Genomic DNA, 144,179 nt, shown 5'->3' with positions numbered 1-144,179 from the left:
AAAAATTAAAAGGTTATGATGAACACCTCCATACAAATGAATAAATTTGTATTATTATTCAAAAGAATGAAGGGCACTAGAAAGTCTTGATATTCCTAAAAATAACACTGCATGTGGTTTAATGTGGTTTCCCCTGTCTGTGATTGTGACAAAGACAGCATTAAACTCATTATGTTTGAGACAGATTCCAGTTCAAGTTATGTAGAAGAACTGTCAATCCATTCAGTGGCATAATGGTAACATGCAATTAAGAGGGCTTCCTTAGCTGGTGACCTCTGCCTGATGTCCTTCTGCCCTTACAGAGAGCCATCTTTCATACAATCTTTTCCCTGGAATCTGACTTACTGGGGCACTCCAAACAAGTGCTAGGAGTAATAGTTTACAGTTTTCATTTCTTGACTCTAGACTCAGTAGTCTTCCAGTGCTTTCCAACCTTTGTTTCACCCCACTTGCAGTCCTCAACAACCTGGATCCAGCATCTGTCATCTCAATTTATTCTTTCATTTTCAGTTCTACTTTGGAGGCTTTAGTTTCACAGCTGAGAACATTTTTATACATTCCTCATCTCTTTGGTCTGCTGCACAAATGCTCTAAATTTCCTGGAGTCTTTTCAGGCTTGTTCACTAGTTCTGGGCTGTCTATTTCAAGGACTTTCTACATTAGTTTTAAACTTGCTATCCTCCTAGTTAAAACTTTCAGAAGATCAAATACTTGTTTGATTAGAGACCTTGCTAGGACCACCAAGTATTCAGACAAAGGTGGAGAATCCAGACAAGATGTTGCAAGAAATATTTACTCTTTCCATATCTTGTGCTAAATTTTGTGTTAGTATATTATTGTGAAAATAAACAATTTGTACTGATTTTGCAGAACTCTTGAAAGAGGTATGTGGTCTCCATTTTAGGTCTTGTTTAATATATTCTTTAGCCATAATTTTCAGAGCTGTTAGTGCTGTGATCAAGAAATAAGCGTGGTTTAGAAGTTGAAAAATGGCTAATAATAAGGAGGAAAAAAAACCCTCTGTTCTTCTGTTGGAAAAATCTGTAATAAGAGAAAACAATTGACATTGGGGTGTTTTTGTTTTGGTTTTTTTTTTGTTTTGTTTTGTTTTTCTGGGTGCAGACTAAAATGTCATCACCTTATAAAGTACACATTTATACAAGCTTTCAGAATTAAAGCAAAGGCGTGCTCATCCTCTGTGAAGCAAACTTTGAAGGAAAGTGGATGACCACTCTGTTTACTATATGCTCTGCCAACTGTGCTGCAAATTAATGTACTGAAGAATGCTGGGCAAAATGATTTGCAGGTTTTCAGTATGAGCATGAACTGTTGCCATAAATATGGGTTTATAGATCTAACACTTGGCAGTGCTGAGAACATTGAGAATGATGGCTGCTCTTGACAGAAGGAAATGGTGTTTTGTGTGACCTTCCAGGCATCTTCTATGTGGATTAGCACAGACAGTCTCTGGATCGATGATGCTAGGCACCAGCTCAGTAAGAAAAGTATGTGTGTTTATTACTGGAGGGTAAAGGGCATCTTTGTATTTTCACATCATCTTGTTCCCTCTTTCTAAAACACTGTTGTTTCCTGTCTTCCAGCTCCAATTCTCAAAATTGCTCTGTGAAAGCCAGACTTGACTAGCACAGTAGCCATTATAGCCTATGTAAACAGGCTCAGAAGCTGTGATGCCGATAATGAAATGAGGTTTGAATTTGGGCCTAAGTTCTTCAGTGCATGAGAAGAATGGAGGCATGCATGAGGAAATACGGAGCAGAGATTTTTGCTAAGGAAGAGGTTTTGACTGAAAGTATATCTGAAATTGCAGTCTATTACTAGCATTGGTGTAACAGTGCTTATGGAGCATTGTATTAATCTAATAGTAAGCGCTGATGTGTGGTAATTCTTTCAACATCGCTTCTTGCAATTGGTCACCTCAGAGTAGTCTACATTTTTCTCAGGCTCTCAGGGTGTGTTTTTGTAGCAATTTAAGCTCTAATCAGAACCTGAAGTTTAAACCTTTATCTGCTTTTTCACCATGTGCTGGGGCAGGAACTGTGCCAGTGCCACTGCACGAAGTGAGGCCTAGTCCAGTAGACCTCTATGCAATGTTATAGAATCATAGAATAGTTAGGGTTGGAAAGGACCTTAAGATCATCTAGTTCCAACCCCCCTGCCATTGGCAGGGACACCTCTCACTAGACCATGTCACCCAAGGCTCTGTCCAACCTGGCCTTGAACACTGCCAGAGATGTTGAACTGGGACAGCTCTAGCTTGTCTTATTTAAATATTCTCACCTCCCAGGCGTTTTCAGGCTGCTTTTACTGTTGAATTTCTCACTTTCCTCACAGAAGAACATGTTTACAAGTTCTTAGCTTCACTAGTAGCAGCCTGCCGCTTAAAAAAGTTGTAAGGTGCATACGTGAGAACTAATAACATGGAGAGTAATGGAGTTGAATTCAGAACAAGCAGACATATTCAGTGACAGGATAACTGTTCACAGGGTTATAGTAAGTGGAGGAAGTTCCTAAGACTTGATTCCTAATTCCCAAGATGTAAGTGATATTTATACAGGAAAGCTTCCAGAATCAGTGGTTTACTTATAGTTTTGTACTGAACTTTTCATGGATGAGAGTCATGAAATATTACAGGAAGTTTGAGAGAAAGACATTTTTGTGTTTTGGACGGGATATTCTGCATTTGTACTTGCATGTGCACGGGTAGCAGAAAGGAGAAAACAACACAGTAACTCGATATTTTTAATTTTGAGCAGTGGAATACTTTTTGCAATTTCTTTATAAATATTGATCCTTGAAATATGGTATTGCCTTTGTGAACAACATTTTAAGACACAATCTTGTTCACCCAGTAATGGCAAAATATTTAAACTAGGATTAAAAAGAGATTGCAAATATTCATAGGTTATGCATAAATAATAATGACTAGGAAAAGAACCTAAAATGTTCAGGGATGATTTTAAGAAGATCATAAGAAGGACAAGTAGAATAGTAGTATGTCAATCCACCAAATATTTTAATTGTTTCTGCACGAATTCAAGAAGTAAGGGAAATAAACAGGAAGAGCTGAAATCTTAATTAATGATCACAACAGTGTCTCAACTAGCATATGAGACACTCAGTGGGATAATTCACATGATTAGAATATTAGTGGGTATAATTTTCTCGAGAAACATCTGCAGGGGGGGAAAATGAGAGAATGTATTGCTTTCCATGGTGAGTAGATCCATAAAGAGATGACACACATTTTCTGGATAAAGATAAAATGGTCAAATCAGTGATTCGATTTTCGGATGGGGGAGATCCTTTTTCTGGAAAGAAAAGAAAAAAAGACAACAAAATTTTCAGCTGTACAGGCAATGGTAGTGATTTTCTTTGTTGGTTTTCTTAACTTTTTTTTTTTTTTTTTTTTTTTTTTAGCAAAAAGATACAAGGCACAGAATTTCCAGACTATATTTATACAAAAAAAAGGGAGTGGGTGGGCACATGACTAATAAGAATATTAGATATGTAATTCTAAACATTGTGAAGGAATGGCAGAAAATCTGAAAGTAGCAAAAAGCCTGAGTGAGAATGACTGTAAAAGAGAAACACAGTCCAAAAAAAAAAAAAAAAACCAACCTTCGTCACGTCCCAGTGGACAGTGCAAACAGGATTCAGATCTCACGGGGTGAAATTAAGACATAAACTGGGTCAAATGTCCAAATAATGCAATTTGTTACCTAAAACTATTGCAAAAAATAAAATAAAAAAATAGAAGGAAAAGAAGAGTGGGGGAAAAAAAGGGTAGAAGCAGATTTGCAGAGAGAGAGAGTGTCAAATAGTTAAGTTACCACCATGGAGTCGTTGGGCACCCCGTCATCCAGGTCTATGGGAGAAGTCTTCCAACTAGCCGGTGATTGCGTGGTCCTTTATACCATATTGTGTCCGGATGCTGATCAGATAGTCGTTGCCCCACCATTGTGCAACAACTATGACCAGCCACGGACTGCATCCGTGAATCACGTGTTCCAGCAGGTTTTTATCTGCTGACCATGCAGTTTGTTCCTGCAAGGATGTTCCCGCCCGCTTTTTATTTCTTGCAAGGACGTTCCCATCAGCTTTTTATTTCTTGCCAGGATGTTGCTGTCCACTTGTCAGAACTGAAACATCCCAGCCTCCTCCCTGTGCAAGGGAATCAACTGAATCAGCTGAATCAACAGAGCCGAATCCACAAGTTGTTTCAGAGAGCAATAAAGTCTCTTTCTGAGGGGTAAATGGTCTCACCACACTCACTACAGTTCATAGCTCAAGGAGAGCAATGGTTGAGACAAATACCTGTTTTATGTATCAGTCCTACAACCTTAAAAACCCTAAAGAAATCTTAAGGAGGTAAGCTTACACAGAGCCTACTTCTGTTCCTACCTCTCTTACTCAGAGAAATGATAGAAAAATGTGATAGGAAACAAATCTAAATAGAAAGGGAGTTCAGAGCAGTTCTATTTTCTTAAACAAATTTAGTTAAAGATATACATGTATTTATCCTGAGATAAAGACTAGAAAATATACTCATAGAATGGTTATATAAGCCTTGGTTGGTCGCTGTCTTCCATTATATTAAACTTACCAGAACTTCTATATAGTTTTAACATTTCATTCCTCAGACAGAGCGATTCCAAAAGCCTTATATAAGTTGCACTGAAGAATACAACAGTTTCAGATAGTGACTTACATTATTTTCTTTGCTGCTGCAGTGATAAATCAGAAACATTTATCTTTAAATTTTTTGCAGCATTAGGCACAATGCACATCTGTGACTAAGGAGTTAAAAGTTGTTAAGCAATACCAAAAATAATAAAACAGTATCAGCACTTTTTTTGTTGTGATTAGTTGCTGAGATAATTGTGAAGACTGTCTCTCTGTCGCTTGCTCAATCTCATGGTCTCTGTATCTCTGTCTCTCCTCATGTCGTGGTTTAAGCTGAACCCAGGACACCTCACCAGCATGTACTCCCTCCAATGGCCTAGAAGACCAGCCTGGACATGAGGCACTGTTGTGGAAAGCCATCACTGCCTGTTTGTCAGGAAAACAAGAGGGAATTGCCCATTGGTAATTCCTTGTAGCAGCTTCTGTTTGAAGGAAGCAGGTAGGCAAAGATGATGCAAGGAACAGGGCATCAGATAAAAAAGGATGCAGGGAAATTTACATTTAATTTATGGATAAGGTGCTAGAGATTACACTCAGAAATGTGCAATAACTGTTTATTTTAATTGTATGGAGTTTATGCATATTGGCAGTTTCTTGGGTGCATCTGCATTTCAGGTCCTGTGATGGTCACCAGGGTTAGACACGGCCCTATGATCACTCACCACTCCAGTGCCAAGGCAGAGTCAGGATCAAGCTCTAGATCAGAAAGGTATGTGGCCAGGCACAGGCAAGGCACAGAAGCAAGGACCAAGGGGGTGGCCTGAAGCAGCTCCCAGATGAAGCAGGGGCAGGTCTCACCTCCAAGTCTTTTAAGTATTTTTCTTGAACAGCTCTTCCTTCAGAGTAGTGTGAATTAAGATGGGTGGTCACATCAGAGAGCTATCTGAGCACAGGTAACTGAACTCCTGGAAGGCAGGGAGTGTAAGTTACAGGCTCTGACAAAGTAGTGTTGGTATGCCAGACATTACAGAAAAGAATATATGTAAATATTAACAGGCAAAATCAATTAGAAAATCTGTAATTGCAGGAAACAAATAATTGCCTTGTGAAGCTTTATAATTCAAAATAACCCAAGTTCTTTGAAGTAGTGTTAATCCATGCAAGTCAACATATTGTAATCTATTCATGTAATTCTTCTATGTGGAATTAACTAATTGAAAAAAAAAAAAAGATCTAGGTTTCAACTGTCCTTTTAAAAGTGGTTAAACAATAAGCTATTTTTTGATGAGAAACAAGTATATTCCACAAGGTGGAAGTCTAAATTACATCCTTTGGTGTATCACTATACTACTTTGCTTAAAGCAGTCATTATTATATTACAAAGTTAATAGTTCTCACCAAAGCTGGTTTGGTTTGGTTTTCTGGGCCATGTGCCACCACAGCCCTTGTTTTGCATGGATTCTTTTACAAAGTGTGCAGTGACATACAACAGTTTTCAATTTGAAATATTTGTCAAAAAAGGAGACTGAATAGATGAATGACCCTTTTTTAATTTTTAGAACCTTTGTGTTTCTTCTGCTCCTTGGTTATTCTAGGTATTTCCCCTATAATTGGTGTTGAAGGAAAATTCCCCTCTATTTAGCCTTCATAAGGCTAATTCTCTAACTCCTCAAAATTCAGGCCACTAGTTTTATATACAGTATAAAGCACAGCATGGGCAAGTAATTTCTGGGAACTGCCCTCACCTCTTACTGGCTATTTTTAGGTTCAGTTAATGAGAATGCTAAGAATAAGTGTAGTTTGAGATTTCAGGTATGTGCAGGCAGGGTGCATAACTTAATTATCTATACAGAGAATTTATAACCTTGTATTTACAGTACAAGTATTAATTCAGTATATTCGTAGGCATATACAAAGATGTTCTGAGGATATGATGCATATATTTTCAAGGCAATTGCCAGCATGTTTTTTAAATACAATTTCCTTTTAGTCTGAACATACAGTGTGAGGGGAATTATGTGTTTCCCTTCTGATATCTGTTTTAGACCTCTGTGCCTCCCCATCACTCAGCAGTTCTTCAGAGTACCTACTGCTTATGAGAATTTTTTATCACCCCTTCAGTCCCTGTGCCAGTTCACTTTCTGTATCATACCAGCTTTGTAACACTAATTCCTAACTTCAAAATAATTAATTTTTTCTACTGATATATAATTTATTTGATTTATCTTCTGCTTCTTACTGTGTTCCTGTATACGTCTAATCTGTCTGGTTTACAACTGTTTTCTTGCTTTTCCTTCATCGTCTGTTCACCTGTCTCCATGTCCACAGGGATATGGCAGAATGTAAGCAATGGGTAGGGATAGGAGTCTTGAAATTATCTCTTCCCTTTGTTAAATCACATCTTAAACATCATACACATTCCCGTACAATCGTTACAAATAATTAGTGACATAGTTACATAATTGTCTGACCTAGCAGATGTTACTTATAGAAAAAAGCTAACACTTTTAAAATGTTATTGCTCAAGTCATGTATGAAATCATTCTACAGACAAGTAGTGATGACACATTGTGGGTGGGCTGTATTTTTATTTCCTCCAATTCCTCATTATTCAGTACACTGCTTCCCATATTATACTTCAAATATTATGTGTCAGCTAATATAATTTAATAAAACTATAAAATAATAGTTTCAGAAAAATTAGTTATTATAATCGCTTTAAAGATAGTTTTATATATGCAACTCCTGATAAGGAGGGCCCTCATATGGCTAGTGACTTCATATTATGACAGGTAAAATCATAGTTACAAATATAACCTCTGTGTGATCTTTTGACACTTACTGATGAGCAGCAGCCAACATGACAGAAAGTCACACATAAGCATTTCCCAAATCTTTAAAGTAAAATAGGAATGATTACAAGGAATAAAAGCCACCTCAGTGTTACTGGAAGGGTGGGCTCCGTAATTCACAATTAGCATTAATTTCCTGTAATAAGACTGTGAGGATTTTGTCGCTTGTAACTTTGCCAAATATTAAACATTGGGGTTGATGTCTTCCATGTCATGCACCTACCCTAAAGATTAACTATTTTATAATCATTTAACCCCACATGGCTCATCTAGGTATGAAAGCAAGGCCGGGTTGGAAATACCTTGTGTTGCAATACTCAGAAGCAAAATTTTGAAGTTTGTTTAAAATTTCATATTTTATATGCATTATGCATTTTATTTTTACTACATTATTTCCTATTGTTATATGCAGTATAATTCTAACATCTGTGTTTTTGCAGTGAGAATTTCATACCTGACAAGGAAACGGTTTCTGTGAGGAAATGCCTTTTGACTTGTGTGGAATCTACTCAAATGTGTCTAAGCCAAAAACTTTTGAAAAATCCTATGTGCTTTTCCTAGAAGCTAAAAGCTTTGAGGTACTCTATTATTGGCAGGGAGTGACTGCTTTTAGTTCTCTTGCAGCTCCCACTGCAGACAAGAGAATGCTCTGTTACCACAGAGGAGCCAGACAGGAGTGCAGCTGGAAGGAGGACAGAAGTCTGTTTCTCCTCTGCTAATAACTGAGGCAGCAGAAAATCATACGCCTCAAATGACTTTCAGTTAGAGAGAAAGGAGTAGGTTGTGGCTTTGGGAGCCTGGGGAGAAAAAAGCTGGGTCAGAAGGGAATAAAAATTGGAGGAGGAAAAGTAGAATGGAGAATGGGAAAATGGAGAAAAAGCAGAGCTAGCTGGACAGAGGAGTGGAAACCAGTGTTTGATGGAGGGAAGAGGAAATCTCCATCTGTGATTTGGATGCTTTGTTTAGCATCTTTAGTGTAAGTTTTATACATAAGGGTGTCATTTTCAGTGCTTTGGTCTCCCCCAAACAGCCAGGCAGATGTATAGGTGGATCTGAGATTGGTTTGTTTGCAAAAATTAGATTAAAATAATAAAACTTACTTAAGATCTCATGACACTGTAATCCATTTCAGGAGCTCAGGAAGAAATTACTCCAGAGATATGCTCCCACAACATCAACTTTTAAATCTAGAAAACATAATCAATACTTTGAGAATGTGAGAATTTAAACTTTTACACTGAGGTGACTGCTTTTAAAGTGTTTAAATAATAATGTAGTACTCTAAGTTAGAGTCTTGTTTTGCTATATGATTTAAAGGTTTATTGAACATTTACAGCTTTATTATTCTCTCCCTATACATTCATTTTCTGCTAGCACATGTTTAGAATTAGGCCCATGTAGAACAACAACACTGGGAAATGTCCTGTGCTGGAAGTGAAACTGACGGAATCAGTTCTGCTTGTGAAGCACAATGTTACATTTAGTTCACGTGCATCTTGCATGTAAACCTGCAGGTGATGGTGAGTGGGTGGGTTGTTAACGGTGAGATTACGGTTGAAATATCCTTAATAGTCCAGCAGAGACAGGCACTTTGGGAAGGAAGTGAAAATTCATGAGTCCCCTGCTGCTTGGCTGAGTGACTTAGGGTGCATCATGCTGACCAAACTGGCATGTCTGAGCTGTCTGCACAGTAGTCAGTCTATTTTTATTCTGCAGGTACAAGTCCATTTTGTCACGCAGCAAAATCTCTTATTGCGTTGTTTTCTTCTCCCTCTAGTCTGACCTGAGTAAAAATTAAGCCTTTATATGTTTTGTTTGAGGGATCTTTTCTTAGAGAAGGTTGCCTACTAAAAAGTTCAGATGAACGCAAGGAGCTTAACCTTTTGCTTTTACTGTGTTTATGCCTGAGTATAATTAGACTGGAGTTTGTGAGGAAGAAGAAAAATAAATACATGTTCTTACTTGAAACAGAATGTTCTACCTTCCATCCAGCCTCCAGTGCAACTCTCAGGGGATCCTAATGTCTGTACCAAATGTTCAATTTGAACATCTATTTCCTTAATCAGCCAGAGGTGTTGCCAGTGTTAAGCCAGGAAAGCAAGTAGCTGGAACCTGGGAACTATCAGAGCAGAACACTGTGTGTGTTTTTAATTGAAAGGGAGCTGAACAGAATCTTTCACTTGGATGAATGATGCTCAACAACATCTGAAATCATTTCAAGGCAGTCTTGATATTCACTACCTTGCATTCTTGGCTGCATCTTTAGTGTGTGTGAGGGAATCTTAAAAGCATTACAAAATCTCTGCTGTTGAAACCTCAGTCATCATTTTAAAAATTATTTGATATGGTAGTTTCACCTACAAAATGATTTTCACTATTCTTTATTATGAAAGCACATAGAATTGCACATGGAAATTATCCCTTTCTTTGCAGAAAGCTTTTGACAGTTGGTTCCCTTCAGAGCCCAAGGCAAGATAATCAGTTGAGAAAATACCTTATTTTGATGTCAGCTGCCACTCGAACAGCAACTTCAGTCAAGTTGAAACCTCCTGAAAACTGTCTTACTGGATCCTATAATTGGTTAACCTTGAGTTTTTCCAGAGCTCCCATTTCCAAATCTTCTATTGTTTTACTCCACAACAAATAGTTATTAGACAAAGGTGGGGGGAGGGGGAAAAAACCACAAACACAGAGAGGATAAAAAACAACCAAAAATACCCAAACCAAATAAACAAACAAACAAAAAGTAACTTTTTTTTTTTTTTTTAAATCTGAAAATGAATCATTAATGAATATGATTGACTAGATGGCAAAACATAGCTACTGATCAGGTTCAGAAAAGGAAAGTAACCACTTGTAATAGACATCTAAAATTGTGTTCATCTCATCAGTTCCTTAGGCTTCAAATAAGAAGTCCTGGTTCTGATGGGTGCCTAAGTTTGTCTAAGCACACAGTAAAAAATAAAAATGTGTACATAAAATGACAAGATGCAAGAAACATTACTCCGGTCACCTAAGCACCATGTGTGCAGCTGTATATATATCTTTTCATATGTACTGTGTTCATATACTGTTCAAGTTCTCAGGCTGACATGGAAGATAGACTCCTATACTAGACTAGCTTAAATCTCACAAACATTTGATGTAACAGGCTTTAGTCTAGTGAGATGCTACACAGTCTATATTGCTGAGTTAACCACTTCACTGGACAAACTAGTCCACTGGAGCTGGAAAAAAATCCTAAGACTCTCTTTAAAGACACAATTTTTGAGATCTGCTTCCATAAAAATAAAACACCAATGAAAGGCTCTTCGCCAGGGTTTCTTTTTTTTTCATATTACTGCCATCCACATAACCTTGAAATAAAGACACTTTTTCTCAACTTAAAATCCATATTAAAGTTACTGCTATCATACAAATTAATATATGCAAACACAAGCATCTTGGTACACTGGGCAATGGTATTGCCACAACTGAGTGTGGCACTGCCGTGTGGCACTGCCATAGTGTCACTATGAGTATGCTACTAGATAGTAACCATCTTGACCAGCTTCACCTGGGGCATCCACCTACACATCCTCTAGGAGCCCATTTATCTCCTGAGCACCTAGAGGTTTTTTGAACTGTGTTAGAATTGACCCAGCTTGCTGACTGATTTTCCTGAATGATCCACAGACTTTTATTGTAGGTAGCTTTGTCTTCAGTCCGTTTTTCACCACCTCCTGTCATTTGTGACTGAACTCCCTGAATAACACTGGACCTTACCTTGCCTGAGCCTGTTTGTGGGACCTTGTTGATGAGGGAACTACCTGTGCTGTAGTGGTCTTTGGCTCCTGGCCTGTCCTCCATGTTGGAGCAGCCACATTCTTGCTGCTCTTTGACACACAGCTCAAAATTACAATAGTTCAGGTGTTACTGCATATTGAGGCACAGGTGGGTATTCAGAAGTTGGGATATGATGAGGTCATGAAGGGCACTAGACTATCTCTGTAACTACCGAGACAGGCCAGGTATCTTCTGCTAGTGAGCGTATCAGGACTCTGTCTCCTTTCCAGGTTTACGGATGTTTTTGTTTAAAAAACATATGTGAAACAATATACTATTTATATACCAATATTTAAATACCAATAATATTTTATTGGTTCTTGCAGCACACATATAGTTATCTTATAAATAGTAAGCATTTCTTTAAAGAAAGAGATGGAGAATGTCAGCACCCTTGAAAAGTTGCTGGGAAGCTGAGCGTCTTTGTTCAGTCTTTACAATTGTTCCAGGTCATCCTCACCAAAACAAAATTACACTGATATAAAGGGCTGCTATAAGCTATTACTGCTATAGATAGGTAGAGTAGATTGTGGTACTACAGCCACTATATATGTTGTAGCAAAATTCACTGGCTTCTTTATGTTGTATTCCAAAACATCTCTGAATCAAACTCTCATGTCTTCTCTGTATTCAAAATAAATCATAAGAAAGTATCCACAAAATAAGCTGATGCCGTATAGAAAAGAAATCTATATATATGTTCTAGTCCTTCTTTTTCCGCTATAGAAAACATTTGTCAAGTGAAGGAGGCTGGTGTTGCAGTTTGACAGAAAGAAAGAGGATTGTGCTGTATATAGTGAAAGGAACGCATTTCCTGCTGCTTAAAGGCCTGATATTTCCTGTTCATAGGAAGGGAGGAACATGGAGTTAAAACTGAAGGACCTCAAGCCAAACCATAATCTGGCAAAAATGACCATGATAATCTTTCATTCCTATTTCTAATTCATTCAATATTGTTGGTTTGTGTAAATATTCATTTTATAAAAATTTTCTTAAAGAAACAGAAGTCACGTGTTCAGCAAAAAGCCTAAAGGAGATATCCACCTGCACACTTAACATTGGTTGTATTTTGCATTAGATTTTGTTCTTAGTTCAATAATCACTGTTATAATTACTGACATAAATGACTACTATTATCATATTAATTATTGCTTTATTATTTATAATAACCATACATAAAAATCATTAGGCAAAATGTTGTTACCTAACTCAAATTGGAATTTATTAAAATAAATGTTCATCTAAACCAAAGACGCATTAAAGAAAACACAATAAAACTTGTCAGAGAACTCTTTTTATCCAAAACAAAGGAAGCCAGTTAACTAATACCATGATAAAGCCACAGGAATGAATGAATATCTGATAGAATACCTGATAGAAATGAATGATTATTGCTACATATGAGAGAAGATACCCTACTCTTGGGAAAACAAGAAATGAAAGTGTGATAAAGCAAGTAAGGTATTTCATATCACATCAATGAAACTCATTTAATGTAACTTCAAAATTTAAAAACAAATTTTATAAAAGGAAAAAGATACCACAACTTATTTTTGAGTTAAATGTATCAGATAGGCTTTTTATATTTTCAAAGTGCGAAACTTTTTCAGGTTCTTCATCTATCTTGCTTCTTTGTGTTTGTAATGTATTTGTATAATTTCTTTAACCTCTAGCACAGTTAGACACCAGAGGGCACAGGGAAAAGCTTTTGTTTTGTAAGGCATTTTGGATTTTCCTTACTCCCTTCTTTTGTCCGTAATAGAGGAGGAAACTTCAAATACAATGGCAATCTCTCTTTTTTTCCTTCTTCATATCAATTTTTGCCTCTGCAATTCTACCAGGTTTTTCAGTTACCATGTGAAGGGTAGTGCCTTTGTGCGAAGATCTCCATCGTTAGATGGGAAATCAAAGTACTGTTTCTTTTCAGAGGGAGATAACTGTATTTCAGATTAAAATTCAGAGGAAACGGATCTGCAAAGAAAAACATAGGAGCAAGTTTGAAGCTTCCTTGGGGAGTCTTACAAAGTGCGAAATTAGTCTTCAAGGTTCTATGAATCTTTCAGATATTTTCAGGTTTCCAAATGTCTTGCTGGACCGGTTTGAGACTCAGAGATGAATTCTGAGATGTGGTAGATGTAGTTTTCATACTCCTTAACATTTATTTCTCCTGTCAAATGCTTCAAAAGTTTATAAAGCTTTAGCGCTACCAAGTTGACTATGCAACAGCAGTAATTTCAGGGTTAAGGGGAGAAGAGAGAGCAGTTACTACTTCAGGGAAACACCATTTAATTGCTATATCGGAAATTCATCTTACTCTCTCTGCTTACTGAAAATCAGCTGCAGTGTTTTCTCCCAAAGAGGCCTTTTGCAGTTCAAACGACATCATTAGGTATTTCCAGGTATTGTTAGCAAATATTTTAAATCTTACTTAAGTATTCCTGATTTCATATTAGTAAGAATGAAAGTGCTTTTACATGTTTTATTTCATCTCTCTTTATTCAATAAAGTTGTACTGGGATTTCCTTATGTAGAATGAAACAAGTAAATATCATGTTTCTACCAAGGACATACATATAATTGGAGACTTCTTGTAATGGAGTATTGGTTACTGATAAGGTTTTTAGAGTTTCTAGGCAAAACAAACCAAGTTATCCCAAGAGTACTGACTCTTGGAAACTGGGAAATCAAAATTAATAACTAATAAAAGTTAGTCCCTTGTCTACTACTGCTAGACTCAGCTATTTATCTATAACTCGAATTAATGTAGCTCAGTTCTACTACTTTTACTTGTGCTTAAATCAGTAAAGCTTTTTGTGTCTGGAGGAGTACATTTACACCGCTAACTATGCCAAAGTCTTTTTTTATAGGAACAATCAGCCTGGGAAAAAAAAAAAAAGGCAGAGTGCGGAATTTTGTATGAAAACTCAGGGTAAAATAATGATCTTCTGGTATTCAGAACACTTTATAAATTAGTCAGTATGCCATATCACTTCAAAAACTGAATCCAGACAGGAATTCAGTTAGGAATGATCCTAAACTATTGAGGAATGATAACATTGCATGTAAATATGTGGCACGGCCGACCTTAGCTTCAGAATATTTTGGCTTACATACAGTTTATGTGCATAAGGCTTCCTGTGGCTGCAAAGCTGTATCAGGGCATTGACAATAAATACTGAGTTCTAGGCTGCTATGGCAACAATGGTAGGACTACAGGAGCCAGCTAATTTTAGACCAGCTTGGTTATGTCTACAAGGATTGTAGTTACACTATTGCCTATAGTAAAAACATAATCTTATATCACTTCAGTGTCTTAAGATAGGAAGTAAATCCTGAATACCCAAAACTGACGTTTAGATGTATGTGTTGTGTTATTGGATGTTTGAGCAACTTCAGATTTTACTTTTTTTTCCTTTTTGCTGTATGTTCTAAGATTCATTGCAGTAATCAAACGGGAGGCATAAAAAAATATTCACTTCCATGACCAGAATACACACCTGAGGCAAACCCAATCTGCTTGAAATTTCTTTCAGTATTTAGTACATTGAAAATCAAATAATCTTGACAAAAGTGTTAATGTCCATACGTTTCCCCTGGGAATCAATGAATTTTTTTTCAAATAGGTATAATATTCACAGGCAATAGTTATAACATGAAGGCTGGAACAGAGCATCTAATTTTTACACCAGTGGGGAATAACATAACGCAGTGGTGGAGGTGGCCTTGAATTACATCAGATACATGTTGCGAACTTCTCTGGTCTGGGCAAAATACCTTGTGCAGGCAGGCCCAGAGATAACCTAAGGCCTTCAGCAGTCTGCTTTCACTTTCCCTGTATTGCTGATGGCATGTTGAAATTAGAATTTGGATATAGACTAATATTAGTAAACTGTCATACTGAGAATGAATTTTATCAGCATGATTGAGGAAATGAAATAGAGAATTGAACTGAACGCTATTAGCTGCTGTAGGTTTTAAAATATACTTGCTGAAGGCAGATACTCTGACAGAGGCAAGAAAAATATTTTATTAATTATTTTTTTTTTCTTTTTAAATTATGGACTGATTTAACAAAATATGCTTGAAAATCTGACTCATCTTGAAGGTTTTGATGAGATTATGCTTTCCATTTTGGAAGGTGCTAGAGAAACTGCTAGACTAGGGCCTAAAACAAGCATGTTTAGTTTATTTGCCTGCCACTGCTTCCATTATCAAAGCACGGCTTATTTTAATTTAAACAGAAGTTTTCCTTGATCTCACAACTGAGAATAGGAGTCATTCCCTTGCCAACAAATTAGCTAAATATTCTCACTTTACACACCTTATTACCATTTCATCCTAGGTTAGCTAAGTAATGTTGTTGTTGCATAATCTACCTTGATCATAAAGAGTTGCCTTTTAAAGAGGACATATTTTAATGTGTTTTAACTGAAATCAGCATTACTTGAATTTTACACAGAAGTGTCTTTTTCGCAAAGGCAAGAAAAAAAAGGCTTGATTTACAAAAGGCTTAAATTAATGCATTGCCTATGTACATGCATGAATGCATTTTTGCTCAGAACCTGGAGAAGACAGTCCGGTATGATGCATCCTAAATGGCTCAAGTGACAATTGTTGGTGAACTGCACATTGTTAGAGCAGGGAATGCAATAACACCACACTCTACAGCACAAATACACGAATATTTTGCTGAATATTGGAAATGTGAGTTACTTTTCCTTATAGTGACAGTAGTAGGATTGCGTCATTATCATTTAGGGGATTTTATTTTTTCCCTTTTTCTTGTCCTTTGTTTAAGAGGGATGTCTCAGTGTGTTCAAATGTATTTTATAGCCTTTGAGGCAGAACGTAACTAAACAGTTTTAGAACTATAACATTAGTTCAGATCTGGAGTGTGGGATCTGGTAACACAGGTGCTCTCTTTCAGGATCGTTACTTGTTCCTGGTTTACCTGCAGTGAGAAGGTGGTAGTAGAAATGAAGAAGTGATTCTGTATGCAAGAAAGGGGGAGAGGAAAGTCTTGTTGCTCAGAAAGAGCAAAAAGTACTTTTTTTTTTTTTTTTTTAACAGTGTGTTTCTTCTCTTCACCAAGTAGTCTTTTTGATGGTCCTGATGACTTTTTGATTATTATTTTCCTGATGGTACCTGAAAAACATGGGTTAGCCATAGCTACCTAGCAGGAAAAAAAGATTTTTTTAAAAAACCATTTGGCTCGAGTGATAGAAGAAAAGAGTTCCACAAACTGGGTAACAGAATAGTCATGAATCTGACTTTAGGACTAGTGTAATCAAAAGATATATGTAAAATTTTGATGGAGCTTGTGTAGGAATAATATTTTCCCTACTTATGCTATCAGCATATTTTTTAATCTCATTTTTTTAGAAACGGATATACATGAAAACACAGAAGAGACACTAGGCCAGGTGGGTGAGTGTCACTACACAGAATGTAATTCTGAAGAGTGTACTGACTACTGAAACAGTAAGTGCCCAACAGACCATTAGATTAGAAGAGATGTATTCTTGCCTCAAAATTATCTTAAAAGCTACTGACATGTTGATGAAGCTTTCATTGCAGAATTAAAAAATCAAAACTGATCTTGTGTCAGCAAGATAACACATTAGGCATATTGGATCAATTCCTGAACTCAATTGTTCAGAAGGCAACATGCACCAACAGGTTGCATGGGCAAATCCCAGCACAGCAAAATGGCTTCAGCAGTTAGCAGAAAGTACAATCTGATCTTTTCCTTACTATGCGTGCTCAGAACATCTGTAGAAATTATCAGGAAAACAAATATTTACCTCTTCAGAGGGACTAAGTGGAAATACAGGCTGACCAATATTTACTGAGTATGGAGTAGTAAGGTCTGTGTCTGCTCACTCAGAACTTAATAGGAGTTTTGCAAATATGTTAGGAGTTCAGAAAACATAAGCAAGAAATGAAAAGTTGAAGTATGCCTGGTAGACTATGAGAGAAACCCCTGAGATGTAAACTTGGCTTCTGTACAGATTTTTTTCTGTACAAACTTGCACAAGGTCACTTCTCTGTATGCCGTCTCTCTCATTTGTAAATTAAGAATAATACCTGCCTTGGGTTATTTATGTTGAACATAAATTAAAATTCGTAAAAGCACTTTCAGAATTTAGTGTTGCAAAAATGCTAGAAGAAGGTTTGTAATTTTGATAAAGAGGAGACGTGATGAATAATATGAGGAAAAACCACATACTAGACAGCTAATATAGTTAGAAGAACTCCCAAAGTTTCGGTCAGATTGTGACAGACTGTTTTCCTGAATCTTGTACCTTTTTTTCTGAATGGGGGGAATTTTTAAGATTGTTTTTTCTTGAAACAAAGCTTTTAATTGTACAACAAAACATGCACACTATGGGGATTTTAATGAGGCTGCCTTATCTTCATACTGTAGAAATCTAATAATGGCTTTATATCATGCATTGGCTCAAAGAATTTGGGTAAATAACAATATGGGAAACTGACCATCAATTACAGTGGAAAAGGAGATCCCATTTTCCTTAAGTACTCTAACTAACTTAAAAGGATTACTTTCATAGAGGCATGTCCTTTGCAGACACTGTGACTGTTTTCTAATCAGGGAAGAGGAGACCGACTGCTTAAATGTTTTTCCATATATTATTTTCAGGCACAGGTGCCAATCACAGCCTGGGCTTAAATTTTACTCCCATGGAAATTGTATGTAGTACCTGTAATTCAAGTTGTTGCTGTTGCTTTGTGTTTATTGCAGACATTACTGTACACTCTGGATAAGAGTGTATTCACCTCTTTTGATGCCTTGTAACATGACCTTGTGGAATTATATGGGTGTTTGAAATGGGTTCTTCTAGAACAGTGTCAAGGCATTTCACTGAAAATGCAAGTGAGGTTCATTGGATATTTCTAGAAATATTCAAGCAATAGCACTGCCTGACAGATTCTTGTGGCCACCTAGATACTAAACATTGCAGACATAAAACTCAGTGAAGGAGGTAATGACACTTCATAAATGCAGTGCATTCATAAAGTCACCTGTGATGGTTCTCAATGGACATTCGTTAAATTCTAGTTTATTTTCAAGCAGAATATCTGATTAATATGTTGAAAGATTTTTTTCAGGACATAATTTAAATTTCTTGGGAACATTCATTTGATTATTTTGAGGTTATGGCATAGCATGTATACATATATAATTTCCAGATAATACTGCTTTTTTGAAAGAAAGACTGAAGAATCCATTCAACGTTTATATGTGATCTGTTCTGTAGTGGTTTTATTTGTAGTAAAACCAATAAAAAAATTGTATCAGTTCTTGGTTTTGAACAGAATCTATTCCTTATGACAGCATATCAGCTTGCTCCTTGCTACATTTTCCCTTATATTTCCATATAAATGTAGTGTAATGTATATGTAATAATATACTGAAATAAATGGAATTAGTAAAAAAGTATAATGAAAAGTCAGAAATCTTTTTCAGCAGAAAAATGTTCTCTGTTAATTCATTTAAAATACCAAGTGATAGCACTTTCCTTTGATCTGGAAGTTTAAAAAGAATATTTGAGTTTATCATATCTGAAAGTCAAAAATAGTACCCTGCTATCATTTCAATTAACTTCCCTAGCTATAGATTTTCAACTTAAATTTAATTCTAGTAATCTTTTCATTGCACTAAAGGTTTTCCTGCTTGCTCTTGTCATCTTACAGGTTTGCTATATGTTTAATAAAAACAAAACCTTCCAAACACAGGTCACTTACTTACAAACAAAAACTACCCAGATATTTTATTAAGGCTTTGAATGGTCAATAATTACTATCAGCCACACATTTAATTTTGATCTTGATCTTAACTTACATCCTATTCTTCCAGTGGAGAATATCCATACATGTGGTTTCTCCTCTTTTATCATTAATTCGGTACAAAGAAATCCCATTAATTTCCAAAGGCTTCCTTCCTCTGCCACAAATGACTTCCTTATTTCTTTGCTATAAATTCCTCTTGGCCTAAAGTTTATTGCAAAGTTTTTCTTAGTGCTTAAGAGACTTCAATATTTGTAAATAAATGACTAATGCCTTGGTAAGCTTTTAAAATAAACCAGACATGGAACTGGTAATTTTTACACTCCCTACATCTAACATATGCACCCATCAATTATTTCTAGGCATGCTACCAATACAGAAGTAGCTGAAGTGAACACTAGCAAATGGTGGTCGAGTGAGTTTTGAACAGTCCCTGCACTCTCCATAGCATTCATGGTTTGTAAAGCACTTGCACATGAGAACTGCTGATATACAGATGTTTGTGTCACAGACAGTTGAGAAAATTTGAGATTCTGTCAGATCAAAGAGGAAACAAACTACAAGAAATGTCCTACATTTCTATATATTGAGTAAAAATCTAGATATTACCATGAAAATTGTCCTTGTTGATTTCAAATAGACAAATACAAGTCATACATACATGTATATGAATTCCAAGATAGACTTCAAGTGTGACAGTTAGAATTCAAAGTTGGTGGGGTTTTTAGACTGAAGTAAGTAAGCTAAATTAACACTTGGCTTGATCCTGGAAACTAATGTCGGAAACAGAGCAGTCAGGTACATCACAGGGTTTGTGTAAGTAGAATGCCACATTTCTCTTTTTATAAATTATTTATAATTAATTAATTTCAATTATAGAATATATATTTTCCAGAATAGTTTGGCTCAATTATGTTAATTATTATTGTTGGGCAGAACTGACCTCTGTATAGATGTGGAAGTTTCCATTTTCTCTTACACTCTAAGTAGCAACTCATTTTCCTTGTTTCATGTGAAAAATGTCTTCCACTATTTTTCTGGTAAACAGTCTTTCATTAAAGCTTAATTTTTCTGTGAAGTCTCATGCAAATCTGTAATTAGTTTCTGAGTTCCAGTCAATTAAAAATACTGGCCTAAAATAGTTCCTATTTGGAGTCTCATCATATTTTGGACCTCTGCAGTATGAGGTTAGACTGTGCAGAAACTCAAAAACTGCAGAGCCAACATTAGTTGGTCTCTTTGGGTCACATAATTATTTAGTTACCTACCAAAAGGGGAAAAATGCTTGCTGAAAGAGAAAGCTTTGCAACAGCTTTGTCACACAGCATCTGTCCCACTAGTTCAAACACTGTAACAATAACAAAACTAGATATGCAAGTTTCTTGATGTTTAAATGGCTCTAGGTTTGTGTATATATATATGTAATTGTTAATACTGCATAGGTTTTATTTTTGTAAATACAGCCTAAAGTATTTTTGAAAATTATTGCATCTGCACTTTCCCTCAGTATAAGGCACAGAATTTGTTTTACTCAGTTCACGTCAGTTTAACATTGCTGTAATCAGTTGTATTGATTACAGTAGATTAACTGATGTATTTGTAGATGAAAGGAGGTATAGCTGAGATTGTCTCGGCAACAGAACCTTGTGGACCTTACTCTGTTGTAGTATATTCAAGGAAAAAGGAAAATAGACTGAAGGCAGACAAAAAGCTCTCTCTAACACTTTCTACTGGGAAACAATGATTTTATGACTTAAAATATGAAGGGAATCATTGGTAGTTCTTCCATTGCTCAAGTCTCAAATTGTAATGAAAACCCACTGATCTGACTTTTTTTGTTTGCTTGTTTTCCTTCTTCCGGTATGTCTGTGTTTGGAAGATGTTAGTATTATCATCCACTGCCATTGTGGTCTACCATAATTACTATTATTACTGTTACTAGGGGTTTTGTTGTGGGTTTTTTTTTTTAAAGGTGAGTTAGATGCACAGTACATTTTGAAAATACTGATCCCCATCTCTGTTACATCAGTAGAAACTGGGATTAGCTAAACTCAAGAGAGTGTAGCCACTTTCATAGATGCTACGGGATAGGAAATTCAGCTTGTGAAAGTTTGCCCAGTTTTCGTTGAATATCAAATTTCTGCATCCATGTTAGAAATTATTCTCTGCTCTAGAGAGAGCTAAAGGGTTTTTAATCATGACAAGGAAGATGTTTAGAATGAGTGTTTTTTGCCTTCTACCTACTTTTTTGTCAAGGCTTAGGCAAACTAAATTTATGGATCACGAATGCAGGTAACGTGAGTTGGTTTAGGATTTAACAACACTGATGAATACCTTTTAAATTAAGTGGATCCTTTACTTCTCTACACATTTGCATAGTGTCTGCCTTTATTTAGCTTTCCTTTTCTAAAAATCCTCCCCCTGCCTAGCTTATTGACAAGATCAGGATACCAGTTTGGGAACTTCAATGGCTGAAAAGAAAATTAGCACAAGAAGTAATGAGTTCTGTTTACCTACAATTCTGTGTCCTTTCTCCTTCTATCACTGCTGCAATACCTTTAGGTCCCCCTCACCCTGCATGGTATTGCTTTTTCTTCTATTTCTCCCAGATTCTGCTGGTCTACAAGCAGCATGGGCTGTAAACCATTCCAAGCCAAATGCTAAGAGCCATCTGGTAGGCTTAACAGAGCAGGTAAGTCTTGACCTGTTCAATTGAATGTGATTGGAATTTCATTCACTACCAGAAATGAACTTGCAAAACTCAAACAGTGCTTTGGGAAAAGGGAAACTGATTAAAAATTGTGAGGCTTTTTGCAAGATATAGGGGTGTCCAACTCAGAAATGGAGTTTTAGATTCAGACCCTGAAAAATAAGTTCAGGTATGTGAACAAAGTTAGGAGTCACCCAGCTTGAGGAGTTTGGTTCTACAAAGTTAACAGATTTCATGAATTCATTTGCTAGAAACTGCATATGTGTTTACTGTAGTTACTGTACTATTAAAATCTCACTAATGTTGCATGACTCTCTTTTCCTTGTCAATCAATGTATGCAAGTGATTGTTTGTCAGTTTTCATATTCTCAGCTCATGCAAGCCACATAAAGCTCTTCAGCTACCATTCTCCTTTTTTTAACCTCTTACAAAATATGAAAATCCAACCAGACTGGTTTTTAATATTCTTGTATGTATCTTTTTACTTGCAAAACCGATGCTGCTCATTTTTGACATGTCTTTTCTTGAATGAATTAGAATTTCCTGATGAAATAGCTCAATACACTGCTGTAGAGATCAAATACTATCAGTAGTTAAATTGTCTTTCACATGCTTCTTTAGTCAACATCTCCCTTCTTGTATCTTGCATTGCTTTCTTCTTGTTGTTATTATTTAAAATTGTCTTCTTTCATTTCACTTGCTGTGATACAGTGATTAAATATTCCTATTAGTGTACTAACAATTATTTAGGAAAGCATCTGGTCTAAATAAAAAATAAGTTACTCATTTTCATTCTTGATTTTATTACTGTTTGAAATTTGAATTTGAAGTTTGAAATTTCATGCACTTCTGATAATATGGCAATAAGAGTGCTGGCCATATGGGCCAAATTCTTTTAATTCTTGCATTTAAGTTTAGAGTTGGGAAATTCTACTGAAAGTACTTCCTATAGTCTTGCTTCATTATCTTTAAGTTGCCTTCTGAGAATAACTATTATACATCTTAGGAAAGCCTAAGTGGCAGGACTGCATTATTATGTTGAGCTTCACAGTCTGCAGTAGGTCAGCAGAACCAGGCTGGAATAAGTTTCTTGGGATTGAAGTAGGCTACTGTTCTCTGAAGAGCTGATAAGCACACATGCTTAATGTAAACAGGTTTACTTATCAGATGAACACTTATACCAGCATGGGTTTCCGTACACAAGCTTGACTTTGAACTTTTTATAGTATTCCTTGTGCTGCCCCTTGATGGTGTGTTGTTTAGGGAAATGAAGAAAACGTGTATGTTACAGTCCCACTAACACTTTTAATAAATAACTTGGAAGGTCCTAGAGGACAATTGAATTCCAGGGATTTGGGGTAGGAGGTGCTAACAGGAGCTGAGTGAACTTGAGTGACTAGCCCAACAGGTTTCTTACGTGATTTAAACATGAGCCATTTATTTATTTTGCCAACTTAAAGGCACAGGGTACAGTTTGGTTGAGAGGCTGATGAACCACTTGCAGAATATAGTAAACAAGAAACAAATATTAGTGGATTCCAAAAATCCTAACCACATACTTGAACATGCCAGGAAAAATGCTTCTCATCCTTTAAAATGGAATCTTGCATTTAAACCTTTTCTGGATTGTGCCCATTACCATTACAGGCGCAATTCTTGGCATTTTATTGCCGCAGCAGGGTAATGTAGCATTCAAATATTGAGTTTATACACCATCTAAAATGGTCAGTTTAAGAGATCCAAATATTCAGTTTAATGCCATGCTTCTATTTACTTGGAAACATCTCTTGAAATTGTCACTCATGTTGTAATGCCCCTACCTTTTGTTATCTCTTTAGATACTAAAACTGAAAGCGTTCTATTTGTCCAATTCTTTTAAATGTGTTGATATAATTGAAGAGGGATTGTTTATGTATTTCATAATAAAAACACACACTGGAAAGAAACTGAGAGGCTGAAGGTTTAAAAACAAGCAGGCAAATGACAAAGACTGTGAAGGAACAACATTGAAAATTGTTTGAAATGTTGCTAGAGATGAGTTTAAATTACCTGCTTTTTGGGATGGGTAGAATTCAGAATCTTATTTTTAAAATTTAAATGTTTTCTGCTGCATTTTTATTCCTACCATTTCTTTTTTTTAGATGACTATCATGAAATAATTATTTAGTATTTTGTTTAGTATAAGGCATTTTTTTTCTAATGATTTAAAAAAGATGTGTTTAATGAGTAGGTACTTGATTTAGTTCTCAATTCTTATTTAGTCTGATCTTCTGTGACAGAACCTATGTCACTACTGAGTTATGTGATGGTACTGTTCTCTGCTAAGTTTAATGTCTTTTGGAGCTAATGAGGGACCTTAATGAATTTGTTGGAGTCTAGATTAAGTTTTGCAGAGGACAAATGATGGCTTTGTGCACTTTTGTGTAATTATGAACCTTAGCAAAATATTACTATACTTAGGCTAACATAGTCCATATTTAGTTAATTTTACATGTTAATTAAAGTTAATAACTTCAGTCACTGTAGTTACTGACACTAGTTTAGATAACATACACATAATATTTTGTATATGCATGATGGTGTATTTTCAGGATTGCAAGCTGTCTGCAGACTGTTATACGTTACCTATAAAAATCTGAACAATTTACTGCCATTCAGGAGGTCTGTTAACTCTCTAAACATAACTTATTTGCAATGATAAATAAACATCGATGAGTTTCTGCAACCCATACAATAAAACCTAACTAATGAGCAGCTAACAGCTGAAGGCCTCACCTACAGTGGGAGACACTGATGTGGGAAAGACAAACAGCACTCAGAAATGAGAATGTTCCAGGAGCTAGTGTGAAACTGGCGCAGCAAAAACTTGCCTTCTACTTCTTTTAGAGTTTAGATGAATGGTATTACTTCAAAGCAATATGCTATGCTTGAATTCCTTTCCTGTTAAAGTTTTTTTTCAAGACTCAGATCATCCTCTGGGAAGTGTCCATTATTTTTCTATGAGAAAAATTGATAGTGTTCTTCCTATTGTATAAACTGAATTTTTTTCTTTTTTTTCTGGAAGCAAAAAATTGTTAATGTAACAATAGTAATATTTACCAAACTGTGTTAATATGCATATTAATAGATTTCAACAACATCTGCAATCTTAGGCAATTTTTAGAAATATAATTTCTCTTTTAAAGATTTTAGTCTGAATTAAGTATTTGCATATAGGTAACTCATGTAACAAGATTCTTCTCATTAATCCATCAAACTGACAACATTAGAGTTTCTGTGGATTGAGTCAATCCTATTGATCAGACAAGCAAAAGAAACTTAACAAGAAAAAGTTTAAATAGTAATTAAATAGCATCAAAAGAAAGATTAAAATTAAATAATATCCTAGTTCTGCTGAAATCTAAGGGAATCTACGTCCTTGATTCATGCCATCAGGGCTTCATCATGAGCATATAGTCTGTTTTCAGAAGGTCAGAAACATGATAAGAAATTTTGGATAAAAATTGCACCATTGTACAGTTATGTATTTTCAGATATGAGAAGTAGTCAGTCATCTAAGACTGATTAGTCATGAAATAATTGATATAACATCTTGTTCATCAGGCAAGAGTTTCATGAAGAACACAATTTATGCTGTGAATGATATTTGATTGTCTGGATTCTAGAAATAAAGTGCAGAGAGAACAAAATTAGTAAAATTCTTTACTGTTGTCCCAATTCTTCACACCATAGAACATAATTCAAGAAAAAGAAGAAAGATGCAGACAAAAAGTAAATGTGAGTACCTTCATCATGTTATTTATTTAATCTATGAATTGATATGGAACTGAAGAAAGTGCTATATACCATACTGTTTCTTGATTTTAATAACAATCTTCTTGGTCTGTTGTTTGGACACCTCATTTTCTATAGTGTTTTCAGGCTATCCAATTTCCCTTTTAGCAGTAACCCATAAAATTCATGACAGGAACTTCAAAAAAAAGGCAGAAAGTAACCAGCTTCATGTGTTTGGCGCTTTTGTATTTCCTGTGAACAGCAAGGTCTTAGGAATTCAATTCTTATGTTTAATTTTATGAGTGTTCATCTGTAATGCTCCTTTTATTTACTGGATTAAGTTTTTGTTGTTTGGGTTTTTTTATTTTATTTGATTTTTATTTTGGGGTAGGTTGAATAGGCAATATCTAAGCTGTGAAAGATGTAACAGGTTTATTATTTGTTTTCGATAATAATTTGTCTTAATTTTTTTATCCATATCTTGTGCAGTTTTCTGTCTCAGTTATGGAACAAAGCAAAGAAGGCTGCCAACAGCATGCTTTACAGGATATGGATATCAATTTATTTAAAATGTTTTCTAAAATAAATTGGAATGCACTATGCTATAATTTAAGTGTGCTTCTCTCTGTGCTTACTGAGGAAGGTGTTAATAAAAAAAAAAAAAAAACCAAAGTAATTTTACTGATACCTGTGGGAAAATCTAGAATAGTGGTCATTCATATTAAATTTGTATCAACTTTATAAGGTTTTTGTCATTTTGACACATTTATGGAGCTGTTAAATTTTTGCTGCCTAGGGGATATAATGTACTTGATGTGACCCCACTTATTAAATCGGGACCATACAAGTAACATTGATGACTTGTCATTCAAGAATAAAATAGAACCAAGTCTTCTCTCATTCTAGATGAAGGACGTATTTGTCAGAGAAATAGGTAGGGAAATAGGTATTATGATCTATATGAAGATAATACTTGAAAAGGGAAAGAAGGAGAAGTATACAGACATTTAATCAGGTATCTCACAAAACTTCTCCTGCAGCTGTTCATGGGTAATAAGATAGGGCATGAGTCATAGTACGGTAGCCTAAAAGACCTTCCATTGTTCTAACATTAAACCTGAGTAGACAAGCAGATATGCAGGATTAGAAATACATTTCAAATTTCTATATTAATGTACATTATAGAAGCGATATTTACTATATGGATATGCAGATAAGCATATGTTGTATTGAGGCCTTATATTAGCAATGTGTTATCATCACTGCCTCAGAATTCCCATGATCATTAAGTTAAATCAAATACAATTTAAATACAAAACCTTTTTTAAGCCTAATTTATTTTTGTTGGAATCAGATCCAATAACCAAAAAATGACAGTATCCACTCTAGTTCAGAGAGATAAAATTTACTCTTCTTCTGTCTAAAATGATTCTAAATTCGGATTCCATATCATTGATCAGGGAGATTTCAAGCTTATCAATAATCAATTCATCATGAAGAAAGTTGTTGTGTTGCTACATCTCTGAGCTTTGTACCTTATACTTCATAATCACTCACTGAAAAACTCAAAGTAATTTTCAAAAACTGAGTATGTTCATATTCATACTTTCATGTTCACTAGAACAGATGGCATTTTTGGCTAAAATTTTGGGTCAGAAGGGAGTGCTTCAACTTCTTTAAATATTTAAGAACTTTGTTGTTGGCAATATTTGTTGTTATTATACCAATCTAAACGGTTTTATATTTGAAATTTTAGGGTTTATATTTGAAATTCATGGCTTTATTTTCACCAGCTCATTTCTTTTTTCTGTGGGGGACCATTCTTCTAGTCAAAAAAAGAATACTCTGTTTCACAGCCAAAATCTATTTTTACTAGACGCTACACAGTCGTGCACATATTACTGTGTCTTTCAGCAGGAAACATTAGGTATACACATTTTGGCTTCCCTTAGGGAAATCTCATGGTAAATATTCTCATGTCCAAACAGAGTACTATATGGTATTTACTGAACTGAATGATAGCCATGCAGATTTGTAACTTGTGCTTTGCTATGCCCAAAGTCCCTCCTTTTCACATTGTTTTATGTAAAGCTACCAACACCCTAGTGGTTCTCTGATATTAACATTGTGAATATATTTACCTTGCCAAACTGGTAAAGAAGCTTTACAAGAATGTATATTCTGGTGGGCATTCATTGCAAATTTTTTCTGCCCAAATAAAAGGTACAGTGAGTATAGCCTCTTGTCTAGTATTTTATAACTTTAGTTTTCTAAGTAAGTAAATTCAATGGCACATGAAAACATACGGGAGTTAATAAAGGTTTTTGTCTGTTGGGGATAGAGAATCCACTTTTTCTTATTCTTTCCACTTTTCTCACAGTCATTACTGTTCTTCATACATAGAAGTACTCACAAGTTATGAAGCCCGAATGATGACTTGTTCCACAAATGCAGTTCTATCATGTAGGAAATAGGCAACTCTCCTTCCTATAAATTCTGGAATGTCCCTCTAGGTCATGGACTTTAAGTCTTAAAGAGGTAAGTACATTCCAGCTGTTAAAAAACAAACAAACAAACAAAATCAACCTACAAAAAAATAAAAAAAAAAAAAAAAAACCAAAAAAACCCACAACAAAAACCACCAAAACAGCCAACCTAAAATCCACAACAAAACAAAACCAATTAAAAACCTCAAACAAAACCCACTAGGAAATATTTCAGAGCTAAGTATGTCTTTGCTAGTCCCAACTAGTGACATTTAATAAAATTCTGAATGTACTACAAAGTACGTATAGTGTCTTCTGTGTAGAAGACAACCAGCTACGACTAATTGTAAAGTAGCCACAAGGTTTTTTATGAGAATAATTTTTTTATTCTAAACAGGCAAAAGACAGGCAACTTCCACAAATCTAGTTTAATCCACGAATCTTCTTGACAGATTATAAATTATAGCTTCAGAATTTTTCATTAGGGAGAGGAATGAGTGAAGTTGAAAACAAAGGCACTAATATTATCATATCAAAGATATATATCTAGTCATATGCCATATATTATATATAGCACTGACATTTAAGTTTCTTTCATTAATGTAACTATATTAAAAACTTAGAAAACTACTTAAGAAGAGCTTATTTTTTTTATTAAAGCCATTTTTACTATGTCTTCAGTGCTTATGATATTTATTAATTTAATGTCTGCAGATTAATTTACCCACTTTTATTTTCATCCTGTTAGTGGGTTTTTCTGATTGTTCTTCCGAAAGGTATATGAAGTATACAGATGTTACTATCAAATATTTTAGAAAATAAGGTAAATAATTTGAATTTTACTTGCTTAGTCATATCTGTATGGAAAATGAGCCCTCCATGTTTCCAGCTGTTGTGGAGACAGGCCAGCCAGGCTTGGAGAACAGCAGCATGAATGCAAGAATTTAATCTCCAATAATCATCCCAGTTGCTGTCCTCTGTCATCTTAGCACACTATTACTTTTCTCTGCATGCAGATCCAGTACAGAGTGGACCTCAATATTGGAAAGTGGACCTCAGTTAAAAGAAAATAAAAAAGTGAGTAGTCATGAAGTGTGCTGGCTGGTACCTTTTTTATCTTCTTCATTCCATGCTTGCTTGTATTCATCAACAGATATATTTTTTACCACCATGATGGGCTTGGTTGCAGTCTTATTGTCATAGGTTTTGTAACAGTTAATACATAAAATACGCTTAGAAGAAATAATGTATTTATTACAAAAATACAAACCACTGAAGAAAACTAAAGTGCAGGCATTTTAATGCATGTGTAGTACACACAGGAATGTGAGATATGCTTCCTTCTCTTATTAAGGAATACTATGTCAGCAATGTGCAAAAGCACTTGATTGACTGCAATAGGTGTATCTGAAAGAGTTTTATCCTACATATCAAAAGGTGCCTTTTATAGACCAGTATTAGGAAGAAAACAGTTTGGAAGTTAGATTAATCTAGAGCAGCAGGTCCTCTTCAGCTGTCAACTCTGTACCTGACTTACTTAGAAAATATCATTGGAATTTGGGCTTGGAATTTGTGTTTATGGGATGACTATGTTAACATGCCAAAAACAATCTTATGACATATTGAAAAATGACTGTTCTGAGCAAAAGAAAACTGGAAAAACTTTTTCTATGACCTGATCTTTTGACAACTAGATCAATAAGAGCTTCCAGTTTCAAGATTCGTACAAGGTTCCAGCTATAAGTAAATTTCAATTTTTAGTTATTTCAATTTTTTCCAGTCTGTGCTCCTGCTATTTATCAAAGCCAGTCAGACAAGGTGAGCCTTCTTACTAAGGTAGATAAAGTATTTCATTACAATTTCCATTATCATAGAAATAGAGAAAAATCATTCTGAACTGAAAACTATGTAAAAATATTTAAAACAAATATAAATTGCAAGAGTTAAAATATTAACTCATTCATCCTGTTTGGGTCTATTTTTAAAGCCAATGCTTTGAAATCTGCTTGTGGTTTTTAAATAAGATGTTCTGTCAGGGTATTCTTCATCTACAGGATGTTTTATTTCTGCTACTCGCCTGTCTTCTCATTCATTTCATTACTAAGGGGAAATAGGTATTGAGCTATTTGAGGGGGGAAACCGCCTCTTCAGGAAAAGAAGGAAAGATGCAACTGCATCAGCTTTTACAACACCGTCTTGATATCAGTGACAAATACTACGATAAATGAATTATTGTAGTGGACTTTCCAACTGCTAAGCAAAGGATTGGCATGACCATTTTAGGTAGAATAGTGTAAGTTAATACAGGAAACAAATTTTTGTCACCTGGATATTGCAGAATCAACAAATAACCAGTAAAGATTAATGGAAAAGAAAAAGACAGTATCATGGGTTACTGTGTAAATGTCACTGAGAATACAGATTAGTTTAAGAAAGTTCAAAAAAATGTTTCTAACCTCCTTTCTGCATCATATTAAACTATTCTTGGTGAGAAAACAATATTTTTGATGGAAGTATGAAATGGTAATTTGTGTGGCATTGAGCCTGTTACTATCCTGTAGTAACTAACTTCTGGTGGAAGACAAGAGACAACAGCTAATAGAATTGTGTGAAATTCAGGAGAGTCCTTTTTTTGTGCATTTGAAGGTACATATATGAGAGCCATGCAATATATATATTTCTATTTCAAAACTCCTTTCAAAAACATAGCAAAACCATGTCTTTGTCTGCAAAAGTAAAACACTTTCATCCACAAAACTACTAAAAATATTCTTAAGGAGTAGTGCCAAACTAGAATCAGTATTTAACACCTTAAGCGGGAAAAGAGCTCACTGAGTGTGAAATAAAAGAACTGAAGAATTACTTGTAGTGATTTTCCTCCCTTTTTGCTTGCTTTTAATTAGAAACCAGGTATTGTAGAATAGCATTGACCTCGTGGTAAATGAAGGAGATAACATAAGTATAATCACAGTATTATCTCAAAATTTGTACAGTGTATTGCAGGCCATTCATTCTGGTGAATGAACCACAAAACCAAAGTTACATAACTGTTTTTTGGGGTTTTTTTCACTTCTGCAGAATTAATACGAAGGAGTGTAATTTTACACTTTTGGAACCAGCAACTGGTGACAAGCCTTTGAGCATTCAGTGTCAGTTTTGGATGCTCAGCACCTTTTGGAGTGTCTTTGCAGATTCATTTTCTATGTTATTCTGGAATTTTGTCATGTCTAGGTACACCATCTTGTTCTTAAATTGGAGTGTGATGATTTGGAGCAGTTGGGTAAATCAATGTACTCGGTGCACATCAGGTTTAGATCTTGATCTGGTACATAACCAAGTAAAAGGAGAACTTCCTTGGAACTTCTCCACCTAAGATCAGGCACAACGTCTCAGTGGAGAATGAGGTTCAGGCCCAGAGGTGTTATTTTGTCATCTAGTCAGAATACTTTTGTACTTTTATTTGGAGAAACAAGTTAATCCATGTGTTTGTGAATGTGTAGATAGAAAAAAATATTTTAAAATTTCATTTTGAAAAAAACATTAATATGCACTTGTACTTTTCCCAAGCAACAGTACTGTTCAGCAGGAAATGATGTTTCAAACTGGTCTGTCACATTTACAATAATTATAAATGTGTAAAATATAATGAAGTGAACTATAAGGTGTTTCTCATGTAGCATTTGAAATTCAAATCGAAATTGAAATTGAAATTTTGCTACTCAAAGATTTGCATCTATCTAAAAGCATGTTTAAATTATCACATGTATGTTAAATTATAAACCCCAAAAAGCAAAAATCCAGATATCACAAGGATACAGAAATAAGGGACTGGAAAAAAGATTTTTTTTTTTTAAATCCTGCTTATTAATTCATGCTCTCACTTTGTCATGCAAAAATTATTTATCTTGAAGGAACACTGGCCAAAAAGAAACCCCCAAAACCCCCCCCTTTTTTTTTTCTCCTCACACAAAGTACTAACTTAATACCATATATAAATGGAAATTCCCTTTTCCAAGATATTTTCTAGCTTATACTTTATTTCAGTGAGTTACAAATGACAAGTTTTTCAGATAAACTTCAGACATTAAAACAAATGTGTCTTTAAAAAAATGATTTCTCATGTTTTAATTGATGGTTAACGAATATGTTGCCCCTGACTGTGAAAAATCACTGTCTCTTTTTCCTGAAGGAAGGAAGGAATTGTCTGTTCCCTTCATCCCTGATGGAATGGGAACAAATTACAGACTAGGTAATTATGGGGCTTGGTTCTGTCCTGCCTACCAAATTATTTCTCTGGTTCCAATTTATAAGACAGAACTTGAAATTTAGATCTTGCATGCAATACCCCACTCTCCAGGTAGCATGCTGCCTAGTGGTCCTTCCTCTGCCACTGCAGTACAGGAGCACAAACTGTAGCATTTCTCCAGTTTTGTATTTGCTTGGCACTATACCTTATGCAATAATGCAAGCTGTTGGCCACTGGCCTGCATACTTACTGAATACATCAGCTTGGCACGAGTAGCTGTAACACTCTAGAGGGGAAGATTTCTGTCCAAAAAAAACAGGTTCGGGAGGGATATGAAAAAAAAAAAAAATGCATTTACAAGTTTCATAGAAGCCTATAGAGACACCCAGTGACATATGGGAAAATATATTAGATCCCTTTGGAAATGCAAGCCACATTGACCACTCAGAGTAGTGTGATATAAAAGCTCATTATATGAGATTTCACCATGGGTTTGGCCATGGAGTCTTGTCATCTGTAAAACTGTACATCCAGTCTTCCCACACAGTGGTCTCTGCTCCTTTCCTCTTTCACCTGAATTGCTTGGTGTGGGTGGTTCAACAGTGGTATGATTATTTAAATCCCAGGAGCTGCAATATACAATTGGAAAGAAAACGAATAAATAAATTATGAATAACAGATGATGATCTAGTTCATGGTGTGCTGAGGCAAGAGGATGACCTACCCTGCACATAAACCTAGGTTGTATGGCTAGCTCAGGGGCTTTCTGTTCTCTCAGAGCAACACTTCCAGTCCTTCTGCTGTGGCAGGGGTAATGAATGTTGGAGAGAAAAGATAGATTGTAACAACGAAGAGTGGCTGCATGAGGTCAGCCCAGGAGAGACTCTAGCCATTCTAGCATTCCACCTCTGGCAGAGAGATAAAAGGATCCTTAGCAAATGTAGGAGGTTATCCTGAACTCCCAAGCGTACTTCTTCCAGCTCACAACAATTTATGCCTCAGGTGGTCATTAGGCCATGCTATTTTCTTAGTTTTTTGAAAGTCCTCATGTTGTTCAATTGTGGGGTTTTTAACCCATCTAAGATTTTAGTATTCACAACATCTTTGAGCAAGAAGTTCCACAGATTAATTGTGACCATGCAGTCTGAAAAAAAAAAAAACCAAAAACCAAACCCCAAACACAAAAACAAAGCAAAACAAAACAAAACAACTCCCTCTGGAAAAAAAAAAAAAAAAAAAAAAAAAAAAAAAAAACAACCCACAGAAAAAATAAACCACATTTATTTTCTCTCTGAATTCTTGCTAAATTTGATCTTCCATACTTCTTCGAAAAGACTGTTTACTATTGTTTTCCTCTTACCTCTCTTACCTTCTTTAATAGGATATAGATGTCCATCTTCTTTCCTATCAACTGTGTCTTTTCCAGACTGAAGAATCCATGTAAGTCATACCAGTTGCTATTCTCTGGACCATTTCTCCCATAAACTGACTGAGTTGTAATACAGCTGTACACAATATTCAAGACACTGGTGCATTATCCATTTCCATGACAGCATGACAGCATTTTCTATTTTGTTCTTTTCCTTATTGTTTCTTGCAGTCAATTCATTTTTTCACTGCTCCTGTGCTTTTGAACTGATGCAGTGAAAACCCCAAGACATCACTCCTGAGAAAGCATTGAGTCCATCGTTTTGTATGTGAAATTCAGAGATTTTTTTTTCCATATGTATCACTTTATCTTTCTACACCTAAATTTAACTGCCACTTTATGGTACAAATGTTGAGGTTTTGTTTGTTTTGATTTTGGGGTGGTTTTTTTCAATTTTCCTGAAATAATTCACAGTTCGCTCCTATCCTCACTATCCTCAATAACCTTATGTTGTGAAACTTCGCTCTTCACCTTCCCAGACAAGTTGTGAATGTACTGAACAAAGCAGATAGTAGTACTAGAATTCATCCTTGCAGAATCTTCCCTTTTAATCTAGAGCTGGAAGAGGAACCTTCTTTAATGCCTTAGAAATAGACAATTGGGTCTTCCTTTTCCTTACGCTGCTTCATAATTAAGAGATCTGGATGTTCTGTTTTCTTGATGAACCCCAAAATAAGACTGTGTTGAGACCAATAGAAGAGAAGTATTTTCCTCTGTGGTTGTGGCCATTGGCAATAAAGAGTGTGCAGAGTAAAACTACTCATAAAATAACATCTTTTATTTCTGAGATATTCAGCCATTTACAAAGCATGTGACAATACAACCTGCATATGGTTGCCTGCCTTATCCTCTTACAATTTTACTTAGGATTCCAACCAGGAAGTAACAAGTGGAGCTCATTTGCCCTTAGTCATTATATATCATAAGATATGCCAGAATGCTGATAAAAATCTATGTGGTCTACCTAATGTATCACACTTTGTGTGCTTAAAAGTAAAAAGATTTATCGAAAAAAAAAATTATTTTTCCAGTGGTTGAAGTTGAATTTCTTCTCATTCATTCACCCTGTTTGTATATTCTTAATATTTGCCACACAAAAGATGGACATAAAATTTGCCCTCATTTTACACTGCATTGAATCCAGCACATGAAAAACTCAAGTAATATTATCTTTCTTAGAAATTGAATAGCTGTAATTATATGCTACTCTTTTTAAGGAAGGCTGGGGAAATATATTCTAAATATCACTAACAAAACATGTTCTTTGTTCTTGGTCAGATTTGAAGAGGGACAACTTCTTTGTAAGACTGATTTACAGCACTCTGAAAGCCATCATCTGTATCCCGCTGGCAAATACTTTTGATTATTATGTATATGTGTGCTTTAATAAGAGCTGCCTTTTGAAACCAGCTCCCCCTTAGACCTAATCTAGGAATAAAGCCATAATGCCAAGTTTATGATATCTTAGTGTGTTGCTATGGAAGTGATATTAGCAATATTAGAAATCCAGCACTGTGGGCTGTGTAGCAGTAGAATGTGATAGAAGCTGAAAGCATGGATGCTGTAGAAGAAGCTTTCATTTCAACATAAATATCTTTAATTCTTTGGAAAACCTTCAGAGAAAAAGAGGACAGTATCAGAGAAAAGTAAGTATGTTTAGATATTACTATGAATATTTAGATATTATTAGTTTATCTTGATGAGCATGTCTAGAATGTAAGAGCATAGAGTTTTTAATTGTCAAAAAATATGTTTTGAGAAAAATAAATTTAAAGGTTAAAATCACTGCTCATTAATTAATATTCTTATTAAGAAAAAAGAAAGAGAGATTTTATTTTAGTTTGCTGTTGTGGTCATAGGCTTCTTTTACTTTCATGTTTTCTTAATTTTTTGCATTTCTTTCTTTTATTTTTAGTTTGATTCTGCAATGGGAAATAGACCAAGCAGATGGTAGCAACCTAGTTCTGTTCCTTTTTAGCTGTGATTATTTCCAGCGACGGTTAAGGATGCCTGGCTCTGTCCTGGGCCCTTGTATAGTAAGCCTGTTGATTTTGAGTGATTATTGAATAGCTTCATAACATATATTTGTGAGCAATTTAAGGTGCAGAATGATCAGCTGAAGTTTGTTACAATGTGCTTAGATGCATGGAAAGATGAAAGACTGAAGAGTGGATCAATAAAGTCATTACTAGATGGAAAATGCTATGAAAACATATCGGTGATGTACGATTAAACTAAAGAACAAAAATCATATACAATCACTGGTTCCAGCTTTTGACAGCAAACATGAGCCTTTAGGCATAAATGACTGTGAATGGCAAAATGCAGCTGCTGCCTTCATTTGAATAGCCTAAGGAAGACAGGAGAGCCCCAGCAATAGCAATCACTTCAGAGCTCTGGCTGACTTAAAAAGCAATAGCAAGTTAGACCCTGACGAGTACTAGATCCTGTGATGTGGTGTTGCCAACCCCTTTGGAGAAGATACAGTGAATAAAGGAATATTCATGAGAAAAGGAATGTTCCATAGGGAATTAAGCAGCTGCAGAACCCACAGTCTCTGCATGAAGCATCACATACATTCCACTTTCTGCAGCTGCCCTTCAGCCTCTCTTCAGCTGATGAAACACCATCTTCACTTGCCTCTTTTTGATCCTAATGAACGCTTCTGAGCAGCAGCTCAGGACTGTTTGCATGTTCAGCAGCAATTGGATGCAGTGCTAATAAAATCCATTCTCAAGTGCACTGTTTTACATTTACTGCTCCTATTTTATTTTATATTTTATTTATTTCTTTTTATTTATTTCTTGTTGCTAATAACTTAAAAAGCGAGAGCATAGCAGTTGCCCTAAGAATATGCTGGACCCATAGAGCTGTGCACAGTAGCTATCACAAATGAATTGCTGTTGTGAGTACAACTGAAGTACAACAGTGGTTTCAGGAGGAAAGAGATTCCAGGTGACATTCTTACAGCTCAGTGCAGTGTCATTTTTTTTAAGAGCCCTGGAAATGATAGTAGTACAAGTCTAGAAACAATAGGACCAAATCAGCAACACACTGTCCCAGCTAAAAGCCCATTCTTATTTTCCTTCTGGTTTTGAGGTGGGCTTGATCAGCAAGAGGTTGAAGGTCTGTATCGTGCTGCCTGGTGCATTTTGTAGACATGTCCACAGCTATCTTTAATCTTACTGACACCAAATAAAGTACTCTGGGAGAAGGCAAGAACAGATAAAACAATGTCAAATATAAAAATAAATTTATCTACATTCCCAGAGGAGTATATTTTGTTGACCTAGGTCCAGATTTTCCTTCTTTACATAGCTTTATCTATGTTCACCATTCTCCCTTTTAAGGCATTCCATAATTGCTACAAACAAATGAAATCCAAAGATTCTGTAGAGAAAAATAAGTTAAGCACCCCCAGCTGTTCACAGCAGCATGAGCTGCTGCTCCATTACTTCCAGTATGCATGTGCACAGGCCTCAAGCACAGCCTTGCCCCAACAACTGCTAGGAATGCAGAATTATTGCTTACAATAAATCATTGTAAGCCAATCAGAGCTTTGGATACCCTGGTGTTTTGACACATGCTGTATTTGTGAGAACAGCACTTCCAAATGTTAAAAATCTATGGGCCAACTTCATTTTGTTGTTATGTTTGTTGAACTTACTTCTGACTTCTGTTATCTTCACAAAAGAAAAAAAAAAAAAAAGAACAATTTGGTTGCTCAGGTAAAGAAAAGAATCTAAGTTGCTCATAGAAGGGCAGGCCTATTGTATAGCTTTGCTTTCATGTGGAAAAAGATTAACTCAAGAGCTGTATTAACTTGTGAAAGCTTAAACCATGCCTGTGTAACCATTCAGATGTTTGTTGCTGCCTGCAAAGGAGTTCTCTATGAAGGTGAAACAAAAAATAACACTTTGTAGCAGAAATTGCTAGACTGTCACCAAAGATATTATAAGTATTTGTGTTGCCGAACAAGAATAAAAAAATAGCTATGTCCAAGTCTTCATGAAAGGTACGATTATCAGTTATTGGTTTTTTCCTTAACAGATCATTTCATAATTTTATGCAGTGTTCTGCTTAAAATTTCTTGAAACAATATGGCCGATAGCTACATCAGTTAGTATGTCATACTGAGAGATCATAGGTAAGGAGCTTCTCAGATGTATCCAGAATCTTGTATAAATATAGAAAATACACTAATTCTAATTGGCTTGGATTCACTCAAGCTGAACTAAATTGTAGTTTATAAAACAAGCCCTCATTTAATTAAGTAAATGTCCTTGCAATCTTTTGTGCTATTTATCCATGTCAATTTAAATAACACCTTAATCAATTTTTTGACTGGAAGACGTGAAGGTATGAAAAGGTGGTTTTGTTCATTTTTGAAAGAAATCTAAAAACCTACTTCTGGTTGTTTACCTTACTCTTCTACCTGTCAGGACCTATGTTAAAACAACTCCAATTCGTATGGCTGCAGTGGGAAAAATTCAGATAGTGTTTGCAAGTGGCTTTCATACTGATACTGATATTTAGTAGCATGTTTCCACCTCAACATTAACTAGATACTTTACGGTCATAACCTACCTCAACCTCATCATCTACACAAAAGAGCTAGGTTTTAGTTTACTTGCCTGTTTAAATGGGAACACAAGCAGTGTCTAAACACTGTCTGACAGCAGAAACACACTGATGAGGACTCAGATAATACACATAAGCAGAAGATAGCCATCCAGTGTTAGGACAGGTGTCAAACTAGGCTGTCAATTACCTGTATAGATTCATACACTGTGTAGTGAGAAGCTAAAACGTATCATGCAAGTCAGCATAATGAAACATGGAAGCTTACTGGTCTGCATGGTCCAGTAATATATTGAGGTTGGGAGACAGCGAACACAGTATTGTTTTGGGACTAAATAAACCTGCCTGTGTGGGGTTATTACTAAAGAGCATTCCAAATATGCTTACAGTTTAAAACTTTACAAAACTTTCGATACATAAAATCTGAGTTTTGATCAGTATATGGACAATTTCTACACACTGAAGGATTTTATATTCTTAGCATTTACCTGAAGATAAAGCCTTAGTATATGCACCCTGCTAAATAAACAACATATGCAGTTTGGGAAGAAATATAAAATAATGCTGGACAAAGGTGATTGCTAGTATCTCTTAATAAAAACACATTTTGAGTAAAACATCAAAGCTGTTTAATGAACCGAAGTTACTGATAGAAATGCCTTTTGAATCTGAATGTATGTGAAAAAAAAATATATGTTTTCAGGGGAAGATGAAGCACACCCCTGTTTATATGACGTATTATGTTATGAATGGTGTACCTTAGACTGTAAATGTAACATGTTCAAGCAAAACTATCAAAATTGGACCTATAGAATACTAGCACTAGCATCAGCAAATTTTCACTGTATGTCTGTCTAAATGTTCATGGAGAAAAAAGCAAGTGCATTTTTACAGTGCATGTTCTAAGTACAATTACATTAAAAAAAAAAAAAAAACAAACAAACAAAACAAAAACCCAACCAACCCCTTTCTTTCCAGCACAAATTGACCTTTCTTTCTTTACTGGCTGTAGGCCAGCTAGTAAAACAGTAAAATACTTTTGCACACCCACATGATGTAATGCATGCATAATAGGAGTGTGAAAATTAGTATTTCTTCACTGGATGAAAAAGATTTAGAAAATACATAATTTATGGGCTTTGAAATATTTAAAATATTTATTTCTGTAACACTAGTCCTTTGAACCCTGGGTAGACAAAAATCATCCAAGTGACAGGTTTCTGCCTCAGTTGGTCTTAATCGAAACTAGTTTACACTGTGGAAAATCACAGAATAAGACTGGATGTGATGCAGATGAAATGTAGTGAAATAATGAAATAAATCTCTGTGCAATGGATGCAGTTGTCAGAGCAACCACACTGTGGAATTGCTCTGATGAGAACCAGAGTAGTTTATAACCCCTGTGTTAATTTTATTTTTATTTTTCTTAATTCCTTTACAGTCACTGGTTTATTTCTCAAACTAAGCAGTGTTGGCAATCAACAATTATATGAAGAAAAAAAAACAACTTACCAAGCCAGTGTTAATTCAGTTGTAGCTAAAAGTTAGTGCCCAGCACTGTCAATCTGGAAACTGAAGCAAAACTTGTCTCTTCCCAGTTTAACATGAGCTTTATTGTAGTTTGTGATTAATCTCGTTTTCAGTGGCAGTTCTACAGCTGACTCCGTATGACTTTGATTTGACTTTGGTGAACTTACGATATTCCCTATCTGTAAACTGGATGTCATTTTTCTGCTTAAAATGGATGCTGTGAGACTTAAATGGTATTTTTTGCTTATAAGGACCATGAGGTTCTTGTAACAAAGCCTATAAACAGCCAAAGCAGATAGAATTTTCATGAGTGTTGCAAGGGAGCAATCTCAGGCCAAATTGTTTAGTTAAATTTTGTATGTGCACTAAATTGCAAGTCATGCCTTGCCAGAATTATTTTGATACTCTTAAAAAAATTTCTTCTTGAAGAGTGATAGTGAAAACATAGGAAATTGTTCTCTGTGCTGGTGTTAGAAAGCTTTCTTTATCTGGATAAGTTTTTATTTGAATGTTGTAAGGAAACTGGAGAGGAGAATATATTTCTCCTCAGGACTGTTAAATGCTGATACTACCCTAGTGTCCCATAATAGGATTACTATTATTTTTATTAGTTTAGACTTAATGATTTTCATTATACTCTTTTGAGTGTACTTTAATAACTGAAATAATATTTTGTTTAAATTATTACTTATATAGTTCTGACATCAATTTTTATATATTTTTATACACATGTAATTGGTATATAAATTTGATATAAACTATCTAATAATTGTTTGTTACGTTAAATTTTTTGATTGCTTGTACCATGTTTATACCAAAATATTTTGGAGGATAAAATTGAAAAGGTCAAGTTTATTATATCATATCCAGTGTTAACAGATACTGAGTTTGTGTTGGCATATCATTACATGAAAATCTAGATGTCTATTTTGCATACCATTTTAACAGTTTAAAGAAAAGTTAATCTACTATTGAATTTTCTCATATGAATTAGATTACATGACCACAGTGCTTTGAAAATACTTCATCAATCTAAAATAAAAGTTCCACTTTAAGTTTCTTTGTGCTCTATAATACATTCAGCCAATAAACCCAAAATGTTTTATAATAGCTGTACTGAATCACAGTTGGATTTTGGTCTTAGTATTGGCAGATATGTCCTCAAGATACTGATCTACATTGACTTTTGTTCCATGACTCCAGAGCACAGCTTCCTCGTACATTTGTCTTACCCTGAAAATCCTTTACGTTACTCTCCTTTCTTCTAGCAATATTTATAAACTCAGTCACGAAAGTCTGTGCATTTCTCAGTTCCCCTGTATACCAGTATTTGAGATGTACATCAAATAGCAAGCAAGATGGTGTAGGATGTGTTGTGTCATACATCTCCTAATTGGTTGTTGTTACTGCCTGTCTATCATAAATCCTCAACTTATTACACTGTTTTGGCTCTCTGCACCCCACAGTTGACCATGTCTCCATTCCAGGTATAAACTACCTCCTTCATTCAACACTCGCTCTTTTTTGGATATGCTGCTGTATGTCAGCCTTGGCTGATGTTGCATCCTTCAGACAATGATTGCTTGCCATCATCCTACTGGGAAAGATGCTTCCTGGGCTGAAACACTGTGTGCAGGTATGTGATGTGTCTGTACAAAAAATGATAGTCTGGCATCTTCCTTCTCCATCTCTCCTTGATTCCTACACTGAAGCAGATTTTATGAACTCCCCTTTTTTGGTGGCTGTGGTCTTCAAGAATCTAAAGCCAAATATGGGAATAATTATGTATATAATTTTTTGCCTTTTTTTTTTTTTTTTCCTCCTTTTAAAGTGTTTTGTGCTTTTAGGAAATCAATTAATGCTCAGGTTTGAATACTTTTGTAACAAAGCAGCATCAAGGTCATCATTGCCATGTTAAGGGTAACATTTTTATATTAATTTAAACCACATGATACTAAATTTATACAGGAGGGTTTGTTTGGAGACGTGCTTCTCCCTTTTTTCCTCCACCAGTAGCATCTGTTAGTAGGCTTATCCTATGTGTGCCCATCAGTTCAAACTGGATTTATATTAAAGTCATCTAATTCTGAGTGGATAGAATTATTTTCATTTTTACTGAATTTTTGGTGGTTAGTTGGTGGCAGGCTTTTTCTGGTTTAGTTGTGGTTTCTTCTATGCTACCTAATGTGCTCCTCTGAAATGTCTAATTTCTGCATTAATTTAAGTGAAGTTTTAACTGAGTTTTGAAGCTGATTGATATTTTCTAGTTACAGGAATCTCTTTAGGTGAGCTGTTAAGTACTATACTGTTACCATGCGTTCAGTTAGAATGGTATAGTAATTAAATGTTGTTGAGTATGACCATTTCTACCAATATTTTCTATTCTGTCTCTATATTTTTAAAACTTGTAACTTTTTCAAATCAAGTAGAAGTTGTTTATATCATGAATCTTTTTATATCTTTTTATCAATCTAGAGGAAAATATGGTACTATTCAGGTTAATTTGTGGGGTTTGACCCTGGCTTAAGTAGGAATCTTATATGCATTTTGTTTAGGAAAGGTAATGAATTGATTGGAAGCCTTATTCTGCATCATTTATCTTACATCATGACTTTAACAGTTAGCTTATGATTGTAATAAAAAAATGTCACTTTGGATTTTAAATCTATTTTTATCACTCAGAACATCTCATCTGTCAATATTTGATTAGAAGTCCTCGCTGCTTGAGACAGCTTTTCTCTGTCTGGCAGATAATCGGAAGCTCCGAGACCATCGATTGAAGCTTCATTTCTTAGGGGGGAAGAAAAAAAAAAGAAAGAAGAGGTAGGAAGAGCTAGAATATAATTTTTGATTACGCTTCAACTTATGACTTCTGCCTTGAGCCCAATAGAAAGGCTGAATCTTCCTGTCTTGTCACTGCAAAGACAGACTACTCCTGTATTGATTTAGACAGAGTTCAACTAAGTTCCAGTTTGATTTCTTCATAACATCTCATCTCAATTTAAGGGAAACCACCTTTTTTTTTTTTTTTTTCTTTTCAGCCTCACTTTCTCTCCTTTTAATTTTCAGTGCGGTAGAATACAAGTCACTCGTCTAACACAGGTGTTTGGTATGCCTGTCCATGTGCTATACATACCATAAAAAACTTACTGTTCAAGCACTGCCTTTGAGGTGATTACTTCATTGAAGTAGAGTTAACTGTCCTGCAGATGAAAAGAGGCTAAAATTTCGATCTAAGATATATGTAAAAATAGAAACGGTTAAATTTTATTGTTGTTGGAGACCCTGAAAGATCTTTTATGTCTACCTGCTATAGTGACAAGTTCTTGTCTGATCTATTCATAAATATGTCTTTTGAGGAAAATTGAATTATATTTCTTAGTACCTGTAGGAAAAAATACTGCGTTTAATGTTTTCAAACATTCAGTTCACAAATCTGTATTTTATAGTAAGTAGCACTAGCATATTTTCCCTATAAAGCAATTTTGAGTGCTGAAAATCAGGCATTTAGTTAGACAAGTACCATAAATACAGAGGTAGATTTCTACCTCTAGTTATCCAAGTAATTTTTTAATCTAAATTCATAGTTTGCATGTATAACTTACTCTTCATAGAAGTATAACTTGTGAGTTCTGCCTTTTACTGACATACTTGGATCCTGGATAAGGTAAATTCAGAGCCTAATGAGCAAAGATGTATTAGCTGACTATACAACAGCTATTGTGCATATTTTATATCTTATATCCATATATATTGTGTTGAAATTTGTCAGTATTCTAGGTTTGAGGTTAGATTGTATGTCAGGCAGAGAAGTGCTAGTGAAAAGCTAAAAGTAAGGTGAAATTTTGCTATGCCTGGGAACATTTAGCATAGATGTAGCAAGAGTCAGGCTTTTTGTCTGGTGTCAGAATGAGAAGGTATTGATATTAGCCAAAACAATCAGGGGCAGGAGTGAGTCATCTTCTTGATGCAAGACATCTAAAGATGTAGAGTCAAACTTGTTCAAACCAAACATACTTGAAAATAAGAAATACAACCACTAAAAATTTGACAGAATTTTTTTACTAAGAACTCAGCTCTATTGAAATTCACACTAACAGCTAAGAATTTGAATACAGTATGTAGATAGCTGGAAGCCAATGTAGGGCTTGTAGGGGTTGTTCCTGAATTTAGCTGTAAGGTTAGAACAGCAATAGGGATCCTTATTAATAAGTGTCCAAACAAATGTACATCAGAGATACTCACAATTATTAGATAATTTATATCTAATTAAGCTCTCCTTTGGGTTTCTGAACTAATGACCTGATTAATTTTGACTTGCAGCTTTGTCAATTATGTATTTTCCTTTTATACGTCCATTTTTGAAGCAAATTCACTGTAGGAGCACAAAGTAGTGCTTTGAACACATCACAGGTATGCTATCATCTGTCTTGACTGGGTTGTTTCTTAATCATTCTTGTGAAATGCAGTATTGTATCCACCTCAAGTAATCTGAGATTTCCTTGCTGATCTAAATTTAGATTAATCTGTTCTGGCAAAAGCCTTGGAAAACAATTAAAAGCTTAGATTTGTTGACAAGAAGGGGCAACAATTGCTGATTTTAACCAATGAGCGAGAAGAATGATCCTCCTCAGATTCTTGCAGTTCCAAAATCTGCCAGCTGAACTGTAGCAGGTAACTTTACAGTTAACTCAGTAAATTGAGTCATGAAATAACATTTAATGGCAGTCTGTATTTCCCAGCTCCATGAAGAAAAGGATCTTGGGTATCATGGTGGCAATTATGAACAAGAGAAGATAAAAGCAACAGGATAAAGGAAATTAAGAGAACCTGTATTTATTTTGAAGAAAAGGAAAGCTGTTTATAGCGACAGGTACGCACAAAACTTTCTCTGAGCCTAGATTTAAAAGATGAGCAGAATTACTACATACTTTCATTACTGTAGGAATTAGAATTTCATTTTAAGTGACATTGAATCTGCTGCGTATTTAGTTTCTGACAGCCATAACTATAAGCAATACTAGTTAACAGAGTAACAAATTCCCATACTTACATCAGTCATTTATAGGATGTTCAAATATGGATGAATAAGCTGCAGTCAAATACAGATCAAAGATCTTCCAGCTATTATACTCTGGAGACCAGGTAGAAGAAAGAAAGTCAGTTCTCTCTATATATACTAGAAAATCCCACCCTAGTAGAGTTGAATAGGAACTTTTTTCCTGGGTTTGTTTTGGTATTTTTTTAATTTGTTCTTTGATGTGTCATCAGTTGTGAACTTCAGGAAGGAAATATCATCTAGATTGTTAATCATTCAATCTATCTTCACATTATAAAAATTCCCAGGGTATTTATTTTTTGTTTTATTTGCTTTTCCTGAAAAGATTCAAAGGCTTAAAATGGGTTTGCATTCAACAGCTGAAGTTCTGAATTTCTTTTCATTTTTCTCTACTTCCATTTGCATTGTATCGACCTATGCCAATGCCAGAATTTCCAACAATATCTTTCCTTGCTTTTCTGTGGCAAACATCCCCGCTATATTTGTTTCAAAAATATCTGTTTTCATATTTCCTTGTAAGATGAGAAGGTGACATACTGTCATACACTGTCATACATGGAGATTAAAGTCAAATTACTATTCAGTATTGCTCACAAACTAAACTACCCATGACGTGCTTTCCACACTATTCAGCATGGCAAATAGCTCAGTGGTACAGTAATTTAAAGCAAAACTCTTGTTGACTTCTGTTACAGATGTTACTATTCAGCATGTCCACATATCAGGATCATAGGTCATAAATCAGGTGATCACTAATTACCTGTCTATATTTAATGGCCACCCGTGAACAATTTATTTCAAATGGTTTGTTCATTAGCACATAGGAATTCAAGGAAAGAATACGATTTATTTTTATGGATTTTCCTTCAGCTGCTTTAATTGTGAGGTTGTTTCTCTTTAGTTGCTATAATCCCAAGTTTATTCTAAGGAAGCTGAGGTTGGGGAAGGAAGAAAGAAATAAAGAAGAACTGAGACTGAGGAGACTGGCTACTATTTTAGATGTTAATGCGCAGAATTGGGTGCTATATGGTCCTCAGATGCTTCCAGGAAAATACCTGGTTGCCTCAGTCTGAAACATTCTTATTACAAATGAAATTTGTCAGTTACAGTAAAGCTGTCTTCCTAAGCATGTGAAGATTGTGTTTTTAATAGCAGATAATTTGGGCAGACTTCCACAGGCACAGCTAGCTCATGCTTCCTATAAGAACATTCCCTGCTATCTTTTAGCTGCCTGCTTTGAAATCACGGAATTTCTATAACATTCCAGCTAATAGTTGATGAGAAACCATCATCAATGAGAATTCCTTTTAGTATCAGGGAACAACACACTTTCTATAAACTGTTTTTGCTAAAATCAAGAAAAAAGGAATTAAAGTAAGCTTGCATGGAAAATTTCATCCTTAATGATTATATTTTGTCAAAATCATAGATAATTAAAACCATTGCCTTAAAAAGCCCTCAACAAGCAAACGCCAAAGGCGATACTCACTATTCCACAGTTCTAATATTTAATGACAGAAATTAAAGGGGACTTTTTGTATCTCTCCTCTTTCAGCAAAATGCACAGTGCTCTGAAACCGCTGAAGTGAGCTGACAACCTGTTGCTGGTTGTAAATGGCCTTTAAACAAAGCCCATAATGAAGCTACAAAATAACTTTTAAAAAATTTCTCATCAGAACAGATGGGTTTCATTTTCTATGGGATACTGTTAGAAAGAGCTATCCTAAAATTTTATTTCTAATTGTTTCTTTTTATTCCAAAATGCTTTGTCCATCGGTTCAGTTCTTTGATGTAGTTTTTATAATATTGTTAAGGCAATCGGCCAATCAAGTTTCTTTTTACTTGTCTCAGCAGTGGGTTGTTGGGGGCCTCATCTCACAAAGGCTAATCTCTCTTACCTATTTAGTTGAAACTTTGATCATTCAATTAACTTCTCCACTGTGTCTTTGAGTGAAAATGTGTGTATGTGCAGATGCATGTATGCATACATCTTTTGGTGTATACACACACACCTACATATTTATAAGACACTCATACACATATATAGATATACACCAAAATGAACCAAAATATTTCTGGGTTTGATTTCTGTGTTCAAGCAAAGAGCCATCACTATGTAGTATCTGCTCAGAACTAACCAGATATGAAAATGCTTAATTTCATTATTCTGGTGCGCAAGGATATAGCGACATAAAGCTGAGAGGCTTTTACATTATCGAATAAAACTGGTTTAATTCAAAGGTAAAGAAGTATGTCAATTGTATGCCAGACAGATGTGACACAAACTGTTTAAGGAAATGTCTACCAGGTATGCTTATGTATTTAGCTTCTGAGAAGAAGGTACAGTACTTTGATAATTATATTAGTCCAGCTTTAAGAAATCATATTGTGATTCTGTTATGCTTTTGGAAGACTCTTTGCTAATCTAATGTTATTTTTTCATGTATTGATAAATAAATCCCTGAGAACTTTCCATGGAAGCACAAAGCTTCCCTATTTTTCCTTTTTAATCGTGCTTCAAAATTTAATAAGGATTTATATTAAATGGCAAAAAAATTCCAAGAAAAGCTTATTATTCATTATTAAATTCTGCCATATATTATTATCTACTTAATATTGCTTTTCTTTTGCACAGTAAATAACCATGGAGACTAGTAGGACTCCTGAAGCTTTAGGTCTCTACTTTGCTCATAAAGCTGTCTGTCTTCTTTTAATATTTATAGGAAAACGCCAAGATGTTTCCCCAAACCTGAAGGCATCCTTTCTTACTTGCCTTAAAATTAAATAATAGGAATTTACAAGATATCTCCTTTTCTGTGTATCAGATTTTTTTGAGGGAAACTCAAAAACTTGCACCTTTCTAGAAATACCTTGCTAAGCTTATTTAAAGTTATGAAATACAATTAAGGGTCCTCTGGACTTTCCGTGGACAACCAAAAACTAGAAAATATTAAATTACAATGAACATCAAGGAACTGAAAAATGAGTACAAAACCAAAATGAACATCTATAGATCTTCACTTTTGCTACTTTATGTTCATTTAAAATAAGAAAGTATTATCTCCTCATCTTTTAAAACTGATGAAACATAAATGCCTTGTATTATATTGATACACAAGAGATTCTGGGCTCTTGAGCAAGCCTACTCATTCTCTTTTTTTTTGTTGTTTTCATGTTCAGCAGCCTTCCAGTATCTGAAGGAGGCCTATAAGGATGCTGGGGAGGGACTCTTCATTAGGGACTGTAGTGGTAGGACAAGGGGTAATGGCTTCAAACTTAAGCAGAGGAAGTTTTAGATTAGATATAAGGAAGAAGTTCTTTACAGTGAGGGTGGTGAGGCACTGGAACAGGTTGCCCTAGGAAGTTGTGAATGCTCCATCCCTGGCAGTGTTCAAGGCCAGGTTGGACAGAGCCTTGGGCCACGTGGTTTAGTGTTAGGTGTCCCTGCCTATGGCAGGGGAGTTGGAACCAGATGATCTTAAGGTCCTTTCCAACCCTAACTATTCTATGATTCTACGGTTCTATGTTCGAATGTCTGACAGAATGTGAGTAAATGGTAAAGAAAGTAAATCAGGCTAGATGAGCTTTGGTTGTTCTTCATTCCTTGCTATATATAGACTGCGTTTTCTAAGGGTTCAAGCTCAGTTTCCACATCTGTGAATGAGATAATCTCATTTCAGACACCTTGTGAAGAAGTGATATCAACATATTACTTAAAAAAGGGAAAAGGGTTGAAATAGATTACTGCATAGCTTATACTCTAAGTGTATATATATCACATCAGTCTTATTTGAATGTTCAGATTCAGGAACAGCTTTTTGCTGAATCTAGTACTGAACTTAATGTCCCCATGAGTAGTAATGCATTTCATGAGAGAACTGGATGCTTCAATGAAAATATAAATGCAAACTGTATGGAAAATGCAGTGTTAATTCTTTCATTTTGTTTAAAAGAAAAACATTTTTCTGAAATACTGATCCAATTGAATGCCACTAGTTGGGTGTTAGGAGCTCTCTATGTTTTTATCTTAGTGGTTAGTAACAAAAAGGAGTACATGAATTTCATATTCAGAAAAACTTGGAAAATCATACAGTAAAAAGTATTGGGGAAAAAAATAATTTAGAATCACTCATAAACCTCCAAAATATGTTAATGGTTTTACAAGTAAATGGGTTTATAGTTTCATGTACAAAAAACAAACAAACAAAAAAGTGTTTGGGTTTTTTTTCTGGTAATTTTACTCAATTATTTTTTAATATCTGCTGAAGCTTAGTCTAAATTCGACCATGTTTTCTTTACAATATGTAGTTGTCAGCTAAAAATAAGTAATGGGGTTTCCTTAATATGTCTGGGTTTAATTCTTACCTCAAAAAATCTTCTTTTTAGTTTGGCCATTTGACCTTTAGGATGGCATTTTCCTTTCACTCTGTATCAGGTTTAAGACCAGGCAATGCGTTCCAAACAAAATCAGTGAATCACAGAAAGAGATACTTGATAAGACTGCTCAAGAAATATTTGTATTTGTTTCTGAGGTTTGTAGATAAATACCCTGTAAGTTTGGAGAAATGTATATATCTTTACTAAGTACTATTTTTGTGCCAGTGAGATGTAGATTATTCCGTAAAAACTTTATTGCAGGCATCAGTCCCTAGTTGCTATTGTAGAAAATGTTAAGTTTCTAATCTTTAAAATGCTTGAAAGACAGTCTGAGCTGCACCTTTTAATACATGCTGGGTGCAAATTCAAGAAATCAATGGTAACATTTTTGCATTTGAAAGTAACACAGCTGCAGTTCTGATGTTGTGGTTGAAAGATGACAAAAAGTGTACAGTAGCACTAGATCAATGACTAGAATTTTTTTTATTCATGAGCTTCATTGTTTTCTTCACTCTGGCTAATCCATTCAGTGTCATTCTTGACTTCTCTCTATTCTCTTTCGCAGCTCAGTAAGCCTTCTTTCCATTTTACCATCAAAATCCATCCTTTCTTCCTTTCTGTTCGTATCCTTGTGGACAATTTGTCCCTTCTTCCTTTATATCTAAAATTTGAATACTTGATATGTTGCCTTCTCCCACGCATCTCTTTCTGTTCAACTCTGGGGTTTTTGCTTTCATATCTCTTGCAGAATCAAATTCAAGCCCTTTGCCATGTTTTTTAATAAAAGGTCTCACCTCACATGTCTAAACTAATAACTGCCTCTTGTCCTCTATCTTCTCTTGCTTCACATTACTGGTTTGTTTTTTATTGCTACTCTTGCTTCTGTGACATGAATAGTCATTCTATTATACCCTCTTATTACAAATTCTTTCTAAAAATACTTGCTTTGAGAAAATGCCTCACTCCTTTGTGTTTAAAACTTTCAGTTCTTATATTTCTTCAGCAAAGGTCTGTGAAAGAGTGTAGAGGATAGTATTTCTTACTAGCAGTAATATTGATAAATTAGCATGCTGAAATGAAGAGCAAGCAATGTAACACAAGACTGACTGAACTGGTAACACGAGTTCAGATTCTCTGACCCTGTTTTGGTTGTTTTCCCTGACCTGCTACATTAGTTTTACAGCTTCAGCTGTTTTAGATACAATGATTTACAAAACATAGAACATCAACTGCCAAAGAAATGACAGAGAGAAATTACTAATATCCCTTTTCAGTAGGGAGGCTTGATTTTTCTTTTATTCCTTTTACTTTATTCTTTCAGGCATGAATTATTCTACAGTATATTAAATGAATATGCTGTTGGTCTCTAGATTTTCATCAGTGATGAAGACTAAGAGTAAAAAGCCCTATGTGAGGCAAAGTCTAAATGACTCGTTCTACCAAAAGGGATATTAAAGGACAAAGGAGAAATCTGATAAATGAAATCATTCCCATCTTCACCCTTGAAACAGCTAGTCTTAGATACGGTGTGCTCTGCAAAACATCAGTATTCATGTCAGAGAAAACTGAATTAATAATGCTGAAAAATGAATTATTTCATAGCATAGATTTTGTTTTCTTTTACTGCAGCCTTTTTAAAAGAGAAAATGAAAATTCATTAACTTTCTGCTATGAATTATTTTCTTTTTCATAGCATTTAACTTCACTAGACCATCATTGTGCATGTCATTTCTGATGGATAAAATATTCCTGCAGCAGCTGTACAACAATATAATTAAATGTTTCCTACTTTTGATGGATAAATTACTAGAAACATTTATATGGTGGAACAACTGCATTAGCCATCATTTCTTTGTCTGGTTTATTGCACTAGTGAACCTCATTGCTCCATATATGTTACAGCACAAAATTGTGGGGAGGGAAATTACAATCAGGATGAAATACTGATAGGAGTCTTTTTAGTTTTCACAGTGGAGTTTTTCTGGGGAGAGGTGGTAAACTGTTTAGGAAGTAAGAGTTACCTTTTCAGTTAGTTTGAAAGTAAGTTAATCCATTAAGCATAAGTGAGTTTAGAGTGTGTCAAAATTTGAGATTTTCCTTTCTTGGAGAATTGTTAATATTGCTGTTGGTTTTAACTTTGAAAATTTTATTGTACAAGTCTATTGTTGAACGAACACCAAAATTTCCAGCTGAAACTTGTGTGGGTTTGCTTCACATTTAACCTGCATTCTTTAAGAATTTTATTTCACCATTCTCAGTGGGATTATTCAGTCCCAGCTAATCTGTATCCTCTTTCATGCTCCATCAAAATCTGATTTCTAGGAAGCACAGCGATGGTTCAATAAATGGGGAGATTCTGTGACCGTATCAAACATCTTACCAACCTAAACATTAGAGACAAACAAGGAACATAAAACACCTCTGATGCGTTTCCTGAGAGGCACCCCACCCGCTCAAAGGAATGCATGTATTAATATCCTGTGATTGGTATATGCAGTGCAGATCCCTAGCCTATGACCTTCATGGATTTACCCTGGGGTGATTTTATACTCTTTTATTTACACCTTTTTCTCTGATTAGATATCAACCTATTCTTACGAGAGAAACCAAACAAGTACGGCTAACCTACTCCATTAGGAATACTTCTGGAACACTGGTAGGAAGAGATATCTGCGCTGTTAGTGCTGCACCATTGGAGTTATCAGGTAACACTACAAGTTGTATAGTGCACAGCTGTGGATAATTTCTACAATTCTATATTAGAGTGTATGGTTACCGGTAGTTACAACTGTGTGGTGTGCTGCAGATCAAAACTAGAGACACTGTGGCATACGCAATTAATACAGAATGCATCATTTAGGGATTTAGCATTAATTTAGGAAAGTAAACTGCAGTAACATGATCTTGGAAAGGGGTGATCTGAATTATATTTGCAATAGTTTATGGTACCCGAGTGAGGAAAGGATTTATCTTCCAGCTCAATAGATGATAAGTATTACCACTTCAGTAGTTTGACCATTTAATTTAGTAAAAAGCGTGGGTATTCTTTTTCACTGGTTTTTTGTCCTTACTTCCCTTCTCTTCTTGGATGGTCAGCCCTAAACATAGTCCTGCCTGAGTCCTGTCCTGAAATCCATAACCTACAGCTTTCCAGATACATCAGCCACAAGGACAAGTGAGTTCTATGAAGACTGGCATCAATCTGACTCTAGGTGGTAGAAAATTTGACTTCTTTTTTTGTAGAGGAGAAATTCTGTTTGCCACAGCCCTGTTAGTATTCCACAAAACAGTGAGATTTCGAACTCCATTAAAAATTTGCTTTAGCAAACATTTAGAAGGAAACTTTTTCTCTCCATTGTGACTGCATTTCTAAGCTGTGTGTCTAAAGTGCATACAGACATTCCCATAGCCTCCAAAATAATTTAAGCAGAACAAGCCATTTGAAATAACTGTAAGAATTTTATTATGATTATTTTGAGTCTTTCATGTTAATGAAAAGTCCTTCCTTTGAGATGGTTACCAGTGGAACAAATGCATCTTACTGGAGTATTGGTTTGGTATCATGCAGTTATAGGCAATACAAACAGCATGCATTCAGGAGAAGAGGAACAAAGGTGACAGATGAGAGCACAAGGGAAATGAATGGGAGGCTTTTCTGAGATCAATTCCTGCATTAATAGCTGAAACATCAGCTCCAGAACCCAAAAAAGTCCACAGGATGAATATAAGTGTTCTAAGTGGGTTTGAAATATTATTTCAATTTCTTTAGGTTTATGCAACTCTTGTCTTATTAATTCATATATATGCATTCCCAAAACTAAAATCAAATATGAAATATTTGAAACTCATCCATAATATTTATTTATTATAAATATGCCTAAGACTGTTCTACGTTAGCAGAAATATCCATGTTCTACTAGCAAAATGGTCAAGTACATGAAAAGATGCAATCTTCTCTAGGAATTTCCAGGAATAAACTGGAAACTTAAATCCTAAAGTGTTCCAGCAGGCTTTCCTCCTACAGATCAGCAAGTCTGTGCAATGGATGCACTCTGCCATTTAGATAACTTCCACTGAAATTGTGATAACCTGAAGCGCATTTCTGATGCTTCATTCAGTTTAAAATGATAGATGTGCTTTGTTGTTCCTTTTACCTCCCTTTATACTTATGTGCAATTGGATGGTAAACAAACGATTGGAAGATAACACAATTTTGAAGGCAGAGTGCACCAGACCCATTGAGATGCATGCAAGAGGGTATGTCTGTACACTCTACTACTGCCTTCCAAAGCACTGTTTTTATAAATTCCATAAATTAAGTGTCCTGGGTTCAGCTATAGCAGTCATTTTTCTCCTTCTTAGTAGGTGGTGCAGTGCTGTGGTTTTTTTTAACTTTCATCCTGGGAACAACGCTGATAACACCGATGTTTTTAGTTGTTGCTAAGTAATGTTTATTCCAACCAAGGACTTTCTCAGTCTCATGCTTTGCCAGGGAGGAGGGGAAGCCGGGAGGAAGCAGAGACAGGACACCTGACCCAAACTAGCCAAAGGGGTATTCCATACCACAGCACGTCATGCCCAGTATATAAACCAGGGGGAGTTACCCGGAAGGCCTAGATCACTGCTCAGGTTGGGCTGGGTATTGGTCAGCGGGTGGTGAGCAATTGTATCCTCTCCCCTTGTTATTTCACTAATCATTATTATCATTGGTGGTAGCAGCAGTGGTTTTGTATTATACCTTAGTTACTGGACTGTTCTTATCTCAACCCGTGGGAGTTACATTCTTTCGATTCTCCTCCCCATCCCTCCAGGAGCGGGGGGAGGAAGAAGGTGGGGAGTGAGCAAGCGGCTGTGTGGTTCTGAGTTACCAGCTGGGCTCAAACCACGACATTAAGGAATTTTAATAATTGATAACGTAACCTTGAGTCAAGTAGTTACTGTGTTTTGAAGCCAAAGTGCGACTGTAGTTAGTGTACATGCAGAATAAGACTTGAATGCAACTCTGAGCTCAGCAACTTTATTCAAGTGTCTCTTTTCTTATGTGACTGTGCTCAAAAGAGCAAAAGAGAAATACCACTTGCAGGTCCAAATAAGAAAACCAAACCCTTAAAAGCTGCTGAAGAGTTATTCCGCATACTATTTTTCATGTACAGTAGTGAAATCTAAATATTACTCAGAGAAGTAGTAATTAGGAATTTGTGCCATTAGTGAAAAACCTGGCTATATGCTATTGAAAATTACTAGTACAGATTGTTTCACTCTCCAATGTATCTTCAAGCATACATTTTTACAGCCCTTGGTGTCTGTAGATACCTTAATTCTCTCTGCCTCAAAGGGACTGACCATTCTTGTCACTCTGCCACATACCTGAATAGATAAGTGGAAAAACTTTTCCAGATCTCTGGCCTATATAAAAAGAGTTATTTCTGATGCTAAAGACAATGAATAATGGCAAAAGTGAACAAGTTGCACCTTAGCTGCCTGAATTGCCTGACTATTTCTTTGAAAGAGAAACACTGTCCAAAAATGGAAGAATTTGATTCAGTGATGAATATTCTTATTTAGATAAGAATATACTTATTTATATAGTCAAATCACTTCACTCATTGCACAATTGAAAAACATGAAGATCTTTTTTTAAAACATCATTGGTTGTTTTTCAAAAGATGATTTCTGATTTTTTTTCATATAAAACACGAAGCCATGAGAGAGAAATTTTGGAAGGTTATTCATGACGTCAACAGTTGAATGGAAGAAACTATACTGCCTCTACTCTGGTTGTCACTATTTTGTGTGATATAATCATAAAGAAAAATATATGATAGATATTTTGATCATTAGTTCCTATAAATGGAAACCTGTCTTTATGTTTCTGAGAGCTTGATTTTATAGGATTAACAGATTAAATTTATTGCTAAATCGGACTCTAAAACTCACAATCAATAAGTCAATTTACGGTTCACCTTAAATTTTAGTCTTTATTTAAATACTACCTAAATATGCTCAGTGTAGAATGACCACAGTAAAAGATTTCTTTTTCATTAAAAATGCAGCTCAGCAGCTTTGTGATAAATGGTGACATTATGTACATGCCAGTCCCTTCTGGAAAATTGGAGCAATTCTAGACTTTGCCAAGAATTTGACATGCCACCCTAAATGTTTAATCATGGATGCTGTGACATTCAATGCTGCTTGTATAAATGTGTCAGTCTAATTTTTATTAAACCTCTTCAAAAGGAAACAGAATCTGCTTCTGGGGAAAAAAAAAAAGTCATGGCTGAACCAAAGTAATGCTATTAATATATTTCTCACTGGGTAAGATATAAATAATCTAAAATTAACTATGATCCTCACTTCACTGAGCACAAACTTCCCTAGTAAAAGTTTTGAATTGGAATAGAACTCAGAGGAGTGCTGTGTCAAACTAATGATCAGGAAGCAAGGCTCGCAGAGCATTAGTAGTCAGCTTCTGCCTTGGGTGAGACTGGGGAACAGATGTCATTCAGCCATCTGAACAGAATTTCTATGATAAAATCTGTCCTTCAAAAAAAAAAAACAACCCAGAAGAACCTAATGGGACTTTCCTGTGACTTCGCCACTGGTTGATTCTATTCTGGCCATAGAAAATACATACTGGATTTCAGAGAAGGGCCACAGAAGCCAACTAAAGAAATCATTATATATCTGTTGGTGCTGCAGATTAAAAGGGCTATACAAGTTAGTAGTTTTAATTTTGAAAAGCTTTGGTTATATGTACTATCTCTTAATTTTTATAAATAGACTGAATTTGTTTTGTGAGACTAGCAGCATAATTTAGGAGAATTTAGCAGAATTTAGGTTTATGTGTATGAGTTAAACTTCACAACATGGAAAGTATTTTTATATGAATATTTCTAGTTCATAATCATGCTCTTACTGGTGTTTCTTCAGATTGTTTCTTATATACATTTTATTTGCTATTTATCCATCCTCTGGTGTTAAAATAACAAAATAATTAGTTTATATTTTGCCATCAACAATCAGAATCAAAATGGTTAGGGGTGAGGAACCTTAAAGCTCATCTAGTTCCAACCCCCCTGCCATGGGCAGGAACACCTTCTACTAGATCAGGTTGCTCAAAGCCCGATCCAACCTGGCCTTGAACACTGCCAGGGATGGGGCAGCCGCAACTTCTCTGGGCAACTTCTTCCAGTGTCTCACCACCCTCACAGCAAACAACTTCTTCCTAATGTCTAATCTAAATCTACTCTCTTTCAGTTTAAAGCCATTCCCCCTTGTCCTGTCAATACATGGCATTGTAAAAAGTCCCTCTTCATATTTCTTGTTGACTGCCTTCAAAAAACAAGTTGACAAACGTTTTACTAATGCCGACTCATCCAGGTTTTAATTCCTAGTGTTTGTAAGAAAGTAGTGGTCCCCATTGTAGTTTCCATTTTGTTTATTTCTTCTGACATACGACATGGGATATGGTGTGTGTGGGGAGTGCTCTATAAACACAGAACAGAAACATGCTCTATAGGATGGACGCGGCATATGAATAGAGGAAAACGAAGGCCAGGAGACAGTGCTGGTCAGTGTAATAAGCAATGGTTTTGGTATGCATGGTCTCAATCTTCTGAAGTTTTACAGAATGTTTGGCACTAAAGAATAAAGAGATATTTTGATGCATACTTAAAATATTAAAGGAAGAAAGGGAGAGTTCTCTGGTTTTATACAACCAAAGCTTCCACTTGAGTTGAAAGGAGGAAGCAGTTTTTCTTACAGCTGTTTTGCTCCCAGTTTGTTCAATAGGAAGTGGCACTCTATTGGTTTTTTGACAAAATAATAAAATAAGACTTGACCAGTTCTGGATTGTAAAGTTAATTACATGCTCTTACTTAGCCCAAAATTGCATAATTGCTGTATTTTCCAGCATTCTTTCCAGCATTCTGGAGGAGAGGAGTGAGGAAAACTTGTCTTGGTCTTAGACGAGAGTCATCCATAACCTTAGAGTGTGGAAAAGGAAAAAGAGACAACAAAAGTAGTCTTCAAAGTTGCCTGAGGTGCCCTTTATGGCAGAATGATTCCTAGCCTCAGAATATAACTATTATTTGATCAATGTATTGCAAAGTATTTTATTCTGTAATCTTACAGAGCATTTTTAGTTCATAATTTGTTTTTGATATGTTTTATTCTACAGCATGCCCATAACAGTAACTCCCATAACTGTAATGATGTTTTAATATCATGAGATCTCATTATAACAGTCTGCTTATTCGGTTTTTGCTGATAAGTGAAGTAAGAATGCCAGCTGTTCTGGTTGAATTACTGGGTCCATGGATTACTATAAAGAAAATTAATATAGTCATCATTTTTTTTATTTTTTTTTTTCCCTATTGAGTAGCATTTAGAGAATCCAGTCAGGACTAGAGCCTCATTATAATAGGTGCTGTATAAACATTAAAAATGGCCTGACATGGTAAATACAACATGCTGTTATTGTTTAGCTAAATGCTGAAAAAAGTTGTTTTGTTTACAGTTTCAGGAAGAGAGGTCATGTTGAAATACTGTTGTTCATATTTGACTAATATAATTAATTCAGTCATCCAAAACCTGCATAAAGACTAACAAAAAGTATATTTTGGATCTGAGATTACACTGAAAATTGTCTAAAACCTACTTCAGTGATTTTGTACTGACAGCCTAAATATTGTATTGCATACTGATCAGGGGGTGGGGAAATGGAAGTAAACCAAATTGTTTTCCATAGCAAAACAACTGTGAATACACTAGCACTATTTTATTTACAGCGTAGATGTTCATTTAATCAATTTGTAAGTAGCAACCTAGAGAAAATTGAACAAAGTTGATAAATATAGTATTTCATCACATACTGGAAAAAAAATGTGTACAGATATGTTGCAATGCATTGAAATTTACTGCACTTTGAGATATATTTCATACTGCATGAAAGATAATTTATCTTTATATGTTATTATCATATGTGTCAAATAGAATTTTAGTTTGTCATATTTCTAAAATATATAAGCTCATTTCAGGAAAGCAGTCATGACTGTATATGCATGTTTGTCATCTTTATTTTAAAGTCTTGACCATCACTTTGCCTTGATTTTTCTTGGAATGACAGAAAGAAATTACCATCTTTCTCACTGTTTAAAAGAGCAAATTCATCAGCGAACAGTAAGATGATTGTAATATTAGCTCATCTGGAGTGTGACGCAGAGAAAAAAGGGTGCAGAGCATTTCTGCCCTGATGTTCTAGTAAACGCTTGGAATGAGCCTATTCTTGGAATCAGAAACCTTCTCCTGTAAAGAAGGTGTTACAAAAACAATGTCAGTAATTTAATATAGGTACTTTGGACTTCTCATGATGACTGTTAGCAAGTTTCATGCTGGGCAACAAGCACCATTTGTCTGTATTTTTTGTTTGATGCAGCTGGCATATTCCTAAGAAGATACAAGAAGAATAAAACCCCCACCAACTGTTGCATCATCTGGAAATAATAGTGTATGTATAGATATTTGTCAATCTGACATCATAATGTATAGCTTCTAATAGGCAAGGTACAAATGGTGTCCATTCCATAAATGCAATAGTAGTTGTTTTCTGAGTTTTGTAATAACCAAAGACTTGAAACTCAGCACATAACAAATCATCTTAATTGGTTTAAGCACTCAAGTATACAAATACCTCTGTCCACTGGAAATTCATAGTAGTTTGTCGTGTCAGTGAAGATGAACAGGCAGGAAAACATGTAAAGGGTATGCAGCATTTGCATGCATCAGGTGCATGGTCTGCTGATTTCGGTGTTCAATGCACCTGACAGCCCTTTGGTTCATAGATGTTCACCTTCTTGACTCTGTGGATCAGGCAAAAGAGCAACCATGTAATTTGTTTATATCTGGATTGAAATGTATACATAGCCAAGACATAATCCTCTTGATACATACTGACATAAGGCATGCTGAATTTTGCAGGTGTTAGAATAGGCTTATCTAGTCTTTTAATTTTATGAGAGAGATGATTATGTTTTTCTAACTGGCAAACTAGTAAAAATAATTGTCCAGAACTAGGTATCTACATGAAGACTCTAAACACCATAAAGGTTCTTAAAAAAAAAAAATCACCTGTTTAGGAGCAAAATTAATTATCTGTGGTTAGTTTGGATATAGAGTAACAGCATTTCTGTCAAATGTATGTGGGGTTTTTTTGGTTTCTTTGACTGAAAAATAGAGCATATTGAAGGGTTCTATTTTAAAAAGTTACTATAGTCAGTCAATAATGTACCAAAATCTTTTTCCAGTGAAAAAATGTTATTTTTCAAAATACAAGGGTTTTTATTAAAAACCCCAGTATTTAGATTTTTGTATTTTAAGAGAATTGACATGTCTGTATACATTTTTCTAATTCTCAGTGATAATGCTACCTTAGATGTCATACTTTTTCATTGTGATTTTTGTATACTAAAATTAACATCTCAGTCATCAAATCCAACTATTGAAGTAATTAAAAAGTTTTTAGCTCTGCTTCTTAAAAATAATTTTTAAATCAGTAAATCATGCCAAAATTTGTCTATTCAGAATTCTTTGGGAATTGGAATCTTCAGAATTTTGCCCTAATTTCACTTCTTATAAATAATTCCATACTGTTTATGTTATCATTCGAGTTTAACAATGGCAAACCTTAAATAGCAAATCACTCACTTTGATTATACTAGTATAATAAATACAAAGATAAGCAGCTCTGTTTCTTTTCAGCTATTGGCTACAAGGAGAGAGGTTTCAAGTTTATTAGGCTGGGGGTGGAAAGTTTTTGGAGGATATACTAAGAAGTCAAGTAAATGACTATTTTTCTACTTTTTGCTTTTGTAAGACACCTTGCATTTGAAAGTAAAAATACTGCCCAAGATTATATTCTACCTACCTTATTTTGGTTTGTGGTTTTTTTTTAACAAATAGTATGTTTAAAAATGAAGATGAGAAAGTAGATTATATTTTGCTTTTTTAATTTTGCATGCATTTGCATATTTTCAGATAACTATTTTTTCAAAATACGTTAAACTTTGAAATTATATCATTGAAAAACATTATGCCATGCAGGAACAACAGTTAGCAGTGATCACTTGGAAAAAAATGCAACTCAATTACATAAGTTGATAGCCCAGAGGAACCCAAGAACCATAAAATAAACATCCATAAATGTACAGTAGATAAATGTAGCTTCTGCAGAAATCACTTCCAGATCTTAATTAGAAGTGGTTATTTTTGACAGAAATCTGTGGTTTGAATTGACAAATGTGATAAAATATTCAGACTAGGAGTTAAAAATATGTTTTCCTTTATCCTTTGAGACAGGACTTAAACAGGAATGGAACACATACAGGGATTTTTTTTTTTAATTATAATTTAGCAGTACAGTAATACAATGTTATAGCCAAAAGAGAATCTTCAATGTAACAATCTTGTCATATTAGTATATGGCCTATGGTTTAGTAGTATATATAAACAACAATATACCTATCATGTTTCATCACCGCAGAGTTTCACAAAACCACCTCATCAATTTTAGCAACAAGTCTGTGAGTACTGTAGCCTGGTATGACCAGTATCAGAAAGAATATTCTACATTCAGTTGTTTTTTTGACATCATCACATATTGTAAGGAGTCTGTCAACAAAAACACCAGCTATTTTTGTTATATGACCTAAGAGAAATAACAGTAATTCAGTTACAGATGATTCATACATATCCAAACAAATTAATGCCCTTTAGTAATGTCAAAATTGAGATTCAGCATAACGGAGGAAAATTGAAGAAGAATATGTTTGCCTGTATCAGTTAATCTTACTGTTGTTTTGCAAGCCTTTTTACTCCTGTCAGTTTGTCAAAGATTATACATGCAATAAGGTTTATGTGAGCATTTCTCAATCTTCATAATTACAACACAGTGTCTCAGAAGGTATAGTAAAGATTTCAGTTATATTAAATTCTCTTTTTTGGGAGCATTGTGGTAACTTGCAATAGCTCACTGTAGCAAGATTTGGGGATTTTGAAAAGAATTATTTTATGAAACACACAGATCAGTTAGAGTTCAAACTGTGAATAAGTTAGATCTATCACAGAATCACAGAATCATTAGGATTGGAAGGGACCTCTGGAGATCATTTCGTCCAACCACCCTGCCAAGGCAGGACCATCTAGAGCAGGTTACACAGGAACATTCCAGGCAGGTTTTGAATGTCTCCAGGCAGGGAGACTCCACAACTTCCCTGGACAGCCATGTTGCACTTTAAAGCAGTGTGATTGCTGATTGACAAGTATTGCAGAGCAACTTCAGTAATATGTAAGTGTTCAGTTCTCAACCACCATACTTCTGCAAACGTTTGATATCTTCCCCTTTGTTGCCTATAGCAGATCCAGTTATTCCTTACCATCTGTCCTGATTCCTAATGACAGGAATTGTCCAGCAGTGTGCACCTGCAACAGGGAATCTTGGAGACACTTAAAATTTATCTTATCCAGCAAAACAGTTCCTGCTTCTTCTTTCCTAATTTCCTGTGATTATGAGCTTTAGTGTTTGTTTGGGGGGTTTTATTTTGTTTTGTTGGGGCTTTGGTTCTTGGGTTTGGGATTTTTTTTTTTAGTCAATTGGTTGGTTGGGGTTTTTTTGAGATTATAAGAACAGGTTCAGAAAGGGAATGGTAATCAGTTAGAATAGTAAATACTCTTGTCTTGAATCATATGAGATTCCATCTGGATGTCCAGTTTGTTTATTAATACACCTTGTCCTTCTAGGACAACCAGACTATCAGAAATGTTAAGAAAATGTGGTGAAGTTTATTTTCCCTAAATAAAGCCTGATCCCCAAGGTACTTATTTTCCACCTTGCTCACCTGATTCAAACTCCAATTGATGTATAGCATGGCTGTATTATAAAAAGTTGTGTCACATTAACTATGTTATACTTCAACAGGCATAAACAAGGCACTGTGTATTAGCTTCAGCTGCTCACTGATGTAGCGATATCTTCTGTCCTGTTATGGCTGCTTGGATGCTCAGAAGAAAGTTGACTTTGAAGGTTTCTAAAACTGTGGGGTTTATGGTAGACAGGTAAAGGGATGTAAAATCAAACGGCTGCTGTCTTTTCTGGCTGAAGGCCAAACAACTTGGAACAATTCAGCAGAGAATTTGAATTGCTCACTCCACCATCTATAGTGGAATAAGACTTACAGTCAAAATTCTTTTTAAGTGGTCAAAAATTTATGTCATGGTAGGCTCAAAGATTTGGAGATACATCTTATGTATCAGGAGTTAAAATATCAGATTCAGATGCTTCTGGCAAAGTCTTTGTCTGCCGTTGCTATATTTTCAGCAGCACCTGACAGCTGTAATAAAGATCAGAGTTATCAAATAAGTTGCTTATCATGTAGCTTTCCTCTGAAAGAATATTTAGTGAAATTAGTGTCAGCGTTAGCTACAGTGAAACCTTTTGGCAAATCTAACAGGGAATTTAAAAAGTAATAAAGAAATAATGTATGTATCTCACCCTCTTTCTCCCTGTAATGTATAAACCTAAGAACTCTCATATTAGATAAGTCTCCCATGTAATCCAAAATTAAATTTAATAATTAATTAGTTACAGAATTATTGATATCCCTTCTAAAAACCTCATAGCAAGTTGGCCAGAATTATAATTTTCAGGTAAACTTAGACATATGTATCTTTGACCAGTACATTTTTCCTGTTGTCTGTGAGTGGCTTGACAGCTATGCAATACAAAGGCATAGTTTTTTTCCATGTTTATTAACGATGATCTATCCTTATTTTCTTTAGATATCAAAGTATAGTTTGGTCTAAGTGGAGGAAAATTCTGCTTTTCTTAATTGCAGCTGGGGAAACCCTGGGCAAGGAAAAGGAAGACCAGGAATTTTGAACGGTTATGTACCAAGTATGAAAGGTGAGGCTTGGGAGCAGGGCAAGCCAGGAGTGGGAGGGCTGACACATTGAAATCACACTACACAAGTGGAGGGATGCTCCATACTAGGCAGAACTCACCAGGAGGCTGCTGCTGCCTTTGCCTTCATGTTCCATAGTATATCTGCACCTAACATGTTGCCATTGTGCATCAGGAAGCAGAGGAATGAGTCACCTTAATAAGCTTCAAAGGTCTTCCTCCTCTCTGCTCATGGCAAGATGGCAAGCACTGGACAATTGCCTGTCCACTGGATAATAGCTCCCATGGATTACTCAAGCAAGGCAAAAAAATTTCCTTTTACCTGTGCATTTGAATGTATCTGCCCACTCCTCTGTCCAAGTTTTACATCATATCAGGACAAGAATTCAAGCTCTAAATTACAATAAGATTAAGTGTACAGTTGTCTGGGGTTTTTGTTTGTTTGTTGTTTTGGGGCTTTTTAATGTACTACAAAATGACTTAATCAAATAAGGTTAATGTAATTAATGTCAGACATTCACTAGCAGACTTTTTGCTTTTCAGAACACCTTCAATGCTGATAAAATGATTCTAGCAACGATCTGCTAAAATGTAAATTCCATGTGTTTACTTCTGCAGTTCAAACCTAAATGGTACAAGCTGTTTCCTTTTAGCATTCATATTCGTTCCAGGTTTATTTATAACCTGCTGAGAAAAAAAAAAAAAAAAATCTGGGTATGAGTTGCCTTATCTTAAATAGTGGACAATGGAGCCAACATGTAAAACCATCTATTAGCATGTCAGTCAGAGTGTTATTGTACTCCCCCAAAATAGTAGGTCTGCTTTAAACAAGACTGTGATTTATGATTCAGAATCACAAAAACTCTCTTTCTAAGCCAGTAGAGAAGACATCTGGGAAGAGCAGATCTAAGCCTATTCAAACCTCAGAGATTTTACCTTTTATAAATTCAAATTATCTGCTTTCAGCATTGAAATAGTGCTTCAGAATGACAAAAGGACCTGATCACCGGTGTACAACAGGCTGACTTAAGCACAGGCTTTAGTGGCAGTGTGCAAGAGAGGTTTCGTAAATGTGGCATTAAAAGTAACTGATGGTTGTCTTGTATTTGGTGTGAACATGAAAATAAATTCAGGTAAATATAAATGATAGTTCTCAGATGGCATAAATTGATGTCTGATATTAATAATTACACTTCTGAGAAAATTAAGGAACTGTAAAGGCTATTGAATTCAGATTTTAGATGAATCTTTAAGAACCTTGGGATTTGTCACACACAGAGTAAACAAAGGCATCTGAAAGATCTTCGCACACTGATAGTCAATGTGGTTGAAACTGAAGCTTCAGAACCCAGAGCAGAAACATGGATCACAACTGTCTAATTTTTGTGAAGTCATCAGATTCTGGTATGAAGTTTACTGATATTATTTTAAATGCCTGCTTTGTAGTGAGTGTGAGATCTGGAATAATAATGTGATGAATAAGGATTCTGACTCCAGCATATTTGGCAAAACATTCACTGACTTCAGTTGAGCCAGGGAAATACCTGGTAAGTATTTTTGCATGTTGTTGCAAATATACTACATAATGTAGGAACTACACATTCAGAGATCTGGCTCACATTGTATAACATGTAAGAAACGTATAAGAACATATAAGAAACTTTGGTAACATACTATCAAACCAGCTTCTGAATTAGAGTGCAAAAATGCCAGGTCTAGTTTTATTAGTTTTGTAGCTACTGAAATCAAGTGCATACACAACAGTGCTAAGAAATTTCAAACATGAACTTTGGCATCACTTTTGTGCAGGAGACACAGAACTGCTTCTCAGAAAACTGCTAATTCTGCACACACTGAAATCTACCACTGGCTTCAAGTAAGGGCAGGATTTTTCTCTTGAAGAGGCATTTCCAGTAGTGATGAGTGATGTAATAGATTTTTTATGTGAGCAAATGGACACTTAGTGTACATAATTGTGTTTCTTCTGTATCATTTACCTAAGTTCCAAATGTGTAATTCATTTAGTGTTTTATAAATTGTTATTTTGGAGTTGTGCCAGAAATTAGAACAAAAATTGAAGTGACTGTAGTATTATTTTTAAAATGGAGTGCACTTATAAATTGAAGGAACCAAACCAAGTCATAATTCAGACTCAATATAAATAGCAGCTTAACGCTGAAATGTGCTGATATGAAAAAAAAATAAGTAGAGGATTAATTCTATGGAAAAAAAAGTGAACACATGCAATAAACTAATTAAATGTGAACTTGTTCATGGAAAAAGAAAGTTTACGCTGTCCATAGATAGATCTAAAAGCTAGTGATAATTAAAAAATCCTGCTAATAGTACTACAGGACATTAAAAACTATAAAATATTTCATCAAATGATAGAATTTGAAATACAGAAAACTGCACATTTCATTCCTTCCTTTTAGTACCATGTGCTTCAGCAAGTTTTAAATACACTGCCTTCTAGAAAACTGTATCTTCTGGATGGCACTGGACTCTCTGTATTTCTGCTCTATTGTGGTTCTCCTGTAATAGATTGGATTTGGTATTAAAACCCTTCCAGATTATTTGGAGTATTTACACCTCTTGTACCAAATGGAAATTAACTTGTTACATGATCCAAATTCATTGGGACAACAAATTACTGTAATAAATATTCATCTATTCCGCTCGAAGTGTCCCTCCTTGGAGACTTTTGATATGTAGTTTATGGCAAATACTAACTTTAAATGAAGATGAGGAAATTTAGAGTTACACCAAAGGTTGTGTGTCAAGTAGTATATATCCAGTAAAAGAGCTTGTTGTTAGGCCAAAACCAAGCCCCCCCTCCCATGACTGATTAGTAGGAATGGTTTTGTGCATTTCAGAGACACCAGTTTTTTAAAATCCCTGAGACACCACCACTTAGAGACTATTCTGGATCCTTTATGATGTTACATTATGGAGAATTTTATAATTTACTAGTGAATTTTACAATTTACTTCCGCATACGGTGCTAATAAATGCCTCTCTAATAAGCAAATACTTTTATTCCTAAAATGTCATTTACACTAAGTGATTCAGAAATCATAATGAATAGTTATGTATAAGGAAGTAATTTTGAAAATGAGGTTTCAGAGTGCATGAAAACACAAGGAAATGCAGCTTGCTTAGGAGGTGCTGATGAGAGCAAACAAGTCCAACAGAAAATGCAGTTCTTGGACTTGACAGGAATAATTTTGCTAAGTGTGAGCAGATATGACTCTCAAAAAGAGTAAGCATCCAAATAAGAGGCATTTAATCTTACAATGAAACAGTCCTTGAAGTATTCACAAACATTCATCAAATCCTTTCAGTATGAGCAAGGAATATTTTAGGCTAGATTGTCACTATGCTTTCTGGCTATATGAATACAAATATGTTATGAATACAAATGGCTTCTACATAGATGGCTAGTAGTAACAGGTTAGAGGATGCCTTAGGATCCGTTTGGAGATTGCATGTCTTTGCACCCATAGCTGGCTTGAAAAGAACACGAATGGAGGAGGTCACAAGCTGCTCCCAAGTATGATGTTTCTTATGGCAATGGTTAAATTTATAAGTTTGGCTGTTATAATTTCCTGGCTGATATACCACAATTCAGATCTGCATTCTTCTGCATTTATTCTCTGGGTTCATTTCTTTTGGAGGATTTATTTATTGTCTGGGCTCAGTCCTAGAATATCCTTTTCTCTCAAGCTTCCACTAAACCTCCTATTTCACTTGTCCTCTAAATAAAAACTTTCTTTAATTTTTCAGGAGTCCTACAGTACTGTCAAACTTCAGGTGCTGGTGAGGTTGGAGTTTATTGTTTGGTTTGGAGTTTGGGGGTGGGTTGGTTTTTTTTCAGTAAAAATGTAAGCCTTTCTTTTCCACCAGATTTTTTGAAGTTTTCCCTAGAGTGTCAGAAAAATCTTCCAAAAAGCTTCTGGCTTCTTACTCTTCTTTTTCAGCTCTGTACACAAGAAACACAAAAGTTTCTCCATTTTTTCCCCCTCTGTGGACAGAAAACCTTCAGAAAGGCTGCCTTTCCCTTTGCTTGCTATCTAGTTGCCTCAAATACTCTTTTATTTGAAGTATTCAGGTAGTGCTGAGTGAAATGTATTTATTTTTTCATTTGCTTTCAGGTAAGACTGGATTATCTCATGATGCCTTGCATTAAAATTTGAGCTATAAAGGATGCTGCTGCCTACATACCGAGCCCTGTGTGCTAAGATGCCTGAGGATATTATGTGCCTGATGTGCAAACGCTTCTGAGATCCTCTTGCATATGTCATATACCTTCTTCTGTTCTCAGTTCAGACAGGATCCTAGGAAACTACATGTAGTATGAATATCAGCAATGCCACAGCATTGTGTTCAGCCTGTGGGTCCTGTATTGGTAAAAGTGATCTTTTAATTGCTGATTTGAATCCAGAAATTAACACAGAAAAGAATTATACCAGGTGGTTTAAACTGTGAAATGATGACAGGAGCATTTGAAATATGAATGGTTCACTATTATGCCTCTAGTTTTACTGAAAAGGGTATGCTATCAATTTCACAATACCATTTCCATGCTGATTGTTGTGTACATAAACTCTCATTTATCAGCGCATAACAGATAGTTAATAGTTATCTCATATTACCTCGCTCAGGAGAGCAGATTTTGGCAAATGGGTACACCTAAAAATGTTCTGTGGTAAACACCTGGTTTTGTGAAAGATGATTTGTTCCATAAAGTTTAAGTCGTCATTATTAGTCATTTTGCCTTCTTAGAGGAAGATATTTAGCAGACTGGCATCTAGGCAGTCAGGCAGATTTAACTAGCGTTCCTTGAAAACCGAGTGGTTGCCTATGAGCTGCCAAAGGTTAAAGTGATTCATCTACTGGAAGTCAGAGGAGTCAGTTTTCATGATCTAGAGCTTCTGTTTTAATTCTGTTACTTTGGATTAGGAAAGCAGTGGCTATAACACACAGTTTCAGAAAATGCTCCTGCTAGTCAATGTCGTGGTTTAAGCCCAGTTAGTAACTCAGACCCATGCAGCTCCTCACTCACTTCCTCCCCTTCTTCCCCCTCATCTCAGGGCAGGATGGGGAGGAGAAGTGAAAGAATGTAAACCCCCTGGGTTGAGATAAGAACAGTCCAATAACTAAAGTGTAATATAAAAAAAAAAAAAAAGATAATAATAATGATAAGGGAAATAACAAGGGGTGAGAATATAAAACTAAAAATGGAAGGGAAAAAAGACCCAATAAACACAAGTGATGCACAATACAATTGCTCACCATCTGCCGACGGATACCCAGCCCGACCCGAGCAGTGATCTGGACCTGGGTAACTCCCCCTAGTCTATATACTGGGCATGATGTGCTGTGGTATGGGATACCCCTTTGGCTAGTTTGGGTCGGGTGTCCCGTCTCTGCTTTCTCCTGGTTTCCCGCGCCCCTCCTCACTGGCAGAGCATGAGAGACTGAGAAGTCCTTAATCGGGATAAGCATTACTGAGCAACAACTAAAACATTGGTATGTGATAACAATGCTGATAAGCTTTGTTCTTCGACTAAAGCTGAAACACAGCACTGTACCACCTACTAAGAAGGAAAAAAATAACTGTTACAGCCGAACCCAGGGCAGTCAGACAACCATTTTCTCCAGAAAATGCAGTGACTGACGTGCGATGTCATGGAAGCACCTGGTGGAGAATGCAAGAACATGCAGCTCTTAGAAAAGAACTCCAGAGCTTGACCAGTTCCGTGTCTGCCTAGGGATATGAAAGATGCTTTCAGTCCTTTAAGTAAACTTCTGGTTCTAGATGACCTGGCTCTGCACTCTGTGAACTCGTAACGAGTAGCACAGAGTTTAAGCTTCCTTCCATGATTCTTCCTAACCCACGTCTGCTTTTTTTCCTGACGTAACTGTCACATATCTTTTCAGAGTAGGCATTCTTAAGGCATTCACATTGATGGCACCTGGACAAGAACTACTCCACCTTACTCAGAATTTTACTGTGAGCCCCATTATTAGTAATGCCTTGTATATATTTGATATTCTGAAAATGGTGAAAAAAGTCATGATTTCAGTACTGAGGAAGATTAAAGTCTACAGATGGAGGGAGAGTACTGGAAATCTTAGAGTTTTCGTACAAGTATTCAGCACATTTTTAGATCCCAAATTAACGGTTGATAATCAAGTTGTTTGACTGTATTCAGTTTTAGTAAAAATTATTAAATAATGTAATACTAAAATACTAAACAACTAAAGAATGTTCTTCAAACATCAGATTTTTTTCAGAAAGGAAAACAACTCAGCACAAACACTTCTGGTAACATGGCAAAAAATATATAAATCCTTATCAGTGGAAGAAGGAAACAATCCTAAAAAAAAAGCTTAATCTTTCCTTTTTATATACATAAGGAAAGAAGCCATACTGCTTTAATCTGGGGTTCTATTGGTTTCAGTTTGCTCCAGTGATGGATAACGATGTGATTATTTGTGACAAATATGAATTTCTCGTAGGTATTTTATATACAAACACAGAGAAGCGACAAGAAATCTCATAGGCGTTCAGACCACAGAGGAAGTTTAATCTGGTTATGAACTACATATAGTTCAGTAGGAGTGTACTGCACTCATCCCTCAATGAGATTTAGTTATTTTGTGCACAGATTATGATATCACCACAATAAGCATGACAAATGGTCCAATTTGTGCTGGAATCCTATCTGAATGTTTAAGATCCCTTTCCAAGTATTGCCTCTGGATTTCTAACTTCCTAACCCCATTTATTATGAAACTATATGAGACATCAGCAAGTCCATATTTTAACAGAGAAAAGGAAAGAACGGAAAGATGGAAAAGCATCCAATAAAAATTCCCTGGGAGAAAGTCTTCTTCCCTATAATCACACAGACACTTGCCGATGTGCACCTACCCACCCCTCCTGTTTCTTCATTGCAGAATTCTTAATTGTTTTGGGACTCTCTTTAGTACAAACTCTTCATGGGGGACATGATCAATATTGTGTTTTACCAGGTGCTCTGAAAAAATGCTTACTGTACAATCTCTGTAGGACGGATGAAGCAGATGCAGTCTGAAAACACTGAGCCCAGTCTAACAGTGAAAAGTGAAGATATTTGCTGACAACGAAAGTTCTTTTGCAGGAAAATGCAGATGAAAAATTAGGAGGTTTTCATCAGGTCTTAAATGTATGTAAGAGAACAGAAATACATTTTGCATTTTGATTAAGTTTATTTGTGAGGCATTATATATGACATTAACTGACTTGTTAAAGCCCTCAAAACTACCCACTGGCTTCAGTCTGAAGTAGAACTCTTATTTTGAACCACTGTTGCTTGTTCACTGTAATTTTATACTATTTGGGGCCTTTTCCTTGTGTACAATAGCTTGTCTTCATACAATAGCTATCTGTAACAAGGAGGTTCTGCTGAAGTTGGAAAATTTTAGTGAAATTTTAAGCTGTGAAACAGTGGCTGATGGTTTCTTATGTCAGTTGGACTATGTTCATTGTGGTCATGTGAGTTATAAAACCTAATTTTGGTAACATACTGCCTTTAAACATTTTGCGAAATTTCTCTGAAGAATAATTGCACAAATCTGGTTCTCCTGTGTAAAATTCAGCTCAGTCACCCAAACCTCTATTTGTCTTTTGGCTAAGTTGATGTAATACACAAAATGATGCCTTCATATATACACTATATAACTTATATTTCCATTTGTAAAGATACTTTGATTAACTATTTGGTGAAAATGCAAGATGATTCTAACAGAAAAGTTTAACTATAGTATCTATTTAGTAAAAAAGGTAAACTTATTTATTAAGAAAAATAAGCCTTTTAAAATTGGAAGTAATAAGTGTGCTTCATGTAATCTGGCAGTAAATGACTGCGCACCCACAGGGCTTCTTAAATTCAAAACCAATTTGGTAATCTTCCAACTGGAAATTACAATGAATTAAGGTCATTTCTCCAAGGAATGACATAAACATTTAAGTAATGGAGCTCCTCTCTTTATGTTGAGTCACATAAGTAAAATTAGAGCCTGCTTAATTACATCTATTGTTGAATGTTTTGATCAGGTATTTAAATACCTGCAGTGGGGGTCACAATCACATTTCTCCTTACTAAACTGGAAACATTAAACCCCCAAGCAGTCAGGGCAGGCATATCTGTTCTGCACAAAAGGCAGTGGCAGAAAACAGGCTAACTAGTAAAGCTATAAAAAAAAAAGCCTCAAACCCAATTATCAGTTCCTCATAGTTGTTTACAGTTTCTTTTTTTTTTTTTTTTCAAAGTATAAAGGTGCAGGATATAAGGGTAAGTAGGCATTTTCCCATCTTTTTTCTCCATATCTCCGTGTAATTTTGCAAGATACACCATATCTTCAAAGGAGATGTTGATCAGTGTACAATACTGTGCGGGACCACACAGCTGGATTGTCTTTAGGATTCTGTGGACTCTGAAAATGATCATATGTAAATACTGGCATTTTCAATTTACAGTATGACTACATGGAAAAACTCCTTTTGGTACTCAAAATTTGCTTCTTGGCATTTTTTACTAATGTCATCTTTAATCAAATAGCAGAGCTATTCACTGACACAAAACCAGATTTTTTGGAAATAGATGTTTAAGCAACTGAAGTCCTTGATGTCTTTTCCATGTTTTAGTTGTGGTAGCCTGACTCTGGCTTATGAGATTTGCACAGGCTTTCTGATAGTGGTACCACACTGTGAAAGATGATTCATCTTGGGGCCACTCTGTGCCTTCTAAGAGAACAAATATGAAACTTTGTTCGGGATTCTATGCTGTTCAGTCTACTCATTAGCTTACTTAGTTCTGCACTCCATGATCCTTCTTTTTTTAAGACACTAAGACCAGAAAATGCTTTCTTGTGGCACTTTGAAAACCAGAAAGGAAAGACAGTACTGCACTGAGCAGATGGGAATGTACAAATGCTGCAGGATTTAATTCAGGCCATTACGTCTTGTGGGCAATAGATACTGAATTTACAAACACCTGTGAATCTCATGGGTTTCATGTTTAGACATTTTGGCCTATTCAAGTAAACTGATATACAATTAAGTTGACTCAAGAAATGCAAAGGCTGACTACATTCAGATGGATTAGTTGAAAAAACCTGTGCAAACTATAGTTGATGTTGACAAGTGAACTATGAAGTCTACATTTTATTGAATTTTTTTCAGTTCAATAATGTATGAAAATGACAGGAGGAAATGTATTAAGCTTATACATATGGATGTGACAGTCATGCATGAACATTCTGGACATAAAAAACTACTTAATCATCTTTCTCAGATAGTAGTGTTTGATGTCATTCTGAGAAGTACTTTAAATATAAGCAGATAGTATTAATAAAGCAATAAAATTGAATTTCAACAGGAATTTTATTTAAGTTCATGAATATGCATCCAGGTATCTTCTGCCTCTGGACTAAATAACCATGATTTTCAATGCCTGCATAGCATGACCATAGTCCTAATAGTCAATTAGAAACCTACTATTCATAACAACATATGAATAAGGCAAGACCTCTTACATGCCTACAAGTCTATACTGTTATAGATTTCATGTAATGTTCTAAATTTCATGTAGATAAAATTGAATGTTTCTAAACAGTAATTTTGCTTTTGTAATACATTATAATTGGACAAATAACATATTGAAAATGTTTTCCTTTTTGTATTCTGTTGAACCAGAACAGTGGATGGTGGGAGAGATTAAAAATACATGAAATCAATTTCTCTTGCTTATTTCACATGGCATTTTATGTGTCGTTGTATATTTATAATTAGATTTTGCAAATATGTAAATGATACAAACTTTTTAAAGACACATTCTTATTCTAGTAAGGTTTAACAACTGAGTTAAAATTATTCTTAAAAGCTTCCTTTGCTCTGTACAATAAAAAAAAGAGGAGAAAATATGCATTTCAATCTTGCTCATCAATTTTAAATTTTAAAAATATTTATACTCCTACTACATGTCATTATTAGTGCATGACACATGGGGTTTTCAGAAAATGGATGAAAAAAAAACTAAATCCATTCATTGTGCAAAGATGATAAAGGACTCTAAATTTACTTAATCTTTGCTTAAGGGTTTGCAAAGTCACTCTTTATTTTATCTCAGTGGTGAGGTCCTGGCTTGATTGAAAGAAAAAAGGTTTGCCATTGGCTTCAGGATGAACCAGAATTTCTCTCCATGAAGTGCAGTGTAATATAAAGATTTAATTTATTTTCTCAATAGGGTGCTTATAAAGCATTAGAGAAGTTTCTCCAGATCCATACTCAAATATATTTCACACAGTCAGTATTAAACATCACAATGACATTCTGAGTTCCAGGAACTAAATTCTGCTGTTAGGACTCAGTGAAAACATTCAAGTAACAGGAATTTAAAAATGCTGCAACTGTGTTTTAGTATCCATTTCAAACACAGATGGACTCTCTTCTCTTTTCAACTTCAGACCAACTTCCCTTATCTGGCTGAGTGTTCCTACCTGGCTGGATATTTTCACAGGGATCCACATGTATCCCTGCCTTGTCTTTCATGCATTTTTTATGTCAGAGGTGCTGGCTCGTGTGAGTCTGAGCAGCGCCCACCAGCTGGCATCTGAGCAGAAATGCAAAGAAACACCAAAGTATGTGTAAAACAAAAGGTTTGATTGAAGGTGCATGTAAGTTAATAATACTTTTTAACTGAAGTCTGTATGCTCTTGAGGCAAGTTGTCTTAAAATTGAAAAGGTTATGTTTTGTATTTCTGCATACAAAGCACACAACAGTCTTCTCTATCATCAGGCTAATTTGAAAGCTCAGCTAAATGTGATTAGTTTGTAGCTTTCTTAATGATGAACTGTGCTTTGCTGTGAGACTAATCCTTTTCCTAGCCAGAGATGAAGACTAAGATACATTCAAACTTAAGGAAACATTTTATAGCATGACCAGTAGTCATGGCTCAGTTTATCTCACTTCAATTTCAACAATAAGAAGGCTGATCATATGGATTTTGTAGGAATGCTAAAATATAAACAAATTATTAAAAACAGTGTTTGCTGATTACATGTTGGTTGGCTGAGATGCAGCATCACCTGCCAAAATGGTTGCTTTAGCTTCAAAGTTGCAGATAATTTTAAAATTCTGCCAATAAACTAAAGGAAAGGTTAGAATATTTGTTCTACCTTTTTCCTACTTTCAGTATTTCAATATTAAACTGCTTCTGCCAGAAGCAGTTTTTCCACTAGGCTTCTGTGAATATCCCCCTTTAGGACAGATCCGTTCAGTTTTGAAAGAGAGGAAAAATAAAGCAAAATTAGAACATCTCAGAAAGATCTTAATACCCCTTCTCACTCTGCATATCAGAAAGTGTAAAATTGGTATTTCACTTTAACCATCTGTTAGTATTTCTATTGAAACAGCATCTATAGAGCGCATTTGTTCAATGCTTTCTCTGTGGTAGACATTGCACCCTATAGTACAATACAATCCTACCTCCAAGAACTTATGATCTTAAGGTCCTAGTCTTGTAATGGACCCCAGATACCAAATGAAACATAGAAAAGCCTGAAGAAAAGCCCATAATATCCAAACTTAAAGACCTTTGATTGTAGAATTGTAAAAGCAAAAAGCAGTGCTAGCAGCAATAGGGAAGAAAAATTTCAACCTCCTTGTGTTAGCTTATAACAAGGATCCATTCAGCGGTGTCTAGTGTGCCAGCTAGCAGACTAGAGTCAGAGTACTTTAAGCAATTTCATTATAAACCCTGCTATTGAAAAATTTATAGGACTGCTATAAAACTTCACTCAAGGTTGATCAGTGCCAAAGAACATTCCTTTTACACTTAAAAATAACCTGTGGCTGCTGTTTATAAGTGATAGGGTTACAAAAGTGAAAAGAGAGAGAGATTTTCAAAAGCATAAATTGGGATTGGATACCCATTCTCTGTTTCTTGGCATATCAGTCAATAAATTCAAAACAAAAAGGTGAAGCAAAAAACTTCTACACAATTCCTGTGTTGCAAAGCATATATTTTGATGAACAGGAGGAAGTAATGATGGAAATTTGCCTGCATAAATTTCCCCACACACACCCTCAACAGGCTATTTTTTCCAACTCTGTCATTTAAAATTATAATTAGCTTTTGGATTATGTTCTTTTGGTGGTTGAAACTTTTAAAGGACAAGTTGCTAGAGTTTTAAAATTATTTTCTATAACTTCTCCTTCATATAATTTTATACCTGCCCATACTGTCATTTTAACAGCTTCCTGCTGTGATAAATTGTAATGACTATCTGCCCATGATCACCTGTCAGCTATAAAATATTGCAATATACATTTTGAAATTGGACAAATTAATCTTTACGTGATAGACTTTCCCACTGTCTTATTTCTTATATACCTCTGTAATATTTCTTCTTCTAATTTAGGCTGCCTTTTAATTAATAAAATTAAATAGGAAAAGTTAGACAAAGGAAATTAAATTCCAAGATGCCAAAGGACAGAGTTTGAGAAATGTACACAAAAAGTATGACAAATCAAGGTTCCTGTTGCACCTCTACCTTCAAGGATTTACAGACAATACAGACTGTAATATCCTTTATTTTATTTCTTTTTTAGTATGTATAGCAAGTATGTATGGTATTATGAACATTATACACTTGCTGGGTGTAGTTTCTTCTTTCCATCAATACTCTGCTTTCTAGCAAGGCACAGTTGGTCCTTACTGACTTGAACATAAAAGTTGCCCTTATAAGCACTCCACCTCCTCTCCAAGAACAACTTTGTTGTATGCTTTTGTAGCACATTCCTTGACACAGACATAAATAAAGAAAAGGTAGCTCCAGATGTGAAAAAAACGTAAAGGCTATTTTTAGAAAAAGGGGTTTCTGGCCACTACTCTAAAATGAACAGTTGAAAACTAACTCTCTTAGCAATCTAGTAGTTTTTAACTTCTTTCTTTTCTCTGGTGTTTCCTTGTATGGAAGGTCAAGAGAATGCCACTGGTGAAAGAAAATCTAGTAAAAAGGAATGAATGTAGATATATCACCAGTAAAGTGATCTACGTCCTAGGAATACAAACAGAGGACAGGATGTTTTTTCAACTTACTTCCATATTTCAGAGCCCTCAGTTTTTTTGGGAACAGACTGGCTTCTGCTTACAAGGTACAGAGCATCCACCTTCTCCCTCTAAAATTCTCAGACACTGAAAGAGAAAATACCAGAGTTCCCTCTTTGGAGAAGATACAAACTGTGTTTAGATCAGTTAAGCCATTAGCAAGATCAAACACAATTAAAGACGGCCTTGAGCCTCCTACTATATCTGATGGCCTTTAGCTCAGAATTCCTAACTAATTTTAGGTCAGAAAAAAGGACCTCTAACACATGTGAGGTAAGTCTTATCTAATCTAGCATTATGGTATTTTTCACCTGTTTCCAGATATATATTGCTATAGCCATATAAGGAATAAAGGAGAAGTACCATTGTTGGATTTTCCTATACAGGTTGTTTATCATTTCATATATACATACATTAGTAAATATTGCATATACTGTGTGTAAGGATGTTTTGTTGTGACGTTAAAACCTTCTTTTTATAGTAGCACATGATGGCAGGAATTTTTTTCTCCATATATGACATGGCATTGAAATATGAGGTGTATGATTTTGTGGGAGAGTATCAGTTTTAACTATATTACATGTTTAAAATCCCAACTGAACATAATATAACTTTACTAGCTCATTTCTCCTGAGGTATCAACACCATTTATCTGATATTACTTCCATCTGGCATGTCTGAACTATCATGATCAGCATTTTATGTGGAAATGAAAGCATCAATATGGTCTCTCTTCTCTAATGCTCTGAGGTCAGATACAATACTTCTGGAGGCAGTGAAGCTGCATTTTTATCACACACTTGAGAGACATCCTTTTGACATATTTTATAGTTTTCTAGGTTAAGACCAGCTAAGCTTTTTCTTATTTGCACTGACCTGGCATGGGGTCATTTGCTGTAATAACAATATGAGATTAATTCAAACAAATTTTGTTATACTGCAGTGTTAAAAGTTTGGCACAAGCAGCCAAATATTTAGGGGCCAAAAACCAAATTTCTAGTAAAGGCTTTGCAGAGCACTTAACTAGATGTTTTCTCCTCAAGGAAAGGCTGCATGTGGTTTGCTTAGCTGAGGTCTTTGTGAAAAGGTGTTGCTCTCCTTTTCTCACAAAGGATTCATGGGAATGTTGTCTGATGACTTACTTAGGAGTATCTTGTAGTTTAGCTTAAAACTTCAATTCCCATGCGTAAAAATATATGGCTGTTCCTTTTTACACTGCGCTTTCATGAGTCTCTGTCAATTTCTAAGCCTCAGTAATCCATCATATGAGAAGCAGTATTACCACAAATGCTTTATCATCGGCTCCTTCACAGCCATTTGTGATCATTTTAAGATAGAGGAGGAAATCTGGAATAAAATATTGAGTCTGTAACTCCCCATAGATCACAAACCAATCCTTAATTTCTGTAGAATTCATCCTATATATCTACTTACATAATTTCAAACTCCATTTTCAGTGTGAAAATGGAGTAAAATAAACACATCGTTTTTATTGACATTATACATGTCATGAAAAATACAAGTAAATAGAGTATAGACAAGATGTGGCGAGTACATGGGAGGTTTTGGATATGTATGAAAATTTATTCTGAACATTGCCTTTTATTGCCTCATGCTTTTTGTTAGGTAATATTATGTTAAGGCAAAGAATCATCAGAAAATTGTCATTAACTAAGATTAAAAAGCTGGCAAATGATGGCAAGCACTGGGAGTTAGTCGGAGAGAAGAAATTCTCTCTGTATACTTCCGCTTATTTTGCTCCTAAAAATCTACTCGTAGTCATGCACAGTGGTTGCAAAAAAAAAAATAAAAAGGTTCTTCATGCTTTTTGATCTTCAGTAATTCTATATTAAATATACTGAGCAGCAGATAAAGGGTCAAATTCTAATACCATAGCTAGCATTTTACTCTGCTATTGGTCTTATACTACTGCAAAAAAACCCAGTGTTTTATGATACTATGCTACATGAAGAAGAATAGAATCTTCCTCCACATGTTCTGTTTTAAAACTGTAATCTCATAAATACATTCAGAAGGCTAAAAATAACTTCATGGAAAATGTAACTTGAAAAATGCACACCCTGTCAGTGAAATTTGTTCATTTTTTATTACCTTTGCAAATTCCACCTGTTAGGTGCTGTCCTTTTGAAAAACAGATAATTTAATTCCTGTGCTATTCAGATGTTTCCTAAATGAGAACCATCAATAGTTACCTGCAATTTACATCATGCTTACAGTGTCTACCATGCTTAGAATATAGTTGGAATTAATAGTAGTCCCTCCTTAAAATGTAGTGATGTGACACTACCCAGGAATTCTTATAGTAAGAGTGCTTTTCTACAATCATATTTCAACATGGATCTTCAGTTTAGAAACTCATGAACATTTTAGCAGGCTTTTGCATTATTTCTTTATAATGAAAACTTGGAATAATTCCTCAGTATCTGTCCTAAATTCAAGAAATAGTTTCTAATTCTGAAATACATAAGACTGCATGGAAAACTGACAATTTCCTTTGGTTTCAGTTACTGCTAAGAGAAGAGCACAAAAGTAATCCAATGTAAACAATCTAGCACAACTACAAAGAAAAAAAATTGTTTTAAGATGTTTGGGCTTGATACTTTTCTGACGGTGCCTGACTCAGTTGAATGTTGTCTCTAACGTGCAGAAAGTAGCTCAGCACAACAGTGGCAATATGTTGGGGTTCTTCTTGTTTTTCTTGTAATCATCAGCTGATACTGATGATTACATAATTATTGTTGGTCCTTTGTCTTTCCAATTATGGTCTTTGCTATGAATGTTAGAGGTTAACAAAACTTTGAAGTCACTGGTTTTAATTTGAAACTTAGGACTGTGTCTATATTTTCAGATTAATTATTTGCTGCTGCTGTTGTTTCACGTGGGCATCACAGATACAGCCAGAAGCAGTGTGAGGATTGCAGAGCCCTGGGCGTGGCAGTCAAGGACTCTGGAGCACAGGTAGATTTTCTCATCAATCCTCCTAGTCAAAAACAAGGGGTTTGAAAGGACCGGTCGAATCCGGCAAATCAACAAATGGTTATGGGACTGGTGCCACAACCAGGGGTTCAGCTACTTAGACCAGGGGACTCACTTTGAGAAACCTGGTCTGCTGGGGGCTGATGAGGTCCATCTATCAGACAAAGGGAAGATCATCTTCAGTCAGAGGCTTGCCAAGCTGGTGAAGAAGGCTTTAAACTAACCTGCTGGGGAAGGGGAACCTCAACCCATCCCACTCCTACCAGTCTGATGCTCCTGCCAGTAGGGGATGTCCAGAGCCTGGAAAGGGATAACAGATCGACAAGAGAACAACTGTAGAGCAGCACAAAGGACTTCCAGCTACTCCAGTCAACAAGCCAGCATCATCGGGGGCCCAACTGAAATGCCTCTGCATATAGCATGGGGAACAAGCAAAAGGAGTTAGAGGTGTGGGCACACCTAAATGGTTACAACCTCATTAGTATCACGGAGATGTGGTTGGATACCTCCTATGACTGGAGCGTTGGAATGGAAGGATCTAGGCTCTTCAGGAATGACAGATAGGGGAGATGAGGAGGGGGTGTTACCCTCTACATCAATGAACAGGTGGAGTGTGCAGAGCTCTGCCTGGGGATGGATGAGGAGCTGACCGAGAGTTTATGGATCAGGATTAAAGGGAGGGAAGGGACACGGGACATTACAGTGGGGGTCTGCTACAGGCCACCTGACCAGGAAGATGAGGCCCTCTATAGACAGATAGGTGAGGCCTCATGTTCACAAGCCCTAGGCCTCATGGGGGACTTCACCCACCCTGATATCTGTTGGAGGGAGAACACAGCAGGGCACAAGCAATCCAGGAAGTTCCTGGAATGCACTGTTGTCAACTTCCTTCTCCAAGTGATAGAGGAACCAATGAGAAGAGAGGCTATGTTGGACCTTGTCCTCACCAGCAGGGAGGGGCTGGTGAAGCTGAAGGGCGGCCTTGGCTACAGTGACCACAAAATGGTGGATTTTGGGATCCTTCTGGCAGCAAGGAGGGTGCACAGCAAGCTCGTTACCCTGGACTTCAGGAGAGCAGATTTTGGTCTCTTGAGGTGGATGTGCTTGGTGGAGTGCCATGAGAAAAAGCCCTGGGGGGAAGAGAGGCCCAAGAAAGCTGGAAAATATTCAAGAATCACTTTCTCCAAGCTCAGGAGCAATGCACCCTACAAAGAGGAAGTCAGGCAGAATTGCCGGGAGGCCTGCGCGGATGAACAGGGTGCTCCTGAACAAACTCCAGCATAAAAAGGAGGCCTGCAGAGGGTGGAAGCAAGGACAGGCAATCTGGGAGGAATACAGAGAAATAGTCAGAGCAGCCAGGGATCAGGTTAGGAAAGTTAAAGCCCTGACAAAGCTGAATCTGGCCAAGGACATTAAAGGCAACAAGAAAAAAATCTATAAGTACTTTTGGGATAAAAGGAACAAAAGCAAAAATGTGGGCCCCCTCCAGGAGGAAACAGGAGGCCTGGTCACCTGGAACATGGAGAAGGCCGAGGTAGTCAATGACTTTTCTGCCTTGGTCTTCACTGGCAAGAGCTCCAGACACACTGCCCGAGTCGCAGAAGGCAAAAGCAGGGACTTTGAGAATGAAGAACCACCTGCTGTAGGAGATCAGGTTGGAGATCACGTAAGGAACCTGAAGGTGCACAAGTTCGTGGGAACTGACAAGATGCAACTATGGTTCCTGAGGGAACTGGAGGATGAAGTTTCCAAACAATTATCCATCATGTTTGAGAAGTCATATTCTTTAAACTTCTTCAAAGGATGCTAAGAAAACTAACTCAGACAAGTCAGCTCATTGTCAGTTGGTCTCAACGCATTCTTCAGGAGTCCGCAACTTTATAGACTATACCAGAGGTCTTCTATTTGAAAAATCACTTTTCTATGAAGTATTAATTGTGTAAAAATTGAGCAACTCTCCCATCAATCCTATGAGGAACCTGAGACTAGGTCTCTGACTAAACAGAAGTGTCTCTACTTCAGATGGGAAAAAAGAAAATGAGTAAAATGTAATGCAGATTTTTAAATAACAACAGCAAAACAGGTTTCACAGGTATTCCCACAATATTACAAGCAACGCTTTAAATCATAACAATGAAGAGCAGGTCACATAAGTAAAAATTTACCAGCAGTTCAGCTATGGAAATCTCAGCTGGTAGAACCCAGGCAGAGCTCAAACTGATTATAAGAACAGATCTGCTGAATTTTCTGTCTTCAAGAGCAATCTCCAAATCATCCATCCTATGCTAGAATAAAACTATCAGCAAAATGGAGAGGAAAAATACTTAATCTCTGCTAGCAAACCATTTGCTATAAGCGGCTGACTCCCTACAAAATAAACCCCTGACAGGGTTCGTGTCACCATAAACTGCAGAATCATTGGAAATGGAAGCAATTGCAGATGTCAGTAAATCCTTCAAGGCACAGACAACATTAAGTTCAAGCAAGGATACAGGAGACTATGTAATGCTTTTCTGGAAGAAATTCAGAAGCAGCCACTGGGAGCACTCACAACTGAATCAACTCTTTACATCATCTGCTGTAATACTGCTAGTCAGTATGTCTTGTACAGGATTGTGTCTTTTTTTCTTTTACATATGTATACTACAAAGACAGCTAAAGGCAGCCCTTCTTTATGTAAATTCAGGTGCAGCTTATGTTAGGACATAGCTAATGCCAGGTTAGGGCCTCCACTCAAGCCCCAGCTCCACATTTCCACTCCAACCTGCCAGCAAACCTGGATGCATATACGTGTAATCATATGAATGTCCCCATCCAAGAGCATCTTTATAGAGAGATAAGGGAATAAGGGATATTCCTTATAAGGATAAGCAATAAGGATAAGGATAAGGGAAGCTTTAAGTTCCTGAAGGCTCTTGGTTTTTTGAATCAGGTGATTTTTCTAAATCCCTTGTCTAACACTGAAACCTGACTTAAGCATCCTATTTCACCACTTTCAGCAGAGAAAAAACCTCTCTCCACCCAGGTTATTCACCTGTGAGCAGGAGGAAAACAATTCCAAACCTAGGAGCTCTCTGGTGTGGGTGACCTCCCAGCTGCATTCCCACTTCTCCTGGTAGTGGCACACGAGAGACTCCATTTTGCTTTACAATACTCTGCTTACTGTGAGGAAGCAGTCTCAAAGCATGACCCTGCAGTCAGTGCGGGCACCAAGGGGACCATGAGCCTTCAATAAACCCCCACACGTACCACATGTCTGGTGCGGATAGTCTCAATGGTGCCCAAACTCGACCTTTTCCTCTATGTTTCATTCCCACATGATTCAGGTATTGTATCACTAAGGCGAAAATTCTTCACATGCCTTCTTAGGAAGGCGGGTCACTTACTTACATTAGGATCAGAAATCTTGTTAGGAAAACTACATTTGGAATGTAAAGTTTAGAGATGTCTTTGAATAATCTCATTTGTTAATCAGTGCTTAGTGCTGTGCTCAATGGCACACAGATGCAACGCGTACCTTGAGGAAAAGATAACAATCACAAAGCCTTAAAATCTGGTATAAACTCTAAATTCTCCAATATAGACATTTAGTTTACTTTTAGAAAACAGATAATTCCAGAACAGCGGCCAGGCCAAGATACCTTCACTGCCATTACAATTTCTGTTAAAAGAATGAAAATTACTTCTGACATATTAACATAATAATACCAAATGCAAATATATTTACATTATCAGAACTATTCTGCAGAAGGTTTTAAAACATTCATATCTGTTAAAACTGAAAAGCTGAAAATGCACACTACAGTATTCATTGAAGGAATTAAAATTAGCACAAATTGGGAGAATCAACCATGGCTGACTAGGATAGCAAAGAGTCCTGAGGGAATGGTTCTTCCCAGTTTTGCAAAATGCCATTGGAAAACTAATCATGAAGGTTTTTTTCCTAACTTCATATATCCCTTCATACTCTTCTCAAGAGATAAACTTGTTTTATACACTCTTTTTAGGGAAGAAGGAATGGATTGATTTATTTATATTTGTTCTTTGAAATCTCAACTTGGAATCTTTTGAGCAGTCAAAACAAAAATGGAAACTCTGAAAAACAGAGTTCCTAAATTACTAGCATCCCAAACTAAGCTGGGTATCTGTGTGATAACAAATGACAATGTGGACAGAGGTCCTGAAAGGCTTTAAGCATCCAGATCAAAGCCAGCAATTTATTATACTAAAAAAACACAGAGTTCACCAGACGTATTTGCTTTTGTAGTAGACAAGATTAGTTTAATACAGTATACCAAACAGTACCTCATCAAGAGAAAAATTATTACATATACATTGATTTGTGATTTTTTTTTTCCAGATGGTTTTATGAGATTAATATAAAGGATTTGTGTTGTTCTGAATGATAGTTTTGAGCTGCCATCTCCCTGCTGGCTTTGAAAGTTTTATTTGAGTTGTCCTTATCACACATATTCTTTTTCCTGTTTTCCCCTTTCTTTTTTAGTTACAAATAAGTGATACAAGGGGAGAACTATGAAAAGTACCTCAGAAGAAAATACATAACCAAGTAAAAGTAAGTGCTTTTATGCTAGAGTGTTTGTGCTTACTCTGAGTTCATGAACCACTTCCTTAATATACAAAATATTAGACACTGATTTATGACCATTTCTGTAATTCCCCTGCAGTTTTATCATGACAAAATTATATCCTGAGGTAGAACTGAAATGTCAGTTGATGATTAGTGCACTATTATACCTTTTCACAGGATGGTAATGGAAAGTGTCTATAAATCTGCCTATTAAGAAGTCAATACATGTTACACCAGCAGGTAACTTTGGGTTTTGCTATTCTTAGGTTGGCAATTACATGTCACATTACAGACTTTTATTAAGCCAAATTTCAAATAACTATCAAATGGTATGCTTTTTCTGCAGAAGCATCAAAAATACCTTGTTTTTCACTATTTTATGGTGATCCAACTGATGCCAGTTTATTGCAGAAAATGTACATCACAAATGAGCTGAGACAAGCTAAACAAACCTCTCAAAAATCTAGGATGTGGCATTCACCTTCAGTGTGTGCACTATCATTTGTATGAGCCTGAACAAAATCCATTATGTCATCTCTGTTCAATGAGGCTAGAGAAAGCAGAAACATTAGCATCACTGAACTGTCAAAAAGCAGACCTATTTGCAAGTGTTGAGATTGAAGCATAGAAGGGAATGTTCTGCACAGGATCACCAGCTTTGCCTAACGGAAACATGCTTGAAATGTGGGCCAAACAAGTCTCAGGCATCACAGCTTAAACGACATATTTCACAGCATATTCATGGCTCGGCTTTTTCTAGGTTTTTATCATGTTTCAGAGCAGTATATTGTGGAGAAAGGGTGCAGCAGAGGAACCACCTCTGAATTTAGTGAAAGCGGGATTGTGCCCATTGCATCACTTCAAAAAGTATTTCTTTTTACTAAGGGCAATACAAGTTTAGAGAAACTACAGTTTATAATTCTAGGTTTTAAGAGATCCTGAAGCAACCAATACACACAGCCATCAAAGTTTCAGTAACTGATTATTGCATACCTGCACCTTGATATTTTCCTTGGGCTTCTTGTTACTGTCTGTGAAGCTAATAGCATATAAAAGGGGTGGGTGCAATTCTTTTAAAAGAAGTTTTGAAATGGCTGTGGAGCCAATGGCTGTGCAGCAGGAGATAGTCTGAATAATTCCTTATCATTGCCTTGTTGTTTGTTGTTGTTTCTTTTTTTTTTTCTTGTCAATCTATGATTTATCTACTTCAGAGTGCTGTTTCCCTGTTTATTTGGAAAAACAAATCAAAACACTAAAAGAATATGTGGAGAAGAAAGGGGTTTTTTACTTTATGCACTGGGACAGTTCGCATAGCAAGATGCCAAAACTCTCTACTTGCCATGAACACACTTTAGTGTCCATTTATTGGGAAAACTTTTGACTAATACAGGATAAATATTTGGAGGGCTTGAACCTAGCTTGTGCTTCAGTGGTTTTCCTTGTAAAATGAGAATGGTATTACTTTCTTTCTTCTATTCTTTGTTTATATTATGTAAAAATAAATACATAAAAAACCAAAAAAACAAAACCAAAAACATCTACAGTGAGATTATATCATTAAGCTTTTTTGCTTGAACACCTGTATTGGAACTTAGCCACACCAATGACCTTACTTTAAGAATTGTGAACTGCTTTGTTTTCAGAGGGGAATCAGAGTCTGCAAAAAATGTTGCAAAAAATGTTACAGAATATGTCACAAAAGAATCTTCCAAAAGAATCTGAGTCTCTGTGTAAATATAGAAAATATCAGTTAAGTGTTGTGAGGTTTAGAATTTATTAATGGAGGATCTTATTATGTTAATGCTGCTTTAGTAAAAAGTGAGTAAGAAAATGGTTCATTTCCATTTTAAATGTAGCCTGACTTTCCACCAGTTATAAACAAAATTTTAAAAACAATTCTAAAAGACACTGAAAACCCAATTCGAAAGCCAATTCTTAAAAACACTGAACAGCACTGATACCAGTTTTCTCTAGCTTCTTTCACCTGCTTTCTGTTCTTGCAAAATGTTCCTTGTTTCAGATATTTTTTCTCATATTATTTGTAGTTAATATGTATCTCCTGAGGTTGGATGATGATTCAGCAATTCCCAGCTACTTTATAAAGCCTACAGTTAAGGTTGTATCTCATTTTTAAAACTCATCTATTCTTTGGAAGAAATTTGAGCCTCTACTAATCAGTAAATGTAGGGGGCAAAAATGGTACAGTACTTATTACAGAGAAAAGAGTGTCAGCTAGATATGACAACTTAGACCAATTTTGTTTCACCTGGGATCTTTTACAAAATGCCATTCCTTGATTACTTCCACTTATTTCTGCTCTCATATGACCTCTTTTCTGTCCTTCTCAGTTTTTCCTTTCTGCTGATGTTTCTCACCTCCTTTCAACTTTCTTTTGTTATTTTTCCAGGCTTCTATTGAAACATTTTGTGTTCATAATAATTTGGATTAACAATTGATACACTGTCTCTTGCTGTATGAATACGTACCATGCATGTAGTTTGATTAATAGCTGATCATGATACAATCACTATGCGGGAATTTTTTTGGCATAATTTTCATGAAGCAATTGTTCTTTATCTAGTGCAATTAACTGAGTGTTACTCAACTGATAGATCTTGGAGGCTTTACTTACAAATCTGTATGTTCTCTGTATCTTCAATAACAAAGATACTGAAAAGTTAAAATTAAACTAACAATATAATGTAGTTAGTAAATCTGAAAACTGTAAAGCAAAACAGTGGGTAGTAGCTTGCTGTTTCTTTGCACTAAGTAGGCATTCAGATAGTAATGGGGCTGTGAATAATCTGTGGATTTAATTTTTGCTGGAGCTGCTAAACAGTCTTGAAGATGAGCCATAGTTTTTATCCTGGAAAAAATATGATTATGAAAGCTAGAAATAAACTAGACATAAAACTAGAAAAGTAGATGTAAATTTTAGACAGCTAAATGAAGGTAACACTCATCGAGGTCAGTGTGGAAGGATAATTAATCCTGTTGCTGAGTTTACCTTTGTTTGTGCAGAGAAGTTAAAGTTCAAATACTTCTGTTTTGGTTTTTTTTTATCATGACCACAAATTTACACTCCATCAATCTAGTAACAGAACTAACTATTTTAGTTGTCTACGGGTCTAGAACAATGACTTTGCTTAGAGCTGTGAAACAGAAAACTCAATCTCGGATAGATTTAACTTCAAAGATTTGCTATCTGAAATTATTATTATGATCTGAAATATATTATACAGAGGCATTGGAACTACTTTGCCAAAAAAAAGAAGATAAACAGTGATCCCTGAGCATGACACAGAAATAGCAGCATGAAGACACTAACAAAATAACGTAAGTGAAAGAAGAGAATAGGGGGAAAATTCCACTAGAGCTAAAATTGAAGAAATAGGGATGAAAAACCGCTAAACTACAGCATATCTTAAAAAAAGGTGCACAGGTGAAGAGTATGCTACTTAAAGAAACAAACTGTGTGTTTTGATACACTAGATGTACTTTAACTTTTTTATTTAAGTTGCACAAAAGAGATAAATTATAAACATATACTACAAAAGCTTGAGATGGATGGCACTGCACATGTAAATAAAATATTTTTTTAGATTTCGGAAAATTTTTTACATGTAAGGCATCATTCTGACATGGTCAAGCTTGTGCTGAGACCTCCCAAATTCTGCCTTGGTACTGGTTTCATAAGTAAAGCTCAGAATGGAGCACTAAACTGAGAATGTAGTCTAGTGGCATGAGACTACGTGGTTTGCGGATAAGCGTGATCTTAATCATTTAGTTCTACCACCACAACTTAACAGTGAAAAAAGATTTCAGGTAATAAAGCAATGATTAGACAAAGTTGTAGAATCAGACAGTTGAATTTGACATTGCTGATTTATAGGCTAACATCAGTGAAAAGTGTTTCAATGCTTACAGATTTTTTTTGAGAAACTGGGAATTTTAATGCCTATAATAGATGCTGATGTTAGAGGAACTGAGAAATTACAGACATACAAAGACTCAAAGTAAGAATGGAGAAGACAAAAAAAACCGCTGAAATCTCTGTTGCTTTGTCAAAATGACACAATGCCAATCTGTGATGGAAATCTCTTTGAGGGGTATGACACAAAGTTGTCACTTTGAAATTGATAATCCAAGTCACTCCTAAAATAGGGAAAAAACAGTATGTTGAATCTCAAGTCACTTACATGGAAGACACAAGAAAAGGAGGGATGAATTACCAAAAAGGTAAACAGTATCATTTTAGAGAGGGGAGTTTAATATGCAGCTTTTGTTTCCCCTCCCTATTTTAGAAAAGGTCAGTGTTTCTGAACGGAAGTATAAGACAGCTGAGACCCTCATAACACTGTCTGAAAGTGATTGTGCATCTCTTGACAACAGTAAGTATGAGTGACAGGCAGCACCATGCATATGAGAGGTTAAAGGGCATTAATAAATTCAGTCATTGGATACATATTTGTAGTTACACAACAGACTTCTATAAATTCTTGTCTTCTTTGTCTGGAAAAGACAGATGTGAAATTAAAACTTATGTGCCAGTTTCAACAAGTGTCCTAAAAACCTTAATTCCATGTAAACCTCATATGTTACCTTGTTTAGATCTATCCTGGTATCTTCGTTGGTTTAGGGAGTAACAGCTTGAAACTGCAGAAGCTCATGGATTGTTTGGTAGGTAACGGTCAAACTGATCATTGGGTAAAAGGTGTATTTCTTACAAGTACATTGGGTCCAAACTGATTTTGTACTCAGGGACAAAACTTGTGATATATAACATATATGTCCTTACTAAATCATTATAAAAGCAAAAAAAAAAAAATAAAATAAAATAAAACAACCCCACATATGCTAGAGCTTTTTGAGACCAGCAATAGCATCCATCTCGCTGGGTGTGATAGCTGAATTTCTTTATCCTTAAGGATAAAACATTTACAGTGGGCAGGAATGTGGGAGGAGTTAGTGAGAATTTCAAGCAGCACTTTGTTCTATATAGACCCTATTGAGGTCTTCTGCTGTACAACTCAGGAAGGGACCAGCCTCATCTAGGTTCATAGAAACTGAGGCAAACTCCTGAGTAAGTTGGTTGGCTTGTACTCCTTGCTTTCACAAGAAGATGAATGACTGAGCTAATTTGTGCGGTTTACGAGAGATACAGGTTTTGACAGAGTGCATCACACACAGCTGTGGTGTCTCATCAAAGCTAGTCCCTGCTCTCTGTGCTGCATAAACCAATCTCTACTATAACTTCACTCAATTCCTCAGTTGTCTTCCTCCTCCTTTCTACCTGCTACAGAGAAGTGATGTGTTAATTACATAATTAACACATCCTCTTTGTAATTAACCTGGCCTTCTCTTTATCCCGACTAGCCACACCAGAAAGAAGGATGTCAGGTGGATCAATTTACAGCAATCTAAGCTGTTTACAAGCATACAGGCAGTTTACAACAAATAGCATGTTTAAAAGATCTCAATAGGGAAACAAGTCTTATTACCAACTACTAGTAGTAAAAAATGACATTTTCATTAGAGTAATATCTATGCTGTACTCTCTAATGCCTAGTTTGGGAAAAGTTGAGGAGTATTTGCTAGGAAAAAAAAAAAGTAAAATATGTCCCACTGGGCAGAAAAAGGAAAGAGGAAAAGTTTAGTCTGAAACAATCACCTGCTGGAAGGGTGCAGGATCAGAGAGAAGATTTCCTGACAGCAACCTTTGGGTGATGCCTTAATCATTCTCTCCTGTTTGGAGCATGTTGCATATGTAGGTGGGTCTCCCTGGGGAAAATCTTGCTAAAGAGTGATTAAAAGCAAGAGGTTTTCAAGGTTAGGCTACTGCTTTATTCTATTTCATTTAGGTGGACATTGTTATGGAGGGATTTAATTTTTAATTTTTATGGTTGTGTAACAGAACATTTTTAAACAACTAAGGCTAATTCAAAAGAGAGGGTTAAGTATTGCTATAAAATACTGCTAATGCTTTGATTTTAAGTGATTGATCTCCTGAGTGGAATCCAAGAGCTGATAAGAACTGTTCAGTGTAGAGATTTAGTTTAAATCCATCTCCTCTCCAGAGCGTAGGTGACCTACCTACCACAGGCTCAAAGTTTTAATTTTGTCTGCTTTGGAACTCTGGTGTGGAGAGATTTGTTGGCAGTTCTTCTTTAAAAAAGAAACATTAAAGAAGGGAAAATGGGTGGGGGGCACGCTAAACAACCCAGGAGTTGCATTCCTGTGTTGTCAATGGTAGGTGCTTACCACAAGAGGTTTAGTCTGTAGTATTTTACATATTTTACCTAGTTAAAATTTCATGAAAATATATAAATAACCTTGGCATCTGATGCTTCCCTTTCTAGGTAAGTTGGTTTATTTTTGGTTTTGGTTTTATTTTTCATAGTTGTACACGTTCTGTTTTTATTCTTTTGTTACATGGTCTTTCTAACAACTGAGATACTACATAAAAGGGATTGATAATATTTTCCCATGCAGTGTTTAGAAGAATTAAGAAAACACTTGTATGACTTTGTGTACCTTTAATCGGAAGGCATTCTATGAAAGCTATCAAGCAGTAAAAATCACAGACAAATGAAAAAAACGTGCCAGTTTCTTATATAATATTTGGTTTAAGGAGGAGATGGTATGGTCTCTCTGCTCAGCTCTGTCAGTACTGAGATGTTTGTGAAAATACACCGAAGAAAAACTTGTAGCACTTAAGAAATATTAGGATAAAGAAGTGAATGCAACAATGACAATTTGGAGTGGTTTAAATGTGTTGAGGTAGAAGAACAGAGATTTCCAAAAATATAAATTCTGACTTAAGTGGCTATGTTCTAAGTTTTGCTTCAGATGTAGAAACCATATTATAAATTGGGCTACTAAAGCTTAGGTAAGAATGTTATAAACCCAAAAGAGTGATAGTTCTATATTCCTCAGGTGCAGTGAAGAACAGCAGAACAAGACACTTTCTTTTCTTAAAGAAAAGTGAGAGTTTGGTTTAAAAAGGCTTCCAGAAAGCCTTTTCAGCTTATTTCTAGAATTTGTCTATTATTCAGATGCAATGCAGTAGTTAATTCATCCTCAAATTAGTTGATTTTTCAAATCTTTTCTAAAGATAAAATTCTTTGTATTGGAAATTAAATTTCAGGAGCACTCTCTGGAGTGCAGTGCACACTGGTGATGTATGGCATGAAGGATGCTGTCCATGTGTTGTTGTGTGACTCTAAGGGAGAATGTCCTCAGTGCAAGGGGATGCTGTCAGCTTATCCTGCTTTTTTAATTTCAGTTAATTTGCTGTAGTTGCTGTTCTGGAATCATGATCAACTTTAAAAATTACTGCCTGAGACACCGTTAACAGATTTGGGTACCTAGCTGAAAGAAAGCAAATCCTCATGACATTTTTCACTTTGTTCTGTTGCAGTCATCGGTCTTGGCCAGGGTTTAAGACTGAACCTGTAGATGTAAAGTGTTGTCGTATCTGCATGCCTTTTTGAGACATGTCATCAGGAACTGCTGTTCAGGAATCCAGACACTCAGTATGCTGAAGGATCTGCCTACAATCTTGTATAACTGTAGGGAATGGGCTTGTCCAAGCAAGCAGAGATGTCTTTATGATGCACTAAATGTCCTTGCCAGCTCTGGGCACTGTGGTAGTGAGAACTTCAGTCTTTGGAGATATTGGGGGTGTGCAGCAGATTGGGGGTGTGCAGCAGTGTAAGTGTATCACCTTACACTTGGCTTGGTTGAACTTCATGACATTGGCATTAGCCCACCTCTCAAGCATGTCAAGGTCCCTCTGGATGGCATCCCTTCCCTCCAGCGTGTCAACTGCACCACACAGCTTATAATTTACCATTTCTGGTAATGGAAAAATAATGTTAATACTTAAATTGCTGTTTAAGGATCTCATTCCATACGCCTTTTTATGTAGAATTTTTATTGAATTTGGTCAGTAAATAACAACAACAACAAAAAAAGTGTCCAAGTAAATCCCTGCATTTAATTTCACGTTTCTGCTTAAGTAGGAAACAGTACTGTAATGATTATTGCCACAAAATACTTGCAGTTTCTGTATCAAAGAAGAGAATATATGCTATTCCACAGTATCATACTCTCATAACCTTTTTTATTTCAAGTCTCTTTACCAGATACACAACGTTTTCCATGGAGCTGAATGTGTCTTGGATTATGACAAATGGTCTTAAGAGCCTCACCTGCATTGAGGCAGCTTCACTCCAATAAAGGAATAATTGATACGGCCATCTTGAAAGTGAGAATGATGTTGTAAGTCGCTAACTGTGTCATTCTGGACCAGTTTAGAGTTGTTTCATCTCTGAAACTGTTCCAGTAAATTCTATGTTTATGTCAAGTAAATTTGCAGGAATATTGTGGTATCAAAACAGAGAAAATTGAGATCGTTAAATGCAGAATGCACTTACCTTCTTATGCATAAGTGGTATTCCTACTGGTCTGCATTTATTCCACCCAATTTTTCAAAAATTAATTCAGTAATAACAGATGCTTGTTTTCTCAGACAATTCTAATTTACAGAAGGCTACAAATAGAGTGATAAGCTTCTATATTTGCAGACATTCCTACCTGCAAAGACTTCACAAGCATAAAAGTATAATTAATTATAGTATTAATTATGAAGTATTTATTCAGGTTTTATAAATAGCAGTATTTCTTGCCAATTACAGTGAAACCCGTAGCAGCTGAGATTATGCAATGACACTTTCCACTGTTTATTAAAATTACTTTGACACAGAGAATAATTATTTTACTTTTTAATGACATACCACAGTAAACTTAGTTACTGTTTGTTTATATAAAACTTGTTTTATATAAACATATAGATATCAGTATGATGTTTATTTTACGATTTCTTTTTAGTCCTAAATAATTCAAGTATTTCAAGCGATGGGATTTGGGTTACTTCCCGCCGACAGAACCCATTGTAGAGGTATCAACACTGAAATCTCCACGTTTCTACCAAACCACTTCTTTGTGTGTCTGGAAATTATGTTTGGTGTCTGTTAATCTGATATTTCCCCCAAACTGAAAGAGCTATTTCTGTTTACTGATGACCTGTCTGTGAGGTGTCTGGAGTAGTTTGAGACTTTACTAGGTAATACTTCAAATACTGTACTAATTACAGAGAAGTATTTAATAAGCTTTGTTGTCTCACGGTATTCTCTAGTTCCGAATGGAGGTGCCTCTTCATTGAGCTGAGGTCTTGGGTTTTCAAAAGGAGTGCATTTAATCCCTAATTACTTTAATTGTGGGTGAGGTGCCTGAATACACGTTTATATCTTTCTCCAGATTTGCAAATGCAGCTCAGATGCAGTTTCTTGACTCTTAATGAACAAATTCTTTGTTTTCTGAAGTAGCTATTTTTTTCCAATATATATTACCTATATAATATATCTAGCTAGATATATGGATCTCACCCATAGCCCAACAATTAAAAGAGATTACTTGTTTCTCCTGGATGTTTGAATTAAAAATGAAATTAGGAAACATTTTTTTAAGACATCCGTAGAATAATAAGATAACAAATGGAAAAAATATTTAGCAAAATATTCTATTGCTCCTCCATCTTTTGATTCAATTCCTCCATGCTGAAACCCCCAGACTGATTTCATCATAATATTAGAATCAGTGACAATCAGTTGAATATCTCCAGTATGTAAACCAGAGATATACTCTTCTAGGTATTTCTACTTTCTCTTTCCTCTTCTTATGTTTTTTTGGACACTCACAGAAGGTTTCATTGCTGCAATTTCATAAGTATGTTTTATTTTCACCTGGTATTTCACAGATTGGCTCTCAGCATGGATATTATTTCCTGGGAAAGTTGAAAACTCAATAGAACTGTTGCTGAGAACCAACAGTCAGGAGTAGATTTGCTGGTTTAAGAAGGCCTGTTTCACATTAATCAGCAGCACAAGAAATTTGGTTAGGACCAGGAAGCGAGTGACTCAAAAGCATCAATGTATTGTCTTCCAACCGCATTCTTTGTTGAGACAATGTAAAGGACAAGGTGTCTTCAGAAGGTGTCTTACTGCTCTGAGCCTCCTGCCTGTATGGTCAAGAAGTCCATGACTTTCCTCTCTCATCTTGCTAGAGCCTGCTAGTGCCCACTTCCACCTTTACTAGTAGCCCCTACAGGTAGGGTTCCATTCCTGGGCTCTGTGTGGCCAGAGCTGCCACACAGGCAGCAAGTCTGTGAAACAGTGACTGCATTAGCCAGATGTTAACTCCCTTTGATCCAGACTTCTATGCTTGTCTCTTGTGTGTACACAACAGCTACATTTACCCTGCAGAATAGTATGATTCAACCAAGTTGCTAATTCTGAGGAGCCCTAAATAACAGTTAATCAAATTGCTATTCCAATCACCTGAATGTGACTGCTATCTTCTCTTCTTTTTTTTTTTTTCCAAATTTTAGAATTTTAATGAAATGAGAAACTGGCGAATAGGATGTTTTGCTGAGCTTGTTCTCCCTTTTCTTTCAGAGTATACAAATGTTACATATCCGTTTACATATAAAGAGTGTAAACATAACAGGTGTTTATATTCTAGAACAATAATGATGACTCCATCTAATTTATTTAGTTCATTTGTTCTCTACTTTATCCTCCAAATTATTTCCAAAGAATTTTAATAGAAAAACTTCATATAAAAATTCTGCGGACAAAAATACCTAAAAATTTTCAGCTTATTTACCTTTTTTACAGACCCAGTTACCATAACAACTTGAATTGTTGCTATAGTAATATTATTTTATTAGGAAGCACAGTATTTGTCATACACAAGATGTTTCATAACCATCTTGACCTTCAAAATTAAAATTATTTACAAACATTTTCTGAAAAGTATTTGTTTCTTATAGGACAATATGTCATAGCACAATATATGCAAGGGATAATTAGTTTTTAAATGGGGTTTGCTTTTTATTTAGACAAAATCAAAAAGTTTCTCTTTCGAAATAACTGAAATCTTGCATACTTATATTGTGAGGATCTTCATTATCCCCCTAAAAATTATTTTTTAAAAAGCTTATTTTTGCTTCTCACATGTTTCTCGCCTTTACAAGGGCATTAGTTACTTGAAAGCTGATGACCATTTCTATTCATATCTGTAAGAACCTGAGGACCAAAAAAAAAAAAAAAAAAAAGACAGGTTTTTAGGAAATTTTTTCTGTTTAAAAAACAACAGCACATAATAAATGTAAAATAATAATATGACAATATAATGAATACATATAATATTATGTGTATTGTTGTGTATAATGTATAATTCATAAAATAATAACACTTTGCCTTTTCTTGCATAGTCTGATGTAGGTTATGTGAGAAATGTCTAAATTTTCTGTATTTTTTTGTTTTGCTAGACCCAAATAACTTATTGTAAGGATAATTTTTTGTTTCTATCAATCAATTTCAATTTATTTCTCCCTTTTCAGTTTCTTTTTTTTTTTTTTTTTCCCCTTTTGTGGAATTTCATCTTACTTTTGCTATATAATAAGGAAATAGTTCCCAGCTCTTACTCTGGGTCTTCAAGGACAGGAGACAGTCAGTCCCCAGTATTGTATTCTAAAGAGAGACTTAGCAAAGGATTCAAACTTAGGTTCTCTAGAGAAAGCTGATTCTTTAAACAACAAGCAAACCACCTGAAACAATAGAATTGAACTTTTCAGAGAGATGTTATTCTTATCAAGGTATTTTAAAAAACATACACATAAACATTGGTCTCTATCAGAATTCTAATGTTTGTTAAAAATAAAATTCTATTGGGAGGCTGATAATGCAAGTTAGGTATTTCAATTTCATCAGGTCTGATTGTATTTCTGGTATTTATTGTTAGAATCATCTTTTCATCACTTGTGTGTCCTGCCTGAGGACCACATGTTTTGAAGGTACTTTCCTGGGAAGTGAGAAATGGGTAGTGGAGAATTGCACATGTCCCCCCATTTTGTCAGTGGCACTTTAGCACATAGGGTCTGTGCAAGATAATTTAGCAACGGCATCATGACTGTTCCAAAAATTATGGCTACCAATTCTTTTTTTTGTTAGTCGCATTCTGTAAAATGTGAAAGGCAAAATTTAAGACCATCAGATGGAACACCTTGAGGGGTTTACTGGAAGAATGTGAGTTTTGTGGCTCTTGAACAGACTCAGCACGAGTGCTGAGCAGCAAATTTTTTTTTTTTTTTTTTCCAGAATTAAGACATATGTAAGAAACTTTAAGGTCAAAAACTTCTTTAGAAGACAGTGTAATTAAAGTGCATTATAAAATGGAATTTGAATAGGTTTTAATGCTTGTAATTTTGCACTTGTACTGTTGGAAAACTCCAGCCAAGTCCTGATTCAGATGTCTTCCTTCCCAGAGTTAGCGATATCCTTTTTGCAGTTGTAATAAGTGTTGGTAAATTTTCTCTGTGACAGAGACTGCAGAATATCTTTGTCCTAATGTAAAAAGTGTTTACCAAGTGCAGTTTCTCAATACTGAAGATTTCTGGTGCTGAGCATCTTTTTAGTTGACACTTTCTGCTTAATTAAGTGAAAATGAACATGACACTGATTTCTACTCCTCCTTCAGCTGGAAGGTACTGAAGTCTCAGGTTTTAACAGTATCGAAATAATTTTGTACCCTAAACTGTAAGAATGCAATTCTATTAGTCTGAAACCTAATTAAGATGAGCATATGCCACTTTCATTCAAATTTTATCTCTAGGACCATCACTTTCAAGACTTTATTTAATCTTAGCACATGTAAAGCTAACTAGAAAGTCAGAACAATTGTTCTGCAGATATTTTGGTGCCATGTGACAGAATCATACTTTTACAGCCCTTTTTTTTTTCACCTATTAGCAATAATCCATATACAGCTACAATAATAGTATATAGCTTTTGTTACCTAGGAGATCAAGTAAAATATCTACCAATACCTTCCGTAGTGAGAAAAGTTTTATGCAATTTAGATAAATCATAATTTTTTTTATGAATTTAGCTATCATGGATTTTTTTTTTACATGCTCTGAAATGAAATACTTGCAGAAGTCTGCACACATTCTCCTTCAGTTCTCTGCAAAACCTGTTTGTAATATTAAACTAATAGTTCGAGCACTTGCACATTATAGCATTTCTATCACCAAGGACAAATTAGGAGTAGTAGGTACGTCATAGTTAACATTAATGATACTTTAGAAATAAAACATAGGACTGTAATAAATAATAAAATGCACCATCCATCAGTTCTGTGAGTCTTATGGCACTCTAACTGGAACAGTTGTTCCTGTTACCATTACACTTGTTTTGCTAATATGAAAACAAATAAGCCAAGCCAGAAGGACTCCTTCATGAAGCATAGATCAAACTTGGAGTAGGTTCATGCACAGTTCAACAAAGATTTTGAAGGACAAATAGAAACATTACTGTCCAAATGGCTTGTAAATGTTCAAACCTCTTGCAAAAGTATTGAGGAAGAGTTAATTTCCAAAAAAATGAAAACAACCTAAAAGGTAAAGGTCTGTCTTTGGACCATATACTTCCATTTATTTCTAGCTTGTTGAATTCAGATTACATTGATGACACGATATGATTCATTAGTCAAGATACTGCGAGATTGGTCTTTTCTCCTCTTCTTAAAAATATCATCCTTGATTTAAATTAAAACATCCTAGGTTAAATTAAACTCTAATTTTACTTTTATGTATTTCCCAAAAAATCCAAATAACTTCAGTTAAGTCACTTAAGTTACTCTTTTTTACACCAGTATTAGTTAGCTAAATTCTCAGTGATTATGTAAAGACCTTCAGTCATTCTTCAGCCCCCTTTAAGGGGCTGATCTCAGACAACACGAGTTTGACATTGGTTTCCAAAGGCAGAGGATATTTGGAAAAGTCTTAAAATGCTTATTAAGCATGATCTAGTTTTTAATTTTTAAGGAATGCCTTAGAGGTGAGGTCATTTTCAAAAGGGAATGGGATGAGACTTACCTTTGTAGTATTGACACACAAAGAAGACTTCATAATAATAAAACAATCTTTAGGAATTTTGAAAAAAAAAAAAAAGAATACTAAATTGCAAAGAGAAACATAACAGTAAGAAATTGATATAAATAATGTCTCCATTTCTCATGGCTCTCACATCCTTGATTCCTAATGATTCCTAGCAAAATAAAATAAAAAGCTGTAACAACAGCTCAATTTCATGCTCTTCAGCAGTAGTAGCTGAGTCTTGCTCACAGATGAGAAAGCTTGAAGTCCAAATCATTTCAAAGTTCCCCCACAACAGTGATTGTGCATTTGCATTACTGTTCCTGTTTTCTGCTTAGGTAACAGCTGAGCCAACAATCCATTCAGTGTCTTCTGAAGCACAAGTGTGTTAAAGGATTAATGATTCTGCAAAGCAGTGACATACATAATTGAGAAGCATATATTCCTATATTTAACCTTATTCAGTACCCTTCACTTAAAAGGAATATAAACTTTGGCATTCTAATAGAGTTCTGTCACAATATGAACCAAAAGCAATTTAGTTAGAGAGCCTAATAGAAAGTAGAATGAAGGCAAGACTGAAATCAGCTTGATCAAGTCACAATCAAAGGCACCTTTTCATCAGGTAAGATAGAGGTCAAAATATGGAGAACAGTGATATAATTGTTGGATTTGGAAAAATCAGCAACAGTGTCACAAAAGGAAAGCTATGGCTAATGACAACATTTGAAATGAATACTTGCAACGTAATGGAGCCTGCAGTGGCTAGCATGGCAAGAAGCTAAAGCTAAGCTATTATATTAGAATCATAGAATTGTAAGGGTTGGAAAGGACCTCAAGATCATCTAGTTCCAACCCCCCTGCCATGGGCAGGGAGACCCTGCCCTAAACCACGTGGCTCAAGGCTCTGTCCAACCTGGCCTTGAACACCGCCAGGGATGGAGCATCCACAACCTCCCTGGGCAACCCATTCCAGTGCTTCACCACCCTCACTGTAAAGAACTTCTTCCTTATATCTAATCTAAACTTCCTCTGTTTAAGTTTGAACCCATTACCCCTTGTCCTACCACTACAGTCCCTAAGGAAGAGTCTCTCCCCAGCATCCTTGTAGACCCCCTTCAGATACTGGAAGGCTGCTATGAGGTCACCACGCAGCCTTCTCTTCTCCAGGCTGAACAGCCCCAACTCTCTCAGCCTGTCTTCATACGGGAGGTGCTCCAGCCCTCTTATCATCCTCGTGGCCCTCCTCTGGACTCGCTCCAACAGCTCCATGTCCTTTTTATGTTGAGGACACCAGAACTGTATGCAGTACTCCAAGTGGGGTCTCACAAGAGCAGAGTAGAGGGGCAGGATCACCTCCTTCGACCTGCTGGTCACGCTTCTTTTGATGCAGCCCAGGATGCGGTTGGCTTTCTGGGCTGCAAGCGCACACTGCCGGCTCATGTTAAGCTTCTCGTCAACCAACACCCCCAAGTCCTTTTCTGCAGGGCTGCTCTGAATCTCTTCTCTGCCCAACCTGTAGCAGTGCCTGGGGTTGCCCCGACCCAGGTATAGGACCTTGCACTTGGCTTGGTTAAACTTCATAAGGTTGGCATTGGCCCACCTCACAAGCGTGTCAAGGTCCCTCTGGATGGCATCCCTTCCCTCCAGCGTATCAACCGAACCACACAGCTTGGTGTCGTCGGCAAACTTGCTGAGGGTACACTCAATCCCACTGTCCATGTCGCCGACAAAGATGTTGAACAGGACCGGTCCCAACACCGATCCCTGAGGGACACCACTCGTTACAGGTTTCCAACTGGACATCGAGCCATTTACCACAACTCTTTGCGTGCTGCCATCGAGCCAGTTTTTTATCCACCGAGTGGTCCATCTATCAAATTGATGTCTCTCCAATTTAGAGACAAGGATGTCATGTGGGACAGTGTCAAATGCTTTGCACAAGTCCAGGTAGATGACATCAACTGCTCTGCCGCTGTCCATCAGTTCCGTGGCTCCATCATAGAAGGCCACCAAATTGGCCAGGCAGGATTTCCCCTTAGTGAAGCCATGTTGGCTGTCACCAACCACCTCGTTGTTTTTCATGTGCCTTAGCATGTTTTCCAGGAGAAACTGTTCCAAGATTTTGCCAGGCACAGAGGTGAGACTGACTGGTCTGTAGTTCCCCGGGTCTTCCACCTTCCCCTTCTTGAAAATGGGGGTTATATTACCCTTCTTCCAGTCATCGGGAACTTCACCTGACTGCCAGGATTTTTCGAATATGATGGACAGTGGCTTAGCAACTTCATTCGCCAGCTCCTTCAGGACCCGTGGATGGATTTCATCAGGTCCCATGGACTTGTGCACGTTCAGGTTCTTAAGATGGTCTCGAACCTGATCCTCTCCTACAGTGGGACTAAGGTCTTCGTTCTCACAGTCCCTGCATTTGCTTTCCAAGACTTGGGTTGTGTGGTCAGAGCATTTGCTGGTGAAGACTGAGGCAAAGAAGTCATTAAGAACCTCAGCCTTCTCCAAATCCATGGTAGCCAGTTCTCCTGATAGCTTCTGGAGAGGGCCTACATTGTCCCTAGCCTGTCTTTTATTTGCTACGTATCTATAGAATCCTTTCCTGTTATCTTTTACATCCCTTGCCAAACTTAATTCTAGCTGGGCCTTAGCTTTCCTAACCTGGTCCCTAGCTTCTCGGGCAATGCTCCTGTATTCTTCCCAGGCCGCCTGTCCTTGCTTCCACCTTCTATAAGCTTCTTTTTTCCCTCTAAGTTTCCTCAGCAGCTCCTTGTCCATCCATGGAGGTCTCCTGGCCCTCCTGCTGCACTTTCTTCTAGTCGGGATGCAACACTCTTGAGCATGTAGCAGGTGATCCTTGAATACCGACCAGCAGTCTTGGGCCCCCCTGCCCTCTAGGACTGTATCCCATGAAACCTTACTAAGGAGGTTCCTGAAGAGGCCAAAGTCTGCTTTCTTGAAGTCCAGGGCAGTGAGCTTGCTGCACGCTCTTCTCACCGTCCTGAGGATCTCAAACTCAACCATCTCGTGATCACTAGAGCCAAGGCTGCCCTGGAGTGTTACATTTCCAACCAGTCCCTCCCTGTTGGTGAGCACAAGGTCCAGCATGGCACCTCTCCTCGTCGGCTCCTCTACTGCTTGAAAGAGGAAGTTGTCTTCCACACAATCAAGGAACCTCCTGGATTGCTTGTGCCGGGCCGTACCGTCCCTCCAACAGATGTCAGGATAGTTGAAGTCCCCCATGAGGACCAGGGCCTGCGAGCGTGAGGCTGCTCCTATCTGTCTGTAGAGCGCTTCATCCACAGAGTCCTCTTGATCAGGCGGCCTGTAACAGATCCCCACCGTAATGTCCCCTGTTGCTGTTTTCCCTTTGATCCTGACCCACAAACACTCTGTTACCTCATCACCCGTCCCCAGACAGAGTTCCATACTCTCTAGCCTATCACTGACATAGATAGCAACACCCCCTCCCCGTCTGCCTGGCCTGTCTTTTCTAAACAGCCTGTAACCTTCCATTCCGACATTCCAGTCATAGGAGCCATCCCACCATGTTTCTGTGATACCAATGACATCATATTCCCGCAGCCTTGCACACATCTCTAATTCCTCTTGCTTGTTCCCCATACTACGGGCGTTTGTATAGAGGCACCTTAGCCGAGCTCCAAATGAAGCCGACTCAATGGCTGGGGCAGCTGGAACATCTCTACATCGCTCCAAGCACTTATTACAGGTGCTCGCAACTGACCAGGAATGTTGGGATGGATCAATGCTCCCCTCCCCCAACACATCTAGTTTAAAGCTTTCCTGACCAGCCTGGCAAGCCTCCTATCAAAACAGCTCTTCCCCTTCTTTGTCAGACCAGCTCCACCAGCCTCCAGTAGATCTGGCCTCCCAAATGGAGCCCCATGTTCTAAATAGCCAAACCCCTGACTATGGCACCAGCATTCTAACCATTTATTAACCTGCCAGACATGCCTAGCTTTTTTAAGGTCCTCCCCTTTGCCCTGGAGAATCGACGGAAAAATCTGTCTGAGCTCCAGAGCCCCTAACCACCTCTCCTAGGGCTCTGTAGTCCTTCTTAATGTTATCCAGGCTACTGCTATCTATATCTCTAGCAGCCACATGGACCACTAGGAGGGGGTAATAGTCAGCAGGACTTACTAGAGCAGGCAGCCTCTCAGCAACATCACTGATCCGAGCCCCCGGCAGGCAACACACTTCCCTCGAGACTGGATCAGGCCGGCAGATGGGCGTCTCTGTGCCTTTCAAAGTAGAGTCCCCTACTACTATGACCCTCCTCTTTTTCCTGAAGGCACCAGTAGCGATCCTCTTTACTGGTGCATCAGCAGGATGCTCATTAGGTGTGGTGGGTGCTTTCTCATTAGCCCCCTGCAGAACCGCGAAGCGGTTCTGGGTGGGGACATCAGATTTAGGAAGAAGCCCTTTGTCGTTAATTGTCCTCTTCCTCCTTTTTTTGTTAGTTTTTCTCGTGACTAATTCCCAGCTTCCTGGGTTGCTGCCCTCCTTCTTTCCTATATGAGCAATGCTGGACGTTTGCAGCCCCTGCGCAGTTTGGGCCTGGAGCAAGCAGCCCAGCTTCCTCTCAGCTTCCCTGGCATCTTTTAGCTCTCCAACAACCTCCCGCAGCTCAGCCACCTGCTGCAGGAGGACCTCCACCAGGGCGCACCCAGTGCAGCCCTGTCCATCGTGCACCCCCGCCTCACGAGACCAGTCGAGGCACTTTCTACACTCCGAGGTCTGCGCCGCAGCCTCCCCTCTCATCGGCTCTGTCTGGGTGCCTACGCTGGCCACCGCCGGGGCAGAGCTCCCAGAGCGGGCCCTGCTCCTGAGGCGAGTGCTCACCATCCCGCTCGCTGCCCGCTCGCCCTGCCTGCGCAAACTGCCGCGCCACTCCCTGTTTGCCCGCCCTGTTCGCCGCGCTCCTGGTCGCTCGCGCTCCCTGGGATGGGTTTTACCCACTGAGGGCTGGTGCCGTCACTCCTGGCACCGCCCCCTGTGAGTCAGCTGCTCGCGTCAGCTGAGCTGCCGGCTCCTGGGCAAGTCCTGTCGAGGACTTGAGGCTCCCTCGGTCGCTCTTGCCGCCCCGAACTGAGGCTCCGGGACGCTGTGTTTCCCCCCGCTCCGGTGTTAAAGGCGTCCTCTCTGGAGATACTCACCTCGGCAATTCAATATTCAATATAGTATGTAACTATAACCAGCAGGTAGCCGAAAATTCTAAGATTACTGCACAGGATATTCAGAGCTGCCTGAATAGCTGTTTCTTGTTTAACCATAACCAATACACAACACATGCACCAGAGTGCATCAAGGGCAATTGTAAATTTATTTTTGTATTTTGTTTGATTAGTTTAGGAGATGGGATTTGTTTCCCCATTAACACTTTATTTTTCCACACTAACACTATCAATATATCTAAATTGGCCCTGATTATGTCTGAAAACAGGAATCGTAAAGGAATACAAATACAGTGTACTATGGAATGTAGAAGTTTAGCATATTGCATCCAAGAGATATTGTTGAAATGTTGGTTATAAGAACTTGTTATAAAACTTGTATTAACCTTTTTTCTTTTAGTAGTTATTAATCTCTGAGACTAGTGATTAAAAAGTATTTAATTCTAACATTGTGAAATATTTAGCTTGTATAATAGATTTCACAGTATCAGATGAGTGTGAGGAAAAAGAAGGGGAGAAGTGTCATGTGCAAAAACAGGATGCGCCAAACAAAACACACAATTATCATGGGAGACATTAAATTATCTAAGCAAACTGGAGTTACTACAAATTTGGGGTTTATAAACATGCAGAGAGAACTCCTAGATAGTTCCAGAAATTCCAAAAAAAACTAGTATCTTACTAAGTAATAGTTCTTTAATAATGTCTCTTGAGTAAACAACCAAGAATTATAAAATAGTATGTTATGCACTAATATAAAGATGTTGGACAGATGTAAAAAACATACTTACTTTTAAAAAAGGTTTTCTTACTTTTTATAGGTAAAATTATAATCTTGAAAACATAAGGGATTTTTCTCCCTTCTACTCAGCACTAGTAAGACACACCTGGAGTGTTGTATCTAGGTCTGGGCACCTCATTACAAGGAAGATATGAACATACTGAAACTAGTCCAGCAAAAGGCCACAAAGATGATTAAGGATTTGGAACACCTTGCATATGAGGAAAGGCTGAGAAAGCTGGGACTGTTCAGCCTGGAGAAAAGAAGGCTCAATCTTATCCATGTGTACAAATACCTGGTGGTGGGAAAGGCAGGGAAGAAAAGACAACAGATGGTATTTACTATTGCTGAGTTTTATGCATGCCCCTAATGGATGTCACAAGAAAAAATTAGGAATCTTGGTAGCTGTAGGCAGTTTCAGTTAAATAATTGCATACAGTGTAAAGGTTATCACATAGGATTAGACTAGGAACAAGAGAAAATACTGCTATTGTTCAGTTAATGAAAATGAAAATGCAGAGTTCTGGACATTTCTTCTCTGTAAGGAAATGTGCCATGATCAAGAAATAAATTTTGCATGGCCTTTTCTACTCCTGAAATAAGAGATTAAAGTGGGCATAAACTTCACAAATCCAATTCTTCTTGGTGTCCAGCATGTCTGTAGTAACCATTCTGGTAAGGCATAAAAAGATGGAAGGAAGAAAGCTGATAAGTAGTAATAATACCTAGAAAACTCTAATAAAGGTTTTTACAATGGTAATTGTGATATAAATGCCTACAGAAGCTGAAAATCTCAGAGGACCTCTGGTAATAAACATGGTAAGAAATCCTGAAAATTGCACTGCATGGTTGCTGCTTGCTGGTGAAGGTACTGCTAAATTATAGTTTCTTTCTGGAAACTTAAGGACAATTTAATGGACACTGACCTTCATCTGTGTCTTACAAGGCTTTTGTTTCTTTCTTTTTATTATTTTTTTTTTATCAGCCATGCTTATGTTAGTACTTTACACTCGAATTACTCACAGATCTTCCTGAATTTACAGTGTAGCTTCTTGACCCAGCAACTACAATGATTCAATTGCATCATATTTGCAGTGCAAGACTATATTGTACTACTGCTTGATATAGGACATTATTCTGGGTTCTCAGCAAGATGCAACATTTAAACAGTAAAGCTCACAGTATTATTTAGTGTAAAACAGGTCCACATTTTTGTTTTCTCAAGACTGAAGGTTTGAATAGCAATTCTTGGTTCATGGAATAGGTTTTCAGCTGAAATGTGATGTCTCAAGGAGGAATGGCATATAAATGCTTTTGTATTTCCAGCTATTTGACTAGTGTAGTGCTTTCAGACCATTAGTCTTTGCTGACAGAAAGTTTTATCAGTTTAAAAGTCTACAAGAAAGAATTGTGGCAAGGCAGGCTGATTCACATAGCATTGCTTCAGCTTGCTTACTAAGTGAAGATCTTCCTAAAAGGTATGATAATCCCTCAATGTTTTCAGTGAAACATAAAAAGTAATGAAACTTTGGTAGTCCATAGAATTACCTGTACATTGAGCTAATAATCTTTCAGTTTATTAGTTGAGGAGAATGTATTATTAGGTTAACTTAGTCATGTGCTGAGAAATTGAAAGACGAGACTGAAACGGTGCTACAGAATCTGATACACACCAGGATTAATATGAGATTATTTGTAATATCATATTTAGTGATTGCTATACCTTTCAGTATTTATTTATAACACAACACAAGGGGTTTTTTTCATGCCATAGCCCAAAGGAAAAACACTTGAATATGACTTGCTAAAATTGACCTTTACTTACACATTATGACTTTTACATGGCAGAATTATGATAAACTGACTCTAGCTTCAGATTTATTACTCAACCCTGACCTTTGGTTATATTAGAATATTGCTTTCAACCAGACTAAATAATAATGTCTTTGTGAATGTAAAGAACTGGCAGATCCAAGATGTCTATTGCCAGCTCAATTTTCCTTTCACCTGGGAGTACAGCATGTCACAGTGCTTTATTGATCTAAGAGCCACTAGAGTTCAGCGTTGTAACTCTTCAGTTTTCCACACAATGCAGTACAGTGCATTGTAAGAGAGATGAAGCATGAACTGGAGCATGACTCCAGTCAAGTCTGGTCAAAATCTGGAATGTCTGTTTCATCAGAAATAAGCATAAATATCTTGAAACTACTTTTTCCCCTAAATCTGAGCATGCAGCCATAGTCTCTTAGGAAGGACATTTTAAAAGGTCCTTCCAAAAGTATTATTGCATAGTGTTTTTAGTATATTCTGGAAACAAACTGGTTTTTAAGATCTGAGTGCTTAGTTTTGGTGTTATTGGAACACTTCAAACAGTTACATTGTTGCAACTATGTTATGCTCCTTTTGAGTACAGTATAGCAAAATATTTTGATTTCATGATTGAATGTAATATTCAAAATTAAGGACATCATTTTACTACAAAGAAACTTCTTGAGAACTACTTTTCCTAAATGTCAGTAATGTTGTTAGATTTTGCTGATATATTTTGATTTAATAAAATCAGTATCCACTGTTAGATACTGTTTAGGTAGTTGGAAAGTTTTCAATCTGTTGTAAACTAGAGGATAATAATGAATAAAGGTACCTCCTTGCCACTTCAGCTTATTTAAAGAATGATTCTATTTCTGTGGAAGAATATCTTTCAAGTGGCATAGCATCTTCATGTGCCTTTGCTTTTCAGATAGGGACAGAAATCAGTAGGATTTTTACTTTAGAAAGGATTGAGATTATAATTCCGTAGAAACTTGCATTATTAAAATAATTTATTTAACACCTCCATAAAGATTAAAGAATTTGGCCTATTATTATTTTTATGCTGTTGGTGCCACATTTCTTCTGGGTACAGAAGCACATTTGCTAGCACTTAGACCTCAATTTTTAAGCATGTTTATAAACCTCTTAGCTGCTGTTGCATCTTAAAACAACTCGTCACGTGCTTCTGTCTACTGTGCTGCTATGCGGATGAAGAGCAGAGCGACTTATTTTTCTTTTTTATGAGAATAACTTTTATAATTTGTTTTCATATTTAATATGCAGATTAAGCTATGTTATCTCTATCCAAATTACTTTTAAGTTATTCATATTGACTCAAAGTGAAAGTGACTAAGTAGGTAGGTATTCGTAATATAGAGATATTTTAACAAGGTGTTTTCTACAAGAAACATTGTTGAATTCTTTTATTCTTCCAATGACATTTAATTAGTAGCGGAAAAAGGAGAATTTCTTTATAGATTAGCAGTGTATAGTTTTCTGGTTTAATATTTCTTTCAAACTAGATATATGTTGGTGAGGATTTTTTTAATATTTCAGGCAGTTTTGTGTTATCTTCAGTGTACATTTTTTCTTCCTTACTCATGGCAGCTAGAAACATAATTTAGAATAGCAGTGTCTTTCAAATTCCCATTTATTAAAACTTAATTTTGTGATTATTATACTTGAAGACATATGTAGGTGCTTTACATAATGTTTTATGCTTTTAAACAACATCTTTAAAATTCACTTAGTATTAATTCCATCATTACTAAGAGGTCTTCAGCCATCATTCTTTAAGATCAAAACTGTTTACAACAGATACAGTATTTCACTAGTTTGTGAAGCAACAAAGTTACCTTTAAAATGTTCATGTTAAAGCAGAGGTTGTTTCTGGAAACAGTCAGTATGTGATGCTTTGAAAGCAGCCATCAGTCATCAAAATGGTTGTAGAAAAGATTCTACCAACTATTCCTCATTTCATTTGGCTGATCTGATCAGGCCAGAAGCAATTTGTTATTCCAAGCTCACTAAACTTGATCTCACTTAAGGAAAAAAAAAAAAAAAAAAAAGGAAAAAAATCAGTTGTAATTTTCAGCTTTTTAGAAGACTCTGCATCTTATTTTATAAAACAAATACTTGTTCCTATTATGATGGAGGAAATAAAAATGCAACTTCTTTCTAGAAATTACTGCTTAGCTTATTGCTATTTTATGATCATTTCTTCCCCCTGACTGAGAACACAGTTTAATTGCTCAATAAAATTGTAAGGTTGTAAGACAAAAAATCTACTATAAAATTAAATGAGATTTAAAAAATGTATGCTGAACAATGTGTCAGTTCATTACGCAAGTGCTGGTGATTGTGAGAGCTGAGAGTTAGAGGGTCAAATTCATTAAAACTATATTATCGACAGACGAAGTTGAGGCAGTGTTTTGTCCTAAGTTTACAGCACACTCAAATCCAGCAAAAAACTGGGAAAAAAAACAACCCTGTGGAACTGATCACTACTACGGATATGAGATCTTTATTCACAGATAACTCCATCTTCCCAAATGAAAGAGTCAGATTGCAGCACTTTGTTGTTTGGGAGGTTGGGGCTCTGTGACATTCTATCTGTGAATTTCATTTACTGGGCAGGGTAGCCAAACAGAATTCTCCATGCCTGTTCCGCTATTCAAAAATTAATGAGCAAAGATAGTAAAGCCTCTGTTTTAATGCTTCTGAGAATAGAGCGTTGGAGATGCACCACAGGAGAAGGTTTTTTGCCTGTAACATTCTTACAGATTCACAAGATTGCTAATAAAGCCAGTGCCTGACAGTTCAATGTGATGGCACTCCATAAAAACTCCTGTCAGCCATTGCATTCTCCTCCATGAGGTGTCTGGTATTCCTATGCTGAGAGAAGTGCTGAAGTATGAAGTACTTCAGACCATATCCAGGGCATTTTTTCTTACCAGTTCTGCACCCTGCCAAAACAAAAGTAGATTCTTTTGGGGGACTGTGGTGAAACAGCAGTCAGAGGGGCAGGCCCAGGACTGGTGTGTCTAGCCTAGATTTTTTCCCTTGTTCTGCTCATGCAGGAGATGGGCACTCCTGGTTCAGGGTGGCACTCAGGTGGCAGGAGTCCATTCCCCCATACTGGGTGTCAGGGAGCAGCGATGCAGAGAGCAGACCACAAGAAACCGTTGATGAGATGTTTTGAAGTCAAGCAGAGGTTTCTAGTTCCATTTTGATACAAAATCAGATATAATTTTATATATATATAAAATCTATATTATATCTGATATATATAATATATCTGATATAATTGGGAGTGATAAGAGTTTTTTTAGAATTACTTATACCAATGCAAAATTCAGGGCTTTTGTTAGCCTCTGTGATATTAAATTTAAATTGTGAATTCTTTCCAGAATCCTGGCCAGGATTAAATCATATTGATGAGAGAAATATTATGGCCATTTTTACACATATTTCTTTCAAGTTTTTATATATATTTCATTGTCTGTTACATCCTTGCATAACTAGAGAGCCTAAAATAACTTTCTTCTAAAGCAGAAACCAAATGAACTTCATTACAATGAAAATGTCATATTTTATTCTTCAGTATTTTTTGCTTCACTGTTAACCTTTGTATCTCACAGCTTTCCATCTGCTGCTTACCTTTGTTCTACAGGTTGTAAAAGAAAGAATTCCATACCAATAAGCCCTAAATGAGCAACAAGATAAACTGACTTGGCCCTACTCTCATCTTCAACTATAGAAGCAGGACTTTTTCTTGCAGGTTGTAGGTACCCCTGAGTGTCAGCCATGCTTGTGGTCAGAGAAGTATAGATCTTTATGGGAATATTCTAGAAGAATTGCTGAATCTCTCACAGTTCCCATAATCCGTTACTAAATTTAGATTCCATTTTGTGTATATTTCATGAACTTTTGGATTTCCTTCTTGATGAATGTTACATCTAACAACACAATATCTTTTACCACACTGCTGAGCAAAAGGTGGTACAAATTTTGAGTCACTGACCACTTCAGGGTGAATCGTCTACCAATGGATTTCGGGTACTCCACAGCCTCTGCTTTACTGAGATTCAGTCTGTTTCCAGATGCCCTCTGAATATTTGCAGTGATGAAAATATATGCATGAAGCATGTGGGAAAATGCCTGTTATAGAATTGGAAAAGGAGAGAAAGATCCAACTCAGAAAAGCTCCAGACAATAATACCTACTGATGTTTCTCCACAAAAAGTGAAATACTAGATACTGTTTTATCTATTGCAAAATAGATATTGTAAAATACAGGTAGAGATAAGCTGACTTTTCTGTTCGTGTTTGTGGTTTCTCTAGCACACCTTTCATAACTGAGAGAAAAGAAAGAATATTTATTTTAATTTACCCTTTTCAGAAACAGGGTCGTTGAAATCAGCCATTAACACAATAAAATTAATGGCCTAGTATTGCAGCTCCTGAGTAGAGAATCATGTTAAACTGCATGGGAGTTTTCAGATTGCAGCTGAAAAATTTCATTTTGGATTGATCCTGATGCATTTTCTCCTTGTAAATGTTTCATTCTATGTACAAAAAAAGGTGATGATATTCAGTCTTCTAGCTAATTTCAGAACTTCAGAAAAAATACCACCTTCCTTGCTTTTTTTTAGGATGTGACACCTTCATTAATAAAAAAGTCCTAATATCTGGATCCTAAATATTGTGAATATTACATAAAAATTAGAAATATTATGGCCATTTCTACAACTATATGCTTTCAGGGTTTTTTTATGTATGTCATTGCCTGTTAAACTGTTGCATCACTAGAGAGCCTAAAATAGTACCTTCACATACATATGGGCCAAATCTTTTCCTTCTCTGTTGAACAGTTGATAGTTGGATGAGGGTTTCTTGATAGTTCTTGATAATTGGTAATATAAGATGACATAGTTTATGAATGCTGCTGGGAATGGCGGCAAATGTTTATTCTCACTTAATTTTCCATGTTCTTTTTACCTAATTTTGTGAGTCAAGTTACTCAAATACTTATTAGTGCAATGATGTGGTTGTACCGTAGGTATTTGAGTAAGACATGTATGCCTTCCTACATAGGACTTTTATTAAGAAATGCCCTATGATTCTCTGAATACATTCATCATTCAGAATTTCAAAGGTTTTCTAAATTACGTCTGAATATGTCAATGTTCTACAAAGGAACAGTTTCAACTCCTTTTGTATTCCCAAGGACTTTTAATTGTTTAACATACCTGGAAAGCTTCACTGCAAGTGGTAGAGGTTGTCAGTGACTTAAGGTATTGTGGGAATTAACATCTTCTGGTAAAATTATATGGTAAGTAATGCATTTGTTCATTTTGAATGAACATTGCAAAGCTTAAAATTAATTGACACTGATTCTCTCACTGTGTCATTTTCTGAAGTAGCCTCTGTACTCAGTCCGAAGCACTTTTTCATACTTTTTGGCACATAAATTATTAAAATGTACTTTGATATTTTATTTCATTTTAGGAAATGAACCACCAAACGGAATGAACCCTAGTGCTCTTCGGGACATGTAGGACTCAGCAGACAGTAGTAGAAGAAACTTTTTTAATTTCCTCTGCCAAGACAACTGGGTCAGTGAACTAAGCAGGCAGGTATCCATCTTCACCCTACAGCACTGAGAGACATAATTCTTTGTTCTTGGTTGTTGTGTTTTCTGTAATTAGAATATATTAATATATTCTGTCATTAATATACTATATAATATTAATATATTATATAATATATATATTTAAATATATTAAGTGTTCAGGAACTGTGTAGATGAGGTCCTCAGTGGCATGGTTTAGTGGTGGTCTTGGTAGTCCTGGGGTAATGTTCGGACTTGATGATCTTTAAGGTCTTTTGCAACCTAATTGATTCTATGATTCTATATTTTTCAGTCATTCTGGATACTTTCAATTTGTAAGTAGATCAGGATGCCTATAGCAAATTATTATACTGTTGGTCTATAGTGGAAGTTTTATGAGCCATTCTGTATCCTTATTTCTTAAAGGAAGATAAAACAACACAAAAATCAAGTTGAATGGTACAAAAAGCATTGCTGTTTTGGTTTTCTTATTTACGAAGCACTGAACTGTAAAGTATTGTAATAATAGCTTGTATTAATTTTAACAAACTTGAAAATATTGATGACTAACATTTAGGTGCTTTTTCAGTCTGTTTCTCATCAACCTTTAGCTTTTTGCTCGAGGCACCACATTTGTTATGTTAGTGTAAATAGATAATTACAAACAGTGGTAAAATGAAATACCACCACGGGTAAAGCTAAGAGACTTTTAAAAGCTTCATATGGATTGTGAACATACCAGTTTTATTAATACAAAACCCATTATTGTGCTGCTTGCTAAATAGCTCCAATTCTGTTAGAAAATATGCTGTTTCCTAAAACTAGCGTTTTTCTGGTTCTTGCTTTCTACTCATGCATGAAATATTGAATTTGTCTTCAGAAACTACCCAGGGGATTTGAAGGAAAAAAAAAAAAAGTTATGCCTCTTCTCACAGACTGGTCTTTAAGTAAAGGTTAAACAGTACAGTGGTTGAAACTCTGATGATCCTGAGTCTGTTGGAGATGATATCTTTAGCCTTTTGTAAGCAGAGATTTATTTTGCAAAGACACAGGGGATATGTTGTAGGGGATACAGGGTATAATGCCTGATGTGTTGCTGAAGAAGAGCCTACTAAAGAGGAAATAGTAAGTGTTACTAGATTAGCACAGGGCACAAGAAGTCCCATCTCTTCAGTTAAGTTCAGTAAAAAAAAATGATGGTTCATTCCAATCTTAACCTATAGCTGCATTTACAGGTACTGCTTCAAAATTTGCTCATGTCTAGGCAGAATATATTTTCTATATGTCCTGTAAACACTACAGCTCTTAACGCTTTCTTTCACCTTTGTTTTATATTCCATTACCCTGTGTGAAATTTATCCTTGGAGCAAACATTGAGAACAGGATTACAGAAGAGTCGACGAAGTTGTCAAATCGAAACCTAAATGGCACATGGACTATGTGCTGGCCCTTTTCCAAGGATGAATTTCACCTTTTTTTTGGCATGAATTTCTGACTCCACCTCTTCCTCTGTGAGAGGTCTTCTATTTCTCTTAAGGAGTCCTTGAGCTCTTTAGAAATTAATATGTATTTTGGTCCTTTACTAAAGAATGTGACAAGAATACTGGCAATGGAGTAATGTCTTTTCATTCTTATATCTTAGTGAGACTGGTAAGGGAAAAGGAAAAAGAAGGAAATACAAATACTGGCACTTCACCATGCCTATTTGCAAATTATGTCCCCAAAATCATGCTCCTCCCCCTCTTCCCCCCTTTTTTTTTCCCTTCTGTCCTGCATCAATATCAGCAAATGCCTTAGAGGAACATTACAAAAAATTGTAAATGTATTATTACCATTTTTTCATTTCCATGTTATGCAAAAGAGTAATCAATATTACAGCACTGTAGGTTTTTTATCCCCCTGACTTTATTACCTGTGAAGAATGCATATTGTATCCATATGTATTTATTTGAAACTAACCTTGTCTTCATATGATTTTTGATAAAAATAAGATAGGATAATATCCTATCTTAAATCTGTAGATGTAGAGGTATTCTGCAGTAATATTTTTCTAAATAACAAGTTATAAAATTTACTTTTAAAACCTGTTTAACACTGACCTATTAGTATTTGTGTTTTATAAATTAATTAATTTGCTGAGGTTTCAAATATCATAGTAATTTTTCAAGAATTTTTTACACAAAAAGTTTGTAAGCAAACGTTTATGCATACAGCAATTCAATTTTCTGTATACTACATGAAGGTCACATTTCCAAGGAAAGCAGAGACAGTTTAGGGAAAAAAATGCTACATATACATAAGCACACACAGACAAGCACACATGCTATCTTTATGATATAGTTCATTATCATAGAAAGAAAAATCAAGTATATTGGTTGTACGGAAAAATTTTAGGCTAAAAAAAGAAAAAAAAAAGTTAGTTGTTGTCCTTGTGTGAAAAGAAAAGGAGAAACAGTAAACAGATGCAGTTTGCCAGGGATATTAAAATAGCCAAGTGTTAGAACTGTGTAAGCAAATGTGTACTGCAAGATAGGAATGAGGCATATGGCAAACTTGTTGAATATCTTACTGCGGGAGTTGTAACTGATTTCAATTTAGGTCAGCCACTGACATTACCCAGAACTCAAACCATAGCTTCAACAATTTTTCTTCAGCAATATTCTGCATTTGTGTCAAATGTAGTGGGTTTGTTGCTTGCTTGGTTTTTGGTTTTGTTTTTATTTTTTTAAAAAGAATAATAAACTTCCATTTTTAAAGTACTTTTAAAAGGCAAAACCACAAAGGAAATGTTTTATATCAAGTTAAATAACTGGGGGGAGGAGGGGGAAGGGCAAGTGGGAAGTTGTTTTCCAACTTCTTTTAATTGCTACAGCTTCAAAGTGTGATTAACTGGTTATTACACTGTTATAAATATGTTTCAACTGAAGAGGTGTTCAATTAGCTGTTAACACTTAATTAATCAGCGTGTAACTTACAGTCAGCTAAGACTCATTTTTTGTGAGTGTAAAGTGGCATCTTTGTCTTATTCTAGTACAATATATACATGCTTTTCTCTATAATATCTTTAAAATAGCTCTAAAATGATCTCCCAGGAGCATACTTGTCATGAGATAATTACTGTCCTGTACTATATGAAACTCTTGGCTGCTCTTCATGCCTTCGTATATCCCAGGAGAATAATCACTGTATTACAATGTCTTTTCTATTGTGATTTAATATCTTCTTACACTGATTGACAAAGCAGCCAGAATTTATCTTGTACCAGTAGTTTTCTAGCACAGTTTGAAGTGAAAAGATGTTGGATAACACTCCTCAGAAGCGTACAATGGCCCTCCTGTCTGAAATTAGACTTCAGTTACCTACATTTAAAAAGCTATGAAACATGACATCTGGCAAGCTCATTCTTCTCAAACTCTTTTTACAATCAGGCTTAAGATCTCACTTGATATTCCCTAGCTGAAGGTGCACAAAGTGTAGCTGCTGATAAAGTCTTCAGATCTTAACATACAGCGGTGGTACATAAACACATAGTGGAGAAGATGCTGATATTCAGCACTTGAGCAATTCACAGTATAGGTCTTGCTGGGGTTAGGTCACCGCTGCCAGGTAGGTTGACTTGTGCAAAGCTAGTCCAGATCCCCAAATACAGGAGTAAGTAAATCAGGAGGAACTGTGCAGGACTGATTGGTGAAGGGAGTGGGTAACTGCTGAGGAAACCCCTGTGGTTATGTCCACCTCTTTCCTGGGCAACTGACACAGCTGCTTCTCTTAGGCTTTTCAGAGTACGTGATATACATCTCAGTCAGGCTAACACTTGGGTACACAGCTTCTGGGGCTAAAAAGGTTACTGTCCTGACCACATGTCACCCTCACTGAGCTTCAGTGTCATACCAGCATTAAATGATCTAGCTTTTCATCTTACTCCCCTCACAACCTCTGCGGTGCCTAGCTGTCAGAACAGCACCTTCTTACTCAGGGAGGCACAGACTATTTTGTAAGATTCTCTGACCTGTGTAAGTAAAAAGACCCGTTCATGTTATTTTAAAACGAAAAGGGAATCAGGTCAGGGGCAACTTGGGAAATTTGGGGGGGGGGGGGGGAGAGAAGTATTTGCAAATCCAAATGAATATTTTAATTGTCAAAGGAAGGATGATTGCTTCCTAAAAGCAGGAGTTTGGTTTTGTGAATGCTTTTGTGATTGCATGAGCTTCTGAAATATATGCACTTGCTGAAATATATGCACTTGCTTTCACAATTACCTATGCAATGCAGCAAAGAAGTGCTGGAAACAACTTAAATCATTGTATGATTTATTATGAGATGTAAGGTAAACTTATATGAGAATTTCTGATTCCTCTTTCTGAAGCTGAAAGACAAAGAACACTATAACAATGATTCGTGATGCAATTTATGATCTGTCCTTAAGATATTTATGAAACTATTATCTTTATTTCCTCTCTTCTTCTCATATAATTTGATTTGTGGGAAAATTAATAAAAGAAATTACATACACAAAAGCATGGCCCATAACTGCTGCATACTCAAATTGCTAAATGTGAACCATACTCAGTGTGATATTTAACAGAAATGAAAATATGATAGTACTAAAGTTATATAAGTTATATATCCTTTTTTTTTTTTTTCTCTTCATTGGCTCTGCTATTAAATAAAAGGAAATCTGAATATTATGCATCTTGACAATGGACTCTTAGTGAAACAGCATTTAGCATTATTAAAATGTGAGTTATTCTTGTAATTTCAATTTTTTTCAACACTAAAGCTGATCGATGTATATAATATTCACTTGGTAAGTCACAGAAATATAGTAACAGTAAATTTCTGAAAGCAATTAAGTTGTCTTTTGTTAGCATTAAAATTACAAACAAAGAATACTTATTAGGTTAATACATTTATTTGTTGCATATTTAATTGAGATTTAGAGTAGAAACTAATCTAAAATGAATCAAAACGTATTTTTACGCATAATATGCTTTTAATAATAATGTCTGCTTGCTTAGACAGACAACTATAGGCTCAATCTATGCATCTCGAGGGAGAAATGGAAACATACCACCAGAAAGCTCATCGCAGAAAGGAAGCTTTGAAAACAGAAAAGCCAGGCCAGCGCTTCTTTCTTTTATGCTGTAGTAGTGTGGTTTCTCTGTTTTCCATGTAGAAAATAAGAATTTTTCTCTGCCTTATTGTTATGCTGTTCTTCATCTGTTGTAAGATCATAAAGAAAAGACTCAGATGTTATGGTGACAGTGGCTTATGATCCTGAGAAATCACTAAAAACACCTTATCGTTAGTATAAAATGAAAAATTTATTTGTTCGTAGAGCCTAAGAAAACCAAAAGAAGGTAGAAAAACCTGGAAGAATGAGTGGCACAAAACAAAAAATACAAGCTCAGCATGCAGGTAAAACAGTGTCGTGGTGACACAAAAAGAAGACTTTCATAGTTCATATAAGAGTGACTTTCAGAATTACCTTAAAACCACGCACTAGAGAAAGCCTTCACGTTGTGGTCGAGAAACCATTTGCCATACTTTGGTAATGCATGTTCTGTTGTTGTTACGTTTGGTTTTTGGGGTTTTTTTTTTAAGAACATTCGTTCAGAGAATTATTTCTTCTTAATTATTTTTGCTACCAATTTTTGTGATTATTATTTTGGGATTAATATTGTGATCTTTATGCACCGATTCTTATGCATAAAGACTGAATACTCAGTACATGGAGAGAAATATATAATGAGCTTATTTTAGAAATTATGAAATTATTTTAAAAAGTTTTGGTCTTGCTGTCATAATCCAAAGTCTCACTATTTCTTTGTAGGTTATAAATAGATGCCTCTTTTGGTTTTGGGGAGTTAGACTTCTTGGATTCTTATTATTGGAGGCTCAGTGAAGTACTTCTCTAAAGTAAAGTTAAACGTTGCTAGTTTAGGATTGAATCTTGCAGGGAAAATCCTATGTGTGAAAGCAAACCACCTTATTGTCTTTTAAACACTGTAATTGTTCGAAGCTATTCAGAGGTTATACCATAGCTTAGTCAAATTTTTTAAGTTTTCTTAGAAAACTTTCTAAAGTGTGTTTCTAAGCATGAATCTGCTGTGTGCATACGCTCTAGGTAAATAGTGGCACTTAAGTTCTGCTATATTTATTTCTGAATTTCCAAATAATCTGCTTAAAGTAGTGTTTTTCACTCACACACAGACTTTTGGTATAAAGAGGAAGAGAATCAGAAGGCAGGAGCCACTGTTTCTCTGAGACTCTAGGTCGCCATGATTTATTCCAAGAAGCACCTCATGCATTTCCCTGGATGAACTGACAACAGGAGTTTTACAGTTGTTCGGTGGGATCAAGGCTTTGCACTAAACCACTGCCTGCCATTCAATTACGCAATGTCGGCAGCAGAAAACCCCAGCCTTTTCTGCACATATGACTTGCCATCACCTTTGCTTTTACTGGTTTGTAAAAGAAGTGAAATATGCATGCCTGAGCATCCAGCTGTTACTGTTGGCAAGCCTCCAGTACCAGAGGTATAGCATTCCAGGGTTACAAATTAACACCATCATAGTGGGAAAGTGGTTGGTTTCTTTTTTTATTCCCAGTTTCTGCAAGCGTAGCACAGCATGAAAGTATGTGTTTGTTCTCTCTCCTGGATGGCAGGACTGACCTTCAACCAACTATTTAAGAAACTCTGCAGAGCATGACGTGCTGCACGCTGCATAATTCAACGGGAAGGAAACCTACTGCTACAGGAGGTCATCAAGAAAGTAAGATGAAGCAGCACTCTGAAAGGAACAGCAGCAGGACATGGCTCAAAATATTATCAAAGGAAGAACACTGTTTTCTTAAAGGGCAGCAGTCTCCATTGTGAAGGTAATACATTTGCATTGCAACACTTTTAGAAGTTATGTGATTTTCACTGGGGTGTCATGGCATCCAGACAAAAAGCCACACACACACAAAAGAAGAGTTTTTAGAACGTATTGTATGCTTTCAAAAACTGCCTGAATGTGTGCATGCCACTATGGAGGACTTAAGCGGTTTTAAGAGAAAAAGTTCTGCAGCTTCCTCGCCTAAACAAAAAATACTTCTTTTCCCTTTAAAGAAAAGGGCATAGATAAGTTTTAGAAGTATTGATTGCAACTTTAATTATAGAAGTCACCTAAAGTGGATGTGGTAACAGCATATAACAGAAAATTCTTCTTTTCAGTCTTTTTTTTTTTTCAGAATATACTTCTGATGGGAGAATTTAGGTTCTTACATGTAAAGGTCATGAGCAGTATTTTTTAAAGAAAGATGCAAGACCAATACATTCTCTACAACTTTGTGATTTATGGTAGCATAAACCATCCTGGTTTATCTGAGCATCATTTGATTGCCTTAGCATCCTCTTCTGCCAAAGTGGTAGTGCTGACTGATGGCCAGCTGAACATGAGCCTGCAGTGTGCCCAGGCAGCAGCCAACAGCATCCTGGCCTGTATCAGTAATATCATAGCCAGCAGGGCCAGGGTAGTGATTGTCCCCCTGTACTGGGCACTGGTGAGGCCGCACCTAGAATACTGTGTTCTGTTCTGGGCCCCTTGCTACAAGAAGGATATCGAGGTGCTGGAGCGGGTCCAAAGAAGGGCAACAAAGCTGGTGAGTGATCTGGAGAACAAGTCTTATGAGGAGCAGCTGAGGGAACTGGGATTGTTTAGTCTGGAGAAGGCTCAGGGGAGACCTTATTGTTCTCTACAATTGCCTGAAAGGAGGTTGTAGTGAGGTGGGGATTGTTCTTCCAAGTAACAAGTGATAGGACAAGAGGAGATGGCCTCAACTTGTGCCAGAGGAGGTTTAGATTGGATATTAGCAAAAATTTCTTCACTGGCAGGGATGTCGAGCATTGGAACAGGCTTCCCAGGGACGTGGTGGAATCACTGTCCCTGGAAGTGTCCAAAGACTGTGTAGATGAGGCCTTCAGTGATATGGTTAGTGGTGCTCTTGGCAGTCCTGGCATAATGGTTGGACTTGATGATCTTAAAGGTCTTTTCCAACCTAGTCAATTCTATGATTCTATGCTGTAGCATTAGAAATGTAGCAATAGCAGTTGCTTTGGGATGATCCTACTAATCAAAGCAACAATCCATCACTGCTGTGCCCCATGTCTGATGGTGGCCAGTCACAGATGCGTAGTGAAAGCATACTGAAAATAAAGGTAGAGTAAATGCATGATCCTTAAATATTTCTTCCAAGTTAAAACAAAATCAATAATTTATTTTATTATGCTACTTTTTCCAACACCATATATTTTGATGGGTTTTCTTTTATTATTTCTTTAATTATTTCTTAACCTGTTTTGGCTACTATATGCCACGGCAAAGTTATATGATTTTACAGTTGTTCTTTTCTTTTCCTTGATTTAAATCTGTTGCTTGATAGTTTAAGGAAGTGTCACCTAGTTTAGGTATTTTGGTAGGGAAAAAGTCAATAGATTTCTCCACCACCCCCCTGCCCTGCTTAATTCAGAGCCTTTCTAAGTCTATAGCTCTCTATTACGTTCTCTCTAAGCCATCCCTAGAGATAAACAGCTATAAAAGTTATATATATGAACTCTAATAAAGTTCTTATATAGAAGCTACTTGATGGTTAGCCTCATCACCCTTTTTTCTATGTCTAGTTCTTTTTGAAAGTACTAAGTCTGTATTACAGAATTTATCAATTTTCTTTGTTCATTGTTGAAGAATAACCTAGATTTTTCTAGGAAGCTGGAATTTCACCAGTGATCTTCCTTTCTTCTGGCAGTAAAGCTGATTTAAAGGATGACTAATATACTTAACATGTTGGCAACTTCACATTGAAATATTGAGCAAATATCACATGATCTGTGTGGTTTATTAATATTTAATTTATTGATCTGTTTTTGAAAATGATCTATTGGCATGTCTAACTGAAACAGTTCCTCAGACTTATGTCCTATTAAGAAACTCTGTGTTATCAGCTTTTCTTAGGCTTCTCTGCTATGAACATCAAGGCATTGGATGCTCAAATTTTTTGTGATGGCTTTTTCTTCCCATAGTGTCCCTTTTGTACCTACAAGATCTAATGACCCTGAAATTGAAGATCGCTGGTGCAGGATTGCTAGGCCATACAGCTATTTGGCAGGTGATAAGTCTGTAAAATTAGTCATAGCCTTGGGGTATTTACTAAGACATTCCTCAAATCTTCTTTTTGTCTTGCATCACTAATATTTTCATATTTATGCTATGAATGATTATGCTGCTTCTGGTCTGATTTACTCTAACTTCCCTGGTTTTGATGTATTTTTGCTGTAAGATCCTTAATTTCATTTAATTATGGTACATCCTATAAATAAGATCTTCCTTTTTCAGACAGGGTCTTTTAGATGTGCTTTTGTTATTTTTCTTCTGATTGGCTAGTGTGGTGTCTTTAGCTATTTTTCATGCTGAATTTAACTTTTCAGCTGCTTTTTTTGTTTTCCCTTTTTTGCAAGCTTCACATCTTTATATACTACTGTTAATTGAAAGTAAGCAATAGTATTATGAATAGGTAATTCTGTATCTCTTTTCTTCTATAAAGATATAGGTCACTGTTTCAAAGTCACTGTTTGATTGAGGTATTTTGAACCAAATCCTGCCTTTGTTCAGGATAAAAATCGGTCATTTTTTTTCTCTTTTTGTGAGTTCTGCAATGAGTTGCTTTGAATAGTAGTCATGATGTGATATCAAAAATCTGTATTTTGCATTATATAGCATGTCATTTGTCCATTGTAGAGTATGTTCTCATTTATGGTTTTATTGACTAGTCTTGGAATAAGATATCCATTAATCAGTTTAATTGACCCTTTCTTCTGACCTAAAAACAGATCAGTCACAGTTCTGATCTTATTTACTCATATATAGTGAAATGTTTTTACTATTAAAATGGATCCCAGATTTACTTTGGGAACCTTAATAGTCCACAGATAAAGAATAGAAAGAAAGCAGTTTCTAAAAATGGAAGAAAAAAAGGTCATCCATAAGCTGAAGGAGCTGATATCGAGATGTTTAAAGATCAATGCAAATTTCCCCAAAAAGCAGCTATAGATATAGTCTACGACGGAACTGTGGAGTTCTGTGAGTGAAATAAAATTGCCTACAGAAAATAATGGAGAATATTGTAAAACTTAATGATTACTATGTTACACAAGACCCCAAAAATAACTCCTGAAAGCCCCTTTTACCCCTGAAACTGCAGGATAGCAAATTGTTTTTATGTGGAGAAAGAAGAGGTAGAAATTGTGCTTTAATTTAGACTTTTGTCAGTTGGTTCCAGTGGGTTCATGTGACAAGGTTTCAAGATAAATGGAAGAAATAAGTATTTTCCCAAATTACTAAGGTATGTTTCTGTTGTGCTGAGTCTGTGCACCCACTACACACTAGATTTGTACTTAACCCTAGTATTCCTTCTCTGAAATGGCAAACATGCCCACGGCACTTCGTACAAATGTCGTTGTGAATGAAATGCTGAAGTACTGGCTATGAATTGCCTATCCACATAATCTGTAAATTACTTAATAATCCATAAAAGGGAACAGACTGTGTCATGTCAAAGGTTTTTGCTGTATCTCGATGAGTACAGCTCTGCAGAAGTCACTTAAGCTCTACAGATGCATTCATTCACTCTGGGAAAATCTCCTAACGACTGAGGTAGAGGAAGGTTTTCAGCATCTAATCCTTGTAGTACAGATCTCCAACACTGCAAGGAAAAGATGTTCCTGTAGCGGATCAGGTAATAAAGTCTCCCTCTCTGGCCCACAATCCTAGAATGAATAGTTAAAGTCTGGGGAATAGCATGGCATAATTGAACAGGGAAGAAACGGAAATTGTATCATGTCATTCTGATTTACTGCATAGCATAACTGCATGTTTTATACAGGGGGAAAAAAGAAAAAGACCACCTTTCTGTGAGAACTCTGTGGGAGTGGAGTAGTTACATTGAGGGGTTTCTTTCATGTTGATGTACTTCTACCCTATAACCCTCTTGATGCCGCACTAAAGGTAATGTTATTTTTAGTAATATGTTACTTAAATGTAATATGTAATGTATGCATACCATAATCTCATCCCTCCAAAGAATACAACCGGGCTGGGTCAACTTAGAAAAGTGGTCTCTTGTAAAGCAGGTCTCAGATCTTACAGCTCCTGTATATATTAGTCAGCTTTAGCCATTGAGGACTACTCAAGTGTTTACAGTGAATTCCAAAGAATTTGCGGGATTATTGTGAGAGAAAAAAAAGTTTTGTCTGGAGAAATGCTGACAATCTCTTAATACAGAAAGACCAGTATGGGTGCTTTATGATCCATATCAAAGAAAGATTTCGGTGTTGCTGATATTTAAGTACAGCTGCATAACAAAAAATAGTCAAAAGCATAAAACTACATGGCTGAGATTCAAATACGCTCATAAAGCAGAGTGTTTGGATGCTCAGTGAGCTTTGTAGCCCCAATAAGTCTCACTTGTCACATCAGAAGCCTTAGGCACTTTTGTCCTGTGATGGCATCTTGTTAGCAAGCAGCAGATCCCAGCAGAAACAAAAGCTTAGGGCATCTCTGCTGAACTGCCCAGGAACTCCAGTTTCACTAGAATTCTGCCTAACAAGAGACTTGGTTACTAATTCGATTTGTAGAAGAGCAAAACCTTGGCAAATTAAAAGCAGCAAACACTCCCAAGTGATTTGCTGCAAAGCAGAATAAATAAGTAACTGCTTTTAATGAATCATATTCCATTAATTTCCCGTAACAGCAAAAGTAAGATTTTTCCCTTGTTTGTGAGTGAAGTTGTCTTATTCGAAAATGTCCATTATTTGAAGCATCGATAGTAAAGATGGTTTATAGACAAAGACTTGATTATGTCAGTCCTTGATTCAAAAGTTGCCGTTTATAGATTATTATCGATGTCAGGAGACAAACAAGTCATCATCATCTAACTCAAAAATTGTTTCAGAGTTCACAAGAGAAATGTATTTGGAAAACAGTAGGAAGATTTTATCCTTAACATCGTTATCACACAATTACAAGGAATGAGAAATATCTCTCACACGTATGCCTTGTGCTGTAGCAAAATAATTGCTCAAACACCTAAGTTCAAGATTAAACAAGCCGGGCAAACTCAAAGTATATTTTGCTATTTTTCTCCCATTACAAGATTTGTAAGACATTGTAACAAGAGCTAACTGCAATAGGAGAAATTAAGCAGTGAGAACTGTAGCAGATGTGTCTATTCTAAGTTTTGACATACAGAAGAATTTAAGAGTCCAAAATGCCTTGACCTATTTTGCAGGGTCAGAGCTGAGGCAAATATTCTCAATAATTCTCAAAATAGCAACACTCCCTACAAATATAAAAATATAGAAGAAACAAGGACTTTCAACTTTAATGCTAGATAGAATGAAATACTTAGCACTGGCATGCTGTGCTCTTATTCATTCCCTGTGCATTCATTCTCCACCATCTTACTGATTTTCTCTGATTTCTGTCACTCTTCCACAAAAAACAAAACAGATGTGTCGATTCTCACAGAGGAACCTCTGCTTTTGGTGCTCACCATCATTCATTGTTTTATTTCCCTTTCTTTTCAAAAACTTTAAGTTAAAGCTAAGCTAAACCTTAAATTGTAGAAATTATTCCTCTCCTGAGTTTACAAACAGTTCGTGTATTAATCTTTACTCACTTTAGCAGTGTCACTATAGTGTAATGCTTAATTTACATTAATAATCCCAATGACTTCAGTTGGTTCCTGTTGTAGGACTGAAAGTCAAATATGCATCTTTAGTCATACACTTAATGAGCTCATTTGGCATTTAGTCCCACAATAGGAATCAGATGAAGTCATTGGGATTACCAATGCATGTTAAACATTGAAATTTTTTCTGGATTAACAGTCAATTGTACTTAACTGTTCAACACAGTCAGTAGAGATAACTAAAGTGAACTGTCATTATTACGTAATTCTAACAGTCATGGAAGAAAAACACAAGTTCCTTCCTCAGAGGCTGTTTAGGATTGATTTTTATTCTGAAACATAAAAGATACAAACTACCAAGTAGGTACAGCCTAGAGATGCATGCCGTGCATTACACTTAAAAGTACAGCTTGCTGATACTTGTGCGAAATTATTGAGAATGGGGATATTCTCTTCCCACAGAGGGTGCTTAACGGCTATAAACCCTAGTGGTATTTTGATGTTCTTAGCTATTAGAATATCTACTTACCAGCTAGAAACAAATAGTGGGTTTTCTGTGGAAGGAGGTCAACACTGGAGTCCCACCAAATTTCTGTTTGAACCCATGTTAATGTATTCTTAAATACCCTGGACATGGAGTTGAATAAGTGAGAGTAAATAGTATGCTGTTAAACCAAAATTATGGGAGTGTAGTGAAGAAAAGGACCAACTGTGAGTAATTATAAAGGGACAAAAAAAAAAACAAAACAGACTGGCTGAAAAAATGGCTGATGCAAATAATAGTATGTAATGCAAAGTAATACAGGGAAAATATTTTAGCTTTATGTATGTAGTGACGAGTTCTGAGTTGCCTATTGTTATACAGGGATGAGAGTATGGGACTGCAGCAGATAAAGCTATCTGTATGACAATAAATGTTTTCTAAGAAAGCAGCATTTCAATGTAAAGTGTTACAAAAACAGCAAACAATGTCAAAAAGAAGAGCAAACAGAAAAAAAACCCCAACATATTCTCCTCCTCTAAAACTATGGCATCCCCTTCTTTTGAAAACTGCACAGTGGTCTGGTTCACCTTCTCAAAAGGGACAGAGTAGACATGCATGGCAAGGTGTGACAAGGATACAAGATTTAAGGCTTGATTGGGCATTTGGTCTTGCAAGCTGTGGCTGCTTTCACAGACTTGTCGTTTTCTGTCTCAGTGTTCCTCCAACTCTTCAAGGTTTGTTGAGTTTGTTGGTGCCGATTTTCTCATGTCCTTGTGACAGGTGATCACAATTTGTTGAAGGAAGACACTCATTATGAATGATACATAGGTATCACACTGCTTAGTCAGTGATTCATCTCAACCTCTCAGCCATCTTTTTCCCAGTTATGTTTTCTGTGCTTTTAAGTACCACCCTAGATGACAGTGGAACTAGTCTGACACTTGCTCAGCAGCAGTTAACAACAGACTAAAAACTTTTCCATAACACTGTTTATATCTAATTGCAGTAACATTCAGATTTTTCATGTAAATTTGAGCTCTCATCTTTTCTTTCTTCTGAAACTTGTGTTCACATTGTTAAGCAAAATAATTTTTTGTTCTTGATGTAGAAATAATTTTGAGGTCTGGAAAGGTCAAACAGCTCATGGTCTGTACTATTTTACAGATTAATTGGCACAACAGAATAATTATAAAACTTGGAAATTCACAACTGGAAAATCCTCAGTATGTGAAGAACTTGCTTGTGAGAAGGAGCCAGTTCAGGGACAAAGGAGAAATGTATTTCCTGTCCTCAGCCTTTTTGACGTTCTTAAGCACGAAAGAGGGATAGAAGATGGTTATCACCATTTAGAAGCTTTGTACACTATAAAGCACTAGAGCAGTAAAAACTGTAGTGAGGATCCTTAGGGTAAGTGTAGATTATCAAAGGAACCAAGTTAGTAAGGCCTGGCTAGCAATCACTGAAGAACTGACAGTGGAGGCTCCCTTTACCTCCTTCAGCTGTGAAATGCACTGATTTAACAAACCGTGTTTTAGTTTTCCTCTGTTTTTAGTTTCCTCTGTTAGGCTGAATCTGATGCAGAAACTACCTTTAATCATAAAGCATGGTGTACTCTGTAGATGTGGGAGATGGTCACGGGCATGGACCAGCTTATGTCTTTGCCTGAGTCCTAATATCTATAAGATGGTAGGCATTACTCTAAAGCTGAACAGCTGTGGAGCAGAAGGATTTTTCATACATACATTATCCTATTTACTATGGTCATGTCAATACAAGAGCAGAACATTTAGAGCTGATGGTGTCTAATCTTTCATATACTCTTCTTGATAATCATTATCCACCAGAGGAAGCTGCTCTAGAAATATTTTTAAAAATAGTTTGTATTGTGGATTTTGGCTACAAGACATAATTCTTCCTCGCCTTCAGCCTAAAGGAATAGGTATGTTATAGAAGTATGTGTACTGAGGTACAAGATCAATCTTAATACATGCAGTATGCCTTTTTATAACCATGTGTCATGCTTTTATCCATTTTATGAACAACTTTCAATCCTAGGGTTCATGAGAAAAGCTAATGCACAAGGCTCTGTGCCAGTTTAACAGCAGAGTTATTAGGATATGATATTAATGGAAATAACCTCTGTCAGTAAGATGGACTAAGCTTACTTCTGAAGCCTATCTGGTCTTTACCAGTTTTATATTTCACATGCTCCCTTAGGCACATCAGTGCACTGGCACATAAAGTTATGGAGTTTAAGGAATGTAAATTCCACCACTAAAAATATTCCTATGAGTAAAGTAAGAAGGAAAGTTCAAAGTTGTTCATAATTTTTTGAGCCAGTGACTTCTGAATACTAAATATTTTCTTTTCTAAATGCTAAATTGGAGTATGTAAAAGTGGTTGAATCTTTCACAATTTCTTTTAATTTACTGCTGTGGTATCTTCCTTTTGCTTTTCTTTGTTTCCCAGTTCTCTGAAAGAATCCATCCAAGTTATGGACAAATTTTGTTATCCTTAGTTATACTTGGCTAATATGGTAAGCTTACTTACAAGAATAATCCTGACAATCTTAAAAATTAGGTACCTATATCATCATACATTAATCTGTTCACATCTACACCAATATTTCCCAAATCAACATTTTTGACAGCAAATAACACAGCAATTCAGGTCAAGTCTGCAGTTTTTAAATTCCAACTATTTATTGTGGTCATCCTTCAGATTATTTTTCCAGGTGTGTGTAAATGAATAGGTGGTTTTTAAGAATTAGTTGCTGCAAATGTTTTGTTTTTCTTGTATTTCCACGAAGAGCAAATACAATCATGTTTAAGGTAATATAAACCTGAAGTTTTTACGTCATACTTGAAGTGGACTGCATATATATAGGGCAAACAGGAATGGCCCTTAGAAAATATTACTATCCATATAAATTTTAAAGTTCCATGTATGTAAAACAAAAACAAAACAAAACAACAAACAAAAGAGTAAGTGGATGCATTTTACAGCATCTATTTTATCTGTCTCCGTCACAAAGAAATATAATTACCTGTCTTTAGAACACTCTGAGAAAGGACAAAAAACAAAATACTTTGAGATAAATCCCTTAACAACTAGGGACTAAATTTCTTTGCTGGACTGCTAAAACTGTAATACCTTATTTTCTAAGATTATATAAAATGGTAATATACCCTAAATGTTTAGATGCTTTGTTATATAAAGAAAATCAATATTTTTTGCAAGTAGCTGCTGAGTCTGATCAATCATTTATCTATATTCTGCTCCAAAGCCTGTGGATGTTTTTTTAACAAAGAAGATCTTTTGTATCAAACAGTAGACAGATTAAATGCAATTTATTGAGATTAAGTTTGAGGCAGAATTCTTAGTCGACTCGCCAATGCATCTTTTTGAACAGCTACAGGTAGCTGCAGTGAGATGCATTTACAACTTCCAATAAGCTTAAATCTAAATGATCAGCAGCATGCCTGAGGCTGTGGTGAAAAACTAGGGCAGATTCACTGTCTTAGAAGTCAATAAAGGCAAGTTTGCTACTTGCTACAGCTACTGGCAAGGGATAGCATCCATTCAGCACCTGCTATATTTCAAGCTCCATTGAGCTGCTTCTGGGCAGCTCATCTGATAGCCCTGAAGGGAGTTTAAATTTGAGCAAAGTCCAAAGAAAAATCAAACAAACATTTTCTGCCTTGAAGCACTAGATAGAAAATCTATATATTGCATAAAGCAGTAACTAGCATACATTTGTATATGCTTTACACAATTTATAGGTTAGCCTTCTGTTTAACTGAACAAGGGAATGCCAGTAAACCTAACACCACAGCTTTTTTTTTTTTTGCAGTTCTGGCAGTAGAAAGAGGCACTTTGGATACACTGTGATGTGACATGATCTTTCCTGTGAGTATCCTTAGTGGTGACAGTTCCTAAGAGTCCCAATCAAATCTGGATTCTGATCTTAATGCATAAATTTATAACAGGAAATATATAATAGGGAAGAGTTATTATTACTTATACTATTGTAATTTCCACTTCTCTGCCTTGATTTATCATTTATAAATTCCTGGTACAGCTTCCACATTGGAAAAGAGAATAAAAGCATGTGCTTTGAAGTTCAAAATATATTAATGTAGGTGACCCATTAGATTCCCCTATTACCATTGCTTTCTTAAATTGGGACTGGTTGGCCCAGCTTCATACCAGATTAGCAGCAAAGTAGTTCACTGTTGCCTAAGGCTTTTTAGCACGAATTATCCTTCAATTTAATTTCAACATTATCAGCTCATGGTGTTTTTCTAGACAGAAATGTCATGTTTTAGACACAAGCTGTGATTTTTTTAAAAATATTTTGTTACCTGCCTTTTTCTATATTCAATAGCATAGGTAAAACTGCATGAAAATAAACTTTCTTTTTTTCCATTATGACTAATCAAACTGGAAGAGCTGCTGAGGCACCTAGTGCAGGAATGTATGCAAGGAAAAGGAAACTTCATTTTTCAATTAATTTATTTTTCAGAGAGATAACTTCTTCTGAAGTGGGATTAGAGCTGAAGAAAGAAAAGGAATGGCAAGGAACTAAAAATTTCTAGAAAGCATCATCCCAGTTTCTATGGAAGAAGGATTTTAAAAAGCTGCCTAGAAATTGAGAGTTTCTCTCCAAAGTATCAGTCTGCAACTTCAGATTTCAGAAAAATGAGAGACACCAGGAAAACTGAAATACTAAAGTAAGTAAAATTATTTTCTTTTCCCAGCACAGAGAAAAGCTGTAGGTGCTTCACAGAAACATAAAGGAGAAAAGGAATATTCTGAGACTAAGGCTATTTAGTCAACATATTCTCTAAAGGAAATTGCAAAGCGATTAACAACACGAAGCAGACCCAGGGCATACAGCCAGGGATCTATCTCCTCTAGTAAGCAAGACATGAGAAGAGGCTATTGCAGTGGTAGTATTAAAATTTTCCCTGATTGCAGGTATTATTGGAACGTTTAGCCTGACCTCTGTAGTAACTGGTCCTTATTTTTTGCCAAGATACTCTGTACTGAATCCAAAAATATTCCTGGATAAACCACGTCTTCCAGAAAAGCAGCAGGTGAGTACACCCATCCTATTAATAAGGCATTGCAATAGTTAATCCCACTTAGAGTTGAAATTGCATGCATTTTCTCATATGAATCTGTGTGATTTTAGACTTTCAGTGCCTGTTTCTTAATCTTGTTTTCTTTAAGTGTTGTGCAGTGTTTTCTCCTTGTGAAGGTACTTATGCACTACCTGAATTACCACAAACGGTGACAGGGCAGAGGGAAGAAAAAGCCATTTGTGAGATTTCTCACCATAAGAAGTTACTTTGGATTTTGGACTTTGCCATGTCTGTCAGAAGATGCAACTAATTACCCACCAACATATTTGACATGGTAATGCTTAAATCTTCTAACTTTCTGTAGGCCCATTCTACCATGCATTTTCCATAATGCCTTGAAATCCCTTGGTCAGATTTCTGTATCCTGTAAGCTTTAATTTTATATTAATTAATTTTATATTTCTTTTTTTTTTCTATATTTCATTTGTGTTGTTTTCTTATACTGTTAAGTACTGTCCTCACATTGCCCTGAACCACGATGCACTTCTGGATGTAATTCTCATCTTGATGACAGAGTCGTTACCATAGGATTCTTCCTGTCTAGCAACCATCTTATTTTTAAAGAATTTCCAAATTTCTTTTGATATCTTTCTCTTTAAACATGTTTTTCTAACCTGTTTCACTTATGATGGCCTTCATTTTGGGGAAAATCACTCCTTTGGAAATTTATTTAGTAACACAATTCTTAGCAGCTGGGACTATGTTCTTTTTCTTTATAGAAAAACCAGTGGGCAGCTGCATTATGGCTACTGGTCTGTTGGTCTAGAAATAATGTCCAGTTCTGTTATTGATTAATCTTTATTCAACCTAATGACATCCAAATTAAATTAGAATTACAATTAAAAGCAGTGTTTTTTGAGCTTGGAAGCTACCTTACTCATTTAGCATTGTCATTATTCTACTGTTTGGTATCCCATAAGCTTTAATCATAGAATCATAGAATCATAGAATCGTAAGGGTTGGAAAGGACCTTAAGATCATCTAGTTCCAACCCCCCTGCCATGGGCAGGGACACCTTGCCCTAAACCATGTGGCTCAAGGCTCTGTCCAACCTGGCCTTGAACACTGCCAGGGATGGAGCATCCACAACCTCCCTGGGCAACCCATTCCAGTGCTTCACCACCCTCACTGTAAAGAACTTCTTCCTTATATCTAATCTAAACTTCCTCTGTTTAAGTTTGAACCCATTACCCCTTGTCCTACCACTACAGTCCCTAAGGAAGAGTCCCTCCCCAGCATCCTTGTAGACCCCCTTCAGATACTGGAAGGCTGCTATGAGGTCACCACGCAGCCTTCTCTTCTCCAGGCTGAACAGCCCCAACTTTCTCAGCCTGTCTTCATATGGGAGGTGCTCCAGCCCTCTTATCATCCTCGTGGCCCTCTTCTGGACTCGCTCCAACAGCTCCATGTCCTTTTTATGTTGAGGACACCAGAACTGTATGCAGTACTCCAAGTGGGGTCTCACAAGAGCAGAGTAGAGGGGCAGGATCACCTCCTTCGACCTGCTGGTCACGCTTCTTTTGATGCAGCCCAGGATATGGCTGGCTTTCTGGGCTGCAAGCGCACACTGCCGGCTCATGTTAAGCTTCTCGTCAACCAACACCCCCAAGTCCTTTTCTGCAGGGCTGCTCTGAATCTCTTCTCTGCCCAGCCTGTAGCAGTGCCTGGGGTTGCCCCGACCCAGGTGTAGGACCTTGCACTTGGCTTGGTTAAACTTCATAAGGTTGGCATCGGCCCACCTCACAAGCGTGTCAAGGTCCCTCTGGATGGCATCCCTTCCCTCCAGCGTATCAACCGAACCACACAGCTTGGTGTCATCGGCAAACTTGCTGAGGGTGCACTCAACCCCACTGTCCATGTCACCGACAAAGATGTTGAACAGGACCGGTCCCAACACCGATCCCTGAGGGACACCACTCGTTACAGGTTTCCAACTGGACATCGAGCCATTTACCACAACTCTTTGTGTGCGGCCATCCAGCCAGTTTTTTATCCACCGAGTGGTCCATCTATCAAATTGATGTCTCTCCAATTTAGAGACAAGGATGTCATGTGGGACAGAGTCGAATGCTTTGCACAAGTCCAGGTAGATGACATCAACTGCTCTGCCGCTGTCCATCAGTTCCGTGGCTCCATCATATCAATCTGCTCCATCAATCAAACTGCATTGCCCAAAATCCAGTTTTTCTTTATGCATGTTAGAGAAATACTTAAGACCTTGAACTGGTGATATTTTTTTTTTAATAACTGTTTTCAAATATTTATATGACCTTTCTTAATTACCACAGTTTTCTAAATATGGGGAGGGGGTGTGTGTAATTTGTTTCTTACAGTTATTCACATGCATTAAGGTTCTGCATTATCAGTACTTGATTTAGTTACAGATTTGTCTAGTACAGAGTGACTTCCAGCTTCTTCCATCTTTTTTCTTTTTTCTTTTTTTTTTCTCCCCTTTCTTTTACCTTGGTAAGCAGCTTATTCGTGACTTTTTAACATTGTAATAATCTGACTTGTTTGGCACGTTTCAGGAATTTGTTTGCTCTTCTCATGAGTCATAACAACTCTTTTCTTTAGCAAAACAACTGGCATTGGTTATGTAAGCAGTTTTATATTCCTTGTCAGATCAGCTGAACTTGTTTGCAATATGCTGAGTAGGAGTTTGCATGACAGTTGTCATCTCAGCAGCCTTTTCTCCCTGTTGCTAATGCAACAGGCTACTTGATGTCCAGCTAGTCTCTGAGATCATTAGCTCATTATCATCATCATATTTGGAAATGCAGCCTGTTCTCATTGTCTAGCCTCCTCCCTTATGGATACGTTGTATACTATTTTGCAAAAACAAATCTTCCACTTTGCACGAGCTATGCAGACAGTAGTATGTCTGCAGCACTTGCAGTAACAAATTGTGCTGCAAGAACAGCTCTAGAATGTTGCTAATATCTCCTACTGAATGTTGCTGAATCTCCTCCTGTTGAAGTAGGTCTCTGACAGCAAAGTATGTCATTAGAGGCAGCATGTAATTTTATAATCCCATGCAATTTACAGTTGTATTTTTATTTTTGCTCCAGGCAATTGGCACATGTTTTGCACTTGATACTGAGCGCTTTCACTCTCACCTTAGTGGTAGTAATGCTTTCAGCTCTTTTTCTGCAGTCTCTGAAATACTGTGTAAGTAGATACATCTCTTAACTGAGGAGCTTACAAATTAGGAAAGCATATTTTACTTCAAACTGTACTTCTCAGATTCTTACCTTGAAGCTTACTTAACCTCTAACACTAAGACAAATGGAAATTCACTACTAACTCACAATGTATATTTCAATAGCTGTTTAAATGAATGGCTTAAATTAATGGAGGTGGATTGAATATGACAGGCCAACAGCTATGTATGAAAATGTACTCTATTATCAGTCTATATCTACCTCTGAATAGGAAGTACCCCTTCTAAAATGAGTATACGGTGTGCATGCCAGTTGCACATGCAACCTAAAATTTGATAATCCCCCTAATTGCTAGTATACTGAATGACTCTCATACATACAAATGAACACTTAACATGTTTTTGTAGCTCATTTGCCTTTATGAGTATTTTTAAAGGGCACAGCCCTGAAAATTATGACTCCAGAAATCTGCAGAAGTGGCATCCTGTTACCACTCTTAAAAGACGAAGAAATGTCATTCCTAGTGTGTTAGTTACCAGTGAAGACACTGTAGAAACCTAAGAGGATGCTGTTAATTCTTTACATCAGCAAGGCAGTGTCAAAGGAATCTTCTCAAGACATAATTAGGAACTGAAATCTAGGTTCCTCAACTCAGAGTGCTCTTTGCTTGCTTTAGTACAATAAACAACTCTTTGTAATTAGATGTGAGTTCTTCTGATAACATGATTTTTAGAAGGTTTCAAAGTGAAGGCTCACAAACCAATAAAATTGTACTGCCACGTGCAACAACAAGAAGCTCTCTCTCTCAAACATATAGCCCTTAACTGGCTCAGGAGACTGCCGTCCTATGTCTGAATCAGATAGGCTGGACTGTCTGTGACACTCAGTGGTTCATTCAGAGTAATAACTTGGCATTTGAACTCTGTTTCCATGCATTCACAAGCAAAGTAGTAAACTTTTTCTTTTGGGTATCCCCAGTGTGACAAGATGCATGAAGAAATACCCATTCGCCTTCTAAGAATAATCTAGCCTGACAGGACGTAGGGAGCAGTATCGACCTTCACTCATGACTTCAGTTTTTATGCTTCTGTTTGGTTTTAATGAAAGAGCATTGCATAGCTAGTACAGAATAACCTAGAACTGCTCTTATTTCACGTTATTATTTTACACTCATATTATTTTAATGTGCATCTAAACATTAAAATTTATAATACTTAAAAGCAACAAATACTTAAGAGCAAAACAGGTTTCAGTTTTGGAAATGAGATTAAGGCTTCACTAAAAATTGATGTATATGGTACTTTGTATTTTAAAATATGTTTGTGAATAGGGAAGAATAGTACCTCCTTTATGAAGCCATTTTTGGAATGATACTTTAACAAAGGAGTGATTTATGCATTTCATCAGATGCTTCACAGTGAATGATATTTTCCATTGGCATATAAAGGTACCTCTCTAAAATCAAAACTGCTGACTGTCCCCAGGACACTTGGTTATAGTCTGAAATCTTTGTGGAATGGCTTCACTTGGATGATTTCCTTTACGAAATGTGAATTTCCCCCTTGCTGTGGTATACCTATGATATAATCTACATTCAGCAGTAATGAAACTTAATGACTGGCAATCTACATAAACAACTAGCTATTTCAGTTAATAAAATAGGCTTCCTGAAACACTTCTTCAGTTTCAGCAAGGTCTAAGAAATCACTGTTATGTAGGGTATGCTGGAACAAAGCATTCCTGTAGGAAGCTGGATCCTCTCACACTGATATTATGTTTCTGATTCTCTCTCAGCAATAAGTGTAAAGCTCATGCTTTTGGCTCCATCATGGAGCTAGCAATTGTAACTGCAACTAAACTGTTGACACTCATCCTTAAACTTCAGTATCTTTAATATCTCTACCCTACCTAGTTGTAGGATAAATTCAAACAGTCATAAGACATTTTAAAAGCACATCATGTTTATTAAGAAATTGTTAGGAAGAGTAGAAAGATTGCTAAGCTATCAAAAGTAATAATTATAGTCTGCAAGTTAATGCATTTTTTAGACTTTATTTAGAAATGCAAACATGACAAAAAAATTTCTTTCAAGTTCTCAGTGAAGAAGCTGGTTTAGTACATTCCTATTCATCAAATAACTCTCTGACTTTCACAAGTTCTTTAACTTCATAATCACTTCCCATGCTTATGAACTTTTAGTAGTCATAAAAAGGTTCTTCCTTACTGAATAATCTTAGTATATATATCAAAACAGCAGAATTTTCGTCTGCTTTGGTGAAGCTTTTCAATCATGTTTCCATCTTGAAAACTACTATATACCGTTTATTTCATGTTTCATACTGTGTCATTTCCACATTAGCCTCAGCTTTTAAATTCTATTGCTGCCTTTGACAAAGGGGATAACTCCTTCCTCACATGCCCATAAGAAAAAAATCTTTAAAAAAACAAGTTCAATGCAGTTTGAAATATAACACAATGATCACACATACTGACATGTCACATAATATTTATATCCTAGTCTTTCCTCAAATAAGGACATAGCGCAGTTCACATTCTGAGAATCACTGTGTTTTAGACACAGTTGAAATGGCAGTTACTATTTTTAGGTCGTGCTTTGTGTATATTGAGAAGATTCAAAAATCCTTCTGTTTGATACAGATTTCTGTGTGTGGACTGATCAAGGGGAATGACTCATCAGGTTTGCCCAGGGTCACCATATTTTGAAACAGATTCTTCTGTTCCACAATATTGGCAACTTATTCATGAGGCACTTTATGAATTTTCATTTTTCAGAATTTTAAGCATTATGTGACTATACCAGATTAATAAATATGTACAAAGTCTAATTCTACCTAAATTCAGGCACTCTCTTTATAAAGTAGGCTCTCTGATGTGTAATTTTCTGAAATTTACTGGCTGAATTTCTGTGGAGCTTTGGCCATGCAAAATACCTGGCATTCCAGCTGGGAAAAAACAGCATTTGAGACTTTGTTAAGCGAGGAACTTTATGGGGTGGATTTCCCCCAAAAGGAGAATTTCAATATGTCTCAATTTATCATTATATCTGCTGAGGAACTTTTTGACATTTTTCAACTTACTGTCAATGTCCTTATACAACCACATTGATCAGAACTGCATAGTTTACTCCCTTCAAAAATAAGCAAAAAAACAAACAAAAAAAATCTTAAGATCTATTTTGTCTTCCATTTTTGGACTTTTGTTCTGAATAATCTGGAGAAGAAATAGTAGGCTTTTGTGACTGCGTACATAGGGGGTGACCCAATATTTAGAAGCCGCTTTGTTGCTTCCCTTAAAAGGCACTCTGACACAATTCCAGCTTGTTTTCAATAAGGTGTAAGTTGGGCAGAAACAATATATCTCTTTCCATAGTTCACCTGCTTCATCTTTTTTTCCTTTCCTTTAGCAGTTGACTTGTCAAAATGACTAAGCCCATCAGCAGTTTGAATTGTAAGCATTTTCAAAAGGATCCAGTTTTGAAATACTAATACTTGAAAGAAGTAGACAATTGAAAAACTAGGTAAGAAAATGGTCCTTGAGTAGAAGAGCAATACACATTTTGACAGTTTCAGACTTCTTCATAACAGTAATTAAGAGAGGAGGTAGGAGTAGCATTAGTCAAATGGATTAAACAAGTCAGTCAAGTACAGCAGGCTAGAAGGGGCCTCTGGATCTATTAAGTGAGGTCTCTGCTACTGCATGTAGCCACAATGCATTTTCCTAATCATAAAGTTAGGAAGATCCTTTTAAAACAAATTTAGTTGTTTTCTCTTAATACTTGATGGAAATTTAGTCTACTACCTAAAATTTCACTCCCAATTTTCATGATTTTTTTTTCCTTGGGCATTTTATATATGATCTTGTCCCACTCTAGATTGAACTCAGTTTCACTTTTGTTATTCTAGCCTTCAAGGTCATCTGTCTCTTCCTATACAACATTCTAATCTTCTCCTTTATTGCTGATGACTCTCAAAAAGTTATTAGCATATACCTACTTCTGTGCCAACATCACTAACATAATATTCAACAGCATTTTTTCACCAAGACCAATGCTTGACCAGCCCCTAAAAAAGCTGATTTTTACACAGTGAAAATAGATCTATTAAAAAAAAAAAAAGATTATCTAAATTATAATCTGAAATAGTGCATACTCCCTAAAGGTATAATATTTCTCAGTCAATTTGATTGAGTACAGTCAGAAGTTCAAGAATGGAGCTGATGGAAAAACAAAATACCAAATAACTCATGCCAATAAAAAAGTGCTTCTAAACACAGGTCTATACTGATGGCTTCTCTTTTCTTTCATAACAACATTTAATATGGATATGGGTTATTTTTTTTTTTTTTCTCTCTAAAGAATCTCAGGAGACCAGAGGAAATTTTTCAGACTGAAATTCGAATTCGCTTGTGCTAGGAATAATGTTTTGGCTGACAAAAGGCTGACCAAAGGCTGACCAAAGACTGACGTAGTGCTGCATTATTAATCACAGAAACTAGGTAAGCTTGGCTGAAGCTCTTTCGTTTCTTGAGAGTTTATTCCCATTGTCTTTTGCACTGACAAAATAAACCTATTACCAAATAAGTAGGTGCAATACTTCTGAAAATTAGTATAGATGTGCCTCTATAACTATGTTCGTGCAATTGTTTGCTAAGTCTATCATGAAAACCACTCATAGCAGTAGAAGCATGTTTTCTACATGGTGCTTGTGATCATCTCCTCCAAAACATGCTTCCCTGATATGATTTTAGGATACTTTTCAAGAAGCTGTTCAAATAAGTGTGCTTAAGCAGCTTTTTAAGTGCTTTTTATTGGTTACAAAGCAGATTTGTGTTCATAGCAAAGACAGGTCCTTAGTTGCAGTGGCTTCAGTCAGCAATTACATGATAACAGATATAAGCACTGTGGTTGACTCGCGCATAATGGCAGTTCCATCTTCACTCAAAAGCAGACGTAAGCAATGCTCAGAAAACTCTTTAAACACTGCAGGGTTTTTTCCTCCCTTTTTCATCAATAAAATTTGTGCCTCTTCACAAGATATAAGAGTATGTGTCATTGTTATTCATGGAAACTGTCAGGCTTTTTAACTCCGCCAAGAAACATGATAAGTGAATGACAGATGGGGACTGCTATCTTGGCGAGGAAGTTCTCTGCTAGCGGAATGCCACGGTATGACACCTGAAAGAAGAGATGACAATTTAACTTGTACTTATACATAAACATCATCTGAAAAGAGGCATTTAGTTGTGAAATAGCCTGAGATGCCATGATATTAATTCCTATGTATATAGGCTTATACTGTCTTCAGTCTTAACATGCCAAATGGTCTTGAAAAGCTTAAAACATACAAATTAGGCTTAACACCAGTAGTGCAAACCACTCTGGTGACTTCCTAAAGGCTAGAAAGCATTTAACTCAGGTGTAATATCTTGAGAACATGAGCTTGAAGATTGTATAAGAAACTTCAAAACCCCTATCTATTGCTGAGGAGTTCAAAGTTTTGTGATGCTTTATCTTGGTGAGTATTTTGTATGATACTTTTTCACATGCCTATTATATGCTTTTCAGGTCAGGAATGTGTATCAGAGTAATTAGCTCCAATATTACATACATCTACATTCATGATGTGCCAATGTCTGCAATGCAAGGTCATTTAAAGCACAGGAAGGACGTAAGTGAAAATCACTGCTCAACTAAGCATGTGTGTGTGGGAACACACATGGGTAGGAGAAGAAGGCTGATGGTGAGCTGAAGACGAAAATTCATTTTGGGCTAAACAAAAGTCCTTGTATGCATTGAAATGGAGCATTTTCTTTGAACTTTGTTTAAAAAGGTCTTAGGCATTTTTTTCTATTTAAAATTTTAAAAGTTTCCTTACAGTGTTCATGTTTCACCTTTTTTTTTTTTTGTTGATGTTTATTTTTTAACAAATCCACTTACTTCCACGTCGATTCAAAGTCTAATTTTTTTTCATTGAGTAGAATCTATTATTTCAGCAGAAAGCTTCTTCCTAATTTTTTTCTTTTTTCTCTCTCCTCCAGGATATGTAAAATTGCAGATGCATGTACCTGTAAAAAGTTCTAGGGAATTCAGAATTTACTACTTGACAGACTTCATTAATCACTTCATAAAGACCTCTTAACATTAGTTATTCTTAAATTTAGCATTAACTCCAGGATGAATTTTTTATTTTTTTTTTTAAATCCATTTGGCCCTATTCTTAGCTTTTTTTTTTTATCCTTGAACATGGAATGATCCTCTTGATATTGTATTAAGTAACTAAAATCAGCTTCCCAAGGTGTGGAAGGCCCTCTATGTCCTAGATTTGAAAAAATGTTTCCTCTAAGTAATGGTGGGGGAAATATTCTAAACTATATTTGCGAAGGTTGGGTATTAGCACGGAACAACATTTCTGTTTCAGAATGTTAGCTTTTTTAAAAAAACTAAGTTTATCAAGCCACATGAACAAGTACTGTTTTATTGCCTATAGCCTGATTCACCTCTCATTTACTCCAGATTGCTCTAGCTAAAATGAAGCTGTTCTTGTTCTCATTTTAATGAAAAACTCCAAGCCAGATACATGTGTTCAAGAGGTCTAACTCTGAAGTGAAAGGACAGGACAGAATGCTTATTGATTCACATTACAGCAGCAGATGATGCTATTGGCTTTCCCCATGTACATTTCAGTGTTGTCTATGGACTACCAGCTATCAAGTTAAGTTACTGCAGTTCCAGTACCTGGTGGTGCTTCTGACTATTTGGAGGCAAAACAAGATTTAGAAACATACAGTAAGCTGGATATTTTGAAACAATATATATTACAACATATATATATGGATATTTTAACACTAGAAATTGCCAGCTTTCACGAATATTAATAAAAAGGTTAAGCATGTGGAGATGTTCACACATTTGTTAAAATTGTGTTTGCCCTCAGTCTCTCCACAGTTATTATCCTATCCTTTATTCGGGCTATGAGCAGAACTACTCTTCACCACCCCTCCCCTGAAAAAAAAAACCCAAACCAAAACAAACAACCCACAAGAAGACAAACACAAAACAAACAAATTAAAAAAAGAAAAACCCACATCATCTTTAAACTCAGGGCCACTTAGGTAGATGTGACTTTTTTTTACATTTGATAGCCATTAAGACTTTATTAGCTTTGTGCTATTATGAAATTCACTGAAATTAAAGGGTTTATTTCAAAATTTTCAGTCAGCTTTTAACGAAACTCTTTGATTAGTTTTATTTTTATTTCCTTCATAATATTCAGTGATGTCTGTATTTCTTATGTTTGAGCCTTTAATGTATTCTGAGTCCTACTACTGTTGAATATCCTATGAGTCCGAATGAAATCTGAGACTGAAAAGGCAACTTGTGATGTCTGAATTGCAACAGCAAAAAAAAAATCTTTCAGTTCTCATGACGGCTATTTTGAAATATGGATAACAGCTTCCATGGAAAATACTAAATATCTGGTTAATAAGGCTGTAGATCAACTGACAGTAACTACTGGTTATAAAGATAATAGTAAACGTTTTTCTGAGTGGCATTCTAGTCCTTTATGTTTTACCTTCGATTGCTTTATCTCTGGTCTTCAACATTTGCATGTAAAATGTCAAATATGTTAATACTTGAAAAGCAGAAAAACCCTTACCAATCCCCCTTATAAAAATACTTTCTGTTATAGTGTATTTACCTTGAACCTTGTTTCTTTCAGCATTTATCTTCTTGAATATGTTGGAATCAATATTGCAAATCACATTCACACAGCTCATCAGAAATCACTGGATTTAGCAATTATAATTTTAAATAAAATGACATTTTCTCCTTAATGATGAAGCAATACATAGTCATTAGAATGCAGCTTATGTAATTGCTGGGTTGCACCCAGAATATAAAACCATCATCTTGCCTTCTATGACATCTATGATGCCTTTTTACAGTACACTATGGAATTCAGTGCAGTAATGTAGTATAAATGTGCTGCTTCTCACTTGTTTCATGTTTTTATATACATTTATACTAGAAATTTGCACTGATGGAACTGGAGCTGTCAGCATTATGATCTTCATTTGCATTTTCTTTGACAGTTTCCTTGTCAAATTTGAAGGAAGTATTTATATACCATTTGTTGTCCCAGGTATACTTCACTGAAATAGTCAACCATTGGTGAGTTAGGGAAATACTACATGTTATTAGCATTGAACTGTCAGCAGCAAATCAACATTTTAGTTTGCTTGCTTTCCAAGCTGATATCTTGATCTCTGACACAGTGGGGAGAGGAAAAGATGCAGGTCAATACAGTGTTTGAGGTGATATGAGATCTCTGTTCAAGGCACTAAAGTGACTTTCTTCAGACCTCAGGGACGTGCAACATAGCCTAGGGAATGGCAGGAAGGCATGGTGAGGGTTTGGGGCACATGGTACTCAGATGACTGGAAGTGCATGGAGGATGACAGAGGTATAACCTGGTGCCATCTCATCCATTCATCCCCTTTTATGATTAACTGAAATAAATGATTCCTAGTGCTGAACCTGGTCTTAATCTTCGAAAGAACTGCTTGGAGCAGCCCAAAACAAAACTGGAGGCAAATAACCAACTAAGCAATGTGGAGCTCCCTCTAGCCCATTCTCCTCTCTTATTTATCAGCGTAGACTCCTTCAAAGTTTGTTGGCGATGCTCTGGTGAGAAATCAGAACTGAAGGTGACATCTGCTACCTTTTCATATATTCTTCACATTTTACAAATTTGGTGAGATGAGAATTTCAATCTTGTTAAGGAAGCTTTGCAGAATGTACTGCTTTATTTCCAGTAATATAATGTTATTTTAGATCCAACCTGGATAAGGTTGTGTGATGAGAGTTTGAAGGCCTTATGAATTACCAGACAAATGAAACTCTTGGATGTGAAAAGAGTACTGTCAATGTGAGGCCTTACTAGATACTTGGAAAATGTACAGCAAGCTTGCTGAAATGGACCAGAGAGAAAACCTAAAAGAGTTGATCTTCAAAAAAGCTGAATGCTTTTTCTAGCTAACAGAGTTGAGTTTATTCTGTTCTTGTAAATCTAATACATTGCTTCTGTTTGTTGAAAAAGATGAGCTAAAAGAAGATAACTTTTCTTCATCCAGCTTCCTGCAAATGCCATGTTCCTGCACCATATTTAGGTCCAAATTACTGTGGATTTTGTGAAAGGAAGAATGAGCAACTATTTTTCCTGACATCAGTGTTTTATGATTACTGAGCTATTTAGAAATATTTGACATTGTACTGATTTTCTCTCTCAAAATAAACTTTTCTGATTACCCTTACATTTCAGTGATTTCTTTTGTGCAGTAGTGAATCTGCAGCTTGTGAGGTAACTGGCAAAAAGTCTGATCCATCAGCATTTTTGTTTGCTTTCTTGACTTTGTAGTGGCACAGCAACAATGAAGAAGCAATCATTCATCATCCAGCCAAACAAAATAAAGATTCGAAAGTGGAAATAATTTATGGTGTTAGCATTACTCATTTAAGTTCTGTGTGAACTTTCACTGAAGCAATGGTTTTTCTTTGGAATTTAAATCAAACTTTGTAATTCTGAAATAGGAATGACATTATTTTCTACATGCCGGAGATCCAAAGATGGACACACACATATACACGCACATGACTTCCCCAATCATCTTTTCATATAATTTAGCTCTTTTCATAGCTATTAAACTTTTTATCTAACATAATGGACCTTTAAGTGTACTATGACTAGAAAATGTCCACTGGCTAAAAAGAAGAGGTCTTCAGATTTATAACTTTAATTTTAATAAATGTTTGTAGTATACTCCTCAAGTAAATTTCCTGTCTTTGTGCAATATTGCCAAACTTAATAACTTACTTAAAAAATACAGGCAGGATCCAAAAATCTTGATAAAAGGAACTTCTCCTGAGTTTCTCTCTGGGGACTGACTTTCTGTATTTCCTATATGAGTAGGAGGGTTCCTAGATTTCCCTTTCAGCTGAAATTCTCAGTCTCAAATTCTTTGAGAACAAGAGTTTGATTCTAAGAAAAACCCAATGAATGAAATTTACAAAAAATATTTCCACAGTTAGAAGCAGTACAAATATGTGATGATGATTTTGAAACGTGATGTCAAAACTGCAGACAGAGGAGGCCAAATGACTTAGAAACAGAAGGTCAATGAAAAACTGTTACATGTATTGTTATTTATAGCCAGAGTCTATATATATATGAACATTTCCGTTTTTGAGGTGAACGTCTTGAAACTTTTCTCTGCAGTATATGTTGAAAATATATGTTCTTTGTGGGAGTTTGGATCTTGGATTTTGAACTTTTGTAAAAGAGTTGAATTCACATTGAATTTCCATTTCTACTTCTAGTATGCTACCAGCGTTATGCCTTTCACTTGAGGTTTTGGTTGATCCTAAGACAAGTGATACAGAAAGAGGGTGTGAAGTGCTATGAGGGACACTTGGAGGTCTGAGGGTGAAAACCAGCAATGAGAAAAGCATGTCAGTCCCCTAAATACCAGAATTGCCAACTGTTTGCAACTCTGTTTCAGATCTGGGTTTTGCTAGGAAAAGCAAATGAAACGGAAATGAAAATATGTCCCGAATGCACTAAATTGTGGTGCCAAGGTGTGCATGGTTTCAGAATACACCTCTTTCATTCTTTTTCATATATGGCTTGAGATTTCAAACAGCAAATATTTAGTTGAAGGTTGGAATGTATTCCCACTGAAGAAACTGTATGTTCTGCAGCTTCCCTGCAAGTTCTTTGAGGGCAAGCATATGTTATTGCCACATGCCTTGATGTGTGCTTTCAGCTTTTAACTCACAGGACAGTGATGTGCGTCTGTTTTATTTTTTCCTTCCTTTAAACTAGCTTAGCATCCTAAGAATTCAGCAGTTCTTATTAGGGCTAGGTGGTTCATGATCGTGTGAAAAAATTATTTGCTGAAAAACGTGCCTTTATTCTTTACAAAGCAGACCTGAGTTTGCCAGTTGTGGACAATGACCCTTACCACAAATCGTTCTGAGGATTCAGGAAATTAAACTGAATTTCATCTCTTGAGAGTGAATGTCTGCATTCACTTCAACCTCTGGAGAGGGACTTAAGCAGCATGCTGTGGAATTTCAGTATCAACATCTCCTAAATCTTTCCTGTCAGTAGTCCTACTTTTTCCATAGAATTATTATATGATCTCATA

The 144,179-nt window shown here is 36.2% G+C and overlaps 2 long non-coding RNA genes across 10 annotated transcripts; both read left to right on the top strand.

Moving 5' to 3' along the window:
- The first annotated feature begins 35,246 nt into the window (after nucleotides 1-35,246).
- Nucleotides 35,247-112,584, top strand: LOC115610876. Of its 6 annotated transcripts, none has more exons than XR_003992371.1 (12): nucleotides 35,307-35,421; nucleotides 41,374-41,522; nucleotides 42,569-42,709; nucleotides 44,629-44,759; nucleotides 51,903-52,027; nucleotides 58,759-58,830; nucleotides 63,212-63,279; nucleotides 64,723-64,823; nucleotides 79,307-79,416; nucleotides 83,939-84,007; nucleotides 92,158-92,291; nucleotides 111,330-111,453. It is a non-coding gene; the product is annotated as an uncharacterized LOC115610876 (long non-coding RNA). The 6 variants fall into 6 exon arrangements; XR_003992367.1 differs by having other exon boundaries at nucleotides 92,158-92,305; XR_003992368.1 differs by lacking the exon at nucleotides 42,569-42,709 and having other exon boundaries at nucleotides 35,247-35,421; nucleotides 92,158-92,305.
- Nucleotides 112,585-117,232: 4,648 nt separating this feature from the next.
- On the top strand, nucleotides 117,233-142,463 carry LOC115610904. 4 transcript variants are annotated; one of them, XR_003992389.1, is made up of 9 exons: nucleotides 117,233-117,971; nucleotides 118,102-118,314; nucleotides 122,356-122,477; nucleotides 128,499-128,554; nucleotides 129,171-129,378; nucleotides 129,626-129,744; nucleotides 129,881-130,066; nucleotides 137,329-137,468; nucleotides 138,538-142,463. It is a non-coding gene; the product is annotated as an uncharacterized LOC115610904 (long non-coding RNA). The 4 variants fall into 4 exon arrangements; XR_003992388.1 differs by having other exon boundaries at nucleotides 117,233-118,314; nucleotides 129,909-130,066; XR_003992387.1 differs by having other exon boundaries at nucleotides 117,233-118,314.
- Nucleotides 142,464-144,179: the final 1,716 nt, after the last annotated feature.

The sequence above is a fragment of the Strigops habroptila genome, chromosome 7, assembly GCF_004027225.2.
Source record: "Strigops habroptila isolate Jane chromosome 7, bStrHab1.2.pri, whole genome shotgun sequence".
Taxonomy (NCBI): Eukaryota; Metazoa; Chordata; class Aves; order Psittaciformes; family Psittacidae; genus Strigops; species Strigops habroptila.
Note: the sequence above shows the minus strand (reverse complement) of the source record. Positions and strands in the feature narration are given on the sequence as shown.